The sequence below is a fragment of the Haliotis rufescens genome, unplaced genomic scaffold (genome assembly GCF_023055435.1).
Source record: "Haliotis rufescens isolate VD_foot unplaced genomic scaffold, xgHalRufe1.0.p SCAF_23, whole genome shotgun sequence".
NCBI lineage: Eukaryota > Metazoa > Mollusca > Gastropoda > Lepetellida > Haliotidae > Haliotis > Haliotis rufescens.
In genome coordinates, this window is record NW_025963924.1 from 2677590 (window position 1) to 2821768 (window position 144179).

General features: G+C 40.3%; 3 protein-coding genes and 1 long non-coding RNA gene across 7 annotated transcripts; 3 read left to right on the top strand and 1 right to left on the bottom strand.

The window, feature by feature from the left end:
• Positions 1–14014: 14014 nt before the first annotated feature.
• Positions 14015–117767, bottom strand: LOC124120682. The gene is made up of 4 exons (XR_007222755.1): positions 117689–117767; positions 114423–114476; positions 73505–73547; positions 14015–16206 (listed from the first exon to the last, which is right to left on the bottom strand). It is a non-coding gene; the product is annotated as an uncharacterized LOC124120682 (long non-coding RNA).
• On the top strand, positions 31016–63373 carry LOC124123220 (ankyrin-2-like). Of its 2 annotated transcripts, none has more exons than XM_048401654.1 (5): positions 31016–31069; positions 40086–40263; positions 45955–46035; positions 57503–57556; positions 58549–63373. In XM_048401654.1, exons 2-5 carry the CDS (start codon positions 40149–40151, stop codon positions 62028–62030), a joined length of 3732 nt encoding a protein of 1243 aa, XP_048257611.1. In that variant the 5' UTR covers positions 31016–31069; positions 40086–40148; the 3' UTR covers positions 62031–63373. The 2 variants fall into 2 exon arrangements, with proteins under 2 accessions (XP_048257611.1, XP_048257612.1); XM_048401655.1 differs by having other exon boundaries at positions 58552–63373.
• LOC124120681 lies at positions 81137–99959 on the top strand. Of its 3 annotated transcripts, XM_046483558.2 has the most exons (5): positions 81173–81217; positions 82494–82598; positions 94242–94423; positions 95193–95273; positions 97155–99959. In XM_046483558.2, exons 3-5 carry the CDS (start codon positions 94309–94311, stop codon positions 99851–99853), a joined length of 2895 nt encoding a protein of 964 aa, XP_046339514.1. In that variant the 5' UTR covers positions 81173–81217; positions 82494–82598; positions 94242–94308; the 3' UTR covers positions 99854–99959. The 3 variants fall into 3 exon arrangements, with proteins under 3 accessions (XP_046339515.1, XP_046339514.1, XP_046339517.1); XM_046483559.2 differs by lacking the exon at positions 82494–82598 and having other exon boundaries at positions 81137–81217; XM_046483561.2 differs by lacking the exons at positions 81173–81217; positions 82494–82598 and adding an exon at positions 86101–87409.
• Positions 117768–128966: 11199 nt separating the features above from the next.
• Positions 128967–138159, top strand: LOC124120667 (zinc finger protein 37-like). Its single transcript, XM_046483543.2, has 5 exons — positions 128967–129102; positions 130957–132094; positions 133841–134045; positions 135474–135676; positions 136354–138159. Exons 1-5 carry the CDS (start codon positions 129049–129051, stop codon positions 136884–136886), a joined length of 2133 nt encoding a protein of 710 aa, XP_046339499.2. The 5' UTR covers positions 128967–129048; the 3' UTR covers positions 136887–138159.
• Positions 138160–144179: the final 6020 nt, after the last annotated feature.

A 144179-nucleotide genomic window follows, 5' to 3' on the forward strand; every position in this document is an offset into this window, starting at 1 on the left:
CAAGTGGTTGGTAGAATTATGTCCTCTTTTTGTCCAATTCGGACCTCCATACACAACTTTTCTCTGTACCGCGATACGATGGAGTTCTCTCCCTTGTCAAACAGAGTGCGAGGCCCGGCTTTTACTCGGAGCTACTGATGTAAATAATGAACTTTTATCAGTAAAATATGCATTGTTTCATAACATGAATGATATCTGATACAGAGAACACGAATAAACATAAAGGTTAGTGAGTGCATTTTGTTCCGCTCAGCGTACATGACAAGTACCGCGATACCCCGAGGTTGCAGGCTATATACTTTTTTAGGTACAAAAAGACCTACAAGTATAACCATTTCGTCAAATATGTCGAAATACCAATATCAGTTCAATATGAACCTGCTGTAACCGTATCTCTCCTCTGCTCCCTAAAAAATTTTTGATGTTGCATTGTAGCTGATCCCAATAAATGTTTTTGACATTTCACTTGAGGCTACAAGTCAATATCAAAATCTTTCAGCCTGTAGGAAGCATCAAAGAGACAGGTTACAAGAGCTAGTAAATACGTTCCTATGAATTGTTTTTCACCAATGTGACAGCCTTCATGTGAGACATGAAAGTAGTCTGTCCAAGAACAGTCAAATTATGGAATGACTGGTGACGTTTTCTTGTGAAGTACACTTCTTACCGTCATGAAAATAACTATATTAACTACTCTGTAACAGATCCTTTTCTGTGAAAATAAATATTAATTTCCAACCCAGCATCTCACCCTTATTAATAATCATGTTCAATCAGTGACAGTATTATCTCTACTTCAGTCATTCTTAAGCAGTGTGTGGTGATACACTCATTGTAATCTTTTACACAGTTTTATTTTAATTCAACTAAACTTGTGCTTAGATAACTAATCTTTAGCAGATAATTTTTGTGTGAAAATAAAAATTAATTTCCAACCCAGCATTTGTTCTCTTACTAATAATATCCAGAAGTCCTCATATCCAAGAACAGTCAAATTTTTGAATGAATAGTGATCGTTTCCTGTGAACTACACACATTATCGTCATGAAAATAACTATATTAACTACTTTGTAACAGATAATTTTCTGTAAAAAAATATATTAATTTCCAACCAAGCATTTCACCCTTATTAATAATCATGTTCAATCAGAGACAGTATTATCTCTAGTTCAGTCATTCCTAAGCAGCGTATGGTAATACTCTCCTTGTTATCTTTTACACAGTTTTATTTAAAGTAAAGTAAACTTGTGCTTGTTCAAACTTGTTTTCTCTGGTACTTTAGTCCTGATTTATCTTTCTTGTTTCAGTCACCGGACCAAAGCAGTAACATTGGGCTGTGTGAAAAAATACCTATATCTGGCAGCGTTAGAAACTGACTGTTTAGTCCACTAGTCCTTACAATGATAACATATAGAGAAACCCTTAAAATGGCACATTTCTACTAGTCCTTATGATACCTTAACTATTGGGCAGTCTGGCAAAGACTATAGTTCTAGTGTCAGTTTCTAAGACTGCCTGGTGTCGTTTGTTTACATTTGTTGAAAGTCAGATTTCACCAAACACTAATTACTGTAGTGAAAAGTAGTGAAAGCTTTACAGTTTCTATCAGCGCTAATAACTGTAAAGTTTTGGCCTCTATTGTCTATTGCTAATCACCTATCAGCGCCAATCATCTGTTGGCTTTCCCTTGTTAGTTTCCACCTTTTATTATCCTTTTAATTTTGTTGTCCTTACACGTACATATATATGTTCTCTGCCTCATGGCATTCATTCACCCGATGAAGGAGTATACGCATATTATCCGAAACGATGTGTTCCGCATAAAAAAGAAGTTGACATCGATAAAGTCTCTTCCTAACGTGTATCACATCTAAATGCCTTTCAAAGACCTAAATGGTAATGTGTGTTGGGCTATATAAGGTTTTAATCTTTATTTCTTTGAACATATGTCTTCAGAGACCAAAGGTAAACAGAAGAAAATATCAAATCAAGAATAACAAGGTGCAAAGGAATGATACATGAGTGTGGTTGACAGGGATATTTCTAGGATTTTAAACGTAGTGCCCACAGCGGGCAGATTGGAGGAAGTTACATGAGGGATATCTGGCTTTTCATTCTTTCACCAAGTGACTGACAAAAATGACATTTTCATGAGACAGAATATTATTTCACTTTTGTGAAATATCAACTTTATATTTTCAGATAACCATACTGTAGAAATATCTCATTGCAAAGCTGGAAGTTTAGAAAGATAGGGGAATTTTAGATAGGGAGATTTTCTGTAGACCTGAAAACGCCTAAATAGTAAAGTGTATAATATGCCATGCATAATTGGTCTAACTATAGAGTGAGGGGTACATTAATGGAATTTTTAAAGTTTGCTGCAACTAGGACTGATTAAATACGTATTTTTTGAGGCAAAAATAATCCAATAATCATTTTCTGGCTGAAGACAAATTGCTTAATCTTCGGTAACCTATTCTTTTATAGATCTATTACCAGTTTGTAAGACATTTATAAAATCGGCAGACTAGATTTCTGATTTGAATCTAACTCTAATGCTTTGACAGAACTATATACTGAAATAAAGGAGGTCTTTTTAAAACCTTATTTCAACCCTACACTGCACCTATGTCATGATAGCAAAGTTAGCAACGATGGCAAATATATGAGGAGAGGGGTGGCCTGCTAGACAGTGGAAGTGAGAAAAAACAAACATGTTGACACTATCACACAGAAAGGCGGGGAGAAGAGAATGAACGAAAGAAATGAAAGAAATACCTGAGACAGACGAGAACATAGGGAAAGCAAGAGAAGAGCAGCTTGAAAGAGCTTGAAACAAGAATATTCCAGCAATAGACGAAGAGTTCACAGTAAACAAAGATGGCTGATTGAAATCACCGTTGCTAAGTAATATCACGCGATATCTTGGTTAGATGGAAATTCCGAACGGGAAAACTTTTCCGGCGCTTCCGGTCCATCATATTCTGACCCTAATTCATATTGTTTTGGTGCAGATAACAGTAAAAATGAAATTATCACATTCATCTATCTGTCAATACATGATGGTAGATAGAAGAAAGGCTGAGGTGTATCTACGTTGAATTTAAAGCCCAACCTGACGTAAGCTTACCTCTCGTTGCAAACGGTAGATAATAAGGGCGATGATGAACTCATTGTTTTAACAATTATCCAGAAAGGGTATATATTAAACTTTTGAAACCTCGAACAGTCATTGTGCCGAGTATAAAGGTCAACGAAGGGAGATAACTCATAAACAGTATGAACTATCCAGCAGAGATAATGTTGTTTCTGATTGAACCTTATTATTAATATGAGAGACCGTGAAGATCCGGGGTAGAATAGGTCTTCAGACTCCCATACTTGCCGTATAAAGCGACTATGTTTGTCGTAAGAGGCGACTAACGAGATCGGTGGTCAGGCTTGTCGCACACTGGTGTCAGGACTCAGGGGGCTTTTTGTACATCCATGTCCATACATATTTCGTCTATAAGGTCTTGCGCACCAGCCGGCTTAATTTTATAATCATAACATTGTTAGTTATTGGTACAACAGCGAGCACCCCAACAGTACGAATTTTGAAATTTTGGACCCCTCCCTTCTAAAATGCTTGATCAGCCATTGTTCCCAGCTTCGGCTTTATTTTCACAGCCATGGAAACTAAGATTTTAGTCCTCTAGGGAACTAGCCCTTACAATGATAACTTACACTACAGCAATATCATGCACACATTGAAGGGTTTTCTGCGCGATGTCTCCCATCCCATATATCTTAAATGAAATGTGAACAGCATATAAAATTTACTTACGCAAGTTTTATTTGAACATGAATATATTACCATGGCTGTTACATTGCATGATAATAAATAAATTGCAAAGGGATTTATAATTACAAAAGGTATGTAAAGTTAGTGCTGTCATAATATATGTTAGCATTTTTTTCCAAAGAAGTGTACCATGTGTCAGAAAAATTCATTAACCCTTTAGAACTTTCATTGTTTTGCAATGGTGTATAAATTAGTTTGTCACAAGAAGGCATTTCTCTCTATATATACTTCTCAGATGCAATAAGGTTATAAGTATAACAATTTCGTCAAATATGTCGATATGCCAATATGTACCATTTCAACATGAAGCTACGGTAACCGTATCTCTATGCCGCTCCCTAAAATCAGTTTGAGGTTGCATTGTAGCTGCTCCCATTATATATTTTTGACATTTCACTTGCAGCTTCAATATCAAAATAGTTTAGTCTTTTGGGAGCATCGCAGAGACAGGTTACGGCAACTAATAAATACGTTCTTATGAATTGTTTTTGGCAATGTGACAGCCTTCATCAGAGGCGTGGAAGTTCAAAGAACCATAAGTCCTCCTGCCCAGGAACAGTCAAATTATGTAAAGACAAGTGACACCCTCTTGTGAGCTACACCCTTTGTCATTAGGTAGATAATTAATATATTGCAGATCATTTTTGTGTGAAAATAAAAATTAATTTCTAACCCAGCATTTTTCCTCTGATTAATAATAATGTTCAATCACAGACAGCATTATCTGCTTCTGTCATTTCTAAGCAGTGTACGGTGTTACTCTCCTTGTAATCTTTTACAGTTTGATTTTATTTCAAGTTAATTTGTGTTTGTTCAAACTGGTTTTCTCTCTCTATATATTTCTCAGGTACACAAAGGCTATAAGTATAACACTTTCGTTATATCGATATATCAGTATGAACCATTTCAATATGGAGCTACGGTAACCATATCTCTCTGCTGCTCCCTGAAACAATTTTGATGATGCATTGTAGCAACCCATTAGATAGTTTTTGACATTTAATGCGTCTGCTACAAGTCAATATCAAAATCATTTAGCATTATAGAAAACATCACAGAGACAGGTTACGGCAGCTAATAAATACTTTCCTATGGATTGTTTTTCACCAAAGTAACGTCCTTCATCTGAGGCCTGAATGTCCGACTTTCCAAGAACAGTCAAATTATGGAATGACTAGTGGCCTTTTCTTGTGAACTGCTCCCCAAACCATCATGTAGATAACTAGATAAATTACTCTGTGGCAGATAATTTTTCTGTGAAAATAAAAATTAATTTCTAACCCAGGATTTGAGCCTTACTAATAATCGTGTTCAATCAGAGACAGTATTATCCCTGCTTCAGTCATTCCTAAGCGGTGTGTGGTGATACTCAGATACATAGTTTGATTATAATTCAACAAAAATTGTGTTTGTTAAAACTGGTTTTCTCTCTCGATAATTATATTTCCCTGGTACAATAAGGCTATAACTTCAGTATAAACATTTCGTCAAATATGTCGATATGCTAATATGTAGATCTACCATTTCAATATGAAGCTACGGTAACCGTATCTCTATGCTGCTCCCTAAAATCAGTTTGAGGTTGCAATGTAGCTGCTCCCAATATATATTTTTGACATTTCACTTGCAGCTACAAGTCAATATCAAAATAGTTTAGCCTGTAGGAAGCATCAAAGAGACAGGTTACCGCAGCGAGTAAATACGTTCCTATGAAAATGTTTTTCACCAATGTGACAGCCTTCATCTGAGGCTTTGAACGGAAACTGATATAACCACAAATCCTCCTGCCCCGGAACAGTAAAATTATAGAATGACTAGTGACGCATAACCCTGCTTCAGTCAATCCTAAGCTGTGTATGGCGTTACTCTCCTGGCAATTCTTTAAATAGTTTGATTTCAATTCAACTAGATCTAAACTTTTGTTTGTTCAAACTGGTTAACAGTAGGCTGAGGGAAAACATAAAAACAAGCTGCGATAGACAAACTGAAAACAATAAAAAATAGGCAATAGGTGGTACGAAAAGAAGGAAATACCTGAGACAGGCGAGAACATTGAGAAAGTAAGAGCAGGGCAGCAACAAGGAGCTGGAAATCAAGAAAATCCCCAAACTTTTCAAAGGAAACGAAGTGTGTTATCAGAGGTGTCTGTTCAGATAGAACCAAGATGGTTGATTAAAATCACCGTTGCCTGGTAACCACCCCTGGATCACGCGATACACCTCGGTTGAATGGAAATTCCGAACGGGAAATCTATTCCGAATCCGACGCTTAAGTTTCATCTAACCCTAGCTCGTGAATTATTGTTATTAAAAAATCAGTAAAGAGGAAAATTATAGTTTTTGCTGATCTTTCTCCGAATGATGAAGGCGAGGCCGAGTTTGACTACATCGGGTAGAACATTATGGTATGGATCGTTGCTTACGTTATCGGGATATCAACCACTGTCTTCGTGGCCAGACTCAATTATTTACAGCCTAGATGGAAAGTTTGCAGACTGAGACTCACACACTCAAATGTGGAGATTTTAATTTATTTGCAATGTTGTTGTTTTAAAAATGGGCATGTAACTGACATGGGATTGAGTCCCTTTTCTGCTCGTTTCTCTACTGCCCCTTGTCCCTATATACAGGGTTAGAAATTGGCATTAGTCCTATAGTCGTTGCCAAACTGCCCAATAGTAAAGGTATCCTAAGGACTAGTAGAAGTTTGCCATTGTAAAAGGTTTTGCTATTTGTTATCATTATAAGGACTAGTGGACTGAAACTGTTAGTTTCTACCGCTGATATACCGTTTAGAATAACCACAATCACGTTCCAAAACTATTTACGTGAGATAGTAATATCAATGTACTCACTTGTTCGCTGACGGAATTATCCAGAAAGGGTGAATCATATATATGGTTCAAACATGTCTGACAGTCAAAATGTGCCGAGCCAGAAAATAGGCCAAGGTCAAAGAAGGGAAATAACTCTAAGACGTTCTATATTGCCAACATGGCTTCGTATCTGTCAACATTCATAACTTATGTAATCTACGACATGGGGGGTTGTGTTTGTTTGATGTTTAACGACACACTCAGCAACATTCCAGCTATGTGACGGCGGTTTATAATCGAATCTGGACAAGATGATCCAGGTAATGACCTCATGAGTATTGATCTACGCGATGACATGCGTCAACCAAGTCGGCGAACCTGACCACCCTATCCCGTTAGTCGCCGCATACACAGGACCATGTAACTTATAACAATAACAAACAAACTCGCAGACGTCTACGATTTTTTTAATGTTTTTTGCGAGTTTGTTTATTATTATTTTCAGTTTCATGGTCCTATGCCTCATACGACAAGCATGAGTTGATGATCACCGGATCTTCACGGGTCACATTGGGTTGTGAAAATTGTGAACAAATACGGAGTCACGTGAATATCGAAAGAGTACACTTGAAACTGTACCTTCAGGCTGTAAAGTGAATTTATAAAACGCAAGATGGTTCTTTTATGTGTGCTTCTTTTTTTGGTTAAACAAGTATTTCGGATTTTCCTGGTTAACTATCCGACATATATATTTGTGCAAGGAAAATCACATAGAGTTAGATTAAACTGCAATTTCATTCTTATACAGTGCATAGGGCCCATAGAATGTGTAAGTATTAACAAAACATATAACCAACAACCTGTAGATCATAATAGCGATGGTGTAATAAATGTCAATGTTGTAAAATGGTAAATTCCATGTTGAATTAGGTTTCACAGGTGGTTTCGTTCAAATCCGGAAAATGTTTATTTTGATGTTATCATGGCATGCATCAATTTGTATTTAGTAAGTAGTCAACATCATATTTGTGCCTTATCCTGAAGGAAGAAAAGATGAAAAATTCTGGTCAAACTCTTAAAAAAATATAAAGTATAAGTACATGATATGTTTGCATTATAACATGCATTGGGGCATAAGTTTCGTCAAATAATTTTTAATCAATAAAGTATGGTCTCAATCACAATGTAGGTCATGTCAAAGCGTGAACAAAAAACTTCGATAATATGCGGCAAATAGTTTATATTTATCAGTATGTCTCTTATTATTCCAGTCATACTCACATTTCATTATTTTAGTTATGTTACTCGTTTTATATACTCTCGATATTTCTAACTGGGGCTGGGATGAGTCCAAATTTACTACCCGGGAACCCACACCCCTATTACCCAACCCTACCCGGTTACCCACTGTATGTCTCGAGATAGGTACAAACTGTCCCACTGAGATTTCTACCATAGCCCTGGCCAAACATATATTTTAATACATTTATTAAACAATCTGGTCATGCATACACTGAGTTGACTTGAGTTTTAACTTTATTCAAGCATATGAAAAGTCAGTAATGGGTGCATAGTCAGAAAGAAATAAGTGACTTGTAGTGTAACCATAGAGTTGATAATTTTTGTCATTAAACAATATATCACGTGACTAACCACGGGTCCCGGTAGTCCTGTGGGTACCCGGGTCCTACTCAGTACCCACCAGACCCAGGTACCCGAGTTATCCGTCCCAGTCCTATTCCTAACTATAGTGAACGCCTCAGTGGTCTAGTGGTAGAGCGTCTGCCGAAAGAGCGGAATGTCGGGGGTTTCATTCCCCAGCCGTGTCATACCAAAGGATATTAAACGATGGCACTTATTGTTGCCCTGCCTGGCGCTCGGCATTTAGGGGATAAAACAATGACTGGTCAGCTCAGGATACAGCATCAGTATACTGTGTCTGAGAGGGGTATTCTGGACTAGTACAAGCAGACACACACACATGGTTGGTTCGTTGCTTTCTAGGGCAAAGGTGCACAACTGCAAAAATGTTGGATGCATTTTATGTATCAATCATTAATGGCTTCATAAAGAAAAATACACATTCACACTCAATGTAGCAGGTCAGGGTGGTGTAGACAGGGTATGAAACTCCCAAAAATTTCAGCCAGACCACAGGACTGGCTAGCTCAAATACTTGCCAGCCCTGACCAAAACCTGCCTGTCCACTATAATCATATGTTTCTCAGGTTAATTTAATTAAAACTTTAAATTGAATTCATTGAACGTGAAGTAATGCAAGTAAAGAAATAGCAAACACTTTTTAGGTCAGATTTGTATTTAATATCCTAGAATACATCATGTAAATATCCTTATTCCTAAATAGGGCCTAAATATAAGGTTGTCTTAAAGCTAACAGGGTTTCTTTTTGGTTACATCTTTACATGTGAATTAATGCTTATCATCGGGTAATATTTAGAATATTTTCACATTTGAAATATAACCCGACCGTCGGGCAGGGGAATTTGAAAATCTGGCAGCCCGAGTTGAAATCAACCCGTCTCGAACGGTCGGGCAGGCAGGTATTTCGAACCCTGGTGTAAATCTCACAAGGAAGACCAACGCCTGCTGGGGGTGAGTCGTGACCAAGAAGCCTCAAGTTTATTTTCAGTATCAATATTCACCCTGTAACATAATTGAACAAATAATAAATAGTTATGTAACCGGAGTGGTTTAGGTGAATGAATCACTAAACGCTGGTTGATTTGTTGATGACAGTTGTTTAATACAGTAGCATAAATAACAGAGGCCCTGTGAAAATAAATACACCGAGTCAAAATATGCACAATACCTACACATACAAATAAATCATTACATAACTTATTAACAAATATTAGAATCTTATATATATATATCATATACATTGTTATGATCCATCGTAATTAGTTTTATCTTACTTTACTCTAAATATTACAGGGGATTTATCATATAATAAATTGACAAACATAGCTTATCAATAATGGGAGAATGATGATAAATGCATTAATACATAACACACAATTTCAGTACATATCACCATAAATACATACAAAATATAAATGTCCTCACCAGGTGTATAGCACTGTGCCCTATGATGTCACAACATCAGACATTTGCTTTACCGGGACACACCTGAACATAAATATATATAACATAATTACAGTGTAACATATTACATCAATATGTTTACATCCTTAGGTATATACAATAACCCTAAAATATATATTCTAATCACTCACCTCATCATATAGACATACAGACATACATTCATACATGTGCAGTTAGATGCAGAACTTTTATTTACAGGTAAAGAGCTCAAGTCTATCAATAAATGTACTCATTATGCTTAGTTACACAATAAGTTAAGTAATATCAACATGAAAATGCTAGTTAAGATTATCTATTATAAACATACTTACATACTTAAAGTATTTAAGCAAATTTATCCTAACTACATTTATCCGAATACGATGACTGACATGATATATACTTATCACACCTAACAATATAAGTATTATTAAAAGAAGTTAAGAAACCATACATATGCACTTTAACAAACCCTTCAAAGCACTAAATAAGAACACATAAACATACAATTCAAACAATCTAACCTGTGACAGTTGATTGAATTATTTCAGCGATGAACTGAGAACTTGTCTCCATACATAGTCAAATACAAGTGTAAATTCAAACTGACCAGTCCCATAATGCACCCTGTCACTGAAAGTGAGGGGCTGGGGCTAGACAATAGAGACCAGAGAAACAATAGAGAAGGCAAGCGCAAGGGTGACTGTGCTATTGTATTAGTGAAGCAGGTTAGATAGGAGGGTAGACTAAAACTTAGGTATTAAAATAAGAGGTGACCTTAAAATACACTTGATGATATCTACATAATTACATACTACTACAGTTATACACATTAAAACATTGCACTTATCACCGTTATTGATATAATAATTAAAATGCATTCACCACATTAATCACGTTGTTCTCCATATTACTTAAACTGCATCAATGCACTTTTATATACAAGATGTAAATTATACATACATGAAATATAAACAATAAATGTTTAATATGCCTACCGAGTATCTGGCACTCAGGTGATAGTAGGCAAAATCACTTGTCACTGCAAATCCATATATAAATAACATACACATGTCACTCTAACTTAAATATCATAAAATAATATACATAGTAATCTACTGCCATATTAATTCATTCTAAACCTACTATAAACATAATCTTAAATAGGATATGTCATAGATAAACATACATAAATTAAGATGATATTGATTAATTTATCATGGTGAACAATAGGGCAGACACAGATACTTATATGTCGCCTTTATCATTAAAATATTATAATACATTCACATCATATCAGAAAATCATAAACATGAATGGTGTGCTTATAATCATTACTGTACTTATACTTATACTAATGACATAAAATACATTCATACACTCAAATCACAAAACTATATCCTACACAAGATCTTTAATACTGTGAAAAGCGACGTTTCGGTATAGATATCTATACCGAAATGTTGCTTTTCACAGTATTAAAGAAGGTGTTATCCATAAAATTGTGTCTATCTTGTCATCCGTCAACTTCTTAGTTATGCCTATCAAACAATATATCCTACACTGAAATAATGTTTACTTACTAAAACAAATTTTACATCCTACATAATGTTTATGATTGAGTATTAAAACTAACCTTTAGAGAAAGATGAAGTTGTGAAAATCCTTGTATATCACATGTACAATACGTGTCACAATACATGTCTTATGCAGTGACTGTCCAGTGCAGTTGTATATAGTAGACTGACTTAGTGCTTGTGTTTGTTTTGAAGCTTGTCCTCTAAAAGCAATTTAAACGATTATTCTTGACACTCACAATAAACCAAAAAACTGACCAGTCCAAGTTCAGCTTGGAGCAATCAGGCTAGAAACTGGTACCGGACATAATCCAATAAAATACAACAACTACACTGTCTAAAACCAATACCATATATATACGGTTAAACTATGAAAAATGACACTGCCACATCAACATTTCCCCTACAATCCAGGTGTCATGTTTTAAAGACGGATAACTCCCAATTACTTATCATTTTTGTTTTGTTTGTATCAAGTAAACTAGCAAGGTGAATTCAAATCTGTTTCAAATAAACTTGTGGTTCATTTTTATCCACAGGGCATATAATGTGGGGGGATATAGTTCTTCCGTCCGTAATCATTTCATTTTCGGAGCACAATTTGAAAATCATTCAATATTTTTCAACAAAAACTGCCAGACATATCAAACAGATCCTGACGTGGTGCCTTTTGCATTTTAAGGAATTGGGGCTTTTTTATTTTTCCCGATTTCCAGGAAAACATTTTGTACTTCTTCTCATAAGGGGGTGGATTTCATTTACGTAACACAACTTGAAAACTGGGAAACACTTTTCATCCAAACCTCTTACATGTATTAACCAAGGGCTGAAGTGGTGCCTTCTGCTATTTACAGATTTTTCAAAATTAGATTTTTCCCTGTTTCCATGGAAACAAGTTAGACTTAGCTGAAACCGTATTCCATGGTATTGTTGTGATAGCTTAATAACTACTCTTGTATACAGACAGACGAGACAGAAATTCTCTCATAAAGTTGTACTTAAAGTTGACTTTATCAGTAAGATGATCTGACAACTGCAGCCATTGAGAATGTTCATGGTCATCTCTCTGTAATCAGTTTTGAATATGAATGAGGTAACTTTGATATGATACCATAACCAGTGCTGTAACCAGAGGATCACCCAATACTTTCAGTCCAACATCATCTTTCGGCTGGCTGTGCAACAAAATGGCAACTAAATATCATTGTCACACAATATAATGTGAGTTTTCTTAAACAGCAAAATTTTAAATGTTTCATTGTCAGTTCCAAATGAAATTTCTTGTCATAAATTACTCACCACCATCTGCAAAACTGATAGAAAGATACATGCTTATCTCCTGAATCTCTAATAGAGCCTAGAGAATTCAGATCCAGATTTTTTAATTGTCTTTTCTTACCAATATGAAATTGCAGTATGCATAATGAGATGTGGGGTTGAATATCTCTTTAGCAAGACATTGTTGCCATAAAAGGTGACTATGCTTGTCGTAAGAGGTGACTAACGGGATCGGGTGATCAGACTTGCTGACTTGGTTGATGCATGTCATCGTATCCCAATCCCATGGATCGATGCTCATGATATCGAATATTTACAGACCGCCATCATATAGCTATAATATTGCTGAGTGCAGCATTAAACAACAAACAAACAAATGGCATAATAACATGTATTTTGTAATGTATTGTGACATTTAGCACCTTCAATCTTAAAATGTCATTAACAGTGTTGGATCAGTATTCTTTCTGCAAATACAGCATTGAACTCCTGAAGGCCTAGGAAGCTGAAACAGCTATGTTGTCTCATCTGATTTTTAAAAGGGAAGCCATTTGAGGTGTTTTTATAAATGTCATTTGGGCCCAATATTCAGCAATTTCTGCAAGTATTGTTTTACTTTTTTATGCAGTTGGTATGAGGTATCTTTGTGTGTATTCTGTGTTATAGTAAGTGCCCTGCAACCGATGCTTGTCCTAATCAGGTACTATATAGCCTGGGTGGCTCGGTGACTGATTGTGTGTCCTCGTACCCTGACATCATGGATTGTTGCTCACAGCATTAACCACTGGTTTGTCTGTCTCAGACTTGATATTTGTACAGCCATGATGAAGCTGCATTATGTCACTCATTCTCCCAGGTATGTGGTATGTGAAATTTACTTCATCTGTGGTATCTTATCATCATATCATCTGTGTCACATTGAGAGGTATGGTTGGTTGGTTTGTTGTTTAACGCCGCACTCAGCAATATTCCAGCTATATGACGGCGGTCTGTAAATAATCGAGTCTGGACCAGACAATCCAGTGATTGATATCATGAGCATCAATCCTCGCAATGTGGGATCAATGACATGCATCAACCAAGTCAGCAAGTCTGACCACCCGATCCCGTTAGTCGCCTTTTACAAGCATAGTCGCGTATTACGGCAAGCATGGGTTGCTGAAGATCTACACCAGATCTTCACGGGTCTTGAGAGGTATGAGTGAGATGGGTTTAATGCAGCTTTGGAGGACAGTATTATATGATGTCATTTCAGCTTAATGTGGGAGGAAAGCCTGAAGTGATGCAGGTCCCAGACGTTACCACTTCCGTGAAACCTAGGAGCAAGGGTGTCTAGGTGCTGACAAACCTAGAAACATAATTGGAGCGAACTGGGACTCGAACCCACAATCACACCACAATTCTGGTGTGCCCAATGGACACAACTCTGCACAGCGAAATGTGGCCCCTTAGACAACTGGGCCATCTGTGCCCCCTGAGAGATGTGAAGTAGTGACTAATGTGATTGGGTTGTCAAACTTGCCGACTTGGTTGATGCATGTCATCGTACCCCAATTGCATGGAGTGATGCTCAAAATGTCAATCACTGGATTGTCTGGTCCAGATTTGCTTATTACAGTCTGGCAAAGTTGTCCAAAACTATGAATTTGATATTTTCAGTGAGTCAAGTAAAGGGCTTATATCCTACCTCATCCTCTAATCCTGTTCTTACGTAAGAAATGGCGGGTGAGGGCCAGTAGCAGTGACAAAATGTGTCGAGCGTTTCTTTTAAGTGCAAAGAAAGAAAGAAAAATGTAGGCCCCTAGTGTCTAGTATGTTTGTTTTTGAATGGAAGTATTTCATAAGGCTTGATATATACTCCTTGAAAAAAGTTAAGCACCCCCTGAGATAACGAATTGTATTGTCACCATTAATTTCAACTGTAATGGCAGTGGTGATTATGACAAGAATGGTGTTCCATCAAAAGGATGTGAGTGTTCCTGTTTGATGTTAGAGCTCGCCGTGGCATGCACGTGCAGTATTCTCTACAATGGTGGTGGTTTCTTATTGTCAGAGGGTTGTCCTTACCGATGACATTCATTCATTGCAGCTCATTTTGTCAGAAATTTCAATCAAGCATTTGTTTCATTAGTCACTGAATCATTTCTGGGGGTGCTCAATCTCATTAAAATTAGGTCTGATTTCTTGCAACCACTTTGTTCAGTGGTAGCAAGAACTAAGATATGATTTTAATGTCTTTTGCAACTATATCTATGTCTGTTTACACACTGCGTTTTCTTCACCTTTTGTCAGAGGGAAATATACACGTTACATTCGACAGTCAAACAGACATTACAGGCTATTGACCCATATGTCCCAACAACAAAGCATGTTTGCAGTGCAACCACATAACTATTAACAGTTTTGAGAGGAGTAGGCCACTACCGCTTCCATGTAGGTACGACATGTAGTAAGTTCATCCTCAATAAACTTGCAACCTTTTGTTAGATAATAAGAACAAAACTTTCAGCATCAGGTACATTTTTATGTCTTCAAACCTTAACAGATAACCAGAGACCATATCTCATTATACGGTCTCTGCGCTGGTATAATATTGGCACAGAAAAACAACTTAGCAAAATTAAATAGCTCAATTTAAGGTATGAGAAATGGCCCACATATATTTTTAACTCAATCAGTTTACTTCTACCTCACATTTCAAATGATCGCATGGGCAAGATATCATTTATTAAAATGAACACAGTATTACTTATAGATGTAGGATTAGAGTTATCTCCCCTCAGCAGGTACTTGAATATTATGAGCATCAGGGTTAGTTCAACGCATAATACATATGGTTATTTCACAAGACACAAATGGCTTTCAAACATTGTAATGATTTTTTGATAGGACATTCTTGTATGTTATTACCAAACCTGAAAATATCAGCACTTTATGTTCTAGGAAGTGAACCAATGTTAACACTGCTATAAAGATAAACCTTTTGATTTAAGAGATGCATGGACACAACGTTATCAGATTAAATATGACAAAGTGACTGTCTGTGCTCCATACCTATAGCTGAGCTACAGAGTTATCACTTGTTTTTATCTGAATCAGATAGGTAGCAAACAATGCTTGTAGTTGTATAATGTACACTACAAAGTTGCTGCAATTGTAGTTCATTCTGGGCAGTGTCAGTGATGTCCTTGACAACACCTTTGTAAGAGCTGATTACCATAGTTTGAGGTACGTCTTCCACAACAGGCTTACCTCCCCTGGTGTTTTGGAAGTGACTTTGTCACTCTTCAGTGAGTAACTACAATGAGATTATTCAGTTCCTTCTTCATGAGTATCTTCTCCTCACACTCTACAGCTTCTTGTCACAGGGATGGGGTGTACCCCACACAAACAGTTGACTGTTTGGGTACAGTTTGAATAGAAGTGACATCCTTCACATCTGAGGAGTTGATGGTCTCACCGTCGCAGGGTTGTACGTGATAACTGATGGTAGAGAATTGTACAACAGGCTCGCTTGGTCAATTAATCCTCCAATTAAGGCTCCTCGTCTGTCATCCTATTTCTCTTTGCAGTTGCCTGAACATCTGCAAGTATTCAGAAACATGTCTGTATCAATAACTAGTTTTACCAGGTTGTATATTTTGTAATATGTGGCACATATATGCAACAATGCTACTAAATTTGGACCAATAGTGGTAGACTCCCTAATGACAACATACAGCAGTAGGGTAGCCTAGTGGTTAAAGCGTTCGCTCGTCACTCCGAAGACCTGGGTTCGAATCCCGACATGGGTACAATGTGTGAAGCCCATTTCTGGTGTCCCCCGCCGTGATATTGCTGGAATATTGCAAAAAGCGGCGTAAAACCAAACTCACTCACTCACCACTAATGACAACATACAGCAGTAGGGTGTGATGCTGATGATGTTTATTGTGCATATGTATACTTAGTACATTATCCTGAAACAATGGAATTACAACATAATCAAATAAATAACAGAATCTAATAAAGATGTTTTCTCTTTGCATTTATAAAATGCACCCAGATACATCTATCACTCCTATCAAACAATCACATTTACTTGCCATTACTCTAACATAGTATGTAGTTGATATATATTTAGGTTAGAATATGATACTTAATTGTACAGTTAAAAACTCACTGAACTGTGAGTTCATCTACAGTTAAAAATATATACACAATACACTATGTTTCCAATTTTTTCAAGACGTCCTATTTCTAGTCATTGTTACTAGAAATCATCCATATGGATGTAAAACCCTGTGACCAATACGCTGTTGTTTCGGGCTCTCTTACTGATTCGGGAAGGTTATTATATGTCATGGGCAAGAGTGAGGGCTTTCAGCTGATCAACAACTCAAAGCCGGAATAAGTTATCGATTCTCTCCAGTAAATTATGCTTGTCATAAAAGGCAACTTAATGGGTCAGGTGGTCAGACTTGGTGACTTGGTTCATTGCATGTCATCGTACACCAATTGCCTGGATCACAACATCAATTACTGGAATACAGGCTGTCTTGATATAGATGGAATGTTGCAGAGTATAACAAACAACAAAAAACTTAATATGCTAAGCTCATTGAAATTTGAAGCGCTATCAACTAAAATTATGTCATTACAAGATCAAAGATACCTCACTCATTTTGTGAAGTATAAAACACGATAAATTCTTTAGAATATTCCTGGGACTGAGGTATGTTCTATAATGTATACCAAGTGGGCAATCTCATTAAAATCAGATCTATGTTCTCGCTGCCACTAAACAAAGATCTGAGGACATCCCATTACAGGTCACATCAGAACGACCTTTCATCCGACCAATCAAAGCGTCACTTACCAGATCATGAAAGTGACAGTCAGAATGTATTTTCTAATCAATGCAACCTCGAAATCGTTAATACGGAGTATTCTGAACGACAGTTACGGCCTGTACGACTGATTCCGTCAAAATTATCGTCTATCTCTCGGTTCCGTGGGATAAACATTTTAACGGAGGACGCATTGTACAGTACGTAGGAAGCACTGTCATACACTCTCAACCATATATTAGACATTATGGAATGTTCTATTTCTGTTTTCAAAATATTAATCGAGAACTGTGTCAATATTTTTCAAGCGTAGACAAAAATGGAATTCGCTAGGTTGAAATGAGTGCCGTAAAGCTTGAGAAAGCTTCTGTCTAATTGGCTGATGTTGACTTTGCTGATGTCATTTCAGTCGTCTGTCAAAATTCGCGAAAGGTCGTCATGACCCGTAATGGGATGTCCTCAGATCTTTGTTAGCGGCAGCGAGAACTAAGATCTGATTTTAATGAGATTGACCAAGTGGGCGACAATTCTAAACAATGAACCAAGACTCCCTCCCAAGTCTTCTGAATCGAGTCATCCAACCTCAGTATTTTACATATGCGGCGTTGTTACAAAGTATAACAATCTGCCCAAACTATGGACTTCACACATTGTAGTGGTATAAATATAGGTTACCGATCTACACAAGGACAATATGGAATTTCAATGCTTGAGGCCGGACAGGGCACTAACCTACTTATACCACGTGGGCCCCATTATTGATCTAACATTTATATATAATATGTGAACTTAGTGGCATGGTCCTAATTAATCTTCAAATGACATTTTGAAGGAATCTCGTCCACTCCTCTGGCAGCATGCCCTCCAGTTCAGTCCAGGACATGGTCTATGGTGAAAAGGTCAGGAGTCATGGCTGGCCATTGCATTCTGGTGATGGTTTCCTTCTGGAGGTTGTCAGTTAAAATATGTGTACAGTGGGCACAAGCTTTATTATCTTGAAAGACAAAACGTGGACTAGTATGGTGCACCGACGCCAGTTTAATTTCTCAGTAAAACTGTCCAGTCTATCATAGTGATCCCACTCCATATCATTACAGACCCACCCCCAAATCTGTCATCTTACTTTGATGTTGCATGACATTCGTCAAGACGCCTCCAGACACATCCACCAATATCCAGAAGGACATTACACTAGACCTGTTTCTAAGATCTACCACCATTGGTGTCTGGCTGGAATGTGTTGATTTGTTAACGGTGGTACAACACTTGGTTGCAGAGCATGCAGATTAGCTCCATACAGATGTTTTGTAATTGTCTGTCCAGTAAATTGAACTCCGGTGGCCTGGCACATGTGAACAGTGATACGAGGGGTGTTCATTAAAGATTTCCCCTAAACCACTTAGGGTTATCATATTTGGTTGAAATTTCACATGTGTAATGATACATGCATCTATGGGTTATGTCTGAATTTGCAGCACCGAACTATTAATCTTACCACTTTTACAGGTGTTATGATCGAGTAGGGTGTGACAATGGAGGCAGTAGAATACCGAGCAGTGATTAGGTTTTTATATTTGAAAGGTCGCACACCAAAAGAAACTTTCAATGAAATGAAAGCAACTTATGGGGAAGATGCCCCATCATATGACGTTGTTAAACACTGGCATCGCCAGTTCAAGTGTGGTCGGACATCTGTGGAAACAGCTGCCATTCTTGGTCGCCCCCATTCAGGCATTGATGAGGACACTATCCATCAAGTAGAGCCCGCCATTTTGGCGGGCGGACGTTTAACTGTTCGCCAGTTAGCACAAGATGTCAAGATCAGTGTAGGGTCTGTGGAAAAAATCATCCATGACAATTTGAACATGCATAAGGTGTCTTCACGATGGATTCCCAGGTTGCTCACACCTTTCCAAAAGCAGGAACGAGTCAATTGCTCAAAGGATCTTTTGGACATATGCCAAATAAAACAGGCAAACTTTTTTGACAGAGTTATCACACAGGATGAAACATGGGTCTATCACTATGATCCTGAGACTAAAGTTCAGTCAATGCAATGGAAGCATGTGGAGTCACCCCCCCCCAAAGAAGGCACGTGTCCAACCCTCTGCAGGCAAGGTCATGCTCACGGTGTTTTGGGACCAGCATGGAGTAGTGATGATGGATTTCTTGGCAAAGGGTACCACAATTACAGGAGCTTATTATGCTTCACTGCTGGGGAAATTGCGGGTCGCTATCAAGCTTAAGAGGCGTGGCATGCTGACCAAGGGTGTCCGTTTCCTGCAAGACAATGCTCCAGTACACAACTCTCATGTTGCCCAGACAGAAGCGCAGTCCTGTGGCTATGAAATCCTTCCACATCCTCCTTACTCTCCTGACCTTGCACCATATCTGACTTCCACCTTTTTCAAACCATGAAGTCATTTTTGAAAGGGAAAACGTTTCACAGATGATGAAACACTGATTTCTGAAGTCAAGTCAGGGTTTGAGACGCAAAATGAAGGCTTTTACAAGCGAGATCTCCATAGTTGCATAAAACCATGGGAGAAGTGTGTAACTGTTGGTGGTTCCTATGTGGAGAAAGACTAATACCTATGTCAAGTTTCATTCCACTAGGTCCATTGGAAGTGGGTCAGGGGAAATCTTTAATGAACACCCCTCATATGATTGTCTGTTTGGACTTGATTCTTAAAGCCTGGTATCTGATTAAACGATCCTTGAATTGTTGTGTTGACCTAGGGTGCCCTGTGTGGGGCCGATCATTAACATTTTGTGTCTGCTGAAACCTGGTCCAAAGTCTGCAAACCACAGACTGAGACACATTCAACATATTGCCAAGCTCTCCCTGGGTTCTACCAGTTTGAAGCATGCCAATATCCATTAGTCATTCATCACGTAATAGACGATGCATACCCAATCTGATCTGAAATACTGCATAAAAAACAAGAGTAGAAAGCTTACGTGTTACTATGGATAATGAAAATCAGCAATGCTAATGTCTCAGAGCGACTTGATGACCTTTCACTGACGTGTCAAAATCAAGAAAGGAACCCCCTCCCCACGTACATGGAGTAATCACATGGTCCACAAGCAATGTTTTAGGTGTGTTGGCTGTTAGGTTTTGGTTCCAAAATCGTTCCATCTCTGGCAGGCAATTTTCAAAGCTGATCTTTTTCTGACGATCCTTACATTTATATTTCATGTTCCCCTGCTTTGAATGGAGAGAATAAAATACCAATTAAATCCGTTTTAGATATATACTGAACAGCATTGAAAACGCACCACTATGAAAATGGATGTATTTTTATCCGGGCTTAAGTCATATGAAAATAAACAAGTATTTGTCACAGAGTGACGAAATATCCCCCGCCTGTACACCATAGTACCAAATATGAAGACAATCCAGCGATTAGTTCTTGAGATATTGTGGCAACACCGTTTTCCAACTCCAAAAACAGATTTGCCTGCTGTGACCTTGAAAATGGGGTCAAGGTCACCAAATCTGACAGGTGTATGCGGTGTCTGTATATACACTATAGTTCCAAATATGAAGACAATCCAGCGATTAGTTCTTGAGATATCGCGGCAACACCGTTTTCCAACTCCAAAAGCAGATTTGCCTGCTGTGACCTTGACAATGGGGTCAAGGTCACCAAAACCGACTGGTGTCTGCGGTGTCTGTATATACACCATAGTTCCAAATATGAAGACAATCCAGTATTTAGTTCTTGAGATATCGCGGCAACACCGTTTTCCAACTCCAGAAGCAGATTTGCCTGCTGTGACCTTGAAAATGGGATCAAGGTCACCAAAACCGACTGGTGTCTGCGGAGTCTGTATATACACCATAGTTCCAAATATGAAGACAATCCAGTGTTTAGTTCTTGAGATATCGCGGCAACACCGTTTTCCAACTCTAAAAGCAGATTTGTCTGCTGTGACCTTGAAAATGGGATCAAGGTCACCAAAACCGACTGGTGTCTGCGGAGTCTGTATATACACCATAGTTCCAAATATGAAGACAATCCAGTGTTTAGTTCTTGAGATATCGCGGCAACACCGTTTTCCAACTCTAAAAGCAGATTTGTCTGCTGTGACCTTGAAAATGGGATCAAGGTCACCAAAACCGACTGGTGTCTGCGGAGTCTGTATATACACCATAGTTCCAAATATGAAGACAATCCAGTGTTTAGTTCTTGAGATATCGCGGCAACACCGTTTTCCAACTCCAAATGCAGATATGCCTGCTGTGACCTTGAAAATGGGGTCAAGGTCACCAAAACCGACTGGTGTCTGCGGAGTCTGTATATACACCATAGTTCCAAATATGAAGACAATCCAGTGTTTAGTTCTTGAGATATCGCGGCAACAAACAGGTGGGACGTACGGACGGACGGACGGACGGACGGACGGTCGTGAATACTATATCCCCCGCTTCGCGCTTTCGCGCGGCGGGGGATAATAAGTGAATGAGTAATATACAACGTTCTGGACGAAGCATGAAGAAGAACAGCTCGTCAAAACACATTCCTATTTTTTTTGTGAGCGAAATCGCCAAAACGCAACAAATTGCGTGCACATCATGGAAAACGTGTTTTGTTTCATGGGAAGCACGCAGAATAGGGCTATAAAAGACAGACTTTTAAAAGCCACATCACTTGTTGCTGCAGACGTAAAGGGTACTGACACAAGAAATTCCAAGATTAACAGCAGAGGAACGTGAACGTGCCTTTGGCATGCTTCAAGTTGGTACGTTAAGTAGAGTCGTTGCACAACGGTTTCAATGCCATCATTCAACAGTCCTCAGGCTACTGAGCAGATACCAGCAGACAAGAACCACCAGAGATCGACCACGTCCGGGTCAACGTCATGTAACTACACCATGTCAGGATCGCCATATTGTTCGTCGGCATCTTCGTGATCGTACACTTCCGGCTACCAGGACTGCAGCAACCGTACAAGGCCGACGGAATTGATCAGTGCTGACACCGTATGTCGACGTCTCCGCTCAGCAGGACTACGTGCTCAACGTCCATATGTTGGACCCATACTCACTGATCGACATCCAAAATATCATCTGGGTTGGGCCAAAAGGCATAGTCATTGGAGATTGCGGCAGTGGCATGGTGTGCAGTTCTCTGATGAGTCCCGTTTTCATTTACGGAATGCTGACGCTCGACTGCGGGTGTGGCGTCGACGTGGAGAACGTTACCACAATGACTGCGTTGTACAGACAGATTGATGGGTGGAGGGAGTGTCATGGTGTGGGGCGGCATCAGTCATAACCATCGAACAGAGCTCCATGTTTGTCGTGGAAGAGTTAATGCCCTTTACTATAGGAATAACATATTGGCAAATCACTTCATCCCATTCTTTCATCAGCACCAGGATATGCAGACCTTCCAGCAAGATAATGCAAGAGTGCACACAGCACGTGTTTCAACACAGTACCTAGCGAACAATAATGTGCCTCTGCTTCCATGGCCAGCCCTGTCACCCGATCTATCGCCAATTGAACATCTATGGGATTACCTGGGTCAACGCCTCTCACCTCGTCCGCAAGTACAGAACCTGAGAGAACTTGAAGATACACTACGTCAAGAGTGGAATGCCTCAGAACACTATTCGCCAACTTATTCGATCAATGAGAAGACGTTGCTTGGCCTGTGTTGCTGCCATTGGCGGACACACCAGATATTGACTTTTCATTTTAACCCTATGTGTCTTCCTTACACTGATGATGTAATTGTAATTTCAGTGTGGTATTCCTGTTTCCTTTGTCGTCTTTCTTAATAATCCGTCTATGTCTGTTCTAATCAAAATCGGTCATTGCTCAAGTTGTTTTTGTAATATTTCAAGATTTATTGCTGGTGCGTTTTCAATGCTGTTCAGTATATTTACGTACCACTGTTCTTATCTTGACATGTATAATCCATCAGTATCGGTGTCACAATACTGGTTGTGAAAAAGTGAGCTGTCTCTAGATATCAGTGCTGTTGTGACAGATGGTAGATATTTAATTTGTACCTGACAAAGTCTTGTGAAAAGATTGCCAGTACACAATTCTTGTCAGACAAGCTGGTGGTCATAACCTGACCTTGTTGATTGTTTGTGTCTGTACTTTGATCTTGTGAATCATTGCTCATGCCACTTGCTCTGAGTTGTGCACGACCCAGATCTGATTACCTACAGGCTGTAGTGAGTGTCGCCAATCTTTACATTTGGGTATCTGATATGTTGTCGATGAATAGTCTCTACCCTTAAAAGAATTTAAATAAATAAACAAACTAACAAAAAAATAAACACGATAAATGACTTGTCCCTCAACTCCCATATTGAAATATAAACTGCCAAAAACACAATTTCCTGATATCTGAGACTAAATCTTTCAAAATGTCAAGCTCAAAATGTGACAAATATTCATGAAGAAAAACCTACTTTCCTGAATTTTTAATAACTAGGGATTTTTTTTTGAAGTGATCATAGCAAGGACCACATTGCAAAGTGTTATCTAGAAAGTGGCATGTGACTATGTGTTATCTAGAAAGTGGCATGTGACTGTGTTATCTAGAAAGTGGCATGTGACTGTTATCGAGAAACAGGCATGTGAATGTGTTATCTAGAAAGTGGCATGTCACAGTGATATGTCAATATAAAGTGCAACTGGTCCAGGTGTCAGTTGTTAACCCTCTGAATGCCAGGGGGACATATATATGTCCCTCCTCTTCAACCCTCACTTTGAAGTCGAATATAAGTCAGCATAATCATGCACACAAATACACTTCACTGTTTTGAATTCTATGGGAAATTCCCTTTACCGTGATATCATCCACTGTCCTTTTAGCCAAAGCAAAATTACTGAAAATGACCTCTGTAAATTAGGCACATTGTAAATCTCGCAATTTTTGACACATTACTTTGTTTGTTGTTTAACGCTGCACTCAGCAATATTCCAGCTATATGAAAGCGGTCTGTAAATAATCAAGTCTGACCAGACAATCCAGTGATTGACATCATGAGCATTGATCCACACATTTGATCAACCAAGTCAGTAAGCTTGACCAGCCAATCCCATTAGTCGCCTCTTACGACCAGCATGGTCGCCTTTTACAGTAAGAATGGATTGCTTAAGACATATTCTACCTGGATCTTCATGGGTCGACACATTTCTAAAAATCACCGTTCACAGCATTATTTACAGTATGTTTTGAAATCTAAATTTTGTATATTTACTCAGAGAAATGACTTTTAAAAAAAGCATATCAGTGATCACAGGTTTCTTTCTTTTTATCATATCACCAATGATCATTCCAAAACATTGCCGATAACCCTAGAATCGTTTAGAATGTTTGGGAAAATACGCAAACACGCACGCCTTAGTGAACTTTACACCTTATTGGATAGTGTTTACAAAATCATGTTTCATGTATGCTGGTTTTGAGACGTCTATTACATCACATATTTTTCACACTCTGCTGTGATACATACATCCTAGAATTCCTCATAATTTTAGAATCAAATGACAAATGGTATTTGTAACCTATACAAAGTGTATAGTGTCACTGAAGAGGCAAGATGCGATCAGTGCTCTACTGTGTCTAAGAAGGCCTTCAACAAACTAGCTGAAGCCTTGACTAAAGCTAGAAGAAGAGAAGCTGCTAAGAAGAAAGTGGACGTGATTGCGGCTATTGACTCAGACTTAGCCTCTGACACTGTCACTACACCTCTACCACCTACTCTGGCGAATGAATCTACTTCTGCATTCTCTATGAACATGACAGAACAGCTCTTCAAACAGCAGAAAGAGTCGATGTTTGAGTCCCGCTTCTCAGCTATAACTCAAGACATGGAGATGCTAAAAAAGAAGCAAACAGTATTGGCTAAGAAGAGTCCTTCGGCCAAGAGGCTGCATGGGGGACAACCATCTGTTCAGGTCACAGCCACAGCTGTACGGCCTACCCCAGATGACCATACCGGGTAGAAGCTCCAAGCTTTACCCTCCCATGCGACACGGCCATCAGGGTACCGCAAGGCCATACTCCCCAGCTAGGACACCATACTGTTACTGCAAAGATCTGGATCCGACACCAGCAGCATCAGCACCCTTGATTATCCTGTCTATTTGGTGTAGGATGGATTAGGATCACCTAGAGTATCAAGTGCTTCAAGAACTAGGTGCAGATGATCGGAAGTGAGGTCAGAGTCGGAAGAGATAGAAACCTGAAGTGAGGTCAGAACTGAAAGTGATGTCAGCACTGGAAATAGCAGTACAAGGTCCATCTAATCAGGAAATGACATCTTTTGATAGAAATAGACCATAAGAGATGTCATTATCCAATAAAAGGGAAGTGACAAACCAGAAGTGACGTCACAACCGGAAGTAAGGTCAGACCTGGAAGTGAAGTCAGCACCAGAAATAGAGTCACAAATCCATTTTCAACAAGAAATGACGTCATTTGGTAGAAATAGAATATAACGGTAATTCTAGTGAAAGTATCATGTATTTGACTGATTCTTGATGCATTCTGATGCATTTCCTCAAGAGAAATTTCAGAAGGAAATTATCTGATTAGAATCAGTGATTAAATGGTTCCAAGAAGAGGATTACTGTCAATTACACAGTGAGTTACTAGAGGCAGATCCCACCGGAACCCTCTGGCATATTCTGGCAAAGATGTAATAAAGGTAGAGGATTCACAAGAATTATCAAAAATAGTTATCATTGTTAATAATTCTAAGAATACTACCTCTATTACATCAGAAGTACTCCCACCCACCTCCCCAATTCATTTACAGTACTGTAAGTACTTTACTTAGTGGTTAGATGTTGGAAAGAAGTGAGGTTTCCCGCCATTATGCATGTCATAGCTTGGGTTGCTGTTTGGAACAATCGATCAATCTGATCCTGTCACTGGACAGTGGCACGCCACAAGGCAGCTTTATAAGCCCAACCCTGTCTAACATCATGATCAATGATGTTTTTGATCATGCAACTCTCCTACCCAAACTTCTAAATTCACTGATGACGGAGTAATATTGGTAAAGCATATATCACAAATAAAAAAAACTCGAGTCAGCCCTGGACTGAGTAGATCAATGGTGCAATAAATGGGGTTTTACCCTTTCAAGTGAAAAAACTGTGGAAGTTCTATTCAAACGCAGGGGGAAAGATGCTATGAAACTCTGTGTCTCCATAAAAGGCAAACCAATCAAATTCGACAAATCCACAATATTTCTAGGGGTGATCCTTGATCAAAACCTCACTTGGTGCAAACATAGAATATGTGGAAAACAGATGTCAAAAAGACCTGAACGTATTACAAGCTATTTCAGGCACATCTTGGGGCACATCGAGGGACACTCAGCTGGACTTCTACAAATCACTTATCAGATCAAAAATAAACTATGGTTGTGAGGCCTTTCACTCAGCATCAAATACTGTTTTGAGCCGCCTCAACAGAATACAATACAAAGCCCTAATGCTAACCACAGGTGCAGTAACAGGTACTTCACTTGAAGCACTAAAAGTAGAAACAGGAGAACTTCCATTGAAACTAAGAAGAGAGCAGGCAGTATTATTGTTCTTGGGAAGAACATCAAACCCTTTGGTTTAAAAAGATATGTCAAGACAAAAACACCCGAGATCAAGTCCTAGCTAAAAAAAATCCCTCACTAAAGCCATCTGGGATATTAGTACATAACTCATACGAAGTCACAATTGTGATGACATTCAGCCTCCAGAAAGTCACTACGAAGGGTTACACCCTCCCTGGACTTTAAAAATTCCCAAAGTTGACACTGCTTTAACATCAGAAGTCACTAAAATAGTGACCCTACTACATTCTTCGGGCATATACGGTACCTCTAGTGGTTAGATGTTGGAAAGAAGTGAGGTTTCCCACCATTACGCACGTCATAGTTTGGGTTGCTATAGTGCTATATTGGGAACAACTGATTGTGTGTAATTGGCAGTGAAGAGGAGGTCTGTTGAAAATCTGAAAATTTCGTTAGCATGACTGAAGCCAAAATACAGGATTTATGGCAAAGATGTAATAGAGGTAGTATTCTTAGAATTATTTACAATGATAACTATTGTTCGATGTCCCTGCAACATATTTATTTGTACCATTCTTTGGTGTGTAATAGTCAATATTGTAATTTCATATAAACATGTTAATGAAAAGCTGTTACATTTATATTTAAACTAAAAGTGAATATATTACTTAATAAAATGGACAATATTTTTTGTTAAATATATATACCGTATTCGACGTAATAAGCGCCCACAGAAACATTTGCTAATATATTGGCTAGTGAACAATACCAATTAGCACCCCTTCCGATTGATCAATGTACACAACACTTATTTATTCGCCTATAATACGCACTTGTGTGTTATATGCACCCTTAATTATGGGCAATTAAATTCTGGAAAAATGTATCTCTCGTATATAAACATTTCAGGCTGTCAGCATAGACCATAAAATCTATCTTTCAACTCTGTTTTTTCCACCAAATAATATTCTAAAAAGAGCCCCCTATTTCTAATTTTGAGAGCGCCCTGGGCGCTTATTACGTCAAATACGGTACACATTCTTCGAAGAAATGTCTTGATCTTGGAATGTTTTTTTATGTCTTTTGATAGACAAACGGTGATGTTTAATGATTCGCCAGGTGCGCGATAGTCACAAACGATTTACGAATGTCTTGTTTTGTATTATATAATCAAATGGTTCCCCCTTATAAAAATCTTGTGATCACAGGATATTAAACTGTTTGCTTTATTTCTACAAGAATTGATATAGGTACGAAACAACAACTGTGCCATATATCCTGTTGGACAAACCTTATACGATTATCCTGATAATTCTGTACCAAAGGAGCTTTCATTGCATCTTTTATTGTATGATTCTGAGACAAGATGAAGAGAAATAATCACATGATAATGAACAAATACATGTCACCATGGTCACAATTTGAAAATATTTTTGTTTGTTTTGAAATCTTCTATTTAATATTTGATTACATACAAATGACAGCAAACAGTTGTGCATCTTGTCAAATTAAGATACATGGTAACACTATCTAATTGTTTATCTATTCAAGACATTATTTACATGGTAAAAGCAGTATTTTATCAGGAGAATGTTGCAATCTAAGGACTGATTTAAATGTTAGATAGGGCCATACATTTCACTATTACTTCTTTTTTGATAAGTATGATTTAATCATTTTTTATGTTTTCTTTATACACATGTATACAGTTGTATACAGTTTCAATATCAGTATTTGTTGGAATAGTTTGGTTTCTCGTGAACAAAACATCACGGAAATATATTGTCCGTATCCACATCAAATTCTCACCAAGTTACCCGAGATAAAATGAACTTGTATGGGGGCTAATCCTTCATGAGTCTAAATTGAAGTAATTGCTGAATGTTCTAATATAGGTGATGACAGATTTACTTAAATAAAATAGTTCAAGGCAATCTATAAGACTATGTAGACATGTCTTTTGTCTTATTGAATATTATGTCTGGGAGATGGGATCTAATACCTTAGGCTAGTATTTATCTTAACGCTTTAAATCTATTCTCGTTACCTTAGACTAGCATCTATCTAAAAAGCTATAACTGAAACTACTGATATTTTATATATGCATTTTACCTGATGATATGTATTACTTGCTAAACTATAATTATATGAAATGATGTATTAATATTACACCATGATAACTCATAAATGATACCTGCATCAACAGCATTTATGATTCTCAATTTCGTGATAGCTTTCCTCTTACTGTTGCCTGCCATGATAGCATGTGCAAGTGAACTGACACTTTGACAAAATGTCATGAAAATTATGTTTAATGTTTGTTTTACAGACAAAATTAGTCCTATTACATGTACAGGTAAAATTAACACACGGTAATGCAAGATCAACAAGGTTGAATCGTCACCGCTGCTTGTGTTGATTCACCGCTGATTGTGTACAGCCATTTGTCAGTGACACTTAATAACAAAATTGACACTGAGTGTGATTTCTCAGTTCGCTAGACACATCACTAATTAGTGGTCGATGGGCTTGTCAGGGATCAGATATCAGTTTGCTATGTCCATTAGTTTGCTGTAGCGAGTTTGTTATGTATGTAAATTATATATGATAATATACAGGAGATAAATCCGGGACTTTGTAACAGTGTGTTGTATCAGTTTGTTCGCTGTATCAGTGTTCATTGTGTCTGCGTTCTACTGTACTTCTATCGGTGTACGATAAAAAACGGTGAAATTCGTTGTTTTTTAATGCAGAACAGTGTCTTTTTTTCAAACCGCATTAAAAAATTGCAGTTAAATTTACACCATCAGATAGGAAATTTAATATTCTACATTTCTGTGTCATTTTAAAGCCAGAGGTATTTCCAACACCGTGCAAGCGCTATTCTCTCACAACCTGCACTTTTCAGATCTCATGAAATGTGCATCAGAAACATAACTTGGCATCTGGCGGGTTAAACCCACTGGTGAGAGTAAATCTGATAGTCGTAGAGCTATGAATAGCTTATTAGGCCTACATCTAAATAATATAAACATTACAATTATTTATTAGATTGAATTTACTTTGAACAAATTCAAATTCATATTTTCCGTACTTTCAAACACATTTCGACCATAGAATGTCATAATGTTAATAGACACTTAATGTAGTTGGTAGATAAGGTTGTGGTTACTGGGTACTATGTTGAATAATGCAACGTATCTTTATCATCACCAATCCCGTGTAGTTTGTAATGTTACCTTCTTCGTGAAGTTGAGGAGAGTTGATTGTTTTGCATTTGTTAATAGTTTATTGTTGAAATGGTGCTGCCACAATGTGAACACACAGATTTTAATTTCTCTCCCGAAACTTTAAAACATAATCATACATTGGATCTGTTTCAATCTGATATATCTTACATGCCACGTTGTCTCTCAAAAGAAGGTACTTCAAGTACGGGAGACACGGGTGGCCCAGTTGTCTAAGGCGCCACGATTCGCTGTGCAGAGTTGCGTCCCTTGGGCATGCCAGAAACCTATGATTGTGGGTTCGAATCCTGGTTCGCCCAGATTATGTTTCTAGGTTTGTCAGCACCATACCCGTGCTCGTTGGTTTCACCGAAGTGGTAAACGTCTTAGACCTGCATCACTTCAGGCTTTCCTCCCACATTAAGCTGACACGCCATGATATAACTGGAATACTGTTAAAAGCGGCGTTAAACCCAACTCACTCACTCACTTCAAGTACGCCATGGGAGATAACTCTCTTTCTTAGTTCACAACTTTGGTACCCAGGTACCCCTTTCAACCCTATCTACAGATCACAATTCAGTTTTAACAACTTAACACATTTCAGGGATGAACTTAAGTTTTATCATCTATCAGTAGATCCATCTAGCAATAACAAAACAACCCGATAACATAAAGACAATGTCTCCTCTGTATACGAGGCACTTATCTCGACCTACATTGGAAATAGGCACATGACAGTGACTATCACTGATAATCACACCTGTATAAAACTAGCCTGGCCACAGTCCAATCTTCACATGCTGGGACTGGGCGTAGTTAGCAGCAAATGCACAGTGAGTATATATCTAAATATCAGTTTGGCTGACATATATTAATGAACAAATATCGAACCATAGTTATCATTGTTTATAATTCTAAGAATACTACTTCTATTACATTATTGCCATAAATCCTGTATTTTGACTGAAGTCACACCACACTAAAACTTTCAATTTTTTAACTTATCCTGCATTACTCCGTATTGCATTTACTGCTGTCCTTTGACAGAGAGACAAACTGTGTGAGATCCAGCTGCTGAAGAAAGTTGTCCCAACCAGCTTAGGAGGCAGCGCCCTCTCACAGTCGGCACGTGACCCAGAAGTCATGATGTCACACCAAAACACATAACTGCTGTGTAACCTCCACGGACGGACGTACTTTGTATCCCTTGTGGAAATTAAAGCTTATTGTTTGTTTTTTATATTTTGCGTGTTTCTACATTCATTATATGCTGTTACATTGTTACCTGTTACGGGCCGTGACCTTAGGGTCTTCCCATTCGTAAATTGTAACATTTATCGCTCGTTTGTGGCTCACTTCACAGTATTTTACGGGGGCAATGTTGTTCCCGCCATTTTGTTTTCTTTCCTGCCATTTTGGCCATTCACCACGTGGCCACGTAATTTAGCGTCATTGTTTGATCTCATCAACTTCATTGACATACAAAGTTTTTGAGTCACATTATGCTTCCCGCACTTTGTGGTTTTGCCACATAGTTATGTTTTGCTTAAATTCCAGATTTTCTACCCGCTGCACCTGTTGCCGCGGGAACAAATCTGATCGGAGCCGCCCCTTCTGCCGTGATTGTAAGACGCCCTGTACTTTCACAAGGCAGTGCCGATGTTGCAGCCATTCGTCGCTGTGATCCTTCAGCTCATACGAGTATCCAGGACACACCTCGCTCAACGTGCTCGTCGACCCCCATCTCCGTTGACAGCAGCAGCGCTCAGCCTAGCTTCGCAGTGCTCCCAACACCACCGGCGGCTCAGACGCTCCCAACGTAGAGTCTGCCTCCCATGGCACGACATACAACCGTTCACGGTCTCCTACACCTTCTTCGTTGACAACGCTGATGTCTCCGGCGCTCCCGGGGCCTCTGATGTCTCCGGAGCTCCCGGCGCCTCTGATGTCTCCGGCGCTCCCGGTGCCTCTGATGAGTCCGGCGCCGCTGATGAGTCCAGCACCTCTGATGTCTCCGGCGCTTCTGATGTCTCCGGCGCCTCTGATGAGTCCGGCGCCTCAAGAGCTCTGGCGCCTCAAGATCTTCGTCGCCTCTAATGTCTCTGGCGCCTCAAGAGTTACGGCGCTCCCGGCGCCTCTGATGTTCCGGCGCCTTCAGAGCTCTGGCGCCTATGATGTATCCGGCGCCTCATGACCTCCGGCGCCTCATGACCTCCGGCGCCCAGATCCACAAGCTTTATCAAGCTCAGATCTCTCCCATCGCTCTTCGTGATCGTGACTATCGTTCTACTTCCTGGGTGGAATCTTTTCAACCAATAGACAGTTGGTCTGATTCAACTTGCCCACTGAGACGTTATCCTTTATCCCGTCTTTTAAAACGCTATGGTTCCGGAGAGGGTTTTCCATCGAAACAGAGCGTCTTGTGGACAGCGTCTGCATCAGATTCGACGACGACATCCACTAAAAAAGAGTCTACTTCGTCGACATCGCCGACACCAACGCTATTCTTCCCTGCCCTAGCGCCAGCGTTCCTGAAAGAGACTCTTCCTCGGCGCTCCCCGGGTTTTCCACGACGCCCCCGGGGCTTCCACGTTTTTTCGCAAAACTCGGGTACACCACTTGCTCGTCTCTCACACAGTTCATTGAGGATTGTCTATGTGTGGAGTTTGCACCTCAGTTCCGACTCCAATGCGGCTTTCTCGGCTACTGCGCAGAGTGATTTACATGTCACGTGTCAAGTACTCGGACTGTCAACAACTCCGACCAGAATTAGGTCAACTTACCATGGCAAGGGGTGCCATGTATTTCTACAGATTGGCTTACATGTTTACCTGTACACTTGGTGCATCCACTCAACCAGGCGCCTGGCGCAGTTCATCCATGCACGGATGTTGAAACAATAGACCTCCTCTACCAACACGGCTGTCACGAGAAACCTTGTTTCATCAGCCCCTCGCTATAAGAACGATAGCGCTTATAGGCGTTCAAGGGATGGAAAAGATCGCCTTCCTTCGTCCGGTTTGATCTTTTAGACTACGACACCTTCCTATCTTCCGCCTTGACTACCGGACACAGTGTCGATTTGATACTTCGTCCCTCGGCCGTCCCACTGACCCCTGTTGCATACCTGCCTCGTATCGTGTTGTAGTCCTTCATCGTCACCTCAATATAAGAACAGGAGTGCTTATACGCCCGCTTCGGGGATGGAAAAGATCTCATTACTTCGTGCAATGGACATATTGCCTCGACTTCCTACTACCAGGTTACGTCGATTGTGAAGCTGGTTTACTTCGTCTACATGGGGTTGGTTCGCAGGCGTGCACACCTCTTTCCAAATCGTCCCGACGGTAGGCAATCGCAGACCCCTGTTGCTGGCTTCTCCATTTTGCAGTCTTGTAGACGACCTCATTTACCATGACTTCCCGCTCTTCCACTGCCACCTTGTCAGTGGCTAGTGGCCCACACCAGCCCACAGTGTGACCACCTGTGATCCGGAGATAAACACCATTGGCACAGCAACAGCCTCGAGATAAAGGCTTATCCAGGACGTCACTTGCTGACAGTGCACTCTCGCGTCCACTGACGACGTCACCATAGTGTGGTGTTTGAGGACCCAGAGTACTCGCCCCTCTCCCAGCGCTACCAACTCGACCGGCGCCCCTGAGAATCAACATCTCCGGCGTTCCCGGCGCCTCAAACTCAAACGCTCTCCGGCGCCTCTGGCCAGACTATGTCACAAGGTCGACACCCCAACCCTAGATCTGTTTAACTCATCTCTGAATGTTGCCAGCTGTCGTCTTCCATTCCACCAGTGCCGGATACGGCCGCTGTGGCAGTTGACGCCTTCCGTCGTTCCTGAGAAGGATTACGCTTGTACGCTTTTCCGACTCCAGTTCTCCCTCCCACAGTTCTTCAGAGATCCAGGTCACTCGGCCCCTGATATTGAATTTGGTCTCGCCTTGTTGGCCAGCCAGAAGGTGGTTTATCGACCTCCGAAACATAGCCAGAGACAACCCCTGGAACTTCCGGTGTGGTCCAACCTTCTGCTCCATCCACACGGTCTGTTGCCACACCCTAATACCCCCATGTTATCGTCTGCACGCCTGACACAACTGCAGAAAGCCAAGGGCTATTCGGCTAGAGCGACCTAGGCTATTGCTTCAGCCCACCTTCCATCTACATGGGGACTGTATGCTGATAAATGATGCTCGTTCCAGGCATTTTGTTCAGACAAGCACGAGGATCCGATGACAGCGTCACCGCAGTTCCTGGATCAGTTCCTTCTGTACTTGCGAAGCACCGGTCGGTTGAAGGGCTTTACCACCCCAACATACCTGGTCGCCATCTACTCCGTTCTGGCCATCCCGGACGATCGGAGAAAGACGAAAATTCCCGACCTACAGTCTTGGCTGCGCTCATTCAGTCTTGAAGACCTGAAGGCCAAGTTCAGACCGCCTGCGTTGGATCTGAATGTGGTCTTCACCGCCCTTCGAACCACTCCCCTCATCTTCTTTCTACGACCTAAAGAAGAAGACGGCGTTTCTACTGGTTTTGGCTACTGCCGCTCGAGTCCATGTATAGCACGCCCTCGACGTCTCCCGTGCCCGGTTCGAATGCGATACCCAGGGCGCCGTTCATCATGGACCGTACTGGGACTTCAGCGTAAAGACTCAACTCCCAGGACAGCCTGAGAGATCATTCTTTGTTCCCTCCCCCCTCGTCCATTGTGGGTGCCGAGGATGAGGAAGAGCGTCATTATGCCCAGTAAGGGCACTGAAGGTTGTTCTACGACGATCTAAAAGCCTGCTGCAAGTATAGGAAACACCTTTTTTCTGCCGGTTTCCTCTTCGTCGCAGTCGTTGGTCAGCCGGAATACTTTTCCCTGTGGCTCCGGCGGTCATCCTTAAAGCTTATGAAGCCGCCGGATTGGTCCCTCCCCCCAAAGGCTATCAACCGTCATGAGATTAGGGCTATCGCATTTCCAATGGTTCTTCTCGGTATACTGTTCCATCCAGTCGTTCAGGGAAGCCTGTTCTTGGTGATCGGACACCGCCTTCACCAACCACTACTTCCGTGATGTAGCCTTGAAAGATGTCGCCGGCGTTCACAGTTTTGGTCCCTGGTTGTAGCCCAACAGGTCATCTATCACCGACACCACTGATTCTCCGATACCCTGAGCGGGGCCCGTCGACCTCTCTGGTGTTTATCACCCCAGACAAGACGGCTCTCTTGCGTTCCGCATTCGCTCTTAGGTCAGTTTTAGTTTTGGGTTACCCGGCTCATTCTATTTCTGTCACCTATCCGGGTTTTACTTTTTGCATCAACTCTCGTTTCCTGACGCCAACACCGCTGCTTCTCTGATACCTGAGCGGTGCCCGTCGACCTCACCAGTGTTCCTTGCCTCCAACCTAGAGGGCTCTCCTGTGTTTCGCATTCGCTCTTGGCATTGGTTGTAGATTTTGCTGCCGCCGCCGCCGATTCTTCGATACCCTGAGCGGGGCCCGTCGAACTCTCTGGTGTTTATCACCTCAGATTAGAGGGCTCTACTGCATTTCGTTTTTCGCTCTTCGGTAAGTTCTATATTTTGGCAACACGCCTCATTGTATTTCAGATACCTATTCGGGCGTTTCGTTTTTGCATCGACTCTTGTTTCCTGAAGACAGGAATGGTCGTAGATGTTCCGGTCATCACTTGTTTTTCCATCTTATTACATCTCTCAGGGATTTGAATCAGTTATGTCTAACCATTTCCAGAGAACTTGAAAGTCATGTAATGAAATCATCAGAAAATATTTGATATTTTTTCTAGAACTACCATCATATTGCAGATATTTCTATTATGAGTATCCCTCTATCTGGATATAACTTTGTATAATTCTTTTGTCAGTTTTAAGATCTTATCTACCGATTTCTGCTGTCACATCCGGTCTAAATGACGTCATTCTTTTTTAATGATGTCATCTTGGATCCTGATGATGTCATTAATGATGTCACTTCCTGTATTTATTTCTCCTCCAAATGTGACGTCACTTCCAATCATCGAGTTAACTTAACTGTGATGCCATGGGCACCAGTCAAAATAGTAGAAGGTGTAGGTGAACCTTCTCGCGACCCTTTCTCATCCCACCCCAATCTTTTGGGCGTAGAAGGCAGGACAAACGTTGGTGGTTAATAATAGTCTGCACAGCAAAAAAACAGGCCTAATGAGAAGTTATCCGTAAGACTAGACTGAATGTCATACAAGTAAAAGGAAGTGAAGGTATGTGATTCCCACTGACAGCTCAAAGCTATCTGTTCTAAGGAGACAGAGGTCCATGATGCCAGACTTGAAGCTAAGGCTCTAATTTCAGAGGCCAGAGCATAATCCCAGGAGGGGAGGAGTGTCCGGGGCTTTGATGATACTATGAGGCTATCGTGGTCTTGAGCCAGCCCACTACCATGGCCTTAGTTATATCTTTGACGGAATGTGTCTTGCAAGAGATGAACATTCTTTTCTGACATCTGCAATGGGGATCGGTAGCAGCGAGATAGAATTTGAGAGCTCTCATAGGGCAGAGAAGTTGGTGAGAATGGACAACTGTGGGTCCAAGTGCAGGAATGGTGTAATTAGCTGCCTGGTTCTTTGCTACGAATTCTGGGAGAGAATGTAAGGTGATGGAAGAACAGTTGGAGCATGAGTAAGGCTGGTGTGGTCTAGTGCATGGAGCTACGAAACTCGAGCAACTGTAGCCATGGCCAAGAGGAATGCTGCTTTCGGTGATTTTTGGAGTAATGTAGCAGAGGCGAGAGTCTCGTAAGGTGGTGTGAGGAGGGCTGAGAGAACCAATGAGAGGTTCCATTTCGGGAAGGTACAAGGAATACAGACATCTTCCAGGATAAACAAACCCATAAGCTGATTCAAGATTGGATGGTTGTCTATCGATAAACCGTCATGTTGGAGAATGTAATGAACAGCTGAGCAATATCCCTCGATGGCTCCATGACGAAAATGGATATCCTGACAAAGATGTAGGAGGAAGTCAGCAACCATGGGGACGGTGATGGTGACGTTTTCTAATCCAAATCGTCGTCGCCATTGGATGAATTTAGTCCATCTGTTGTCGTAAAGGAGAGAGAACAACGGCCTCCACGACCTAGCCACCGCTGCAGAGGCAAATAAAGAGAATCCGGAGGCCAGCTTCCAGATATCGGAAGATATGGCAAGGTCTGTTACCTGCCCTGCAGTGACCCTTCACACTTTACAGGGGCAAGTGCTTCAGTTTGATGTACATCTGCCTATGTCCTAAGTTTTCCTTATGCCGTACAGCTGACATTTAGATCCCTGCCTTTGCCATTCTGCCTCACCTCAGCACACATCACAGATGAGGGATGGTAGAGTTTAGCGTCTTCGGGAGTGTCTCCTTAACAGAGTTTGTCACCAACATCACACCTATACAGCGCAGACAGTTAAGGCCATTGCTAAGGTGCTGCAGTACTTCGACCAAGAACTGCAGACTCTTTTAAGCTTCTTCGTAGCTAAGAGGAAAGAAGCTTTCTTCGCATCATGTAGCAGTATAGCATTTGCAAGGGGCTCGAATGGTTCTGTTAGAAGAGCAGAAAGAACCAACAATAATTCCAGTTTAGGAAGATCCTAAGAGTGTGTACATCTTCCAGAAGAAAAGTTTGCAAGAGTCTATTCAGAATGGGGTGTTGCTGATAGATAATCCATCCTGTTGAAGTACTGAGTGAAGGGCAGAGCTATTGCTCTCAATTGTCACATGTCGGAACTTAACTTGTCAGAGATGTAGGAGAAATGCAGCAACCATTATTGGCACGGTAACTTGGGTATCATCTAAACCTAATCGTCTTCCCCACTGGACGAATTTGTCCCATCTATTGTTGTAAATAGGGGAAGATGAAGGTCCCAAAGATCAAGCAACAGCAGAAGAGGCAGATTTTGAGAATCCAGAGGCATGCATCTTCTGCGAGATTTCCATGCAAATAGATGTAGACTGGTGAGATTCTTGTACAGTATGTCCGACCTGGATTGACATAGATCTCTGCGATGTGGTAAAGGTTTGGGATCTTCCATTAGAAGTGATAGTAGCCTAGAAAACCATGGATGCCACGGTCAGATTGGTGCCATCAGAATGATCACGCCATATGATAATTCTATTTACCTTATCATCTTGTCTAGGAGAGCCCAAGGAGGATATGTATAAGCGAAGAGACCGGTCCAGCTCATGGACGGAGTGTCCAGTTGGAGTGCTTATAGATCCTGTACTGGGCTGAGACAAGTAGAAAACGGATGATAGAGACAAGTCGCATTTAAGCCCAGATGTGTAGTGTCCCACATCTATGTGGTTTTCAATCCAACACCCCTTTTTGATCCTTAGGGTAAGCCTGTTTAGAGCAAGGCTTTTACATACATTCTTACCTTTTCAAAGCGTTAATCCTGCTAATCCGAATAATGTGATTTGGCACGGTCAAGGTATGTGGTAAAGCTGACCCTATGGGACAGGTCAAACAGAAGTTGTAAGTATTGGATGAGGGTAATTTAGGTAAACACTATTGAAAGAAATTTTGAATAAAATAGAAGACAAACAGAAGGTCAGATGTGAACACATTTTTATTACCAGATAGTGTAACAACAGGATTAACATGCGTAATTCAATACAGATTTGTTGATATGCTATTTCCTATGACGGACCATGACAGCCTGAAATGATACACTTCTCACACGTAGAAGGAGAAGCAGACAACAACATAGCTCGTAGAGACACAACAAATAACAAACACTAACTAATACTCACGTAATACAAGCCCCAATGAAGTCAAATAAACAACTTGAAGTACCTAATACTGTATTTATTCAAGTATATAATATGCACCCATAATTATGGGCAATTAAATCCTGGAAAAAAATATGTCATGTGTAATAGGCACAGACTTTTCTTTGGTATCATTTCAGGCTGTCATGGTCCGTCATAGGAAATAGCATATCAACAAATCTGTATTGAATTACGCATGTTAATCCTGTTGTTACACTATCTGGTAATAAAAATGTGTTCACATCTGACCTTCTGTTTGTCTTCTATTTTATTCAAAATTTCTTTCAATAGTGTTTACCTAAATTACCCTCATCCAATACTTACAACTTCTGTTTGACCTGTCCCATAGGGTCAGCTTTACCACATACCTTGACCGCGCCAAATCACATTATTCGGATTAGCAGGATTAACGCTTTGAAAAGGTAAGAATGTATGTAAAAGCCTTGCTCTAAACAGGCTTACCCTAAGGATCAAAAAGGGGTGTTGGATTGTAAAGGCGTGTCAGTTTCCCTAAGACCACAAAGGGTGTTGGATCGTAAAGATGTGTCCGTTTCCCTAAGACCAAAAAGGAGTCTTGGATCGTAAAGCGAGAGCCACTGGAGTGTGAGCCATGGTAACTGTATAGCGAGAAAGCGGTCGTACTATAGCGCGGTAATTGAGCGGATACCACACGCGCACCAATGCAGTTTACGGGGCACAGCCCGCTCAACCATCCGCTCACTTATTTGGGCATGCACGTCTAGGGGTTGCTAATTACCCATTAAACAAGCACTGATTACATGTGATTTTTCTCACCTTTGCACAGAAGAGCTAGAAGCTGTTAGTACTTGCTATTATGGAACAACTAATTATGTATAGTTGACAGTGAAAAGGACTTCTGTTGAAAATCTGAAAGTTTAGTTTTAGTGTGAAAGCAGCCAAAATTCAGGATTTATGGCAATGATGTAATAGATGTAGAGGATTGGTAAGAATTATACATCTGGTTTACAAGTGATGCAGTTGCATTTTTATGTTACATGGAAACCTGCTTGTTTGTTCAGATGGACCTGAAAGTGTCAACTTCATCCCTGCATGACATAGTTGTTTGAAGAACTAAAGCAGAGATGGCCAGTTCACGTGATCTCACAAGTGTGTCCTTGATACAGGAGGAGGATGACCTTGAAGAGGAGACGATGGAGCTCATCCCCTCGGAAGGTATTCCGCTGAACGCAGACTCAGGTACGTTTACCATTTCATCTAACAAAGCACAAGTAACCTAGTTTCTTGACCTAGTTCAGTCAATAACTATAAGTTTATAACAGGACCCAAACACCTGAATCCAACAATATAGGGGCAATACTTCTACTTCTTCCCGAGGCAAGAGAGTTAACCCTCTTGGTGCCACGGGACCATATATGGTCCCTCACTTTTCACACCCGCATAGTACCAGGGGACCATATATGGTCCCGGGAAAATGCCCTTTTTAAACTGTGAATTTTGATATTTAACAATGAGTGCGCAAAGTCAAAACTATAACCATCATCACCCCAAACATCTTAGCTTTAACATCGTGTAACTCATACTTTATACAATGCTACGGATTGCGAAATATTGCGAGATTAGTAAAGTGGCTACCGCTCTTCTCGGCCTTTTCCTGCCTTGTTTGAACACCAAGCGAATGACGGCGAATTTTGATTATGCACCCATGTCACATACACGTAAATATTTTCAGACAAAATCCGAGTGGTCAGAAAGGCGTATTTTTCCCAACTGTATACTTATTCACGTAAATACAATTCTGTTCACTCCTTTATGAACAAGTTTATTTACACGTTTTGTATATTTTTTATCGATTATCAGTAATGGCGGAATGGTCGGTACACATGAGAAAACGACAGTGTATATTTCCATTACATTTATGACGTTCATTGAATGAATTTATAACCATCATCACCCTAATCATCTCAACGTTAATATCGTGTAACTCATATTTTATGCAGTGCTACAGATTGTGGTTACCGCTTCTCGATCTTTTTCTGTCATGTTGAACTTGGCAATTTTTTATTATGCACCCATGTCACATACACGTAACTATTATTATATCAGACAGCCAATTTGAAAAAGAAATCTGATCGGACTGGTCAGAAAGATTTACTAGTCCCCACTGTACAGTTATTGGCGTAAGAGTACTAATGTTTAGTCCGCCACGGAAGTTTTTTGTTCAAGCTCTAACTACCCGACTGTGTGAGTGACTTCCTCTAACTGTTTCACATTTTGTCGCAAATGGAGATTTCAAAAGTGTGGCCACGACATCTAACGTGAGTCAACGCCATATTGTAAACAAATTGTGTCAAGGTCGGTTCCACATGTGGTAGCTCGGCCCCCGTTTCTGTCGATGGTAAACGCGATACAAGCATAATGCAATTACTACTGAAAGCTGTGATTGGTTTGCTGAGTCTAATGTACATGGTACATGCTGTGATTGCAGAAGATAATTGATAACCAATTGTGTATGCATATATATCATCAAATACACATTACTAATCTCTTTAGAAAATGGAATATATTATAGCTCGTCTTCAAACATTCTGCCATGGATATTAGATCAAAAATTAATATTTGATTTATAAATTATTTATGTACACTGTACTCTCAAATAACGTATGATGATCTATTGCAAGTCTTCAACTCTTATTTGATATGTCATCTGAAATGTCAGCTATTAGTAAAATTAATCTTATTTCATTACAATCTGCAATTTTATTCAAATAGGCTAAGAGACGGTCGGTGATTTCCCGCCGCTGTGAATTTGTCGTCTGGACAGGTGCGTGTGATTTGACCTCTCGTGTTGTGACGTGGATGACGTCACATGAAACAGCTGATCTAATGTTGTGGTAGTATAATGGATACACGTGGTTTCATTTTCCAAATAACAATATTCTCTTTGACTGAACTAGAAAGCATATCTAGTACATCACAATTGGAAAATGTCTACGGCGACTGACGAGTGAATGAGACCGCTTATCATTTGACTAGCAGTGGTTAGAATATTTGGCGCAGTTTTCTAATTTTGGTATGTTGACATGTGCTTTTCATATCTGTTTGAAGGCTTGATATTCCAAAAAAATCATGTGCATTTAGTTGAGTACAGTGAGAAAGCTGTCAAAATGGATCCAATATCAAACAACCTAGATTTTTAATATTTTAGCTTCATCGATTGGAATCTTGAATGGTTCAATTTATAACATAAACAGTAAAAGTAATTAGATCTACTCACAATATATAGATAATAAATTTCTGAAAGACAAAAAGTTTTCAGTGTAAATGTGATTTCGTATTGATGTTTTATATAGTTATATTTATGTCTTTTTTTCACTCTGCATTATCTAAATTACCAAATACTTCGACCAGTGACATAGTAATATTAGATTCTACTTTGTTTTGTATCCTAAGTATGAAATAGATTTTTTTTTAAATAAATATTTGTCTAAGAACAAAATCAATGCATTCTTGTGGTGTTTATTTCACCATTTTAATTTGTACCGTATTTTCTTGAGTATAGTGCGCACTTTTTTTCGAAAAAACACAGCTGTGTAGAAGGGGGTGCGCATTATACACGAATTATAAGTTTGGATGTTTTTTTCCCCCATGGAAAGACATTACCGTGAGCACGAAACACCGGGAATACCATGTCAACAAATCTGTATTGAAGTACGCAAAATAATTATGTAATTACACTGTCTGGCTATAAAAAGTGTTCTTTCTATATCTGGACTTATGTTTGTAACTTATTTCATTGATTTTATTCAAAATTCCTTATAATATTGTTTTTATTAATTTCGGCGAAATCGTGTGTGAAGCGATCGGAAGATCGCACAACTCACCGTTATTAACAGCAACCACGGTCAGAATACCGCTATTGAAGCCTTGAAACAAACTTTAGTTGACAGAGAATGGATACATATATCATAAATGACATACTTTGACTCGTTAAAAGTCATATTTGTTTTTGTTTGACGATTCTATGTCAACATGAAATTCTCGCGATTACGTGATCACGTGCGCGTGAGCCTTGACGGTGACTGGTGAGACATGTTCCATGTAAAAAATAATACCCGGGAATAGCGATCAGCTGCTTCGCTTAGGGTTATTATTATTATAAATATGTTTAGTAAAGGTTGCATATAATTAAGAAAATAATGGAATATATTATTCCTGATAAATAAAATAGTTTCAGATACAATTGTTGCCGATCCTTGCATTAAAAATCTTATAAAGTTATATCATTGGGTGTGTCTTGACCGAATCACCGGTCGATTCCAAGAAAACGTGTGTACAGCTGATTGCTGTTTCCAGCTTAGTTTACGAGAAAATACGCAAGGTAATCTTAATCCCTAAATATAAAACAATGCCTAGCAGAACAATAAATACTATTTAAACCGTAAATAAACATGTCTGGTGATTTTTTATCTCAAATTTCGAATTTGTACTGACGAAGTTTCTCAGCATCCGTTCGTTTGCCGGACTTCGCTGAAAGGGTACGGTGTAAAAAATTTCTGCGCATAATATTCAAATTTCTTTTTTTTCCAAAATATTGAACCCGCTAGAGGGGGGTGCGCATTATACATGGGTGCGCACTATACTCAAGAAAATACGGTATATCTTCCCTCCAAGCTGTAGTTTAGCTAGGCCAAAATTAAGAAAAAAAGGAAAGACATAATAAACCACTTTTATTAAAGATTTTGCTGGTTAAATTTTCGAAGTTCAATACCAAGAATATATTTTTCCTTTTATGACAGATAATTCCATTACTTTCATTGACCTACGATCATTATCTATTTCAAACTGTTCCTTTAGTAGATGGGATGGAATGGGAAACTAGTGGAAATAAACTATCACGTATGTCCTTAATGTACATGTACATACCTAGCTAGGTGTAAATACACTTCTAAAGTCGTATTTATAAATCAAATGAATAAATGAAAGAAAAAGTGGTATTTCATGGACTGGCCATACAAGTATATTTGAGCAAAGGTCTAAGTTAGGCAGCCAAGTGCGAAATACGAGCACTTGGTCACTGAAACATACATGGACGTAACCGGGATTTCTTCAAGATATCCATTCCAAACTGTGATTCGTTTTGTGACATAATCTTTGAAACAGCCTGCGTATGAATTAATCACGACCATTTCCGTCATTTTTATTTTGACGTCAAAAACATGCACAATTTCATCGGGATTTTATATCGGTAAATGTAACTCATGGAAAATTCTCAGTGATTGGTACGTCAACATAAATATCATATGTCTATCACTGTTAGGACATGTACTTGCCAATGATATGAATTATTGGTCATTTAGATTTCAAACAAGGGCGCTCAGTTGACTTTGCTTGCCATATTCGAGTGCGTCCATATTACGATTAATGTGGAAAAGTAGGAAGCTTATAATACTAGCACTTTTATTGATGGCTGGGCAGTGCATAGATCTTTTGGATTTGGTGACTTTAGATACTTTTGGAAAGACAATCAACTCGAGTTGCATGTTATACAATTTGGTTACACTGTGTGAAGAAATAAAGACGTTGCAACACTTTTGATACAATGTATACGTTTTTGTAACCGCGACGTCAGCACAGTGCAGCACTGAGCGGTTTGCAGGCTGACTGACGTCCAGGCACCATGAGGGTTAACTGACTTTAAAAGTCCAGCTTCCACCCTTGCTGAACTAGGCTGGTATTACTGGGCTCGATCATAGCGCCACCATTGGCTGTTATCAGCTGTGTCCCTTCTGAGCCTCTCCTATTGACCAATCAGATTCCACCTCTCATATCACTTGCGTTTGCTTCACACAAAATGGGGGGGCCCAGTCAAGACGATCTGATCGATAATAAAGATCTATATTGTGATAACGCGGGTCTTACATCGCAAAATGCATCAAATCACACGAACACCCTGATTAAAAACATGAAAAGATTTGGAAAATATCTGCTGACAACGAGTTGGTGGTGCACATGCTTTGCAAATCCTGCAATCGACCGAAATCTGCACGACGGTTTATAAACCGGATTTTGATTTCGGTGCACCATTTTGATTGGACTATGCATATACAATATACTCGTTAGTTCAGCCAAAATGTAACTCCATAATACCAGCCTAGTTTGGCAAGGGTGGAAACTGGACTTTTATAGTCAGTTAACTCCCTTGCCTCAGGAAGATGTACTTCTAAGACAGAATGTCTTGCTCCATTCCATTCATAATCGCTTTATGAATCAAACGACAACCAAAGCCTAGCCACTGTTTGAAAAGTAATCATGTAGTATTTGTATTTATTTGACAGGAGACAACATTTCGTCCATTATTAAATTCAAAATGGACGTCCCTTTGAAAGACTTAAAAATTGGACAATAGATTATCTCAGACTTTATGATGTTGTGTTGAAAGAAATATAAAGCATTCAGTAAAATAATGTTACTACAAGTTTACATCATCATCATAATAGTACTGCTGTGTTTTTAATGTCCATGCTTAACAAGGCTTACAAAGACATAACCACAGGGGCTTACTACCCTTAAATTAGCAGCAACAAGCTATACATCCATAATACATGATTAACAATCCACGTTGTTGAGGTACAATGACAAGCTGTCAGCCAAGTCCCCACTGAGCTTGACCATTTAATCCATTTTGACCAGCATAGGTTGCTGGGACCAATTCTACCCAGTAATCCCCGCTGGGGTAGTGAAGTTGTGATTAGAACACCATACAAAACATGAAAATTGAACACTAGATTTGTTAAGGCAACATTTTCTACACACATAATGTCTCCTCTAGAAGGTGTGCTACACAGGTTATTGCCTTGTTATTATTTCTAGATAATTTGTTAAATATTAATCAGTGTAAAGCTATTGTCATTGAAATCTGGTTTATAGGTGATGCCCCAAGAGCCATCACTGTCATCAAGGCGCAGAACATATACATTGGACCGACTGCTGCAGGAACAGTTGGTGAAGGTAAGGCTAAAAAGAAAATAGTTATGTTTCTCAGGTACTGCTGCATATTCACGAAATCCCCAACACGTTTAGTTTTTATTTCCATTTTAAAAAGGAAAGAAATCCTGAAATATTTCACGTCTCCAACATACAACCCTGGCAGTGAAATGCTACAATTCTTCAAAACAATGCATTCCAATATAACGTGCAGTTACTTCCCTTTACATGCACACTGCTTTAACCTTTAGCCTGCTGAATTATTTTCACACTTCTTACCCCTGCCTGCTGGATTAATTTTAGCATAAGGCGCCCTAAAAAGGGTGGGTGATTTCAAACAGTCGGTGCCTCATTAAACAAGGGCCAATTGAAGAAATATTTTGCACATTTATTCCTGATAGAAAACTACACAATTCTATATAAAAATATCCTGGTGTTTTTAATCATACCAAGGTTAAGACCAAAGCGAACACAAAATTTGTAAATTTTCTTGAACTTACCTGAATTGCGTTATTGAAGGTGGTTTGCATTTCATGCTAGGAACATTTTAATATCGTAACATTTGTGCAAATTGATTTCAATAATCATATCTCCAATATCTTAATTTTAATTGAGTAAAAATTCGGATTTTATAATCGGCATATATCAGCGCGATGGTAAATTATGAACCATTTCAGTGAATTTATTATCTAAACGTTAAACAAAAAAATAACTTAATTTTCGAGGTCATCATGTCGGTTGCAGAAATACGAATGTTCAGGTTAATCTGACGTGTCATGTTATAAAATTTGCAGGAAACAATTAATGACTTATAAATATTCACTAATCCTAATTTCAAGCGTTTTGGTTGAATATTTACGATATACAAAAATAAACAACCCGTGTCGTGATGCTAGCAGACGTCCTAAAATCAAACATGGCGCGCTTCGCCCGACCTCCGCATAACTTATTGCTATTTTAATATCAACAAAGTTTACATTGCCTATATAAATTAACTTGGCGAAAGTTGACGATCTTCTCAATCGAAAAATGTTTTATTCGTCATATTCCAATAAATATGCTGAGAAAAAAATAAAAATAAAGATCATGAATTCTGACAGCACTATTTCAATAAGTGCACATCACTGGATGTGCACTCACAGACAGGGGTAGTCTGCTGATAAGCTTTCGAAACAAAATAATTACAGTAAAGTTTGAAATATTTCGCCTATTACATACAGCAAAAACATAAGTCGATACACAGTATCATTAATCACCACTAACATGAAATAAAAATGTGACTTTGACGATATAATTCGCGTATTAGTTAATCCGTTTGACCTTGCATGCTCCCGTGACCCGGAAACGGTAGACGATAAATCAACATGCCACATGCAAGTTTCTCGGTATCTTTTATTTGAACTTCTGTTGATATTTAAGAATCACCTTTCAATGTTGTGAATATAAATGGGACATGATTCATATTTCTGCGATGTACATGCTGATAAGTTTGACTACAACAAGTGTATCCCACGTAATACGTCTATGGATAGTGTCGATCAGCAAGATCACCCTGAACAACAGGTGCGCGAAAATGGGCTTGACAAAACATGTTTCAAAATAACAACCCTGCGTTGCTGAATATGATAGGGTATATATAAGCAATAAAATGCTACGTACATATTTTCGGTGTTAGTTCCACATTACATTTAGGATAGTTTTCCTTTCGGGAATACATTCATATAGATTCTAGCATGATTTTAGAACAGTTTCACGAAGGATTTCTAAATTTATTCCCAAAATATGAAGACCAACATGATTGCGTATTGATGATAGATTTGTAATTGTTTAATTATTTACAGCTGTTTACAGGTTTTAAAATTTTAAGTTATATTTAATAGTCATTTTTCCCACAATGATGGTGTGTGGGGATAGTAAATATTAGTCTTTTGCATCAGCACTGTAACTGATCAAACTTCAATTGTATTCCATGAATAATGAATAAATCAGATCCTTAACATGTACATACTTAACTCATATGGACATTAATCTTGTGTATTATGTGGTTTGTTTCCAAATAAAACAATTCTGAAATATAATTTAATAGGAATTAATTTAATTTAATTACAGTAACAGTACTTGTAACAGTACATGACCTTTTTGTTTGTTTAATGACAAGAACCATGGTGGCACATGAGCTGGTAAGTTTGCCATAGGTTTCTTAGAAAATGCTATCTCAGTCTTCTGGTTGGAATGAAAAGAAACATGCCTGTGTACATGTTTACCCTTGCCAGATGTATCTTTTCCAGTCAGCCAATCCATTACTTTTGTTCACCTTATGTGGTCTATTTTATACATACAGGTACTGCTTCCAACCTGTTTTTTCTTTGTTTGCAATCACAGTATCACAACTTCCTCACCTGGTGTGTATAAAAGTTCCCCTGTCATCATGAAAAAAGAATTATAAAGGAAAGTCATATTTTCATTCAAAAACATATCTGTCTTTCCTTGAATACTCTTTGTCTAAGTGCCAGAAATGTCAGTGTCATAAAAAAAATAAATAAAAAAAGATTTTCATAAGGACTTTTCTTAGATAGACCTACATCTAAGTCAAACCATGTGACTAGTTAGGTAGAATTATAACCTTATAAGCCCTCATTTCTGAAGTGTCCATATTTTTCACATTTTTAAGACAAAACGTGATCCATGTAGATCTGCCTGTTTTGTTATGTAAAACAAATTCTTGTCTTAAAAAATGAGAAAAGGAATCATTCAGACCAAATTTTTTTATCCCATTGATTCACGAAAATCAGTTGAAATGTGCAGTGGTGACTTTTGTACCCAAAATTTCTAGTAATTTGTTACCCAAATGGGTATGTGATTTTGTAGATCTACCTAGAATTATTTCAAAGATATTTTGTGCCACAAACAACATGAAATGTATTACATTGCAGGAAGTTTTATTACATACAGATATTTACATAAACATTTGGCACAACATGGGGGCTGCCTCGGTTGCCTAAGAGACCCTGGGGTCGAAGTGACCCGGGTTGACACCCTGGGGTCATGGAGACCCGGGTAAGATGACAATGTCCTGGGGTCTTATGGACCCGGACTGTGTAGCTGTCAGAGGGATATGCCGGTCCTGGGGTCCGATGACCCGGACGATCCCTAGAGTTAAGCTAGTACTGGTCGTGCTGACCGGACAGTACCGAAATAGCGTAAGTTCTTTGGGGGCCACAAGCCTTCCATGCTCTGAGTATGGAGTGGCTTATGACACCCAAACGAGGTTAGCAACCGAGAGCCCCCAAAGAATTAAGAATATAGGTAAATAACATGAATATGGTACTTAGTGATGGTGACACATAGCCTTGTGGGCTTGCACTAAGGTGGAATCGGACGTTCTGATATACTTGGCGTAACAGTCCGACGTCCACCTGCCCATAGTCTTAATGAGGTGATCCTCGATGTGAACGGTGGCCGCCATGGTAGCTGCTCCTATCCGGAATGAGTGCTCGGAGTAGTCGGCGGAGTTGTAGCCAGTCAATGTGAGGACCCTATCTAACCATGACAAAAACACAGTCCTGGATATTGGTAGATAGTCCCGATTGACGAACAGCGGATCCTGGTATGCAGCCCTGCACTGCGTTCTAATGGAATACAGTTTGGACAAGGCCGAGTAGGGACATGTCATAGTGTCAGTAGCGAATAAGGCAATGCGAACGCCTAGTCGGAAGGGATCAGTCTTAGACACTTTTAAGGTTATAACACATGTTCTTTTATGATGTACGAAACTAATGTCGCTCATAGTTATGTTCCTACTGGGATCAAAGTTGGCTGAACATGTGAGTTCACCGCATCTCAAGAATCCGAAGAACGCTGTAAGACACATACATTCCATTACCAAATCGTTGAAAGGACCGAACACGCCATCCCTGAGCCGCTTGATGATGTTACGTAGCACATGGTAAGTGATGGGGAGTCTCTTCCTCCGCTCTGGTGTATGGGCCCGTTTGTATCCTCTGAGTAGAGTTTGAATCCGATTTAGGGCACCGGTTGAGACATCGTCAAACAGTGTCCTGATGCCCGCTTGTAGGTACGTAAATCTGATTCCCGCCAGATAAGTCTTCACGGTGTCATGTGAGAGTTTGAGGAAGCCGAAGCAATGTGCAAGAAAGTATTGAAGGTAGGCGTCGTTAACTGGTGGCAGGCCGCTGCTGGCACCCAGTGTGTTGAACAGACTGAACTTAAACATGAACTTTAGGTAGCACTGAAATCCTGTAGAATATGCTGTTCTTGTTTGTCGACTGATCGCAGCTGACCACAGGGTGTCCAGGTGATGGTTCAGGTCCACGTCACTTGTGAGCTGGGTGGGCAAGGCGTTGGATGGAGGTCTGCGTGGGGCGCCAGGGCTCGGAATTTCCTGAACTGCAAACGGGAAAGTGCATCTGCAATGTTATTTTGTATGCCTGGAACATGTTCAGCTAACACAATAAAGTTATTTATAGCTGCTTGCCATGTAAGGGTCCGCATCAGAGCCATAATGTCCATACATTTTGATCTACCCTTTTTGATAATACCCACAGTAGCTATATTGTCACAATGAAACAGTACTCTCTTCCGTGTCCAATGTCGTCCCCAGAGAATGGCCGACACCACAATAGGATAAAGTTCCAACCAAGCAATTGATTGTGCTGAGTCTCGACTGTTTATAACGTCCTGAGGCCACGCCTGGGCGAACCATGCCCCATCGAAATATCCCCCGTGTCCTACACTTCCAGCTGCATCCGTATACAGATTGAGATCCGGAGCTGATGTGATATGGTCGTCATGGAAAAACGAGATGCCATTCCACTGGTTCAGAAATTTTTTCCACATGTGCATCTCTATCCGACATTGCTTAGATAGTCTGATATGGTGGTGCAACTTGACCACAGTGGCCGACAGTCCAATCAGATAAGATAGGAAGGATCTGCCTGGTACTACCACTCGACAAGCATAGTTTAAATGCCCTAACAAAGACAGCAACTCTTTTTTCGTACACTTAGTCCGAGTAGAAAATGATGTTAACATATCTGCTATCCTTTTCAACTTGTTCTCTGGTAATCTCGCCGTCATCGAGACTGAGTCCAAGATGATGCCAAGGTATTCTAAACAAGTTACAGGTCCATCAGTCTTGTGAACAGCGAGTGGAATTTGTAGTTTGTCGAACAAGGTTAAGATGGCATCCATAGTTGTGCTAGCTTCATAACCGGGAGGATCAATAGTCAGGAAATCATCTAACAGATGCAGAATGTTTTTAACGCCGTAGTTGTATTGCAATATCCAGCACACGGCTTGTGATAGGGTATCGAAAATCTTTGGACTAGATCTGCACCCGAACGCCAATCTAGTGTAGAAGTAATACCTATCGTCCCATCGGAAACCGAAGAACGGCCAGTACCTGGGGTGCAGCGGAATCTGTTTGAATGCGTCGGTAATGTCCACCTTACACATTTGTGCACCATGTCCCAGTTGCTTAATAACTGCAATAGCATAGTCTATGGTCACATAAGAGAGTGAAGCAGATTCTTTACTAATGAGATCATTGATACTTGCGGTATGTTCCGAGTTATGTGGGGTTGACAGATCAAGGATTAGCCTCTTCTTGCCCGAGTACTTGCCCGTGGCAACTCCTAAGGGGTTAATTCTGTAGACAGGGTATGGAGCCCGCTGGAAAGGTCCTATAATGTACCCTTTATCGACTTCTGTTTGCACTGCCTTAGTCACTACTATTGGATCCAATGTAGCACTACGATTGTTTTTACATTCCGTTGTGGACTGTGGAACATCCGACATTAAGGGGTCGAAGCCATGTTGCAAGCCGTTGACGAGATATGTAGCAAATGGAGGATGGGGATGAGAGGCGAGTTCTGCCTGTATAGCCTGAACATCGATGGGAGTGAGTTGGACTGTTAAGGTGCCAACGTCCTCTTCTCTGGTTATATCCGGGAAAGTTAGTCAAGCTTGGTTGTCCCGTCTCGATTTGGGGGCCTTGGCGCAAGTTGCCTGTCCGTGGTTTGGGGGATCACAATTGAGACATACATGAAGGTATGCACAGTTCACTCTCACACAGCCCTGGTGATTGAAATTGTTGCAGACCTCCCTTCCGTTTGATCTAACTCTAGGTCGTCCCCTGGTGTCGTTTTTGTCCATCGCCCCCATCCTGTCGGAGCTGGCACTTCGGTCCAAGAACAGGGTAGGCCTAACTGTATCAGTACGTCGCTCAGGACACAAGTCTGTACCATGGGTGATGCTGTGGCAAATCGCACACGATCTGGAACGGCGCCCCGACGAACACAGCCCGTACAGACGTGTGTCCCTCATATCCCAGCGAATGCTGCAACCTTGTTCTGTGTAGGACGCCACTCTGGCAGCGAATAACTTGTGGTAGTCATAGTGCGCAGAGCCCCCATACAACGTAGCCAGTTCGATGACAGTTTGCTCGTGTCCGTCCAATTGTTTCCGTTTGGCGTTATTGTTGTCACAAAGAATGTCCTTGTAAATGCCAAAGGCCTGTATGAATTCTGCTAGTGTTAGAGTGCGATTTAGCCTAGCATCCTCCTTTAAATGATATACATTGCCATCATATTCGGCCATTCTAGCGTCTAGAGTGTCTTGATTAGGTATCAATAGCAAGGCCAGGTTACAGTACTTGCCGTCTTTAATCTTCTTCTTGAGTGCTGGCGCGACTGTGTGGATGTGGGGCAACGAATCCGACGGCACATCATGGCTGAGGTGATCCGGTAGGCTTGTAGCTGCGTACACGGTGGGCACTGCGTTATGGCTGGTCATGTTCGCTACCATGTGTTTTAGCTCTGCAAGTTCGCGTTGTAGGCTGGCAACACTAACAGGTGACACGGAATTGGTACCATCGTCCCCGAAGTCCGATATGACACTGTAGGGTAGCGTGGTCCCACTAACAAGGGCATCTGGGTTCCCTGGATGTGTGCTGGCTTCGACCACCCCCGGAATTGTGGCCGCCGGAGACGAAATGGCACTCGGGTCGGAACTGTCCGATGAGGTCACCATCGCTGCTGCTGGCCGTTGTTGTTGGTTTTCTTGGAACAGCTGCAACAAGCTTTTCCTGGGCCAATTATTTGGAACCCTCACGCCCCGTTCTGCCAGTTGTTTGCGTAGCTGGGCCACGGTCAGATACGGTTGACTGCTGATTCTCCCTGTAGTACGACTGGCACTGGCAGCAGTGGCGCGGGGTTCGAGGCTATCCGGGTTTTCTTCAGGCTGTGCGGAGTCGAGAACATTAACCCGATTGCGCTGACTTCTGGCTCGTCTATGTCTCCTCTCCGCCATTATTAGTCTTGGTTAGCTGAGTATTGCGAAACCCGAGATCGGATGGCTTGACTTGACTCGTGATTTAGCACCGAAGCATATGAGAGTAACGCAGTTGAGTGGCTTGCGACAATGTAGAAAGTAACCTCATGCGGGGCTGCAGGGTTAATAAAGGTAAACACTGTGACGTCATGTCCGTCTTACTGGGCATGCGCAGACTGTTAAGAAGTGCATTGTGGGATGTAATTACTGTAACATGATCCAGACGGCATAAAAAGCACATTCGGGTGACAGAGTTAATAAATCGTGTTGAATATAAACGTAATGAGGTGATTGACCTGTAATTGGTATATTAAATATGAACGCGTAAGTACTGTTGTTCCAATATCCAATTACAATACATTAATTTGGTGTCTTAAACTTAACATAATATCACTTTCCTATCAAAACAATTCATTCTAACTTAGGTTTAACCAACTTAACTGGCCTCTCCTTCAGTGACAAGACGTCAATTTTCTCTCAAAACTAAACAATCAATTTCAAGGATCACAGTCATAATCATATTTGGAACTTGATGAAATATTTTTTTATGTGTTCTGTTAATCTACATGAAAACATAAATATAATTATAGATCTATTGTCTTATTTTCTTAGGTACAAATTCACAAAGTATTTTTGGTACAATTTAATTGTTTTGGGTACAAAATCACTTATATAGGAGCCTAGAATCTATATATATTTACACTACCTCGTTGTGTACCAAAATTTTATCGGTTCAGAGGACGGGAGGTTCTCAGAAAGTTTTCAACAACATCTTTAATATTTAAATTGTTCTTTTTGTAATGTTAGACCAATAACAATATTATGTTATTATTATGGCATATCAATACGTTATATCGCTCTCCGTTGCGTTCGTTTTCAGAAAATATTTTAAAATTAAAATCATCGAGCGTGAAATCCATTACGGTTTCGGATTTAGACATTTGATGGCGACATTCACTAAGAAATATGAAACAAATAGGAGTGAAGACTGCTCTCCAGATCAATAAATAGTAAATAGTTGACGAAAAATAGTAAATTATGTATTTTCTTTTGAATTTGAATCTATTTCGGAATTTCTTTATGATAGCTTACCAACTTTTGCATATTTTGCTTCCATGTGTCACATGCGGTACATGCTTCCGGTTTCAGAAATGATAGCTAAAATTGCAAGTATTTTGATTATTTCTCGTAAACTGCATTACTTTGCATTACTTTGCTATTGATTGGTTTACCTAGAATGTATATCAGTTCAGATTTTGCGTATCATCCAGTATTTGCCATTTTTCGCAGTGTTTGTTGACTTTGTTCAACTCAACAAATCGCGAGTTAGGCCACGCCCAAACGTATCACTGACGTTTGTCGGCTTGTCAACGTGTCAGAAAGTTTATCAAACGAAATCATTTGCAAACTCTTTAAAAATGAAATTCTTTTACAAAGATTTATACATACGTGTCAATAATTCTAGAAAATTAAGTTAGATGTAACAAAATGATTGTAATAGTCTAACGGGATAACTATGCATGTGGAGTTGTTTGTTTACCGCCGTTGCCATGATCGTACAAGTTCCATCCAATCCATGATGTTACGATTCAGATTGTTTCTGTTTACAATTAGTCAGACCAAAAGTTGCTAATTTTTAGAAATAAAGGAACATGAGTGTTTTCCTTTCGTCAGCAAACAAAAAATTATGATCGAATAGGAAAAATGATGAAATTATAAAGAATATATCGGACTGCATGCCGCTCAACGTGAAGTGCCAAAAGTCAACAATGGCCGTTTCTGGTAGTTGTGTGCCGAGAAGTTTGGCCGAAACTTTTTTAACTCGCGATATTTTCTTTTTGAGGTAAATAAATGACTGAACGTTTTGATATTGAGTAAGCTGAGCATTTATGCATGTCATACGTAATTTAAATGTTACGCAAAGCCTTCTAGGTAAATAGATATAGCGAGTTTTATTTTGGGGTGTTGTTATGCTATTCGCCTGTCGAATGGGTTCGACATCAGATGCACGGGGATGGACACCTTTGTCGAATGGGTTCGACGTTAGCGTGCAGAGCTTTAATGCGCATCTTGTGTTATGGCAATGGTGGCCGTATACAAATTTGGTTAATGAAAACATGATATTTATGATAAAACATCGCTGGACGTGATGATTTACAAATTCAATGGTATTTGTGAACTGCAGGCCGGACAATGTTTCATATGCACAGATTAAGAATACATGTGTATTTGTTTTATAAAATAGTGAGTGAGTGAGTATGATTTTATGCATCTTTTGGCATTATTCCAGCAATATCATGGCCGGGGATATCAGAAATAGGCTTCACACATTGTACCCATGTCAGGAATCAAATCCGGTTCTTTGGTGTGACAATCGCACACTTTAACCACTAGGCTTCCCGACCGCCCCTTCTCGTTAAATAAGCTGGAAATAGCAATCAGTTACTATATTTTCAAAAGCCATTGCCTGAGAACCAGTTCTTTTGTTTTGTGACGCCTAAGTAACATAAGCCATGTCAGCACCTCAGCAGGTTTAAAGAAACCACAAGTACTTGCCAATGATATGAATTATTGGTCATTTAGATTTCAAACAAGGGCGCTCAGTTGACTTTGCTTGCCACATTCGAATGCGTCCATATTACGATTAATGTGGAAAAGCAAGAAACTCATAATACTAGCACTTTTATTGATGGCTGGGCAGTGCATAGATCTTTTGGATTTGGTGACTTAAGATACTGTTGGAAAGACAATCAACTCGAGTTGCATGTTATACAATTTGGTTACACTGTGTGAAGAAATAAAGACGTTGCAACACTTTTGATACAATGTATACGTTTTTGTAACCGCGACATCAGCACAGTGCAGCACTGAGCGGTTTGCAGGCTGACTGACGTCCAGGCACCATGAGGGTTAACTGACTTTAAAAGTCCAGCTTCCACCCTTGCTGAACTAGGCTGGTATTACTGGGCTCGATCATAGCGCCACCATTGGCTGTTATCAGCTGTGTCCCTTCTGAGCCTCTCCTATTGACCAATCAGATTCCACCTCTCATATCACTTGCATTTGCTTCACACATAATGGGGGCGCCCAGTCAAGACGATCTGATCGATAATAAAGATCTATATTGTGATAACGCGGGTCTTACATCGCAAAATGCATCAAATCACACGAACACCCTGATTAAAAACATGAAAAGATTTGGAAAATATCTGCTGACAACGAGTTGGTGGTGCACATGCTTTGCAAATCCTGCAATCGACCGAAATCTGCACGACGGTTTTTGATTTCGGTGCACCATTTTGATTGGACTATGCATATACAATATACTCGTTAGTTCAGCCAAAATGTAACTCCATAATACCAGCCTAGTTCGGCAAGGGTGGAAACTGGACTTTTATAGTCAGTTAACTCCCTTGCCTCAGGAAGATGTACTTCTAAGACAGATTGTCTTGCTCCATTCCATTCATAATCGCTTTATGAATCAAACGACAACCAAAGCCTAGCCACTGTTTGAAAAGTAATCATGTAGTATTTGTATTTATTTGACAGGAGACAACATTTCGTCCATTATTAAATTCAAAATGGACGTCCCTTTGAAAGACTTAAAAATTGGACAATAGATTATCTCAGACTTTATGATGTTGTGTTGAAAGAAATATAAAGCATTCAGTAAAATAATGTTACTACAAGTTTACATCATCATCATAATAGTACTGCTGTGTTTTTAATGTCCATGCTTAACAAGGCTTACAAAGACATAACCACAGGGGCTTACTACCCTTAAATTAGCAGCAACAAGCTATACATCCATAATACATGATTAACAATCCACGTTGTTGAGGTACAATGACAAGCTGTCAGCCAAGTCCCCACTGAGCTTGACCATTTAATCCATTTTGACCAGCATAGGTTGCTGGGACCAATTCTAACCAGGAATCCCTGCTGGGGTAGTGAAGTTGTGATTAGAACACCATACAAAACATGAAAATTGAACACTAGATTTGTTAAGGCAACAATATTTACACACATAATGTCTCCTCTAGAAGGTGTGCTACACAGGTTATTGCCTTGTTATTATTTCTAGATAATTTGTTAAATATTAATCAGTGTAATGCTTTTGACATTGAAATGTGCTTTATAGGTGATGCCCCAAGAGCCATCACTGGACCGACTGCTGCAGGAACAGTTGGTGAAGGTAAGGCTCAAAAGAAAATAGTCATGTTTCTCAGGTACTGCTGCATATTCACTGAGTCCCCAACACATTTAGTTTTTATTTCCATTTTAAAAAGGAAAGAAATCCTGAAATATATCACGTCTCCAACATACAACCCTGGCAGTGAAATGCTACAATTCTTCAAAACAATGCATTCCAATATAACGTGCAGTTACTTCCCTTTACATGCGCACTGCTTTACTGCGCATCTTGTGTTATGGCAATGGTGGCCGTTTACAAATTTGGTTAATGAAAACATGATATTTATGATAAAACATCACTGGACATGATGATTTACAAATTCAATGGTATTTGTGAACTGCAGGCCGGACAATGTTTCATATGCACAGATTAAGAATACATGTGTATTTGTCTTATAAAATAGTGAGTGAGTGAGTATGATTTTACGCAGCTGTTAGCATTATTCCAGCAATATCATGGCCGGGGATACCAGAAATAGGCTTCACACATTGTACCCATGTCAGGAATCAAATCCGGTTCTTTGGTGTGACAATCGAACACTTTAACCACTAGGCTTCCCGACCGCCCCTTCTCTTTAAACAAGCTGGAAATAGCAATCAGTTACTATATTTTCAAAAGCCATTGCCTGAGAACCAGTTCTTTTACTTTGATACGCCTAAGTAACCTAAGCCATGTCAGCACCTCAACAGGTTTAAAGAAACGACAAGTGCTGGTCATGCATATGGCCATTTAGCAAAAGTTTCTGTCAGCATTGATATAAAAAACAATCTTCACAGTCAAAATAAATACTGAGGAACGAAAACTGGTTCTAAAGGTCAACAAAATATGATGTAATCATAAGAAGGAACATACAGCTTCCTCAGTGTGGCAATTTCAGAGAAGATTTTTACAGAGCAAATACACTGGAAGTAGGTTTCAAAACACCAGAACATTAGCATCATTAACATCATGTCACAAATAAATCATGTAATGATGACTGTTTTTGTTTGTAGCTACTACCCTTGACCTTCAAATACATGATGCTGAAGAAATCTTTGTTGAAACGGAGAGCTTCAGGACTGTAAAACAAAAACTGAAGGATTTTGGCCATGTCACCATCTGTGGTGCTTCAGGAGAAGGCAAAACTACAGCAGCTCTTGTGCTGGGTTCACAGTATAGACAAAGGGGTTACAAACTCGCATTTGTGGACAGAATCAAAAAGTTTGACTTGGACAGCCTCTTGAGTTCATCACCTAGAGTATTTCTTATCATTGATGATATGTTTGGTACTGTTGGACTATCTACAGTTGTTTCACAGCTAAAAACATTCCTCAATAAGCTTGACAGACACTTAAAACACTGCAAAAGGCTACAAAAACAGCAAGCTAAAAAAGAAGTTGAACATGAAAATAAAACAAGTAGAGGTCCTGACCGACAACAACAGCCCACAAAGGATATTCGTGTTGTCTTCACATCCAAGACATACAACTTCCATGATGGACTTGCTAAGCTGCAGTATGAAGGATTCTCTCTGTTCAAGGGACCAACACTGGTGGATTTAACAACTCAAGAGAGACACAGATATACTCATGCAGAGAAGAAGGCTATATTTGAGCACCACAGGAAAATACATAAAGAATATTCTGATGAAGACTGTGAAGATATACCTGACTTTGAACTGTGGGACATAGATCCAAATATGTTTGGATTTCCTCTCATTTGCAAACTTTGTTTTGAACTTTCATCCTTTCATCAAAATACAAAGGACTTTTTCAAGAGACCACTGTTTTATCTAAGGCTGGAACTCAAAAACATGCTGGAGTCAAACAGTGATCGCTCCGCCATACTGGTTCTGATGCTACTGTGTGATGATAAGTTAAATTTGGCGGAATTGGAAGCAGACGGCAAGGACCAGAAACTGGACAACATGGTCAGAACTGTTTTAAAGTTGATGCCATCAGCATCACGCTTAGGAATGTACAAAGAAGCAAAGTGTCTTAGAGGAACATTTTTTACACGTGGTGATGCTATTGGATTTGCCCATTCTTCCATATATGATGCTTGTGCTTGTTCGTTGTATGACATCAGTCCAACATTTGTGCTGACTCACTGCAGTGACAACTTCATATATGAGCGAGTGCAACCACAACCAGTAGAGGAAACCAAAATCGATGATCATCTCCACCTGATATATGTCTCAGACCAGTATTATGATATCCTGACTACCAGACTTGCAGACTCAATAAAGAATGGGCGGTTTTCAAAATCAGTGACACACCCCATCCTCCGACACGAAAAGGTAGCTCTTCAGTTGCTTGAAAAGCTACAACCTGATGGATCCATGGATGACTGTTGGTTCCACAAGAGAGATGAAGGGACATGCTTTTTATCTTGGGCTGTTTTAGGACACAGTCAAAAGTTTGTCCGAGAAATAGAAAAGAGAACTGGAGGAGAATTTACTCAAACAGAGATCAGTGACGCCATGGAAGATTGTGTGATCAACAACAACCTGACAGTATTGAAGTGGCTTTTATCCAGAAGTAAAAATCCAGACATTGATTTAATGAGCAGATGGCTTTTGCTGGCTGCACCACATGGGAGTTCTGAAACACTTGTTTATCTGATAGAAAATGGTGCTGATGTGTTTACTACTGATGCAGACAAGAGAAACATAATACACTTAGCATGCATGACAGGGCAGAAGAAGACACTAAAGGTGTTGACAGAACACAACATCAAACTCTTTGATCATGAAAAGAAGAAAGTTGTAATCAACTCTTTTAATGGTGAAGAGATGACTCCACTCATGATTGCAGCACTCATAGGATCTCATGAGTGCTATCAGCTATTGCAATCAATGTCTAACAAGAAAACCAAATATAAGAATGAAGATGACTTAATTCACCTGGCCTGTGAGGGTGGTAACAGGGCTATAGTACAACATCTTGTGTCACCTTCTAATATGGATACTAGAGGACGGAATGGATTTACACCAATAATGATAGCAGCTGGCAAAGGACATCAAAGTGTGTTTGAAGTCCTAGTATCAAAGCAAGCTGACCAGACACAAGTAGCCAACAATGGTGATAGTTTACTTCATCTTGCCTGTCAGGGTGGCAACAAGGCTATAGTACAACATCTTGTGTCACCTTCAAATATCAATACTAGAGGACAGTATGAATGTACTCCAGTAATGATAGCAGCTTTCTTTGGACATCAAAGTGTGTTTGAACTCCTAGTATCAAACCAAGCTGACCAGACACCAGTAGCCAACATTGGAGGTAGTTTACTTCATGCTGCCTGTTTGGGTGGCAACAAGGCTATAGTACAACATCTTGTGTCACCTTCAAATATCAATACTAGAGGACAGAATGGATGTACACCAATAATGATGGCAGCTTTAAAAGGACATCAAAGTGTGTTTAACCTCCTGGTATCAAAGCAAGCTGACCTGACACTGGTGGACAACAATGGTGAAAGTTTACTTCATCTTGCCTGTCAGGGTGGTAACAAGGCTATAGCACAACATCTTGCCTCACCTTCTAATATCAATGCTAGAGGGCATAATGGATATACACCAATAATGATAGCAGCTGTCCTTGGACATCAAAGTGTGTTTGACCTCCTAGTATCAAAGCAAGCTGACCTGACACTGGTGAACAACGATGGTGATAGTTTACTTCATGTTGCCTGTCAGGGTGGTAACAAGGCTATAGCACAACATCTTGTGTCACCATCTAATATCAATGCTAGAGGACAGAATGGATATACACCAATAATGATAGCAGCTTTCTTTGGACATCAAAGTGTGTTTGACCTCCTGGTATCAAAGCAAGCTGACCTGACACTGGTGAGCAACTATGGTGATAGTTTACTTCATGTTGCCTGTGAGGGTGGTAACAAGGCTATAGTACAATATCTTGTGTCACCTTCAAATATCAATACTAGAGGACGGAATGGATTTACACCAATAATGATAGCAGCTGTCAAAGGACATCAAAGTGTGTTTGATCTCCTGGTATCAAAGCAAGCTGACCTGACACTGGTGAACAACAATGGTGATAGTTTACTTCATGTTGCCTGTCAGGGTGGTAACAAGGCTATAGCACAACATCTTGTGTCACCTTCTAATATCAATGCTAGAGGACAGAATGGATATACACCCATAATGATAGCAGCTTTGAAAGGACATCAAAGTGTGTTTGACCTCCTAGTATCAAAGCAAGCTGACCTGACACTGGTGAACAACAATGGTGATAGTTTACTTCATGTTGCCTGTCAGGGTGGTAACAAGGCTATAGTACAATATCTTGTGTCACCTACTAATATCGATACTAGAGGACGGAATGGATTTACACCAATAATGATAGCTGCTGTTTCTGGACATCAAAGTGTGTTTGACCTCCTCATATCGAGGAATGCTGACCTGACACACTGGATAGCTGTCATAATAGTTCACTTCATTTTGCCTGACATACGGTCACGACAGCCATAGTTTTATAACTGTGTCACCTGCTAACAGAAACATGATGCACTTGTGCTGGTCAATGGGTATCTACTTCCAGGACGTGCCAGGACGTGTCGCGCCATTGAGAACATAAAAAGTCAAGATGCCGTTGTTGCTGTTGTATTTGTAGCAATCACTGTAAGAAATCTGTGAATGGCCGGAAGATCACTATGCACAGATTTCCTGCAGATATATGACTGAGAAGGGTTTGGATTCAAAGGTGCAAACTTGTCTGTTCCAACTTTAAATATTCAAGAAATGACAGCACCAGATTATGCTCGGAACACTTTGATGGACAGCAGGGACCGAGTAAACTTCATCCTTTGCCAAACAAGACATTCAAACGTTTGGTAAGTTTGGTAGGTAAAAAAAATGTATCTAACTTTAGACCTTGATGTTATTTCGTTTGCTCCAGTCATTTTGGTGCAACCAAAGTGTTATTGTTAAAGCAAGTTATTCCATTAGCATGATTAGGCTGTCCTACAACTTTAGGAGCCAACACCCACATATTGTACATAATTATATCAAGTACTGAGTTTAATGTTTAATATTTCTTATTTTAGTCAGGATACAATAATGTAAATTCCAAATTAGATTTATACATAATTATACACGGTATTGTCTGGAACCACATGCAAGACTGTTTTGGATCACGGTATTGTCTGGAACCACACGCAAGACTGTTTTGGATCACAGTGTTGTCTGGAACGACATGCCAGACAATTTTGGATCACGGTATTGTCTGGAACCACATGCAAGACTGTTTTGGATCACGGTATTGTCTCTTTACTCTTGTTCTTAAATGATATTCATTCACATGAAATGAAGTATGGACAGATTCATGAAACAAATGACTGATGACAGTATGTTTGAAAATGTGCTTTGTTCATATATTGTGCAGTACACCAGTTTGGAAAGCCCACACAAAGGGAGATAATTTACTGAAACTACTTTGTAGTGCCTTGTGGCAAGCTCATGCTCTATGCTTCAAGCTCTATGTATCCATATGTAAGTACCAAATAGTTATTTTTCATATGATTTATATTCATGCTTATAAAACATACTCTGAGCCTAAGTCCTAAATGCTGCAATAAGGACTTGACTTGAATTTGTTACACTGAATGGTCTAGAAAACTCAACAGTCATAACCATGTTGAATATTAAACTGTTATATTAATGTCTCACTAGCTGTTCAACAGCAATCCACATTTAAAGGGGCACTGATCTAACGCAATTCCCCGGACTGGTTGTTGCCTTTGTTATTGTTTTTTCCCCCGTGAGTACCCGGATGATACGCAACGCAACTGAGCGTGACCAGAGACTGGGCTACCGTCTGCAAGGACAGCTAAATAAACTTTGAGGCTGGAGGCAATATTTGTTTTACGCGTTTTTGCATAAACACTGATTGGTTAACTGTGATCTATAAAGATTTCGACAAAGGGCGCATGTTAATTAATTTCTTCAGCCTAAACAAACAGACAAAAAGAACAGCGGAGCTCATCGGATGTCGTCATTTGGAAATACCCCAGATGGTTATAGTTTAATACTAAAGAAAGTATCCATGCAGTGATAGCATTTTCGGATTTCGGCTTGCGTCGATAATACGATTACTACTCTCTTGTTGTCATCCACGTTTTCTCGTATAACCCTACACTTGTGTATTTGTCGTCATTCACTTGATGCTCAGTTAATGAATTTATTACAGGTACAATTAGTGGTAGCACCACTTAGATTACCTGACAAAGGTTCCCATTTGGCATTTATTGTGTCTGGGGTAATTATTCAATCTAAATCCAGGTTTGAAGTGAGGTGAAATGTGTGTTATGTAATATGCACGTGGCAGCCCAGCAAGAGATGAATGATCAGTTGATTTACTTTTTTTTGTAAATCAACGGATCGTTCATAGTCATAAAAGGATTAACAGACAATACGTTGATTGATTAATCACTGTTATCTTGCACAGTGGATATGTCAAGAGTGAGTGTTTACATGTCTAGGTTTACTAAAACAAAGGGAATACACTCATATCATGGCGTGAAGTGCCGATGTAAAAACAACATACTTTGTTCAAAGGGTTAACTGTTAATACGTTGATTGATTGATCATTGTTATCCATCACTCAATGGATTTTTTAGGAACCGTGGACGTTATGAAAATAGTTGTCACGTGGGCTTTCTCGGCAGACCATTGAAACTTGACACCTATGTGAAACACTTGAAAGAATCCAGGTGATCAGTTGAGAAACGAACACGGGTTATAATATCCCGAAACGATATATATCTTTTAAAATATTTGATTGTTACTGAGACACGTGACATCGAATATTTTTTTTGTACAGCTGCAGACGAGTGGGATATTGTTCCTTTGTGTGGATATTCACGGATACATTCCTCGAACAAGGAAGCTGCCTAAAATTTATACACATATATTTGGTAGGTTGTAATTATGATATTTGCATTTTGTTTTCCTTCATTTGAACCGATTCGTTCTTGTTTCTCTACGTCTTGGTTGGGAAATTCTTCAATTAGCGATAGATGTTGTTTTCACAGGTCTATTCCTTTGTAACCGTGTATATATTACCGTCAATTTGTAAAATGTGATTCTCTCAGGCAATTTATAAAATGTGTAAATATTTCAGTCATTTTGACTAAAAAATCTGTCCAGATTGATTAAGACGATCAAAAGGGCCTACAAACATCACAACAGATTATTATGTAGGATTAGAAGCCAAACAACATGGAAATGTACTTTTCAACGTAACATTTTCAGTCTCTTGGTGATGACATTAAACATCAAAATTTTTGGAATTCGTTATCATAATAATACAGATGGAAATGTTTTTCAGTCACTTTGTAAAATAACTGAATATTTAGACGTTTAATAAATTTGTTACACATTTGACACTAAAAAATATACACACTATAAAAAAAGCAATGCTCAGGTGAAATATTCTTTGTGTAGCAAGTCAAAATAGTGTAAACGAAAATCGCAAAATTACCAAGCAAGTGACTTATCAAAACTTCGTTACCATTACTGATGCTACCCACAAAGATACCTACATTTCCTTATTATCTCGAAAACTGTATTTCATTTTGTTGATCAGTGTGACCATACGCCCTTATTACTACCCATTAAAGTGACGTATGCGTTTAGGAATGGCGCAGCAGAGGTCGCGAACTAGTCTAGATTTCTGCTATACATCCGGGTACTCACTGGGAAAAAACAATAACAAAGGCAACAACCAGTCCCGGGGAATTGCGTTAGATCAGTGCCCCTTTAACCCATGTCGTTGACAGGGAGTCAATATTGTTAGGAACATAGTGATCAGTTCCTCAATAAAATATGTTTGGTTTTGACATGTACATGTTTAAAAGCATTGTGTATATTTGAGCTGCAAAGCTGCTATATGCTATCAAAACAGATGGCAAAGTTTTAAAGTAATATAGCATGCCAAGTGTGAGGAAAAACAACGAAAAGGACTCATATGAACTAAATATATATTGTATTGTTTGTTGCATTTGTTTGTTAATATTAAACAAGAGGTGAAGAAATTTCATAACAAAGACGATTCAATAACATTGTACATTTAAGCAGTAACCATCATCACATGTTCCAGTCATGTGAGCTACCAATGTTCAACATTATGTCATCCAGTCATATGGAATGTAAACAGACTGTTCATACAATATATGTGCACATAGTTAAGAACATGGCACACAGATATACATGCATATACTACATATAATACACCTATTTGCATACGTATCGGCTGCAGTCCTTTCTTTTATCAATATCAGGTTTTAGTAACAAAATAATACAGATCAATGCATGATCCATTCAAATATACCAGTCTCATTGCCTGCACAGTGTACAACAAAGCAATAGTATGCACATAGCCATCATTACATAATCCAGTCATATGCACATTAATGTCCAGCAGTAAATCATCTAATCATATCAGATTGTTCATACAGTATACAAGCACACAAGTAAGACTATGGCATATATACATGGATATACTACATTTATGCACCTATTTGCATACATATCAGTCAGTCCTATCTATCACTCCCATCAGGTTGTAGTATCAAGGTCGTACAGTTCAATATGTCATTCATTCAAGTAAACTGATCTCATTGCCCACACTGTGTACATATAAGCAGTAGCCATCATTACATAATCCAGTGAAGTATGACATCAATATGTAGCAGTACATCATCCATTCATATGGACCATAGGCAGAGTATTCATACCGTATATGTGCACACAAGTCAGACAGTGGTGTTTAGATATACATGCATATGCTTCATACATACACCAATTTACATTTAAAATCTTAGTATGTAATTATACAGTGGAATTCCCCTTTAACTCTTCTTGAGTATAATTCTGGTAGGGCATTAGTGAGGTAAAATTTGTTCAATTGAGGCAGCATGTCATTCCAGACTTGTTCATCAAATCAAATTCTGTCAACAGTCCACCCATTCAAAGTCCAAACCATGAAATCACATCACAGTTTTTCAGTAATAGCCATTTGACCCTGAATTTAATAATAATATCTATGAGACCTTTTAAGCCGAACACAGCCTTTTTCATCAAGAAAACAGAAGAATCGAGGATCCTTGGCACACTCCTTGGGCTCCATCCATTTCCAGTCACAACGTGCTGGACACTTTATCTCAAGAACATCACCAGGACATCCATCAACAGTTTGTATCAAACCATCTGGGCTAGCACCTAGGTGAGGATACTTTGGATTAACGATAAGACCACACTGTTCCACACAGACACAGCTCTAGTTTGCTGGTTGATAGACCTTGTGTGCTGGACACTTTATCTCAAGAACATCACCAGGACGTCTATCAACAGTTTGTATCAAACCATCTGGGCTAGCACCTAGGTGAGGATACTTTGGATTAACGATAAGACCACACTGTTCCACACAGACACAGTTCTGGTTTGCTGTTTGATAGACCTTGTGTGCTGGGATACAACCAGAACTGGCATAAACAGTCCACAATTTCTTAAAAAAACAACCCATTTACTGCGGTAAAGCTTTCAGTTCGTTCTTAAATGTATGGCGATGTATATGCGGAAGATGATTTAGTTTGTTATTTTGAGGGACCATACTGAATATGATCTTTTGTATATTTTCATGTTCCGTTCCCAATAAATAACCCACATTAAATTCTTCACCATAAATTGGAAACATATTGAGTGTTTTGTTATTTTGTACTTGTCAAATATTCACAGGCTTCATGTGCAGCAATTCACATTCATGCACAAATGTCACTGTAGATATACAATATTTCTTTTCACAAATTATGTTATAAATAGTTCAATAATTGAAATCAGGGATGTGTTTCTACATCACATTGTGGTCACAATAGCAAATGTAATAGAATCGTCCATATTACAATAGTAAAAGGAGTAACTTGAGAGGTTTCTGAAATATGTCTGATTGTGGCCGTGGAATAAATGAGCCTTGACTAGATATGCAATCCATTTTTAGTTTTAGTTTTGTTTGTAACTGTAAACAATTTTCCGCATTCAGTTCTTCGTGGCCCAATTTAAAATGCGGTCTCCTCCAACCCCACGATGTGAATAGAAATGCAAAAAATTAATTCTCACTAAATTATTTGATATAACTGTGCTGAAGGGAATCCTTGTAATTCACATATGAGTAGATGTGATAAATCCTATTTATATAATTTTTCAAAACAATTATTTCACTTGTCTGTACATTTTGACATGTTCTTTCTACATTTTTAAAATTAGTTGTATTGATTAATTGTAAATGGTATGCCACAAGGTTAGACAAAAATTACATAAGATGAAAGAGTTTTATAATTCTGTTTACAAAGTTAATACCGCTCGCCTGGAGAAAATTAATATCGCTTTATATGATAGGCTGTTCGAAATTAAATTCTGTTCGTGCAAAACGATAGCTATGGATTGTAGACGGTATATACAAGTACCAAATATATCATATACAGCACTTTGACCCCGATCTATGGGGGATGGTGCATATCGAATATGTTATATACAGGGGTCCGGAAAATTTTAATTCCCAATTGGACATTTGCATTTAGGCCACGCCCCCTGCAAATAGCGTATTTTAGTACGACTTTTTACACACACATTACAAGTTGTTACGTTTTCATAATATGATGAATTATGAATTGTTTCAATTTAAATTGTTTAATTCACTGGACAATTAATAACAAATAATATCATTTAAGATATATATGGAAAACATACGTTTGTTTCTGTTATAATAACAATCTGTTAACGTAGTGAACTGTAACATTTGGATCGAGACTATTATCCCATATTTGGTTATCACGTGACCTCACGGGGAAAGGTTTTTTTTAAACTAAAGATTATTTAAAAACCAGACAGATAATATAATCATAAATACTAAAATATCGTTGGGGAGTAGTGCACTTTACCGGGCGCACTTTTTCAGATCCAATTAGCGCTGTGGGGGCTCGAACGTGCTTCGCCGGCTCACCGGCTCTGCTAATTAATGCGTTAATTAGCCGACGCTCTACCACTGGACCACAGGCGCTATAACATGTAATCAGTGCTCGTTTAACAGGTTATTGGAATCCCCTATTGACATGCATGCGTAATTCAGTAAACAATGAATTGCGCATGCCTTGTTGTCACGGCCCGCTCTCCCATTCATCTTTTCTTGAAACCACACTCGCAATTGTTTATGTCAACATGACCGACCAATGGGATTAACTGGATTAATGCTTGAAAAGGTAAGAATTTATGGCTAACCCTTGCCTAAAGCCAGCTAACCCTAATGACCGAAAAGGGGTTTTGGATCGTAAAGACGTGTAAGTTTCCCTAAGACCGAAAACGGGTGTTGGATCGTAAAGATGGGTAAGTTTCCCTAAGACCGAAAAACGGGTGTTGGAACGTAAAGACGTGTAAGTTTCCCTAAGACCTAGAACGGGTGTTTGATCGTAAAGATGTGTAAGTTTCCCTAAGACCGAGAACGGGTGTTTGATTGTGAAGATGTGTAAGTTTCCCTAAGACCGAAAACGGGTGTTGGATCGTGAAGCGAGAGTCACCAGAGCGTGAGGCACGGTAACGGTATAACGAGACAGCGGTGGCACTATAGTGCGGTAATTGAGCAGATGGTAGAGCTCGGGCTGCGCCCGGTAAACTGCATTGTTGCCTATCGTTGATAGCAATAGTTATTTGAATACTTTTTTCATCTGTTCTTAAATATTGACCATAAAAAAAATTGATATCGATCGTCACAGAAAGCAAAATGGCGGTCAATCAAGATTCAATATACGACTAGCTACTGAAAACAATAAAATCTGCAAATCCTCATTGTATGTCAACCAAGTGAAAGTCACGACTTACAAAATGATCAGTCAGACTTTGAGGGTTTGGCAGATCCGCTCGACTGATTTGCATTGGTCGACTGGCTGTCGTCACGCTTTCGCTTCTTGTCTGAGGTTACGTATCGTAGCATTGTGAGGATAATGAGGTAAATCGATGATGCAAGGTATTTACGTACAGTTGTAAACACATTTTACTCAAATTAACAAGATGTTCTCAGTAATTAATCTTCGATTAATCAGTGTCAGTTTATTGCCTATTACAGTGATTGACCGATTGGACTATCATGTTGGTACAATGTATTTACAGCAAGCAAAACAAACAAAGCTTGTCAGTGTAGATAATCTTCATTGTGTTAGAACTGCAGACAGAAACTGCTCAGTCCTAACTGTTGATCACGTCCGGTCAAAATTTAAGAATGTCCGGACAATACTTTTCAAAATGTCCGGACAGAAAAATTTAAATGTCCGGTAAGCAATATTTTAAACCGGACATTTGAGATTCCCAATCGGACATGTCCGGCGCATATGACGGTTTCCGGACCCCTGGTTATATACATATATAATTGAGAAAGAAATATGGGGAAGTGCACACATTCATCAGACATGAAATATACATCCCTCATAATTAAACGTAGGGTGTTTTATATCAGCCATGTTATATATACATCATCAAAACTAATTGTTTGATAGGTACTACTTAGAAGTTGACGGATGACAAAGTAGACACAATTTATGGATAACTTCTTTAATACTGTAAAGGCGACGTTTCCGTATAGACCCTTATGCCGTTGTCAAGTAAGTCTTGTCAAGCAAGTCCTTATGCAGTTGTCAGTCAAGCCTTGCTTGACAACGGTATGAGTATCTATACAGTATTAAAGAAGTTGTGTCTACTTCATCATTTAAAATGAAAGGCGCGGGGGAGTATGCATATCGGATATAAAATATACACCACCCAGAACGATAGATAATGATAGAGGGTTCGTATCGGATGTATTATATTATACATACTTAAGAATGCTGTAGATGCAGACTAATGCAAGCTTTGAAACATTCTAAGAAGTAACATATCCAAGCTGGATGTTGACGATTGTTTCAGAGTTGCAATCTACCCACATATACAAGTAACTGGTAACCTCAAATACCTCCCTAACTTAACCCCAGCGTTCCCGTTTACCGGTAATTACCAGTTTTTTACCGGTAAAATTTGGCTTGGACCGGTAATTCATGAGACTGCCAGTCCCTGTGGCCCGGCAAATAAAGTGCCTTATAAATGTTTGTTGTTCAACAAAACATCGGTGATATTCAAGTCGGCTTGTCTGTTACCATCAGGGGTTCCCCTTGTCTATTTCTAGGTTAAATATCAATTTGTAGTGACTTGTCTCGAAATATATAAAAAAAAGAAGAGAAAATTGTGACTGAAGTTTGTGTGGATGGCGTATAGATCTAACTGAGTTACTTCAGAGATGACATCTTTTCATTGTACATGATGTTGCAAGAATTAAAACAAAATAATTTTCATACGTTTTTTTATTGTTGAAAGTTGGGACTGGCAAAAATTAGGAGGGACTGGTAATTTTTAGAGTTGCCAGCACACAAGGACTGGCAGTTTCAAAAGCCAGCGGGAACACTGAACCCTATCACATATACATGATACGGGTAATACAAGCTCAGCAGTTTGGTGTGCAAATATAAAACAAACAGATAAAAGCGGTAAGAGGGATAGGACTGCTCATACATGCATGCACCAGTAAACCAGAAGTGAGTATAGTTACTTCAGTGTTTTAGGAACCAGACAGCTTCAATGTGAAATTGCAGTTTGTCTTGTTTGGAAGATCTCCAAATGACAGGAACGATATATTGAAGCAAGTCGAAATAACATATTTAGCCTAAAAAAATTAAGATGATCCATGGACAGTGCAGTCTGTATGTCTATGATGGACATGGCTTAAAATATACACACAGCTACGCTTGTTGTGGGAGGCGACAATCGATGGACCGGGTGGTCATGCTTGTATAGTGACTTCGTTGATTGTGTGTCATGTGATCCGATATAAATACATGTAATCGAGACTGGGCCAGACAAACGAGTATGAACAAGGTCCCATGCCGACATGTACGATGTCGCAATCAAGCAAAAAAGGAACCTATCTCCCCAAGTCTCTTTAGTCGCCCCTCATGACACGATTCTAAGCCGGATTCCCCATCCGATCAAGGAAATATTACCTGCATGCTCATCTTTGATGTTACTGGTACTTGCAGCAAAATGTTGGTCCACATAGGCAGGGAGCAAAGTAGTGGTTGATATTATAAGCAAACATCCAGCACGTCGGAGGACGTTGAACTCCTGATCCATGAAGTCACCCAGTAAGACAACTAAGCATGTTTGGCTCGGGGACCACTTCTACACGGAATCAACTGCCTCACTGGCCTATAGTGGATAGACGGCGGCAGAAGGAGTAAGTTTGTTTGTTTGTTGCTTAACGCCACACTCAGCAATATTCAAGCTATATGGCGGCGGTCTGTAAATAATCGAGTCTGGACCAGACAATCCAGTGATTGACATCATGAGCATCGATCCACGCAACTGATGACATGTATCAACCAAGTCAGCGATCCTGACCACCCGATCCCGGTAGTCGCCTTTTACGGGAAGCATGGGTGGGTGAAGATCTATTCTACTCCAGGTCTTCACGGGTCAGAAGGAGTAAGTGGGTGAATATGTATTTACACTGATTTTAGCAGCATTCCAGGAATATCATGGTGCGGAACACCAGAAATAGACTTTACACACTGAACACATGATGGGAATCGAGCCCAGGCCTTCGACGCGACGAGCGAACTCTTTGACCACTACGCTAACCCATCGCACCCCTGAAGGTGGAAGTTAAAATATACGGGAAAAGATAGTACCCATGCTGGGCGATTGGCATGAAGTTGATAAAAGAACTGTACACAGTACATATTCTGTTTTACAAAACTCATGTAAGAATCCATGTATTACCCTCACACCCTCAGTAAATACGAGAATTTCTGAATTCTGACACTCCTTGTGTGACACACAAACTGGTATAAAAATCGCTATAAAAGTACCAATCATGACCTGTCTCAGTATTTGCTAAGTCTGTAGTCCTAATCACTATCAAAAGCTAAAATTAATTATAAATATTCAACAGTTGACAGATTTTCAAGGTGTTATGCCGCTTCTGCACAGTTTGATTACGGTAAGACAAAGGTAAATATATAATCAAAAATTAATAAAAATCAATACCAATCTTGGACTATGACCCCTCAATATGTGCTCATAAGTTGTATTGTCAACAGCTAAAAGAATTCCATTCACTGAACATGTGAAAGGGCTATCCCATTTCTGGTCAAGGGGATGTGGGTGATAATGTAGTAAAAGATCTCTTAAAATTAGTAGTATTGACCAATTGCATTCAGATTCTGCTCACAAGTGCAAAATGTTATTTACTATCATCAGTCAAGAAGAAATCTTAAGGTTCAATTAACTGTAGATTTTATAGGCCTTATCCCATTTCTGGTCAAAGAACATGGGTGATATTAAAGTAAGAAAATCACTTAAAAATTAAAAAGAAATATACTGACCCATAGCATTCAGATTCTGCTCACAGGTTTGAAATGTTATTTACTATCATCAGCCAAAATGAACTCTTAAGATTCCATTAATTGTAGATTTTAAAGGCATTATCCCACTTATGTTCAAGGTGACATGAGTGATAATATAGTAAAAAGTCTCTACGATATATTTTTCATATCACCTTGACCAGAAATGGGATATCACCCATAAAATCTACACCTAATGAATTCTTAAGATCCGTAAAACAGGGGCCGTAACTCTGTCAAAATTAGTCGAAATGAAACAGGACTGCGATATGAGTATCATCAACATGTCGACATCTTGTGTGTAGAGTTTCAGGGATATTCTCTGGAAACTGTAGGAGGAGTTGATTTCACAAGCTTAGTACCCTCTGTGGGAGGGACAGACAGACAGACGGACGGACTGCACCATGACATAATCCCCCTTCGGCCATTCTGGCCTGGCAGGGGATATAAAGTAAAGGTATAATCACTTACCTTGACGATCTCACTTTAAAAGCTTCTGCCGCTTGGCCTTCAACTGCAAGGACAAGACGACCATTTTGATCAAGTTGTGAAGGGAGGATAACTCTTACTGTTGCTTTGTCTTGCAAATTTTAATGTCAATGATGACAGAGCATGAGATAACAAGTTCAATTCTCTATTAGTAATGGGTTTATGAAATATATGTTATTTGTCTTAAGTTGGTAATTTTGAAGCCTTTCTAATTATTTCAATCATATTAAATGATATTATTTAGATTCCATATGTATCAGAGACCATAAAATATTTAATGGTCTCTCCATATATATGAGGACATTTTGCTGGCAAAATGGTTATGAAAGCTGCAATGTATATATATCTATAAGCTACCAGGAATGGTTCAATGAGTTTCACAGTTAACTCTCTCACATTCCGCACCTGCTATCCCTTGAAGCAGTTACATGTAATGGGGCTGGGAAATCCCTTGAATAGTACAAATGTAATTGTACCCCTTTCAACTCTGTTGTGCATCATATTCTCTGTTTGGTGTTTAATGACACACTCAGTAATATTCAAAATAATAGTATAATTATATTACTGTACATACCCTCCTACATATGTAGTGTGAACATCATCACCTATTGTACAGTGTCATGAGTGTATACTCCTAGATATTTTCCTCCTGTGTTTCTGTGTATGAGAAGAATAATAAATAATCTTGGAAAATAACATAACACAAACATCCTAGGAACTTGTATCATTACAATTATATCCCCACCAATAAGTGGCATAACATCTTTAAAATATATAAATCAGAGAATAATTTTATGTTCATTTGGCTTTTGCTATGCCATAGGAAAACACTGTGTTCAGAAGTGGCCAAGATAGCTATTTAACAGAAACTTTACTCTATTATCAAACATGTCACCACCTCACGAAGGTTATGATATGATAGACAATCAAATAATACATTTGTGAGTGATATCATGGTTAGAAATTAAACATGGCAATGGGTAGTAATTACAGATAATAAGCAACACGACCATTTTTAAACGAATTGCATTTTTTCATTAGCGATCTGTAAAAAAAGAAGAAATTGTATTCCGCTTTAGTTCTGCATTTGTTCTGCATTACCACTTTTATGCGCTGCTATATTAAGCTACAAATGACAGATAACGAGTCAGTAGCACTGCCATTGGCGCACTTTGCAGAACAGAGTAAAAATAAAAAACAGTGGTCTGCAACCTGAGCTCTGGTGCTCGCTTATTACAAGGAGAGGGAACGACCGAGAGCTAGGCGAGGGTCCTGGGGCCGCTGCGGCGGCTCGGACAGTGGTCTGCGGACCGGGGCTGCGACCTGAGCTCTGGTGCTTGCTTATTACAAGGAGAGGGAATGACAGAGAGCTAGGTGCTGTCCTGGAGCCGCTATGAGGCTCGGACGGTGGTCTGCGGAGCGGGGCTGCGACCTGAGCTCTGGTGCTTGCTTAGTACAAGGAGAGGGAATGACCGAGAGCTAGGCGAGGGTCCTGGGGCCGCTGCGGCGGCTCGGACGGTGGTCTGCGGACCAGGGATGTGACCTGAGCTCTAGAGAAAAGGACACTCTAGATGAGTGGAAATAGCCCAAAGCAAGTGATTGGAAGTGTACCCCCTTACAAGAGTGAGCGCCCCCAAGTTGTGCTAGGTGTGGTAACGAAGGTGCATTGTGTGCAACAATATAGAGAGGGATCACAAGATACATCAACATCGTACAAAGGAATAGACCAACACAACCAATTCAACGCAGCTGATCAGAGATGTCCTCGTAACTGGGTATTTATGGACAAGTAATTAAAGACAACTGAGCATTCTTAATAACGTCCTCTGCGGTCCGAATATAACGTGTAAAACAGTCTGACTGCCACCTCCCCAGGGTTTTTATGAGGTGATCTTCCATACGAAAAGTTGCAGCGGAGGTCGCTGCCCCTATGCGAAAAGAGTGTCCAGAGTATTTAGCTGCGTCAAGGTGTGCATGTTTCATGGTCATATTGAGCCATTGCAGGAACATGGTATGAGAAATGGCTTTTCCAACACAGTCAACAAACAGAGGATCACTGTCCCTGGCACCATGTGATAGTCTTACTTGTTTTAAGCGGTTCAAATTGGCAAAAGGGCAGATGGGAGAGTGGTTGGCAAACAAGGGACCACGCCCTGTCTAAAAATATCTGTCTTTGAAGCTTTGAGCACGAGAGTACACTTTTCCTGTATTATGGTCTATGGTGACATCAGATAGGCTTAAATTGGTACTAGCATCGAAGTCACAAGAACATGTGAACTCTGCACATCGTAGAAAACCAAAGAAGGCAGTGGTGCACATGACCTCCATTACCAGATCATTGAGAGGTCCGAGCACCCCATTTCGTAATGTACACACAATCTTCTTCAAGACATCGTAGATTATGGGTAAGCATTTAGGCACACCCTGTTGTTGTAGCTTCTTGTATCCATGAAGTAGAGTTCGTAGCTGATATAGACCACCAGTAGACACTGAATCGAACACTGTATGTACACCTGCCTTCAGATAGGTAAACTGAATACCCGTGAGATAGGATTTGACAGTGACATACTGTAGTTTTGCCTCACCGAAACAAAAGGCCACATATTGTTACATAAGTGCAGAATTAACTGGTGGCAGACACGGAGTAGCGAGTGTTGTTGTCCTTGGAGAGGAATGGAGAGACACGGGGCTTATGGGTAAATAGGCTCCCGTGTGCATGCGCAGAGGGGGAATTTGAAACCTTACGAAGGATAGTTGTAGCGTAACGTACACAAGAATAAATTTTATAATACACTGGACATGCATGTAGTAAGTAGAAAACGAAATACGTTGAATTTGCACAAACCTTAATATTAAATTATCATATATAGAAATGTACTTTTCATCGTAACATTTTCAGTCTCTTGGTGATGATATTAAACAGAAAAATGTTTGGAATTCATTGTCATAATTATACAGATGGACATATTTTTCAGTGAATTTGTAAAATAACTGAATATTCCGGTGTTTAATGAATTTCCTAAGTGAAAATTTTGCACATTTTGACTGTAAAAATATAAACACGATAAAATAAGCAATGCCCAGGAGAAACATTTACTGTTTTACTAATTTGTGTTGCAAGTCAAAACAGTGTAAACAAAAATTGCACAATTACCAAGCAAGTGACATATCAAAACTTCGTCACCACTACCGATGCTACCCACAAAGATACCTACATTTCCTTATTATTTCCAAAACTGTATTTCATTTTGTTCATCAATGTGACCATACGCCCTTATACTTTCAATAAAAGTGACAAATGCACGTACGAATTGCGCAGCACAGGTCACGAACTAGTCTACGTTTTTGCTATATCATTCAGGTACTCACAGGAAAAAACAATAACAAAGGCAACAACCAGTCCCAGAGAATTGCTTCAGATCAGTGCCCCTTATAAGATTTTTTATATTCTTAAACAAACAAATAGAAAAAACTAAGCACCATAAATCACAGGTCTCTTAACAGCGTCAGTCATGTTAGCATGTCACACAGGGAAGTGATCTGGGATTTCCTTGGGATAATGGGGGCTGACAAATCGATAACAATGTCAGCTGATAGGGTTGAAAAAGGAAGGAAAAAATACTGGTGTTATCTATTAAGTGCCATGTCACAGTGACATGTCCATGAGTTATCTATTAAGTGCCATGTCACAGTGACATGTCCATGTGAGGTGAACCTGGTCCAGGTGTCAGTAGTGAAACCCACGGGTGAAAGTAAATCTGATAAGAGTTTCAACATCAAACATAAGCATGTATTAGCATTCATTATGTATAGTCGTATGGCTATGAATAGCATATAGGCCAACATCTAAAAAATTATTTATTATATAGAATTTACTTCATACAAATTCAAATTCACATTCCCTATACATGTACTTTCAAACATTTCCGACATAGAACGTCAGTGTATGGTAATATACTTAATGTAGTTGGTATAATAAGGTCGTAACTTACTGCTATTTAGTTGAATAATGAAACATATGTCTTTACTATCACAATTCCTACGTAGTTTGTAATGTGTAACCTTCTTTGTGAAGTTGAAGAGAGTCAGCTGTTTTTTCTTTTGTTGATGGTTTCTTATCGTTGAAATGGTGCTGTATGCCAAAAGTACAGTTCATAATTTGACCCCACAAACTTTATATCATAACCATACGTTGGATTTATTTTGATCTGATATATACTCTTCAAAAAAAGAAACTTGACATAGATGTAAAACCAATCTAAAATAATTACATTAAATGAGAACCAAAAAAGTCAAACAGAAAGATGATGTGTCTATAATTTGCGAAAACACATGCAAAGCACATAAACGTAGCGTTTGGTGATCAATTTTACAGCTTAATCCAAACGCAACCGCCTGTAAAAAACGTGCAGCACAGGATCCTGCATTTAGGCATGCAGGCCCCCCTGTTGAATGGGTATAAATATCCACATCAACGGCTGTTCATACAGTCCTTATAACGGCAGTAGAGGCGGTGACAGAATGCCAAGACTGAATGCAGCTCAACGGAACAATGCCATTCGGAGATTACAAGCTGGAGCAACTCAGCAAGAAGTGGCCAGGCACTTTGGCGTATCCAAACAGACAATCTCCGCACTGTAGACCCGATACAACAACACCAACAGAGTTGACCACAGACCAAGGTTAGGAAGACCAAGGTTGACAACCTAAGCACAAGATCGATACATCCGGCTGTGACACCTCCGATATCGTACTACCACAGCCCCGTCTACAACCACACAGATCCCTGGGGTACGCAGAACATCAGATCAAACGGTACGCAACAGACTGAGGGAGGCAGGACTTTTTGCATGAAGACCTGTTCGACGTCATGTATTGACACCATGTCATCTGGCGGACCGTCTGCTTTGGTGCCAACAGAGGGTTAGATGGGCACGTGCAAGGTGGAGAAATGTACTGTTTACTGACGAGTCCCGTTTCCTACTCACACGTGCTGATGGGCGCTCACGTGTCTACAGACGTCGGGGTGAATGTTACACCCCCAACTGTGTGCAGCAGGTTGTCCCATTTGGCGGCGGGAGTGTCATGGTATGGGCCGGAATTCATCACGGTGGGAGGACGCCTCTCGTGCATGTGGCAGGTGCATTGACAGGTGTGCGTTACAGAGACTTGATCCTACAGCCTTACGTTCTTCCTCACGTCAACGTTCATGGCAGAGAGTTCCAGCAGGACAACACTCGAACGCATATTGCACGTGTTTGTCAGGACTTCTTACAGCACAACAACATCCAGACATTACCTTGGCCAGCCCGGTCACCAGATTTGTCCCCGATTGAGCATCTGTGGGACGAGTTGGATCGACGCGTTTGCAGCAGACCTGTCAACCCTCCCGCATTTTGCGGGAGACTCCCGCAATTTGATGAAATCTCCCAGTCTCCCGCAAGATGGACTATTTCTCCCGCAAAACAGAATTCTTCATTATTTAAAAAATTCGCCTCCATTGTCCCGTGAGTAAAAGCAATGAACGGGAAGTTTGCGTCCCGATCTGTCCGGTAGGCTCCCGGATTAGCGACCCTTATCACAGCCACCCGCAGGGGGACCCAGATGGGCCTTTGTCCAGTAATCAACTGGTAATTAAATTCATATGGTGAACTATTGAACAATGTAAACTGTTAAGAAAACTCGGATAGTCCTAACAGGTGCCTGAAGGGTTGAACTTGAAATGAAAAATCAGCCAAGTATTCATCACTTCATGAAATGAACTGTTGTCTTCATGTTCTTAGCGTGTATATTCTTCCATAATTTAAGAACGAAGATACATATGGCCGGTCCAGTTATACATGACTTTATTGGTTATCAGATTTGTCAGAAACTTTGTTAAAACATCAACATACCTCAAAGTTACGTCATTGAACTCTTGGAAATGAAAACAAAATATGTCCTGCAAGCGCCGTCTTCAGAAACAACACTATGCATGATTGGTTGATTCGGTAGTCGAAATAACAATGAGTTACACGATCAGGCTTCCTCACAGCTAGGATTTCAAAGTCAAAGTTTAAAGTGAAACTTATAAATTTCCTTTTGACTGACATCGTGACTTGTGTGCACAGAAAATATCAAAACAGAACTTTATCAAATTTTGCGAGAATGTATCATGTGATTATTTTACACGATTTGATTGGCTAATAGTTTGCTTGCGTCCCAGATCTGCAATCTAATTTGCATACAACAGTACTAGTCAACCAATGAGATTAATACACGTCAAGGTCAGAAAGGTCAACAACGACAACGAGACTCATTTCATTCATAAATAATAGTACTTCCAAATATGGCATACATTTCTTGGAATGGAATAACGTGAACATTTCTAGGAAATTTAAGAAGCGAAGTAATGGGACTGTCAACAGACTACCGCAGACAGAAAAAAACCAGTATATCTTATTGAAATTAAGGGCGCTGATGTTGCGTCAGGATAAATGCATTTGATATTTCTTTGGCGAATTTTGTAACTAACATCGCGCCAAATACTCAGAAAACCTGCACCGTAACGAAGCCTGACAACTGGTCGGATTGAACACAGACACACACGTCGTCAACTGGTCAAGCTACCGTTTGTGAAATTTCATTTATCTGTTTGCGTTTATCTGAGATGATCTTTGAACGAAAGTTATATGGGTAGATTGTGCTGGGTTTATTTTTGGAGGAGGAAAATGCAAACGGAAATTAAGCAAGCTGTACGTATAAGAAACTTATTGATTATTTATTGTTTCAAAATATTTGGTTTTCTTTGTAACATTATTAAAAATAAAAGTTGGAAATTATCTTATCTTCACTATCTTAAAAATCTCCCCCTTTGGAGGCAAATCTGCCCCATTTTGAAGTCAAATCTCCCACATTGTCATGATGAGGGGTTGACAGGTCTGGTTTGCAGAAGGAATCCACCGCCCCAAACACTTCCGGTGCTTCTTGATGCACCTCAGCATGAATGGCAGCACATCCAACAGCGTGTTATTGACAACTTGATTGCATCTATGGGTCGTCGGTGTCAAGCGGTGATTGATGCACGTGGTGGGCACAACCGATACTGACATTTTCTGTACCCCTGTGACATTAACTGTATCGTGTACGTGTGTCTGTCTAGGTGACACGATTAATATTTTGAACATTGTGTACATTGATCTTCAAACAGTGTTTAAATTATGGTCTCTGTGTCCTATTTTGAAACAATCGTATTATATTACATTTTGAAAGTCAGTGTCAAGTTTCTTCTTTTGAAGAGTATATCTAATGGCACCACATTACCTCTCAAAAGAGAGGTAATTCGCATACACCATGGGAGATAACTCTCCTGAGTATTCAAGTCCTAGTTTACTTCTAGAGTAAACTGGCTCTACCCGAATCTTACTTGAGTACCCGTTTCAACCCAATCTACAGATCACAATTCAATGTTAATAATATTCCGACACATTACAAATACAAACTTATGTTTTATGATCTACCAGTAGATCAATCTAGCAATAACTGAATAATCCAATAACACAGACAATGTCTCATTTTTATTTTAATGTCTTGACCTATTTTGTAAATGGGCACGTTGCTTTGACTACAATCTCTTATCACACCTGAACAAAACTTGCCTGGACACATTCCAATCGTCACAAGCTCGGACAGGGCGTAGTTGGCAGCAAATGCACAGTGAGTATGCAGGTTCTCGCTACATTAGTATGAAATAATAGGTTGTATATTTAAATGTCAGTTTGAGATAATATTAATGAGCAAATGTTCATTTTCTTATATGAATAACATTGGTAGAGTCAATGACTGAAAGATGACATGAGTGTAGGTAATGGGGTATTGAGTGTGTTGAAACTGTTACATTTTCTACATCTGACACAACAAGGGATCTGAGGTTGTTGAAGCTGTTTCTTGAGTGTATGGTCACCAGTATGTTGTTTTAAGAAGTAGCGACTAACATTGGGGTCAGATTTTACGTTGGCTTTTGAGTATGAACACAATGCTTAGAGCGATGAGCTCTCCCAAAAAACATACTTCTGATTTTGTTTGATTTTATCAGATGAGTCATCGCTATTTAGTGCACGTTGGGATTTGAGGAGCTGGTTTTCAATATGGGTTCACTAAGCAAAGCGTCAAGTGGCACATTTAAAGCAATCGGCAGGTTATGGACAATTTTTATTATACCCCTGACCTGAAAGGGCGGGTATACAGTTATACCAAGGAATTCCATGTGTCCTTCCAAGAACATGTTTCTGTGTGACCTGTAACTTGAAAACTACTGCATAGATTCTTTCAAACTTGGTAAACACTTTCTATAACAATAGGAGAGGTGCAGTGCGAAGTTGGATTTCAATATTTGGATTTTCTGAAAAATAGAGCTATTTTTCATTCTTTGACTTACAATTTCTTTAATGAAACATTTGTGCGACCTATATCTGAAAAACTACAGTAGGGATTCTTTTCAAATTTTGGGAACATTTCGATACTAATAGAAGAGGTACAGTGCAAAGTTTGATTTAGCTAAGTGGATTTCCTGAGAAAATAATGGTTTTTTTAATGATTTGAACTTAGAAATATGTTGGAGTCAAAGTCGAAGGGGATTAGTTAGCCATGCTCATTTTGTCTTGTTTTCAATTCATTTTCAGGGTTTAACCTTGACTTAAAAAAGTGGAGGTCCAGGGTACTCTAAATGATCAATTTTAAGGGTTATTGCAGGCAAAATGAGGGTCCTGTAAAGTAATGAAATGGTGTAGTGCACAGTACGTTTGGATAATTACTTTTGAGCCTGAAATGAATTAATGATCATTAGTGGTGATGATTTATGTATGAGATGACAGACACCTATAACTGCTCTTGATGCACTGTAGGTACAATGAATATAATTGTGCGTCCTTCAGAACGCAGAATTTTTTTAACTTATCCTGCATTACTCCTCAATGCATTTACTCTTGACAAGAACAAAGCTGTGTGAAGTCTAGGCTGAAGAAAAAAGTTGTTCCAACCAGTTGTGAAGCTGATCCTCTCAGCTGCCACGTGACCAACTGGATTAATTTTTTGCACGGTAAGGTGGCATTTGTCACTGTAACATTCACATGTTTGTTGTTCCAATCCGCCATTTTGAATTACTAATGTAATTTCTTCAAGGCATATGATTATGTTCCTTTTTGGCGTGGTATTATAATATGTTTAAATACCTTTGAGCCTATGGTTTGCTTTTACAGTTTCATTCATTTAGTGTATTTATAATCCCTTTAATAAGATAAAAATGTGACTTTCTTATCCTTTATAATTCTTGTGAATACCTTACCTCTATTACATCATTGCCATAAATTCCTGTTTAAGCTGAGAACCACACTATAATATTTTTATAAATTTTCAACAGACGTCCTCTGGAACACACTCGTTTGGAGATGACATTACGCTGTGCCCCTGTATCAAGCTTGAACTCTACCTGTTTCTTGTTAATTGTCAGAGTTTCTTTCCAGTCCTCATTTTCACAATCTGACTCCAGCTTCCTATGAATGGTTGGTCAAAATCCTCAATTTCAGACTCTGAATTGTCAGCAACATGTACATGTCTGTTTTTGTTGTCAGGGCGGTCTCGTCTATCTGACATAGGCTGTCTTGCTTTGCACATACTTGCAAAGTGGTGTCTGCCACCGCACAAATTCTTCCTGCAGCTGGACATTTATCCTTCATGTGATTATAGCCACATGCCCTACATCTTGGATACTGTGCATTTCGCCTGTCTTCATGATGTCCTCTTTGCTTTTTGTCCTTCCATGTCTCATGTGTGCCTCCTCGTGCACAGCCTCGTGCATAAATGGCACGAACGTTTTGACTCCCTGTTTGTTCTTCACTCAGAACTTATAATTGTTGTGCACTTGTCTCAGTAGCCCTGCACAGGTCAACTGTACGAGTCAAAGTTAGGTCAGGTTCTCTCAATAAGCGCATCCTCATACTGTCACTTTGTACACCACAGACAATTCTGTCTTTAATTAACCCTTCGGTTAATTCAGCAAACTCACAGTTTTTAAAATCTGTCACATACTGGTCTATAGTTTCCCCGATTTTCTGTGATCTCGTGAAGAATGCATGTCTTTCTATAGTCAAGTTTTTCTTCGGTTGACAATATTGTTGAAACTTCTGTTTAACTGTCAAACTTTTTATCGTCACCTTCATTCGCCCATTCGAACGAATTGAATACCTGCACGGCCGATTCTCCCGCCACGTGTAGCAAGGTCGCACACTTCAGGGCCTCTGACTTCGCAGCGATTCCGCTGGCAGTTAGGTAAAACTCAAACCTTTGAAGCCATCGTTTCCAGTTCTCGGCTAGATTGCCTTCAAAACTCAGTTCATTTGGTGCTCGTAACTGCTCCATTCGGCCCAGTTTTCCGTGTTCACTTCACACCATGTAATATATTGAACAACAAGCATGGCAGGTTCATAGAATAGTTTACTACGTCATTCGATGTGGTACATGCGTGTTACGTCATCAATTACATACATGTGTATGACGTCACAGTTAACCCTTTATCTTACAAAAGGGATGCTAGATACCAGAACCCACCGGTCCCTCTGGTGTATACTGGCAATGACGTAATAGAGATAAGGTATTCACAAGAATTATTAAACAATAGTTATCATTGTGAATAATTCTAAGAATACTACCTCTATTACATCAGGAATTAATCCCTCCCACCTCCCCAAATATCTGCATCTAGTTGATGAGGATAATGGGTTCAAAGAAGTGAGGAGATTCCCGCCTTGCTCATGTGCAGTGGCGCCCCTGGCGAGGGATAGGGTTTCCCTCACAACTATTAGATATGTTGGCAGTGAAGAGGACGTCTGTTGAAAATTTATACAAAATTTATAGTGTGGTTCTCAGCATAAACAGGAATTTATGGCAATGAGGTAATAGAGGTAGTATTCTTAGAATTATTCACAATGATAACTATTGTTTGATAATTGGGTATTCTTGGACATTGCAGTTTCTACTTAATTCTAGATTTATGCTTGCTTGTTTTGTCTGTTGCCATGGTATTTTCTTCTTAGTAGCTGTTTCCACAGTGGCTTGAATGTACACAAATTTGTATGCAAATCTGTACCAGGGGATTGAAGTGTGATCTTTGTTTTCCCTTTTCAAGCTTTAACAGGTACCCCAGCTCAGTTGACAATACTTTTTATTGATGTTTTCAGCGGAGTTTTTTCCCTTCAGGGCGTTTGACGCATCATCAGTGTTAGATTTGTCTCTGGACTCCTCAGCATTGCTTACGCCTCAGCGATGTCGGCGCCTCAGGACTCATCACTGATGTCCGCACCTCTTGCAGCCTTAGCAAATATTTCACCTCCAGACTCCTCAGCATTGCCTTTAAGCGATGTCTGCACCCCAGCGAAGCCAGTGACTTCAACTTCTCAGCGTTTAACTGCAACTCTGAAACCCTTAGCAATATCAGCAACTTAGCAATGTCTGCGACTCTGGACTCATCAGCGATGCCTCCCCCTCCCAACACCTCAGCGATGCTGCCACCTCCATGCTCCTAATGCTGTGTCTCCGGACTCGATATCGGCACCTCAGAGATAGATGCGCCTCTGGGCTCCTCATCGTAACCTGCGCCTCTGAGCTCCTCTGCGTTGCTTATGCCTCTGGGCGTTTCAGCGATGGCTGCGCTTCTGTGATCCTCAGCAATGTTTGCACCCCAGTGAGGCCGGTGCCTTCAGCGCCTCAGTGTTTAGATCAGCCTCCAAATCCCTTAGAGATGTCGGTGACTTCAGGTGCTTCAGCGCCCGGAGAGCGGAAGGTCTGGGGTTCGATCCCTGGCCGCGTCAGACCAAAAGACGTTAAAAGTTGGTACTTGTTGTTACCCTGTCTGGCACTCGGCATTAAGTGGCTAAAACAAGGATTGGTTGGCTCGGAGTCAGTATACTGTGTCTGAGTGGGGTATATTCATGTTAAACTGCGGCATGGTATCTCAGTGGGCTAGCACTATAAATTGGCATCAGTCCGGACTAGTACAAGCAGCCACACACACACGCTATATAAGTGCAATAATCTTGGACGCGACGTTAAACCCAATTTCACCTCACCTCAGGTGCTTCAGCGATACATGCGTCCCCAAGCTACTCAGCGAGGCTTGCGTCTTAGGGCTGCTCAGCCGGGCTATTTGGTAATGTCGAAGACTTGACACCAACTGTAGCAACACCTTTACACTTCTCCAGTGTCAAGTGCTTCAGTTTGATGTACAACCCGCTACTGCTACTAAAGTTTTCCTTGCGCAGTACAGCTGACGTAATGATCCCTGCCTTAGCTCTTCCGCCTCACCTCAGGACACATCTCAGATGAGGGAAGGTAGAGTCGAATGTCTTTGGAGGTGTCTCTTTAACAGAGTTTGTCACCAATGTCACAACTTGACAGTCACCATATCCATCTACAATATCGGTTGGGTGCTTGCTCAAACAGATGACAACACACACTCCTTCCAGGCCAGACAGGTTGGCCCCCACAGAGTGGAATTTCAATCCCAAGGCTTTTCCATCTCACATGTCAGTCTCTATGTCAGTCTAACATTGACCCCATTCCCACTTGCCAGAACTGACAGATCCAGACATATGTCTCCCCGACTCCGGATCCGCAGGCATAGGCGGTTGATGTGTCCAGGATCCCCGGGGAAGAACTCAAAACATATAGCCTTCTGCCACCTGTACTTCTCCCCAGTGAGATGCAGAAGGTCAAGGCAACCATGCACCCCATTTTGTTCTTTAACCGCGCCTTGTTGCCCACAAGAGGGTTGTTTGTAGACCTCAGAAGTCTTGAGGGAAGTGATCCACTAGCTCTACCAGGGTTGCCAAACCTATTCATCCATCTTGACAGCCGGTTGCCACACCCAACGCTACAGGTTTTACCTTCACACCTGGTTCATGTTAAGAGTGTTGGGCACTAAGGTTTATTTGGCGCAGTCAGTTAAGGCCATTGCTACGGTGCTCGTAACTTCGACCAGAAACCTTTACGAGGATAAGTAGCAACCCTACGAAATCCTTTTTGTAAAGGCAGGGATTGGGATCCCACTATAGCATCTCCTCAATTCTTGGCTGAATACCTCCCTTTCTGCATACCATGCTACACCTATGAGACAGCACCATTCCTACATAATTGGTGGTTTTCAACTCGGTGTTGGCAGTTCCAGAAGACCCAGAAGATGACCAAGACCCCAGTACTCCAGGCTCTTTTAAGGTCAGGTTTTGCCCTCCTGCATGGGATCTGATTGTGATACTTGGGTGTTTGCGTGTTCCCCTTGAGCCAGAATTTTCATTACAACTACTGGGACAGCCTGGCCGGTCTGTCACCATCCCACTATTATCATTGTTTGTGTGAGCCGAGGATGACAAGAAATTCTTATTGTGCCCTGAGTTCACACTGTGAGTTTACATCCGTCACTCCAAGACTGTCAGTTGTCTTTAAGACCTCCAAAAAGTAGCTGCAGATCTGTGCAATGTGATGCATTTAACGACTGCCGGGAACTAATGCAGAGTGAGGGCTACATCTGAAGGTTTAATTACCCTCTGCCATACTGTCTGATACAGGTGCATTTAGGAGTAATGCAGGATAATTTAAATTTTTTAGCAAAGTCTAAATATTTTTCCCATTTGTACTCGTATCTTGCATTACTTATAATGTCTAAGGACCCACCCATCGCAGACCTGCCTCCGCACGATATCCTCAGATGAAATTAAGTGTGACAAGCAGTTATATGAAGATTCCATGATGTCATCGTTTCCGGTTGATCACGTGGCAACTGTGAGAGGGTCGGCTTCACAACTGGTTGGAACAACTTTTTCTTCAGCTGGACCTCACACAGCGTCGTTTCTGTCAAAAGTAAGCAGTGAATGCATTAAAGAGTAATGCAGGATAAGTATATAAATGTAAAAAATATTTAGATTTTACTAAGATTCTTTTTCTGCGGCCAATCTCAACATGTGCACAAGGTAAGCATATTTGTGAGTCTCGAAAACCCTGTATTTTGTTTTCGGTTTCAAATTAATTCAAGGTGCTGAAGGATTATGAATAGAACTAAGAACTGTTCAGGAGGTTGTATACCTTTCTTATGCTTTTTAAAGCATGAAAGCTCAAGCTTCAAAGCTTTCAAATATCAAAACAATATTTATCATTGTTGATAATTCTAAGAATACTACCTCTATTACATCATTGCCGTGAATCTTGTATTTTGGCTGCAATCATACTAAAATTAAACTTTCAGATTTTTTTAACAGAAGTCCTCTTCACTGTCAGCCCTTCAAGGTACAAAGGCGAGAAAAACCTCACTTCTTTTTTTCCTGACATCAATCACTAGGGACAGATTATTGGGGAGGTGGGAGGGAGTACTTCTGATGTAAAAGAGGAAGTATTCTTTGAAATATCAACAATGATAGAGACAATAGAGCATGTACACTGAAAGGCAAAAGAAACGTCACTTCTGAAAATACTGATAAAACTTAACAGACACTGGCAGTTACATGTTCTGTGGTCAATAAACTCATTTAACATTCTTCTGCTTCTTTTTGTTGCCTTAAAGTCCATTTAACAATTGAGTTTAAAATGGAGTGCTTTGCCCAAACACAGCCTACAAAAGTGCAATGGGACTTGTCTTGTCAAAAACATGATGTATGGGTATAAAAGACACCCAAAACTGTTAAGCTGACTTTCGTTATTTCGATTCATCAGCCATGCCAAGATTATCAGGAAATGAGAGACATCAAGCGATCGGAAGACTGCAAGCAGGCCAGAGTGCACAGGTCGTTGCAAATGCATTCAATGTCAACATCGCCACAACACCACCAACACCACAGACGACCGACCGCGTAGTGGTCGTCCTAGAGTCACTACTCCCAGACAAGAATAGTTCATCATACGCCAACATCTGCAGAACCGATTCCGAATGTCCACTGAAACAGCTTGGCAAACCACCAGCGTGCCATCAGTGACAGTACAGTCTGACGTCGCCTAACTGCCAACAACATCTCGTGCCACCGTCCTGCTCATGTACCCATCCTGAGAGATCGTCACCGACAGGCCCGACTGCAATGGGCCAGGCAGCATCAAAATTGGCGTCAACAGCAATGGAGAAGAATCATCTTCACTGATGAAAGTTGCTACTGTGTTTCAACGGTGGATGGCCGAGTCAGGGTCTGGCGAAGGAGGGGTGAACGTTATGCTGATGCTTGTGTTATGGAACGAGACCCGCGGGTCGGACCAAGCATCATGGTTTGGGGTGGTATCGGACTGAACCAGAAAGTGGGACCTGTGGTCTTTCAGAATATTGGTCCAGGCAGGGGTAATGGCATCACAGCTCTCCGCTACATTAACCAAGTCCTCAGACCCCATATCGTGCCTTTTTTTGCCTGTCATCAAAACCACACCTTTCAGCAAGACAACTCCCGTCCCCACACTGCCAGAGTCACCAGGGACTTCCTCCAACAGCACAACATACAAATCATGCCTTGGCCTGCCCTCAGTCCCGATTTGAATCCCATTGAACACTTATGGGATGAGATCAAACGCCGACTCAACGACGTACGCCCAAGGCCGACAACTGCAGCAGAACTGCGTGTAGCGTTACTGAGAATATGGGCCCATATCCCAATGGCCTTCATCAACAGGTTAGTCCACTCCATGTACAGGAGATGTGTGGCTGTAGTCAACTCCCGTGGTGTCCACACCAGGTACTGATTTTGAACCCCCCAGATGTGATGTCTTCTGGTGCCTCCCCAAATTCACAATTCGCAAAAACATTCTCCAGACTGTTAATTTCATGTGGGTCAAACACTGCCTTTCTCCGATGTCTTTACTTACATATATAAGCATTTGAAAATAAAGATATTTATATGATACATCCACATGACGTTTCTTTTGCCTTTCAGTGTAGTTCAGAAACTCTGGCTGAAGTCGACATAGCTAAGAGGAAATCAGCTTTCTTCGCCTCGTGTAGCAGTGTAGTGTTTGCAAGGGACTAGAATGGTTCTGTTAGAAGAGCAGAAAGAACCAACAATAAAGAAAAGACTGGATGAGTCTATTCAAAATGGGGTGGTTGCTGAAAGAATATCTGTCCTGTTGAAGTACTGAGTGAAGGGCAAATCTATAGCCCTCAATTGTCACATGGCGGAACTTATCTTGTCGCAGATGTAGGAGAAAATCAGCAACCATTGGCATCATAACTTGGGTATCATCTAATTCTAATTGTCTTCCCCACTGGACGAATTTGTCCCATCTGTTGTCAAAAATACGGGAAGATGAAGGTCTCCAAGATCAAGCAACAGTGTAAGAGGCAGATTTAGAGAATCCAGAGGCTTGCATATTCTGCGAGATAATTTCCAGGCAGTTAGATGTAGAATGGTGAGATTGTTGTACAGTATGTCCGACCTGGATTGACATAGATCTCTGTGATGTGGTAAAGGTAGGGGATTTTCCATTAGAAGTGATAGTAGCCTAGGAAACCATGGACGCCCCGGTCAGATTGGTGCCATCAGAATGATCACGCCATGTGATAGTTCTATTTTCTATATCATCTTGTCCAGGAGAGCCCAAGGAGGGAATGTGTAAGTGAAGAGACCGGTCAAGCTCATGGACGGAGTGGCCAGTTGAGTGCAAATGGATCCTGTACTGGGCTGACATAAGTGGAAAGCGGATGATTGAGACAAGTTGCAAATAAGTCCAGGGCCCACTTGTACAAAGCGATCTTAGCGGTAAGATGATCGTAACTCCCATACTTTAACATAGACTTACAATAAATAGTCTTAGCGCTAAGATCGCTTAGTGCAAGTGGGCCCTGATGTGTAGTGTCCCACATCTATATGATTTGAACACATTTGGATAAATAGCCTGTTGTTTTTCTTCGATCCTGGTGTGGAAACATCCCAGAACAAAGTCTCCAGTTTCAAAAGCACAACTCACCCCAACACATCACTCAGTCATGCACCACTGCGATCTGATTACCTGACACATCCAGCACCCACATTCTCAATTCTATCGCATTGTGTCATAGAGGTATACCTTAACAGAGAATATGTTTTCATGTTATGGAGATGTCACGCCCCTTCTGCACAGATTGCAATCGCCTCTTTTCTACCCTTCACCCGCATCCTATTTGTTGTGATTGTGGTGGAGTGTGTGATATTGATACACGATGTCAGCAGTGTTACCCTGTAAGAATCGGCTTTCAAAACTTACCTTTGCAAGTGTTCAAAAAGGGCGGCTGATTGTCAGTTCAAGGCGTTGTGTAAAGATTACGAGCATGGTCCTTGCTCCGCAAAGAAACCCAAACGAATTGTGTTATCCCATGTTACTGTGCCTTCATTTTCTTGCAAAAAGAAAGAAGAAAAGTCTACTTCGGTGACGGTTACATTGCTTTCCATTGCTCTCTCACTTGTTTTTGACTGTCGACTTTCCAGCCTCTGTACGGACTACACACCTTGCAGCTCAATGAAACCTACAGCTGTCTCGTTTTCAACTGACCACCGGACTGTAATGTCGTCTGCCGCTTCACTAGATCGCCCTACTTAACCATTATCGACAAGTTGCCAGTCTTTGATGGACTACCATGTCTATCAGATCAGACCACTGAGGATCGGCAGATCGCCACTTCAACAGATCGATAACTGAGGATTCATCAACATATTGATACCTCAACAGATCAACACATCGATATATCAATACATTGTCAGATCAAGAACTTGTCCGCTCATGCGACTTTGCATGCTCAACACACAGATTGTCACTAGATTGTCATTCTTCCTCGGATCAATGCTTCTCTCAGGATCAACAGACCTCACATCGTGCTTTGGATTGTAAAAGCTCTCAACGTCTGAGAGATGATGTGCAACGTAGCTCCCAGACTTGTTCACCATCTTTTGACTGCAGGGATTCAACTGACCACCATAACCAAAGGGATGATATAGAGCTCGTTACAGCCAAGGTTCAGTGGATAGACAGGACACTCTCGGCCATCCACGTTCTTCCTCTTCTAAATATGAATGTCAGGACAATAGAGCGGTAAGCCGTCATGACACCTCGGGTCGTCATTCTTCTCGGGTCGTCATTCTTCCTGGATGATATAGAGCTCGTTACAGCCAAGGTTCAGTGGATAGACAGGACACTCTCGGCCATCCACGTTCTTCCTCTTCTAAATATGAATGTCAGGACAATAGAGCGGTAAGCCGTCATGACACCTCGGGTCGTCATTCTTCTCCGGTTCGTCCTCGCTCTCCTAGGGAACGCCGTCGTCAAGGATCTAGAATCCATTCTACCTGAAGGACTGTCCATTCACCTGTTCCACCTCGACGACCTCAGCGCTCTCCAACTAATGATCACATGGATTCTCCCTGTGTCTTTGAATCATCGCACAGACACTTCCTCTTTACCTGACTCAACTTTCAGGCGCATGTCTTGGTTGCTGGATCAGCCAGGACTCCTACACTACCTACTTCCTCACCGACTAGCGCTCCTTTTGGTCTGGATTCTGTCTCAAATCCACTGCACTCAGGGATCCACCGTCATCAGTCTCCTCTCCCTGAGATTATGATACCGCCGATCTGTCGGACATGTTTTCCTGGATTGCGGATCAACTGGGCCTCTCCCGTAGCTTCTTTAAGGACAGGCTCTCTGAGTTTGTGGTCTCCGGTCCCACTTCGAACTTTCTTACCCTGCCACCTAAGAAGGCCTTTACGGATAAGGGCATGAATCTGGATCTGGCTTTTGCTTCCTTCCAAAGCCATTGGCAACATCCACCTTTACCGAACCCCAGACCTTGACCTATTCACAATCCACTTCAAGAACCAGTTGCTTAAATTCATATCCCCCATACCAGATTAGCTAGAGTTGGAGCAGCTGCAACGGAGATGTTTACTCTAAGCATACACAGGAAAGAAGCGAGGTTTTTCCCACCTTTGCCCATAGAAGAGTTAGTCCAAAGTGCTATTACAGGTTCAACTAGTTCTGCATACTTGACAGTGAAGAGGAATTCTGTTGAAAATCTGAAAGTTTAGTTTAAGTTTGATTGCAGCTAAAATACAGGATTTATGGCGATGATGTGCCTCCTAAGGATGCTCCCCAAGGTGGAGTAGGCAAAGCCCAATTGGTCCAGTGTCATAAAAGTGGTGTATCTGCAGAGAGACCCATGTATGACTTTTGGGGGTTATGCATTGGTGTAGGACATGATAGACCCCGCTTCAGCCAAGTAGTATAAGGTGAATGACTGATTCCAAGTCCTTGAACTTTGTCATAGGAACACTCATCCTAGTCGAAGTTGATCTGATGAGATTGTAAAAGTCTTTGTTGATGGATGGTAGTTGAGAAAACAGAAATCTGTGTGTCATATTGGTGACCGCTCAATGGACAGTAACCGCAACTTATCATCCATTTTGGCACGGAGAAGATTGTCATTTGCATGACAGATGACTTTGGTTGTGCAAGATGGCCAGGCCACAACAAAGTATTGAAGATAGGTACTGTTGAGGGGGTGTCGACAAATCCTGTCTGTTCATGTCTGAGTGGAGGTGACTCCATCGGCTCATGAGGGGACCAAAGACTGGGGAGGTGGTAAAGTTCTTCTTAGAGAAGGAAGTGCAAAGTTCGCAACATTTCTCCTCTGTGCAGTTAACATCTTTGCACTTCCAACAAGAAGCACGAGGGTCCAGAGACATCCATCTTCACGGGGCAAGAGAGTTAACTGACTTTAAAAGTCCAGTTTCCACCCTTGCCGAAGTAGGCTGGAATTACTTGGCATGATCGTAGCGCCACCAGTGGCTATTACCAGTTATGTCCCTTCTAAGCCTCTCCTATGGACCAATCAGATTCCACCTCTCGTATCACTTGCGTTTGCTTCACAAAAAATGGTGGCGCCCAGTCAGGACGATCTGACCGATAATCAAGATCAAAATCACCTTGATTAAAAATATAAAAAGATTTGGAAAATATCTGCTGACAACTAGTTGTCAGTGCACATGCTTTGCAAATCCTGCAATCGATTGAAATCTGCCCGACAGTTTACGAACAGGATTTCGATTTCGGTGCGCGATTTTGATTGGACTATGCATAGACTTGTTAGTCCAGCCAAAATGTAACTCCATAATACCAGCCTAGTTCGGCAAGGGTGGAAACTGGACTTTTATAGCCAGTTAACTCTCTTGCCTCGGGAAGATGATAGACACCATGAAGCGCCACACTTATCACACTTAGACGGAGAAGAAGACAACACCATAGAGACTCACAACAAACACCAAACACCAACGTAATACTTACATAATACAAGCCCCAATAAACAGCCAAATAAATAATTTCTAGTTGTAGTAAATAGTAATAATAAACTACTTAAATAGAATTAGTGTGACTACATAACCATGTGCTAGAGCAGCTAAATGGTAGATGTTGATTCCAGCACACACAGGAAAGAAGTGAGGATTTTTCTGCCTTTGCTCACGGAAAAGCTGTAATCTGTTAGTGCTATTATGGAACAACTAATTATGTATAGTTGGCAGTGAAGAGGACTTTTGTTGAAAATCTGAAATTTTAGTTTTAGTGTCAAAGCAACCAAAATACAGGATTTATGGCAATGATGTAATAGATGTAGAGGATTCGTAAGAAATACATATCTTCTTTTAATACAAGTGATGCTGTTGCATTTTTATGTTACATGGAAACCTGCTTGTTTGTTCAGATGGACCGGAAAGTGACAACTTCATCCCTGCATGACATAGTTGTGTAAAGCACAAACTAAAGCTGAGATGGCCAGTTCACGTGATCTCACAAGTGTGTCCTTGATACAGGAGGAGGATGACCTTGAAGAGGAGACGATGGAGCTCATCACCTCAGAAGGTATTCCGCTGAACGCAGACTCAGGTACGTTTACCGTTTCATCTGACAAAGTACAAGTAACCTAGTTTCTTGACCTAGTTCAGTCAAGAACCTGAATCCAACAATATAGGGGCAATACTTCTAAGACAGACTGTCTTGCTCTGTTCCATTCATAACTGATTTATGAATCAAACTACAACCAAAGCCTAGCCACTGTTTGAAAAGTAATCATGCAGTGTTTGTATTTATTTGACAGGAGACAACATTTCATCCATTTTATTCCAAAATACAGGCCACTATGAAGGACTTTAACATTGGACAATAGATTATCTCATTCAGAATAATAATATTACTACAAGATTACATCATCATCATCATAATCTTAGTACTGCTGTGTTTTTAATGTCCATGCTTAACAAGGCTTACAAAGACATAACCACAGGGGTTTACTACCCATAAATTAGCAGCAACAAGCTATACATCCATAATACATGATTAACAATCCACGTTGTTGAGGTACAATGACAAGCTGTCAACCAAGTCCCCAGCTTGACCATTTAATCCATTTTGACCAGCATATAGGTTGCTGGGACCAATTCTAACCAGGAATCCCCGCTAGGGTAGGGTAGTTGTGATTTGAACACCATACAAAACATGAAAATTGAACACTTGGTATGTTAAGGCAACATCTTTTACACACATAATGTCTCCTGTAGAAGGTGTGCTACACAGGTTATTGCCTTGTTATTATTTGTAGATAATTTGTTAAATATTAATCAGTGTAAAGCTACTGTCATTGAAATGTGGTTGACAGGTGATGTCCCAAGAGCCGTCACTCTCGTCAAGACGCAGAACATATTCACTGGACCGACTGCTGCAGGAACAGTTGGTGAAGGTAAGTTTTAAAAAAAAAGGTACCCGGTATTGGTTCTCAGGCATTGCTGCATCATCAGAAAGTCCCCAGCAAATTTAGTTTTTATTTCCATTTTAAAAAGGAAAGAAATCCTAAAATATTCCTTTACCGTATTTTCTTGAGTATAGTGCGCACCCATGTATAATGCGCACCCCCCTCTAGCGGGTTCAATATTTTGGAGAAAAAAAAAATTTGAATATTATGCGCAGAAAGAATTTACACTGTTCCCTTTCAGCGAAGTCCGCCAAACGAACGGGTGATGAGAAACTTGTCAGTACAAATTCGAAATTTGAGATAAAAAAATCACCAGACATGTTTATTTACCATTTAAATAGTATTTATTGTTCTGCTAGGCATTGTTTTATATCTAGGGATTAAGATTACCTTGTGTATTTTCTCGTAAACTAAGCCGGAAACAGCAATCAGCTGTACACACGTTTTCTTGGAATCGACCGGTGATTCGGTCAAGACACACCCAATGATATAACTTTATAGGATTTTTAATGCAAGGATCGGCAACAATTGTATCTGAAACTATTTTTTTTATCAGGAATATTATATTCCATTATTTTCTTAATTATATGTAGCCTTTACTAAACATATTTAAAATAATAATAACCCTAAGCGAAGCAGCTGATCGCTATTCCCCGGGTATTATTTTTTACATGGAACCAGTCTGACCAGTCACCGTCAAGGCTCACGCGCGTGATCGCGAGAATTTCATGTTGTCATAGAATCGTCAAACAAAAACAAATATGACTTTTAACGAGTCAAAGTATGGCATTTATGATATATGTATCCATTCTCTGTCAACTAAAGTTTGTTTCAAGGCGTCAATAGCGGTATTCTGACCGTGGTTGCTGTTAATAACGGTGAGTTGTGCGATCTTCCAATCGCTTCACACACGATTTCGCCGAAATTAATAAAAACAATATTAAAAGGAATTTTGAATAAAATTAATGAAATAAGTTACAAACATAAGTCCAGATATACAAAGAACACTTTTTATAGCCAGACAGTGTAATTACATGAATATTTTGCGTACTTCAGTATGGATTTGTTGATATGGTATTTCCGGTGTTTCATGCTCACGGTAATGTCTTTCCACGGGGGAAAAAAACATCCAAACTCATAATTCGTGTATAATGCGCACCCCCTTCTACACAGCTGTGTTTTTTGGAAAAAAAAGTGCGCACTATACTCAAGAAAATACGGTACATGCGCACTGCTTTAGAGCGTATCTCATGTCATAGCCATAGTGGCAATAGGAGTTGCGTGCTTGTTTTGCCGTTTGCAAATTTGGTCAATGAAAACCTTGAAATTTACAATAAAATATCACAAGACATGATTTACAAATTCAATGGTATTTGTGATCTGCATGCCGGACAATGTTTCATATGCACAGATTAAGATTAAAAGTGTATTTTTCTCGTAAAATAAGCTGGAAATAGCAATCAATAACTATATTTTCCAAAACCATTGCCTGAAATCCAGTTCTTTTATTTTGTTACGCCTAAGTAACATAAGCCATGTCAATGCCTCAACAGGTTTAAAGAAAGCACAAGTGCTGGTCATGCATATGGCCATTTAGCAAACATTTCTGTCAGCATTGATATAAACAAAACTCTTCACAGTCAAAATAAATACTGAGGAACGAAAACTTGTTCAAAAGTCAACAAAATATGATGCCATCATAAGAAAGAACATACATGTCACGTTCAGCTTCGATCCTCAGTGTGGCAATTTCAGAGAAGACATTTACAGAGCAAATACACTGGAAATAGGTTTCAAAACACCAGAGCTTTAGCATTGTAACATCATGTCACAAATAAATCTTGTAATGATGACTGTTTTTGTTTGCAGCTACCCTTGACCTTCAAATAGATAATGCTGAAGAAATCTTTGTTGAAACGGAGAGCTTCAGGACTGTAAAACAAAAATTAAAGGATCTTGGCCATGTCACCATCTGTGGTGCTTCAGGAGAAGGCAAAACTACAACAGCTCTTGTGCTGGGTTCACAGTATAGACAAAGGGGTTACAAGCTTGCATTTGTGGACAGAATTGAAAAGTTGGACTTGGACAGCCTCTTGAGTTCATCACCTAGAGTATTTCTTATCATTGATGATATGTTTGGTACTGTTGGACTATCTACAGATGTTTCACAGCTGAAAACATTCCTCAATAAGCTTGATCAACACTTAAAACACTGCAAAAGGCTACAAAAACAGCAAGCTAAAAAAGGAGTTGAACACGAAATTGAAACAAGTAGAGGTCCTGTCCGAAAACAACAGCCAACAAAGGATATTCGTGTTGTCTTCACATCCAAGACATACAACTTCCATGATGGACTTGCTAAGCTGCAGTATGAAGGATTCTCCCTGTTCAAGGGACCAACACTGGTGGATTTAACAACTCAAGAGAAACACAGATATACTCATGCAGAGAAGAAGGCTATATTTGAGCACCACAGGAAAATACATAAAGAATATTCTGATGAAGAGTGTGAAGATATTCCTGACTTTGAACTGTGGGATACAGATTCAAATATGTTTGGATTTCCTCTCATTTGTAAACTTTATTTTGAATTTTCAATCTTTCACCATAATAAAATGGACTTTTTCAAGAAACCACTCTCTTATCTCAGGCTGGAACTCAAAAACATGCTTGAGACAAATAGTGATCGCTCCGCCATTCTGGTTCTGATGCTACTGTGTGATGGCAAGTTAAATTTGGCCAAATTGGAAGCAGACGGCAAGGACCAGAAACTGGACAACATGGTCAGAACTGTTTTAAAGTTGATGCCATCAGCATCACGTTTAGGAATGTACAAAGAAGCAAAGTGTCTTAGAGGAACATATTTTACACGTGGTGATGCTATTGGATTTGCCCATTCTTCCATATATGATGCTTTTGCTTGTTCGTTGTATGACATCAGTCCAACATTTGTGCTGACTCACTGCAGTGACAACTTCATATATGAGCGAGTCCAACCACAACAAGTAGAGGAAACCAAAATCGATGATCATCTCCACCTGATATATGTCTCAGAACAGTATTATGATATCCTGACTACCAGACTTGCAGAATCAATAAGGCATGGGCGGTTTTCAAAATCAGTGACACACCCCATCCTCCAACACGAAAAGGTATCTCTTCAGTTGCTTGAAAAGCTACAACCTGATGGATCCATGGATGACTGTTGGTTCCACAAGGAGGATAAGGGGAAATGCTTTTTGTCTTGGGCTGTTCTGGGACACAGTCCAAGGTTTGTCCAAGAAATAGAATACAGAACTGGAGGAGAATTTACTCAAACAGAGATCAGTGACTCCATGGAATATTGTGTCATCAACAACAACCTGACAGTTTTGAAGTGGCTTTTAAACAGAAGTGAAAATCCAGACATTGATGTAATGAACAGATGGCTTTTGCTGGCTGCACGACATAGGAGTTCTGAAACACTTGTTTATCTAATAGAAAATGGTGCTGATGTGTTTACTACTGATGCAGACAAGAGAAACATCATACACTTAGCATGCATGACAGAGCAGGAGAAAACACTGAAGGTATTGAAAGAACACAGCATCAAACTCTTTGATGATGAAAAGAAGAAAGTTGTAATCAACTCTATTGATGGTGAAGGGAGGACTCCACTCATGATTGCAGCAATCAGGGGATCTCATGAGTGCTATCAGCTATTGCAATCAATATCTGACAAGAAAACCAAAGACAAGAATGAAGATGACATAATTCACATGGCCTGTTATGGTGGTAACAAGGCTATAGTAAAACACCTTCTGTCACCTTCAAATATCAATACTAGAGATCAGGAAGGATGGACTCCAATAATGATAGCAGCTCACTGTGGGCATCAAAATGTGTTTGACCTCCTGGTCTCAGAGGAAGCTAACCTGAAAGTGCATGACACTAATGGTGATAGTTTACTTCATCTTGCCTGTCAGGGTGGTAACAAGGCTATAGTACAACATCTTGTGTCACCTTCTAATATCGACACTAGAGGACAGAATAGATGTACACCAGTTATGGCAGCAGCTATTTGTGGACACCAAAGTGTGTTTGACCTCCTAGTAACTAAGGATGCTAACCTTACACTGGTGGACAAATTTGGCCATACTTTAGTTCATCTTGCCTGTCGGGGTGGTAACATGGCTATAGTAAAACATCTTGTGTCACCTTCTAATATCAATACTAGAGGACAGAATGGATGTACTCCGGTAATGATAGCAGCTGCTTTTGGACAACAAAGTGTGTTTGACTTCTTAGTTGCAAACCATGCTGATCTGAAAGTGACTGACAATAGAGGTGATACTTTACTTCATGCTGCCTGTCAGGGTGGCAACAAGACTATAGTACAACATCTTGTGTCACCTTCTAATATCAATACTAGGGGACAGAATGAATATACACCAATAATGATAGCAGCTGTCTTTGGACATCAAAATGTGTTTGACTTTCTCATATCGAGGAATGCAGACCTGACACACTGGATAGCCATCATAATAGTTCACTTCATTTTGCCTGACATTCCGTCAAGACAGCAATAGTACAATAACTGTGTCACCTGCTAACACTGGTCAGCCGTCATAATAGTCAAACAAAACAAAATATTTTGCAGTCAAACAAATAAAAACATACTGCAATCAAACAAAACCGCTGTTGCTACTCCTTCTCACAGCGACACCATATCACACCTCAGGCCGTCGATTACGGTATCCTGTAGTGCAACCAACTCTAAAGCACAGCATTTCATGGCTTGCAGTTGTTGTTAAAGACAGTAATAGTACAGTAACTGTGTCACCTGCTAACACTGGATAGCCATCATAATAGTTCACAACACTTTGTACATACTCCATTAACAACGTCAACATCCTTAGATCTACAAACTATATTTTGTTATACAAGTTAAGTATATGTAGCAGAATGTAAAATAGTATGTAGTTTAACTTACATATTTTAAACTTAGGTAAATAATTGAGTTAAGTATGGTAATAGGTCCTTAAACTAACCTGAACACTCTCTACTAATCCTTAGGTAAAGTACAGGGTATAGTTATGTAAGGTCTTTAGTGATCTGGTCCAGCCACAGCTTGGCCAGTGATTGCCTTTTCTGTTGTTTCTGTAGCATGTGACCAGGTTTTTAGCTTTAAACATGTTAAACACTTCAATATTTCTCTTCTCTGGTTACTGCTGCATTACAACTCTGCATGACTCACAGCACTGCACTGATTGGGGTAAGTTAATTTAGACTTCTTTAGTATTTATATTCATCATAAGGAGGTTAGGATCTGATATTTTAGTCTTGTTGAGTACACTTTTATCATTTTAATTGCATATTTCTTATATTGTAGAATTTGCAGTATGATCCACATGACACGCAATGTTGTAAATATATTACTTATTCTTACTAAGCTATAAATGTAATAATATATTGTACAGTATTTTAGTACACTAAGTCTTGTATGAGTTAGTTGATGATTATGTACATAGTTCTATGAAAGTATTAGTAGATATGTACTGATGTAGTGCATATAAATATTAGGTTTATATTACTGTGTGTGTGTGTGTATGTGTGAGAGAGAGACAGCATGTCTGTGTGCATATTATATACATTTTACTTAATTGTGTCATTTCATTATTAGGCATAGAGGCGCATATAAAGCCATACTGTTGGCACTGATGTGATGAGCCTGCGTCCCTGAGACGAGGTTGGTATTTATGTGCTAATATTTGTATGTATATATTGTTATATTTTCATGTGTATTGTATCATATAAATGGGATTTGTAGCTGTAATGTATATATACGGCTGATGGTTTTTCTGATAATAAATGCTAAAATTCATGCTCATGGTATCAAGTAAATGTAGTATGTTTGTTTAATTACACATGTTATAGATTCTTGTAATTGTATATTACTAATCCAACCTTATTAAATTATGTTTTAGGGAATTATCATCCATAGCCATATTGTGGTGGGATCTCCATATCCCTGATATGAACAGACCGAATAAATCCCATGAACCCTCAAACAAGTATTCGTCATCATTACCTAGACAAAAAAATACTGCTGTAACAATTGCATCCCTGGTGGGATATAACAGTCTGTCTGAAGGAGAAGCCCAGGATGAACCCCAACAGTGACAGAGCGTTCAAGAATGTCCCATGTTCATGACTAAAACGTATCTGAGGTAGATTGTGACTCCCATTGACTTTATGTGTGATATGTGTCCCGTGGGATATGACTCTGTGATTGACTTGGCATGTACTCAAAGTGATATTTGAGCATACATTTCATCTTCGACTTTTTTTATAAACTGAGAAAAGTGCACTTAGTAACCTTCATTCTATAAACATGTAATCATCAGCTGAGATTGTTTCGGAAGAATTCACATTGGTGATTTATATAAGTCCATGTTAGTATACAACTATGTATGTGATGTTCACATCTAGTAGTTGTGCGGAATACATGTTTGTTCTGTGATTGACCAGTCTGCGACTGGGTTTAGTATTTACAGCACTTTGTATTGCCTGCTGTCTTCATACTTTGCTAGCATATACTATTACCTGTCATGTTAGACTAGTTAGTTTAGATTAATTAGTTTACATGTTAGTTAGTCTTGATTAGTTCCTCATTGTCTTAACTGGTATGTATTAACATGTAAAGTTATTCTTGTTTAGTTTAGTTTAGTTTAAGCCAGTTCAATTGTTGAATTTGATCAAAAGTTGTAATCTGGCATACTCCTTAAAAGCGTTTATTGCCCAGTTAGTTCCAATAATAATTTCTGTTCAGCTATAAATGTAATAATATATTGTACAGTTTTTTAGTACACTAAGTCTTGTATGAGTTAGTTGATGATTATGTACATAGTTCTATGAAAGTATTAGTAGATATGTACTGATGTAGTGCATATAAATATTAGGTTTATATTACTGTGTGTGTGTGTGTGTATGTGTGAGAGAGAGACAGCATGTCTGTGTGCGTATTATATACATTTTACTTAATTGTGTCATTTCATTATTAGGCATAGAGGCACATATAAAGCCATACTGTTGGCACTGATGTGATGAGCCTGCGTCCCTGAGACGAGGTTGGTATTTATGTGCTAATATTTGTATGTATATATTGTTATATTTTCATGTGGATTGTATCATATAAATGGGATTTGTAGCTGTAATATATATATACGGCTGATGGTTGTTCTGATAATAAATGCTTAAATTCATGCTCATGGTAACAAGTAAATGTAGTATGTTTGTTTAATTACACATGTTATAGATTCTTGTAATTGTATATTACTAATCCAACCTTATTAAATTATGTTTTAGGGAATTATCATCCATAGCCTTATTGTGGTGGGATGTCCATATCCCTGATATGAACAGACCGAATAAATCCCATGAACCCTCAAACAAGTATTCGTCATCATTACCTAGATTAAATACCGCTGTAACATATATAACCACTACAACACTTTGTACATACTCGATTAACGTCATCATCCTTAGACCAACAAACTATATTGTTATACAAGTTCAGTATATAACCACTACAACACTTTGTACATACTCCATTAACAACGTCAATATCCTTAGACCTACAAACTATATTGTTATACAAGTTCAGTATATAACCACTACAACACTTTGTACATACTCCATTAACATCATCATCCTTAGACCTACAAACTATATTGTTATACAAGTTCAGTATAAACCACTACAACACTTTGTACATACTCCATTAACATCATCATCCTTAGACCTACAAACTATATTGTTCTACAAGTTCAGTATAAACCACTACAACACTTTGTACATACTCCATTAACATCATCATCCTTAGACCTACAAACTATATTGTTCTACAAGTTCAGTATATAACCACTACAACACTTTGTATATACTCCATTAACATCATCATCCTTAGACCAACAAACTATATTGTTCTACAAGTTCAGTATAAACCACTACAACACTTTGTACATACTCCATTAACATCATCATCCTTAGACCAACAAACTATATTGTTCTACAAGTTCAGTATATAACCACTACAACACTTTGTACATACTCCATTAACATCATCATCCTTAGACCAACAAACTATATTGTTATACAAGTTCAGTATATAACCACTACAACACTTTGTATATACTCCATTAACAACGTCAATATCCTTAGACCTACAAACTATATTGTTCTACAAGTTCAGTATATAACCACTACAACACTTTGTACATACTCCATTAACATCATCATCCTTAGACCAACAAACTATATTGTTATACAAGTTCAGTATATAACCACTACAACACTTTGTATATACTCCATTAACAACGTCAATATCCTTAGAACTACAAATCTGGAGTATCATTACGCTGTCGTAAGCCGTTTAGTTGATAACCATGCTCAGACCAGTGATGTACAGGACAGTCCCACATCTGGAAGACCTCCTGTGACGACACATGGCAAAGCCAGGGACCTTCTTCGACTCATACGCCGAGAACCCTTTTGAACAAGTACTCAGCTGAAACAGCTGTGGTTGCCCAATCGTCGTTTCAGCACCAGAACCGTCAGGAAGCGGCTGAAAGCAGGAGGACTGAGGGCTAGACGAGTCATAAGGCGTCCCTTGTTGAGAGATCACCACAAAGCTACTCATTTAGCATGGTGTATTGCGCGAAAGAACTGGATTCTGAGAACTTGGAGACGGATCCACTGGTCAGACGAAAGTCGCTTTCTGCTCCATGTCACTGATGGAAGATCAAGTTTGGAGTCACCGGAACACGGACTACACCCCCGGGAACACTAAGCCGACTATTGCATACAGCGATGCTCAGTAATGGTTTTGGGGTGTATCTCTCATGATTGCAGGTTGGATTTGGTCACCATAAGGGGCAGCTTAACAGGTGCTCAGTACATCCAGGATGTCGATGATAGCATGTATAACATAAAATATTCACATAGAAAAAAATCACACCCCTCTATATACGTAGAAACAAGGAGTGACACCTGCCATCTTGGTTCTTGTTCAAGATTTCACACTCGGTTCGAATCACAGCTCGATATCGCATGAAATATGAAGGTAGGGATAATCTGCTTCAAAATGTTTAACTATGCTGTAGATTTCCTTGTCAATCCCAACATTTTGCAAGCAGGCCTACCATTGACGGTTTTGAATTTCCCTCCTTTCACTGTGTGCTAATATTTCGATCCTTTATTTTTTTTTTTAGCCAATCAGAAACATTTGGCAAGTTCAAGCCCATGTAGTGCCGTTATTTCCGGCCACCTTTTTCTTGTTTACCTCGGCGGTGAAGCTTAGGGTTGAGATTTAATGGTTATTTTAAAATAAAAACGAGGTATCTTGGTCTCATGGAATGGACCAACCATCGCACAAAGTCCTGTGGGATATTTGTCCATATCTGCTGGAGCATGTTCGAAGGTCCTGGAGTGACTGTGGAACACGTGGTTGATGTCAAAGGCGCGGATCCATCTCATCCCAAATGTGCTCGATTGGTGAGAGATCAGGGGAGTGAGCCGGCCAGGGGATGACATTCACGTTGTTTTGTTGAAGAGAATCCTGAACAAGTCGAACAATATGAGGCCAGGTGTTGTCATGTTGAAAGGTAAATGCCTGGGCCATGACGATGCAAAAAACAGTAGAACAACAGGGCCGATGATCTCGTCGCGGTAGCGCTGTCCATTGAGATTTCCCTCTACCACTATCAAACGGGTCCTCTGTCTTGCTGTAATCAAACCCCATACCATAACACTGCCGCCCCCCCAACTGATCTTCTTCCGTGACACAATGATTGACGTAACGTTCACCTTGACGTCGGTACACTCTAATCCGTCCATCCCTGTGGCTGAGGTGAAAACGAGACTCATCAGTGAATAGAACTTGTCCCCACTGAATGGCCGTCCAGCGTAGACGCAGTCTGCACCACGTGCTTGACGGTGGTTTCCTGTCAAAATGGGACGTCTGGCGGGTCTTCTGGTGACAATCCCTGCACATCTGAGGTGATGATGTACGGTTTGTGAAGATATTCGTTGAAGGCCAGGGATGCTTTTTGCGGTCATTGTTGCTGGCTGGAATCGATTTCGTAGGTGTGTTGTTCCAATCCAGTTGTCTTGTCAATTATTGGTTACGCGTGACCTGCCACTCCGAGGATGGTCTCTGACTGCATTTGTCTGTTGCCAACGTTGCCATAAACACCAAATGGTGTTTCTGTGGACGTTAAATTGTCTTGCAATATCACGTTGACTCGATCCTGCTTCAAGCATACCAATGGCTCGCAGACGCTCATTTTCGGAGAGGCGTAGCATTTCGTAATGTTGAATAATTGCGTAATTTTGTTGTTTTTCTGAGTGGTTGTTGTCAGCACAATGCTAATCAATGCATATGGAATCCTGTTAACACACGTTTTTATACCAATTCTTGGGTATAGTGAAATGCATGGGGTTTGCATAAAAGTCAACTTTTGCATGGAATGCATGCTTTTCTGTAGCAGTTGCGTTTTTGTGACTTGATTCCATACAAGTACTACAATATTGAAAACCAAACTTTACTTGTTCGAAAAATACACTAAAATATTGGTGTCACAGGAACTTTTGTTATTGAGTATATTTCATGTGATAATGAGCTATGATTCGGACAGAGTGCGAAATCTTGAATAACAACGGAGAAGGCGGGTGTCACTCCTTGTCTCTATGTATATGGAGGGGTGTGATTTTTTTTTTTATATACAAATATATTATGTTATACACGCTATCATCAAGTTCCTGTGCCTCTTGCTACTTGACCTCTGTATATGGATGACAATGCCAGGCCTCATCGTTCTCATGCAGTCTAGGATTACATGAGAGCCAATGCAATAACAACTCTACTCTGGCCAGCAATGAGCCCAGATTTGAACCCCCTTGAAAATGTTTGGGGTATTCTGGGGCGGTCCATACAGGTACGAGATCCTCCTGTACAAGATTTACGCCAGTGTGTGGAAGCAGCATTGCATCAGGAGTGGTTGTTGTTGACCCATCAATAGATCCAACGTCTGGCTGGAGGCATGAGATGTAGGGTGGAATGCGTCATCTGGGCACATGGCTGATTTAATACACTCCTGATCTGTTTCACGTGTCATGTCAAGTGGAGACTTTATGGAACATTTTCACATGAAACATCAAGCGTAACTCGTTTACTTGCTCCTGCAGCTCAATACTTTTTTTTAGGTATTGTCCAAGGTCAAAAACAGTACCTGAGTTACCATGATGTTTATGTCAGTAAACTTCAATCGCAACTCACCAATATCTTCTGTATTTGTTGTCAAATGTTTGTTCTATCTGATGACATGCTATCACATGCCATGATTTTTGCCATTTGTCATGGTTCAGAAATAGAGGTGTGCTTTTTTCTTTGTGTATATATTGTTATAGAATTTCTGTATAGAACCACCTTTCATTTTTGTGGAAGCTTCGTTGGAACCCCAGATAAGACTCTACCCAAAAAGGTACTAGGAGTTTTACTTTACTAAGAAAGTGTTATCCCAAATATAACATTTGTGTTAGGTGTTTGCTTTTCATAACAAAGTCATAGATTTACGACCAAGTATTTTTCTGTAGTCTTCACGAGAAATGCATTATTTAGACACACAGAGGACAATGTATACATTCACTCCCTTTGTTTCTGCACTATGACAATCGTTCTATGTTTTCAAATTTGTTGCCAACAATTCTGTCCATTAGGAGATAAACGTGCTGTGTTTGAAAATTAGATTTATGTTAGACCGAATTGATACCAAACGGATGGCTTTTTTATGTTGTAAATAAGTAACTGCTTGGTCATATGAACCCTCCAAACATGACAGAAACCTGCTTACTGTTTGGTGTAGTACTGTACCCTCTTCCAACACTACATTGGATGGCCTGACCTACTTATTATCCCCCGCCACGAAGTTGGTTGGTTGGTTGGTTGGTTGGTTGGTTGGTTGTTTAACGCCGCACTCAGCAATATTCCAGCAATATGACGGCGGTCTGTAATTAATCGAGTCTGGACCAGACAATCCAGTGATTTATATCATGAGCATCGATCCACGCAATTGGGATCGATGACATGTATCAACCAAATCAGCAAGCCTGACCACCCGATCCCGTTTGAAGCATAGTCGCCGTTTATGGCAAGCATGGGTTCCGCCACCAAGTGGAAGGGGGATATAGGAATGGGTGCCGTTCGTCACATTTCCTTTCCGGAGCAGATCTTGTAAGCCGTACCATATTTCTTCACCAAACTTGGCACATAGATAGGGCTAGTGGTGAACTGGTGCCTTTTGATAGTTTGGGATTTATTAAAAAAAATATATAAAAATTTCAAGTTTCCATAGCAACGACTTTGGCTTAGACTGAAAATAGCGGTAGTCCTCGTTTCCAGAGCAGATCTTAAAAATCCATTTTTAGAGTTTCCATGGCAACTACTTGGATTTAGACTAAAAATGGTGGTAGTCCTCGTTTCCGGAGCAGATCTTAAAAACCGTACCATATTTCTTCACCAAACTTGGTACATTGATAGGTCTAGTGGTGAACTGGTGCCTTTTGATAGTTTGTTTTTTTTAATGAAATTATTATCGAAAAATGGACTGGAGCAAACCATCTGACTTGTGATTTTGAGAGAGCTACATCATCCCCAGGACCAAAGAGCGTTTAACTTGAGAAAGTGACCAAAGGTAGAAGGGTACAGTACCCGACACCTAAGGTTACATTAGGCCATTTACAAAAAGGCCCAGTGAACATAGTTCACAGGAGCTAATGCATTGCACACAAACGGACATGTCATATTGGCGGGGGATATGAGTATTTCATGCTTATTTTCTTGGAAGTAGTTGTTGACAGTTACGCACCAATTTGAAATATTGAAAGCGGGAGACGTGCCAGTTTTTACATTTTGTGCAAGATTGAAATCTAAAGTGACAGTGGTGAATACTTGACTGACTGGAAAATCTTAACCCTGCAGAATTGATGAATTATCCCTTTTTTTTTATTGGCTGACAAGTCTGTGAAGCAATATGTCGGTGTTGTAAGTGAAGTGTGCAGTGAAGCGGTCATAAAATCAGACACATTTTCAATCCAAATAGATTATGTCTAATTTTATTGTCCATTCAAATTCTAGTATTTCACATAGTCATGGTAGATCTCTGTGAAGATATTTGCCAAGTCCTGTCGTAAATCTTGTTACTGTCTCAATTATTAACATGTAGGATAACATGAGAACATGGATTCAGGGTAATTTTGCCACAATATTTGTAAGTGATTTAGTGTATGCTTGACAGCTGTCAACTGCCCTCACAGTCTCCAAGTCTTAACCTATGTTTGTTCTCAATAGTACCATGTCAGATATTAGCACAAATTTAGTTTCTTCATCATGTTCGATCTGTTCGTACACTTTGTACACCATAAGGACAATACCAAATGATAAAATAGAAACTGACTGTTTTGTAAATTTCACTTGTAATGGAGTTGACAATAAGTTGAAGTAACTAAATGATATTACTTCTTTGGAGACCGAGCCCTCTAAATAAATCTATATAATAATATTTGATCAAAACTGGGTTTTTTTATTGGCATTTTATCATCACTTTAATAAGTTACATATTTATTGTTGGCATTAAAACATTATATATTGTTATCTTCTTATATAAATGCTATGTCTAAGTCATTGGCTTTGTCATTATGTTGTTATCCTTGTACATTCATCCCACCTGTTTTTGTGTCAACATTTTGATATATATATATAGTACTCTATGCACTTAGTAAGTATTCACCTGATAAAGGAGCAAGAAGTAGCTCTGAAACATCATACAAAGAATAAAAGAAGTTGCTATCCATAATAAGTGTGATGTATTCATGTTCTCCCAATCAATCATGCCTATCAAAGAATTTAATTAATGTGGATTATTTCTTATCCTGACACAACACATTGCAATGCTTATCCCACAGAAGCAACAGGGTCTGCAACTTGCAGTATTGACAGATTATGTCTGGATTAGGCAAGGTGCAACAGAAGTGCTCTCGACACTAATCCTGTATCACCTGTCACATCCTACCCTAACATGTAGGACTACGCTCCATGTCCGACTACCTGTGTAACTCTCGATACGTGATGTCCGGAGGATCGGAACTAAAGGATGTAGCGTTTAACAACCCAAGCCCAACAATCCCTCAGAATATTTATTGAATCACATGACACAAAGTAAATATCTGGCAATGCACTGAGTACAGTGATGATTTGTCTACGATGCACAGCAGGATCTGACATTGTTCATGAGGTGAACAGAAATCTAAATAAGGCACTACCAAAAGCAGATGGATCTGCCTCGTTTCCCTCAACTTCTGCAGAACTCTGGGTAGTACTGCCGTTAGTGGGAACATGTATGCATGAAGGTGTTCCCAGGAGATGGCGAGAGTGTCATGATCCCAAGCCAGTGGATCTGGAAGTGGGGACACGAAGACTGGCAACTGATGGTAGCGAAAAGATTGATGTTTGGCATGGTCAGTTGTTAACACACCCTCTGAAACAGATCGGGATGCAATTGCCATTCCGTCGGTGTGGACTGAAGGCAAGACAGGGCGTCCACGACTATGTTTGTGACTTCTGGAATGTGACAAGCCCTGACTTCCATCGACACGATGTCTATCAGCTGGTAAAACTGAAAAGTTTGGTCTAACAAATAGCTGAAATGTGTGGGCCCCATCTTCTTGACGTAATGAGCCACCGTGGCATTGTCGGTGGAGATTAGCACATGGGAGCCCTTGAAGTGTTGTCTCTACTGCTTCACAGAAAGAATCACAGCCAAAACCTTGAGGCTGTTGATATGCATGCCTGCCTGCTCTTCTGTCAACACCACTGAAGTGTTAGGTGATCCATATGCGCGCCCCATACCCTCAGTGATGCATCCAAGAAGAGATGGTGTTTTGGCCCGAAATTTCACAGAGATTTCACCAGCATGGTAGCAGCACAATCAGCTCTGGGTCATTCAGACGGAACCATGGCTGGGGATAACATTGCTTAGGTCTCAGTTGAAGAAAACCCCTATGTGTTGCGTCTTGGGTCGACGTCAGTAGACCCTGTAGACTCTGCCAATCACGGACTGTCATGTCCTGGGTTACAGCCTGTCGAATTGACGATTGTATCTTCTGCCGCCTGTCCATTGGCACCATTAGTAAACTCCTGATCTATTGCCGTGCAACAGGGCTACCACTGGATTCATGAAAATAACCACGGGGCTGAGAAAATTCCAAATGGCAGGACTTGCCATTTGAAGTGCCTCCCCAGGAACAGGAATCTGAGTAAAGGTTGGTGCCTGGAGATCCAAAGATGCCATGAAGTCCCCCGGACATATGGTTAACCTCAAGTCTTTGAGGGATAACATCTGAAAATACGTCCTAGACTCCAGACACAACTGGCGGAAAGTTTTCAGGTTGTGGATCATGCACATCCTGTTGGGTCTTTCTTGGGGACCAGGAATATCCTGGAACAAGAAAACAGTGTTATCACTATCCCCAGCCATGGGAGACATTAGAACTTTGTTTGTTCATACCGTAGTGAATATAAACTTTAAAATAGAATCCTATAAAGCCTTTAGAAGAGAAACGTACTTGGGTCGCTTTATGTCATCAGTAGAAATGATTGAATGTAAAATTAATACACACAAAAACCCCGTCTCTGGAAAAAATAACTCAGTCTTGATAAGTATCTAAGATCTTAGATTAGCTAACTTCAGCAGTTTCATAGAAAACTTCTCCACAACGCAGACACTATGCACTAAGTAAACTAAGATGGATTCAAGAAACGTCAGTAGTTTCTGTGAAAACTTGTCCCCATTGCACAAAGTATGCACTGAGTTGAAAAGCATAGAGCAAGGGCTATAACTCTGTAAAAAATGAATTTACGACACCAGTTTTTTAATTCATTTGAGATCATGACCAGGAAAAGCAGTGTGTAAAAAATTTCATTTCTCTGATTTAAATATTTTGGGGGAAGCGGACGGACGAAAGACGAATGGATAGACGAATGAACTCCGTTCCTATATCCGCCACGAAGTGAGGCAGGGGATGATAACCTGGTTTTACCACCGCTCTTTTCCTTAAAAGAATGTTGATATTGTCGGCCGGCAGGATGGCACGATCCCTGGTGAAATGGCAGGTATCTGGCGCTATGGTTAATGGCGGCTGCCCTCTCAGGTTGATGCGATAGCCATGTTTTAATGTAGAGATTACCCAAGGGTTGTGTATTATTTGCTGCCATTTTTCCCAGTAAACCGCCAGTCTGCCGCCTGCTGGGGGAGTCTACCACTGGAGTTACTTGTGGCCTCTGGTACCAAAACAAAAGTTCCCTGAGATGTCTGCGCTGGGGTTGGAAGGTTTATTTCAACCTCCGCCACGTCCTCGGACACAAAAAACGAATCAGTGCCCGACTCTTTGTCTGGTACTGACCATAAGCTCCAAAATTTTGTAAAACCTTTGGGGCGATCAGTGAGTGTTGAACTTTCAGCCTGTGTCTTTGCTGTATTGTCCACCTTGCCGTTGAATAAGGTGAGGCCAGACTAAGCTTGTTGCAACAACACGTCGTGCACATGTTGATGTCCCAAGACAATTCTTACAAAATAGCCTGTCTCCTAAAGAGAGTCATCGATCCACACGCATGTAACAAAATGTTTGCCATGCTCTCTACATAAGAGGCAATTTAAAAAGCCGCTGACAACAAGGAAATAGCACAAGGTTAAACAGAGTCTCCTGGATTATCTTAATCATGGCCTCCAAAATGGACACTGCCAGTGAGAGTGGCATCAGTGAGTGGCATAAGTCACTGTCAATTGCCGCAATCCACCTCTAAATCCAAACTTCTGCGTATCTTTATCCATGGAAGGCAACACAACGGGGAATAGTAAACCATGCAGCTTAAACTTTGACGTACCAAATCCATGTTTGCACGACGATCCTTTCCAGTCAATCACCTCAAAGGCCTCATTCAATAAGTCTGGGAAGTTGAGAATCATGTGGACTGGTGGCAGTGTGAGAGTCCGAGTTGATTCTCTCTCTGCAATCTGGAAAGACAACACCTTAGGTTTCTTGGGGTTGCTCGGTTTCAAACCGAACGCGTCTGCCACCTAGGATCTGTTTAATCAAGGAGTTCCATTGTGTTGATACCCTCTGCATCAAGAGTCTTCCTCGGGAGATAGAACATGTAGGGGAGCTGGGTAATCTCTCGAGGACAGGTAGAGGAGGCGCTACCAGCATAAAAGACATCCTTGGTGAAGGTGCCATGATAGGCAACAGAGCAGCTTGCACAGTCATAGGTGGCGTCCAATCAAAGCGTTGTGGACCCAAAGGTGCAATCACCTCGTCCTCCTCCGGACGCTCACCTCATAATCAACGCCAATTGGGGAGGTGGCGCTCAAGTTTGAGCCAGCTCCTCTGCCAGCTCTAGTGGTTGATGCTGGAGCACTCGTCCTAGAGCGTAGGGATGTCTGGACCAGACAGGTAATAGTAGCTATCAAAGCCAAAGTGGTTAGAGTTGTTGCTGTTCCAGGGACAACAGTCACTGCGGCAGGCATGGTGACCAGTGCAGAAGTCATGGTCAAACGTTTTGGGTTCTGTGTTATAGGATCAAAGTCCAGAAGGGAATTTGGAAGGTGTTGTGTTTAAGAAATCAGTGAATTGTTTGTATTCTGGTGGGTTTTTTTGCAACTTAAAAAGTTACAGTGAATACAATTTTCAATACTTGAACATGCATTTCCTGCATTTGCAACACAATACAGTGTTAATATGTTGGTTCTGCCTTTGCACAAGTCAGCTAATTCACACACCTCAGAGCGCAACACTCAATCATATTATCAATCAATCAATAACACTCAGTCATATTGAGTCATCTGTGGGATGACACAACATCCTGCTACAACAACAAAACATTTCAGGTATGAACGTATTATGTCGGTAGATCAACCCAGCAACAGGCAGACTAAGTCATCAATTTCCCTGACCATCTAAATATAGTCATGAAATCACAATATATCTATATTTCTCATATTATCTGATTACACAAATCAAAACTATGGTCAGCTTGTGAGAACAAGTGACATTATTTTCCTTTGTCTTACTACAAAGGTTGGTTTCAAGGTACATGTACCAATATCAGTAATCTGACCATTGGTGCTGTAAACAATAGTGAGTTGGTGCGATTTACAGACACACGATTAAAATACCACCTTGTAATTAAAAGAGAAACAGAAACTTCCAATAAATGACTTCCAACAATCTAAGTTACCATGCTTACAAACGAAACCGGCAGGCCCGAATGCTTAGCAATCGGTTTGAAGCATAGCTGTTAAAATAAGAATAGGTTTAAACAAATAACATATAAGAAGTACTGTTCTCAGTAATCTTTTACTGGACGTAAAATATTTTTACTGTCAACACATAAATGTAAGTGTTCTGAAGCCTGCATGCAACAGGCACATGGGTGGGTAACTTTGACACTGACAGTTGTAGATGAGGCTACCCCATTGCACTGAGTGACTCTTGAGTTCTCTTCGCAACAGGCTGTTCATCAAATTCTGCTCTGTTGAATCCTATTGTATTTGATGAATTACAGTTGTTGACATTGACATTGGAAAGTAGTTCTGGCAAAGAGTTATCGTCAACGCTGTGAAAATATCACTTTTCTAAACTTTAGAAATTACAGTCTTTCACACTCTCTCTTATATAATAAATGAACTTTCCTCCCACATCTCACATGTTCACTTGTAAAATAAAACAAATTTCTAAAGACATTAATATCTGGTTTAATATTCAGATGTCACAACTTAAAGTAGTTCTGCAAGTGATAGTAACCTGTTTAAAATTGACTCAGAATGTGTAACCTTGTTGAAAATTTACATACCTAGTAGTTTTTCCCATACTCTGCTACCAGATTTCACCCTTGTATTTGGTAATGTAAACACAACTGGTTATTATTAAAAGATTATCTAGCTAGTGCGGCGAAACATTATTTCACACACTGTCTCTAATGTCAATAACATTTCATGATTCCTCCTGTCTTCCTCTCTATTAAGCAAGAGCCACGTCTATACTCACATTGGTATCTGGTTCTGCCTGCTCATCACGGCTGATACTCCCCCTTCTGATTCTCTGAAACCAGAAAACATCTTAAATATATAACTGCAGCAGTCTGTGACTGAAGTCTAGTAAAATTAGGTTAGGTCTAGTAATCTCAGAAAGATTAGTCCAAATGATAACGCTATTAAAATGATGCTGAGAGCCAAATTCTGGCTGGCAGCCTCAACTCAGCAATGTTCCAGCTTTTTGAAGCCAAGATCGAGTAAAATTAGGTTAGGTCTAGTCATCTCAGAAAGATTAGTCCAAATGATAACGCTATTAAAATTGTGCTGAGAGCCAAATTCTGGCTGGCAGACTCAACAGAGCAATGTTCCAGCTTTATGATGGTGGCATGTAAATAATCTAGACCAGATAATACAGTAATTGATATTATGAGTAATGATCCAAGCCATTATGATACAATGTAACACAGTTAACCAATTTAAGTCACCGATCCTGACCACCCGATCTATCAAGTCCCCTCATGACCAGCATGAGAATACCCACAGGGTGGGATGAAAATATCAACGCATGTCGGTCTGACGTTGATTAATGAACAATTTGCATACTCGTATATGCAAGAGGCCGACGTATGGTTCTCAGTAGGAAGTGACAAGTCGGAGACAATGGCTTGCGGTATATACAGTTTTACTTTATACATGTTGATATATACATACAAAAGACACAATGTGCCAGGTCAGCACATGGTGGTAGTGGTTGGTGTCTAGGTGCCCCGGAGCACCCAGCCTAACCCAAGCTAGGCTAAGGGTAAGACTTTTCTTTTCTCCTTCCTACTCTCCTCTCTGGACCAAGGCTTATATAGCCAAGGTCACCTGACATTTAGTAAGTAATAAATATAAATGTAAACAGTAAATCATCAGTGACATACTTGCACATCCTGTTCAGTATGGCAGACGGTCGATGTACACAAAAATGGGGATTAACAATTAGGATTAGTATCTTATAAATAACAGCAATTAAATGTTTCAAGGCATATAGATGTCATGGCTCCAGGGTAATGAGCCTTTGCAATTAAATGTTCTTCAGACAATGGGTGTCGTAAATCAGTCACCATGACAAATAGAAGGCTTGAAACTTTGCACTATTCCATCCTAGATTATCAAGTGTGTCAAACATGTATCTCTATCCCATACATGTTTAAAAACAATAATAATTTTTTTAGTGTGCCCACGGACTTATAGGTCTGTGGTGTGCCTAAGTTTTTCATAAAATAAACATAAGATTACACTTAGATTATAGTTTGTGGTGTTACGTATAGGTTAGAATGCTCCTCAAGGGCAATATGGACCACTTCCGACCCTGGTTAATACAAATTCCATGTTTGGACTCACGTTTTTCAAGTTATGCTCCGGAAAAGAAATACACACGGATGGACAGACAGACAGATAGACGAAGACTATATCCCCCTGCAGTATATGATATGTGCCATAAAAAGTGCCGAAATTTGCTGGGCTTTTAGGAATAAGAAAATATCAGACAACACTTTGTACTATCTGTTTTTCAAACCAGCTTTATGGCCTATTTGCAGTTAATTTTACACCATCATATAGGAAATCTAATATTCTACATCTCTGCATAATTTTATAGCTGCAGATAGTCCCAGTGCCGTACAAGCTCAATTGTCGCATAACCTTAACTTTTTCAGATGTTCCGAAAATCTGAATTCGTTTTGCCACCAGCTCCCATGAACGGTTTAGCAATATGAACGGTTTCAGTTAGTAATAACTCTCAAATAGAAGTAGGGGACCATGAAGTATAAATGTTATACCCAGTTTCAGAATAAAGATAAGTGTTGATAACAAACATCCTATGCAAGAATGTTAACTTCAGTAAAACTTAACACCAAAACACATTCAATAGTTTGCATGTGTGATTTTGACAAATTCTTGGAAAGTTGATTAATCTCTGTGGGCCAGTATCTCTGTCAGTCTTATTTATTTTGCACATCATATAGATGTGATTTACTTGATTTCATTCATTGTTTATGTATAAACTAGCAATTTATTGCATTTGGAACACTGCTAGCAATGCAGCATCTGCACCACCCAGAGCCTGTATGGGTTACTGGCATGCTGGAAACTGGCAGAAGTTAGTATGCAGCGGTCAATACATTTAATGTTTCACAGTCTGTGAAGCAGACCATGGAACAGATACCCCAAATGTTAACTGACCCTGTTCCACGCGTCCCAGGTCAATGACAAGAATACAAGATTGATTGCTTGGAAACCTGGATCTACGAAATCTAGCTCAACAATTTGCAACCATAGTCTTTGGTCTAAATGCAGCTAATCTCCATGGTCGACAGCCTCTTGTTGTACCGCCACTTACAAATCATAACAGTGCCAACAGACGTCAATTACACATCGTCAAAACTGGAGTTATCGTTGCTGGTCCTGTTTCATGTTTTTAGATGAGTTCCGAATCACTGTCAATCCAATGTCAACCCTTGAAAACCTCATGAGCGTTGGCTGGGAACGTGGGGTGGCCTCACTATGACAGATAGAAACTAGCAGGTCCACTTGTCATATAATGATAACATGTAACAAAACCCTTAAATATGCAATGCACATGTCCAGCAGCACAACACCCATAGAATGCCATGGCCAGCAATGAGCTCAGACCTTCCCCTTGATAGGGAGACGTATGCGTCAACTTCACAAGCTGCCAACCACGTTGGAGTGGAGTGGGACCGGCTCCCTCAAAACTCCATTTGGAGATTCATTCTTATCATCACTCTTCCAGTGAATAAATGTTTAACAAATCTGGGAGGTCTTTGATTTATTCCATTTTAGCCCTATCGTCTTTCGCCTTCAAGAACGTGGCGGTCATAACATCGATTCTACTTCACTACCGGATGCAATGTGTTCCCAATGTCGTTCATTAAACTTCAGATATTATCATGAAACTATTAGGCTAACTATACTAGAAACCAGGCCTAATACGTATATTTGTCCATTTTCCTGCCAAAAAATCTTACCACAGTGTCCACTGAGTGCTTTTTATTGAAAGGGGAAAGTTCCACAGCATTTTCGTTCTGTCTCTAAAAAGAAGGTAGTCCGTACCCTTTAGCCCTGGTTTTTGTACGATAACGATATGACGACAGCGTTGCAAAAGGGCGCACCTAAAATCCCCTCGTATCGACTCCACTCCGAGTCCGTCGCAATGATGACATGCATTTCCCTGTATCTTCGTATAGTCTATAACAAGAGAGAGGAAGAATTCACCTTTTTCCGAATTAATGACGATGAAACCGGATGGAAATGATGCTTCTTGCAGGAATTTTGTCCGTACGTACCGGAACTTGGCGGAGTATACATTCGGAACGTCTCTGTTTTACATCCTATTTCGTCGAATATTACGATGCCGATTTATTCTGATTGACATGTCGTGACTAGCACGGAAGGGCGTTGACATACTGACATATCGTATCTAGTACTTTCATCAAAAGTAGACAACTTTCATGGATAAAAATCAATAGTTTGTAAATGGAATATACTCTGATTTCACACATCATGTCAGTTTACAATGTGTCAATTAGAAGTATGGTGCAAGGCGAAATATTTCAAAATTGACAATTCTATAAATTATGACATTATCACTGTGGTTTTGGTCGTTTACAGAATAAATTACTTATTTTTCTTACCAGATGTTAATATATCTTCATGGAATAGTGTGAAGGGGTAAATTCCACAAATATTTTGCTGCCATTGTAAAACAAGTTAATACCCACCATACCCACCATATTCACCAAGGTACGCGGAACTGGGTGCCGTTGTACAAGGCGATCTTAGTGCTACGGCTATTGTAAGACAATGTTGAAGTATGTGAGTTACGATCATCTTAGCGCTAAGATCGTTTTGTGCAAGTGGGCCCTTAGCTCTAAGGTGGTCGTAACTCCTGTACCTAATATAGACTTACGACAGCCGACCCGTGTAGATCCGGGTTTGAATAGGTCTTCAGCAACCCATGCTTGCCGCAAAAATCAACTATGCTTGTCGTAAGAGGCGCCTAACGGGATCGGATGGTCAGGCTCGCTGACTTGGTTGATGCATGTCATCGATCCCAATTGCGTTGATCGATGCTTATGATGTCAATCAATGGATTGTCTTGTCCAGACTCGATTATTTACAGACCGCCGTCATATAGCTGGAATATTGCTTAGCGCGGTGTTAAACAACAAACAAACAAACAAAACGATCTTAGCCCTAAGGTGATCGAAACTCTCATACCTTAATACAGATTTACGACAGTTGTAGCGCTTAGGTTGTTTTGTACAACGGCAGCCTGATCTAAAAGAAAGACCCGCTTATAAAAATCTCATATCGACATAAAGTGTTTGAAGTCATAAGAAATAAATTATATGAGAGAGAGACAGAAGCGAGAAATGTCAGTTGCAGCTCTTTTTTTCAGGAAATAACGTGTAAACTTTGTATTTGTATTAAACCTTTTATTTAGTTTTATACATTTGGGTATCATTGAGTATTCGATGTCCGGAAATGAAACCATTTTTGAACCAATGTTTATAACCTCCGTCTAACACCATCTTGCAACTAAAATCACCTGTCGGCGAATACTCAAGAACAGAGAATCGACATTGAACATACAAAAGTGAAACAATATTATGTTCGTAGCTCTCTTTTTTCATGCAGTTGTGAAACAGACATCAGAGATGATGTCATTTACTAATGGGGGCGGTCGGGTAGCCTAGAGGTTAAAGCGTTCGCTCGTCACGCCGAAGACCCGGGTTCGATTCCCGACATGGGTACAATGTGTGAAACCCATTTCTTGTGTCCCCTGTCGTGATATTGCTGGAATAATGCTAAAAGCGGCGTAAAACCATACTCACTCACTCATATATACTCAACAACAAAAGTTCCCGTGACACCAATATTTTAGTGCATTTTTCAAACAAGTAAAGTTTGGTTTTCAATATTGTAGTACATGTGCATGTATGGAATCAAGTCACAAAAACGCAACTGCTTCAGAAAAGCATGCATTCCATGCAAAAGTTGACTTTTATGCACGCCCCATGCATTTCACTACCCAAGAATGGGTATAAAACATGTGTGTTAACGGGATTCCATAATGCATTGTTTAGCATCGTGCTGACAACAACCACTCAGAAAAACAACAACAACATTACGAAATGCCACGCATGTCCGAAATTGAGCGTCTGCGAGCCATTGGTATGCTTGAAGCAGGATCGAGTCAACGTGATGTTACAAGACAATTTAACGTCAACAGAAACACCATTTGGTGATTATGGCAACGTTGGCAACAGACGAATGCAGTAAGAGACCATCTTCGGAATGGAAGGCCACGCTTAACCAACAATCGACAAGACAACTGGAGTCGAACAACACACCTACGAAATCGATTCCAGCCACCAACAGTGACTGCAAGAAGCATCCCTGGCCTTCGACGAATATCTTCACAAACCGTACTTCGCCGCCTCAGATGTGCAGGGATTGTCGCCAGAAGACCCACCAGACGTCCTATTTTGACAGGAAACCACCGTCAAGCACGCCTACAGTGGTGCAGACAGCGTCTACGCTGGACGGCCATGCAGTGGGGATAAGTTCTATTCACTGACGAGTCTCGTTTTCACCTCAGCCACAGCGATGGACGGATTCGAGTGTACCGACGTCGAGGTGAACGTTACGTCAATCATTGTGTCATGGATCGGTTCGAGGGCGGCGGCGTTATGGTATGGGGTGGGATTACAGCAAGATGTCTCAATGGACAGCGCTACCGCGACGAGATCATCGGCCCTGTTGTTCTACCGTTTTTGCGTCGTCATGGCCCAGGCATTACCTTTCAACATGACAACGCCCAGCCTCATATTGCTCGACTGGTTCAGGATCCTCTTCCACAATATGTGAATGTCATCCCCAGGCCAGCTCGCTCCCCTGATCTCTCACCAATCGAACACATGTGGGATGAGATGGATCCGCGCCTTCGACGTCAACCACGTGTTCCACAGACACTCCAGGAACTTCGAAACATGCTCCAGCAGATATGGACAGATATCCCACAGGACTTTGTGCGACGCCTGGTCAATTCCATGAGACGAAGATGTGTTGCTTGCATCGCTACCAAAGGTGGATACACCCTATTGATTTGTAATTTGACATTTTGGCATGTTCATGTTGTTGTTTTTATGAAATCACGCATTTTCTGAAGTCAGTATGGCAAATTAATCCATTTGAACACTTACAGGAGTCTTTTATCTGTTGCAAACCGAAATTGTTTCGGATTTGGTAAAAAACATAACTTTGCATTAAATCTTATTCAATGTCACAGGAACATTAGGAACTTCAGTGTACTAATACCTGTTTACCAAACAATCCAGCGTCTGATATAACGAACAATCAATGTTGTAGGATACCAAGTCTAACCACGCGACCCATTGATCAGGCATATGTTGCTTGGGGACGGATCCTATGACGTGGGATGTCCGCTGGATTTTTCCTTCTTTCCTTCAGAGCAGGCACACCTGATATGTAGAGTTAGAACATGGACACAAGCTGTCATTGCAGTCAAATCATGTTCATCTGCAGTTACCGTAGCTGGCAAGATCCACTGAATGTCAGTTCAAACACCACCTGACCGCCTCCATGGTCAAGTGCATGGTAGAGCGTCCGCTCGAAAAGCGGAGAGGTCCGGGGTTCGATACCCGGCAGCGTCATACCGAAAGTAATATAACCGAGTCTTTTAAAACAGTGGTTGATCTTATGAGCACTCAATACACAATCAACTCTTGTATATGGCAACTCAATTCTTATACTCTACCGTTATGGTCTGTCTGTGTTGGTGTATCATCACCCGAACCATGGCCTGGCTACCCTTGTGTTGCATCATACCCGAACCATGGCCGAGGAGCCCTGGTGTGTACTAATACCCGAATCATGACCTGGCTGTCCTTGTGTAGCATCATACTCGGACCGTGGAACAGCTAACATGGTGTGTAATAATACCCGAACCATGGCCTGGCTGCCATATCGTCACTGATTTAAATAGCTATTGACGTATGCATCCTTGAAAACAGCGTGTCATGAAACTGTTAAATCTTTTCGTTTTGAATATGCTTGTCAATAGTGATTAAGTATGGTTTTACGCCGTTTTTCGCAATATTCCAGAAATGTCATGGCAGGGGACACCAGAAATGGGCTTCACACATTGTACCAATGTCGGGAATCGAACCCGGGTCTTCGGTGTGACGAGCGAACGCTTTTTAACCACAAGGCCACCCGGCCGCCCCCAACACTTCCAATAAAACCAAGTCCTCAACAGGCAGATTAAAACAACAACAACAAGAAGACCCACATTGTAGTGCAATTTACCACTTCATCTTACCATCTTCATCTCAAACTTTAACTTGGAGACGTCACTTCCTGAACGAAGCTGTGGTGAGAACCGGCTCATTACAGAGTGGACAGTGTCATATACCGTAATACACTGCATAATCAAGGGTGAAGCCATAAACCAATCTAAAAACTGCTCCTATAAACAAACATATATCCTAAACAGAAATTGTGCTGCGAATTATATTTATTTAAAGAGAAATGAATTATTTTGCTTCACGCCAACAAAATCTATGTACAAGTATGTGTTTCTTGTCAACACTTGTACAGATTTTCTAATAAATTTACATGATTATCAATCAGATCGCTGCTGCTAAACAAAGATCTGAGGACATCCCATTACGGGTCACGTTAGAACGACCTTTCGTGAACTTTGACCGACCACTGAAATGACTAAAAAGAAGTCGACATCAGCCAGCTAGAAAGTAGCTTTCTCGAGCTTTATGGCACTCGTTTCAACCTGTCGACTGCCATTTCAGACTACCCTTGAATAAGATTTTGTCACATTTCTCAATTAAAATTTTGAAAACTGAACAAACGAAGATTCCGGAATGTCTAATATATGGTTGAGATTGTATGGCAGTTGCTTTCCACGTACTGTGCAACGCCTCCTCCGTTCAAATGTATATCCCACGGAAGCGAGAGATAGACGATAATTTTGACGGAATCATTCGTAGCTGTCGTTCGGAATACCCCGTGTTAATGTTTTCGAGGTTGCATGATTAGACAACACATTCCGACCGTCACTTTCGTGATCTGGTAAGCGACGCTTTGATTGGTCGGGTGAAAGGTCGTCCAAACGTGACCCGTAATGGGATGTTCTCAGGTCTTTGTTGAGCGATAGCGAGAACTAAGATCTGATTTTAATGAGATTGACATGATTATGCAATGTAGGTGTACAAACATGTGGAGAAACATTCAGCTTGTCCATGTTCAAATAAAGAACACATCTAAACCGCGAGAACTAACGTAAATTATGTTTTTAATGAGATAAAAAAGGGGACATCTTGAAAAGAAACCTACAATGTACATTTGTTGATAAAACCAAAACAAACCAGCTATAGTTCTCACGCGTATGCATTTCTGAAGCCCTTCAAACGGTTCTGCATCTCTATCCCCTTACCATAAATGTGTTTAAAACATTGCTTCTATAATCAATTTTAATTCGTACGCGCAGCATTATATTAAATGTGTGTTACCTCCAACACCTAAACGGCGGTCGGGTAGCCTAGTGGTTAAAGTGTTCACTCGTCACGCCGAAGACCCGGGTTCGATTCCCGACATGTGTGAAGCCCATGCATTTCTGGTGTCCCCCGCCGTGATATTAACAATTATGTTACATGTGTTAAATATTGGCTGCATCTTCAGATAATGTCCAGTAATAGATGTCCATATCAATGCTATCAGATGTTGATCATGAAATTTTGTGTAGAAGTGAGCCAAATTGGGCGAGTCAAGTTTGAAATTTATTGTTTCCTGTTGGCTTTGTTTTCATTCTGAGTCAGTGTGGAGCGTTACATACATCATCAAACCACTTATTTGGCGCAATATTCCAAGTTTGTACAGTTGATGCGGTCCTTCTTAGTCATTCTTAGCCGATATGGATCTTAATCATCCCCAAATATTGCAAGTTTGTAAAGGTGATTCGGTCACTGTCGGTATGGAGCGTTTATTATTGTCCTTCTTTCAGGTCTGAGTTTAAATAATACTCAAAACAAGAGTGGTAAGCGCCCTTCATATCAGTATTTCAGCCGGCACCGAGTTTGTTCCTCTGAAACTGGCCGCGCGCCCGCCCGCCCCGTGCCCGCGTAAAAAAATCGCAACAGTGCTATTTCAATGAACTGCCCATGCTCACGCGGCGCGCCAGCGGCGCGCGGGCGTCGTGATTTTCGAATCGCTTGAAAAGCGATTGTTAACGCTTGACGCCCCGACGCATGGGGGGATCCCCTAGTTGTGATGATTTTTTAGATATAGATGGTCCAATATATCTCAATATTTCGTCAAACTTTGTCTTCGGCATTCTGAAATACTCAGAAATCATATTATCATCAAGTTCTAGTTCTTTCACCAATGTGTTGTATTCTCCCGTTTCTTTTCTTTTTTCTTGTAGTTTATGTATCCACTTGGATCTGTTTGATTTTGTTTGTCTTCTCCTCATGAGATGTAACAGGATTGCTGTACGTTTTCGTTGTTTCTGTCGGATTCTAGTCATGGTTAATGATCTGGGGCAAATAAAAGACTGTTCAATAAATTTGGATCTGTGATATATTGATCCTTCACGAATGGTCAAAGGCATAAAACCATGGTTTTCCTTTAACGCGCTGCTTCAGTATGGGCGGTAAAGCAGCGCGTTAATGTGGAGAAAAAACGCGTTGTCGCGCTAGGCCGCTCGCGCGCTGCGTCAGTGTGGGGGAGCCTTAACCCTCTGGATGCCGAGTTTTGTTTCTGACGCACATTTTCCTAAGATCGGAAAAGTGAAGATTGTGCGAGAATTGCGCTCGCTCGGCACTGGATCTACCTCTGGCTATAAAATTACGCAGAGGTGGGGAATATTAAATTTCCTATTTGATGGTGTAAAGTTAACTGCAAATATTGAACCGGTTTTAAGAAAATACACTTCTAAATGTTGCCCTAGAATTTTTTCTGCCTTGAAAAACAGAACAGGGAATTTCCCACCTTATTCAAAACTGTGAAGTGTATTTGTGTTGGTGATGTATTTTGAATTTTATTCGACTTCAAAGTGAGGGTTGTAGAGGAAGGACATATATGTTCCTCTGGCATGCAGGGGGTTAAGGCGCCGCGATTCGCTGTGCAGAGTTGCGTCCTTTGGGTACGCCATGCAGAAACCTATGGTTGGTTCCAATCCCGATTCGCCCCGGTTATGTTTCTAGGTTTGTCAGCACCATACCCGTGCTCGTGGGTTTCACCAAAGTGGTAAACGTCTGAGGCCTGCATCACTGCGGGCTTTCCTCCAACATTAAGCTGACACGCCGTGATATAACTGGAATACTGTTAAAAGCGGCGTTAAACACAACTCACACTCTTCGGTGACGGTAAATATCATTTATTTAAAGCATGGTGTTTGACTCTCCTCAGTGCCTTCCTCAGAGGATGAACCTCTCGGTCCTCCACAAAGCTGTCGTCGTCGTCGTGCTCCTAGACCCAGTAGTCACTGTCTTCGTCACTATGCAATAGTATCATATGTGTAAGGGACATGGGCACATGGACGAAAGAAGCAAGCTATATATCTCATATCCATAAACTTCATCTATTATGATTTATCAACATGTCCGTCATCTTACTAAACAGACAGCTATCATTTCAGCTTCAGAAAAGATATTTAAAAGATGCATATGATTGCAAATGGCGGCCATATAATCACCACCGACACTGCTGGTGAACAACGGCCAATTTCAGTGCTGATTTTCATACACTTTAAAATACAATAACTGTCTTCTTAAATACGTTGAATATACAGCCTAGTAAACATTTTAGAAGACCTTAAAACGATAATATTATTGTAATCGACGAAATGTAGAGCGATGGTGAGCAAGAGCGATAGTGAATCTGGTGAAAACAGAGGGGACGTTGGCAACGACAACGGTAACTACGTAGAACATGTCAAAACGAGGCGTCATCGTCCATTTCCGGCAACGTCAAACAGCCAGGTGTAGCTGCATGCCATGGGGCAAAACACTTGGCGACTTTCAGGTTTCAAACCGTTGCCTATATATTTAGACGTCGGATATAAGGTAGTTCAACACAAAGTAGTGCCTGGAAGTTGTCATTCTCTAAAGCTGTGATAATATTAGCGCCAAGAAGTAAAATAAAGGATTCATTTTCAGTCAGAAAGGTATCAATCTTCAATTTACTCCATCTTCTCTAACAGTAAATACTATCTATTTCAACATGGTATTTGACATAAGGGGGCGGTGAGGTGGCTTGGTGGTGAAAGCATTGGTTGAGATGCGAAGACCAAAGTTCCATTTCCTGAATACGCGTCAGTCCACGTGTGAAGCCCATGGGTTTTGTCCCCCGCCGCGATATGGTCGGACCACTGCTAGACGTGGCACAGAAACAAACTCACTTACCCAAGTTTTGACTTTTAGTCATGGACATCTATGTGAATTGGGACATTGCGATTTTCGTCTCTGAACATTCAAATGAAACTAGGCATGACCATATTAGCAGTCCATGTAGGTTTGGTTTAAGTTTCTCAAACATCTCTTTTTTATGGCTTGCTCAAACTGCATTGGTTGGTTGGTTGGTTGTTTGACGTCCCACTCAGCAATATCCCAGCTATATGACGGTGGTCTGTAAATAAATCTAGACCAGACAATCCAGTGGTTTATATCATGAGCGTCGATCTACGCAATTGGTATCGTTGGCATGCATCAACCAAGTCAGCAAGCCTGACCACCCGATCCCGTTAGTCGTCTCTTACGACAAGCTTTGTCGCTTTGTACGGCAAGCATGGGTTGCTGAAGACCTATTCTACCCCGGATCTTCACGGGTCAGTATATATTAGCGAGGGATTTCCTGCAGCTACCGGCAACCTTAAACGTATATCACATTGCTGAAGACCTATTCTACCCCGGATCTTCACGGGTCAAACTGCATTATCCATGGACGGACGTCTTTGGTATATCCCGCTAAGAAAAGAACTCGGCATCCAGAGGGTTAATGAGTACTCTAAGTGCCCCAGTATCATATACAGTATATACAAGGCACTAATTACTACGTCTATATGAGCACCAAACGAGGAGCACAACCCCACTTTAAGTGTTCGAATATTTATCTAATGACTCGGCGATATGAAAACAGCCACAAGCAGCGAAAGGAGATTACTCTCGATCCTTCACGTGTTTGTAGCTTATAGTGAAAAAGTGATAGTAATATATCCAGCGTTGCGACACCAGCTTCGTAGCTATGTTTCCACAAATGTAAAGATTTCAGGTTTCCATCGCGGATACAGCTTAGAAACTCTGGGACAGCAAATCAGAAGGATGAGGCAAACCTCCCCCTGAATATCTCCATTTGATAATGAGCTTACGCTGTGTTACAACGTCACCTGGTTGACATTAGATCCCAGGGCCCCGTTCCACAAAGCGATCTTAGTGCTACGATAGTAGTAAGTCAGTGTTAAAGAATGGGAGTTACGACCGACTTAGAGCTAAGATCACTTTGTGGAACGGGGCCCAGGCTTGTCGTAAGAGGCGACTAACCCTATCGGGTGGTCAGGCTCGCTTACTGGGTTGATGCATGCCATCCCCATTGTATCCCTTTTGCGTGGATCGATGCTCATGATATCTATCATTGGATTGTGTAGTCCAGACTCGATTATGTACAGGCCGCAGTCATATAGCTGGGATATTGCTCAGTGCGGCGTTAAACAACAAACACACAATAAAAAACAAACAAACGTTATTAGATCCAAGGAGGAAAGGAAAACAAACCCCTGCGTGTACCAGTCATCATTATTTATTTATATCAAGACACAGAATGGCGTGTGCCTGAAGAAATTATTTTTCTAAATCGGGGCCCAAAGTAAAGAGCACCTGCTATGAAGAGAAAGAATATAAGAAATGTCCTCTAAAGGGTATGTACGAGGGGTGTCCCATAAGTTTCCGGCCTCCATAAGTAATTTGCGATTTATATAAAAACTGTTGTACTGATTTTTCAACATAATCTCCCTTGACCTCAATGCAATTGTTCCACCGTTTCTCCAGCATATTCAACCCGTCAGAAAACCACTGTTTGTCACGTGACCCTAAACACTCCTCTACAGCAGTGATGACCTCCTCATTTGTCCCAAATCTTCGGCCCCTGAGTACAGCTTTGAGTTGAGGGAAGAGGAAGAAGTCAGAGAGGGCCAGATCTGGAGAATAGGCTGGGTGAGGCAGGATTTTGAAGCCACATTCATGTGCAGCGCTCACTGACACTTGGGCGGTGTGAACTGGTGCGTTGTCCTGGAGGAGCCAGACACCTCGGCTTAGTTTACCTCTGCGCTTTGCTTTGATTTCATTACGCAATCTGCGCAATTCATCTGCACGATGCACCGTTAATGGTGGAACCCTTCTGTAGATAATCTATCATGATTACGCCCGTGGAGTCCCAGAAAACGGAGGCCATGACCTTGCCACTGGACGATGTGCTTTTGAACTTTTTGGGTGTTGGTGACGTCACATGCTTCCATTGCATGCTCTGACTTTTTGTCTCTGGGTCAAATGATGAACCCAGGTTTCATCCCGAGTTACAATATGAGCCATGAAAGCACGTGGATCTCTCCGAAAATCTTCCAGAAGCTGTTGACTAATCATGACCCTCTGACGTTTTAGTTCTTCAGTCAACATTCTGGACACCCAACGGGCAGACACCTTGATCATGTGTAAATGTTCATGGATTATTCGTTCCACTGATGTTTTACCCATGTCATGTGCAGTAGCTAACTGTCTAACAGTTACTCGTCTGTCCTGCATTAGTGTAGAACAAGAACAGCTGCAACTTCATCTTGGGTAGTCACTTCACAAGGGCGAACAGACCGTGGTCCGTCTTCAGTGCTGCGTCTGCCCCTTGTAAATTCAGCACACCACTGTTTGACCGTACTATACGAAGGAGCATTGTCACCTAATGTTTGTACCATGTCATCATGAATTTGCTTTGGCGTTAACATTTTTAAATGTAGATACTTAATAACGACTCTAGATTCGGTCTTCTCCATTTTTTCCAAATGTGAGGGGGTCATGCTGTTTGATAGCAATTTATAGGAACTTGTAGCACGTGAGATTCATGTTTTGCATGTCATCCACGTGCAGAGATACTGTTCTAGCAACAGGTGCAGTTTGGTTGAGTTTGGGCTATCCGTTTATGTTGAGGCCGGAAACTTATGGGACACCCCTCGTAAATTATTTTTGACTGGATTGAAAGAGTGTGTCCAAACATAAAGCCGAAAGGATGCAGCCCAAAAGACCAAAATGGTTTATTAGACGGAAACCAAACCATAGATGCACAAGAATATTTTGTCGGTTGCTTCTTTACAGAGGAGACCATTATATGGTCTCTGTTTACAGTTCGTTTGAAATGTCTATTTTTATTAGCGGTATGCACTAATGGCACAGAGGAGAGTTGTAGCCCCTGTGGGAGTAAATATGGCCGAATGTTGACAAGTTTCAAAATATGGATTTCTAATAAGCGTATAGCGTACAGTGGATGACAAAGTTATGGGTCCAGACGCCGATCAAGCGAATATTTTGTTGCTGACATTTAAAACAAAGGTAAGCACAAAGACACTCTCTGAGAACTGGAGACTTGGCGGATAGTATGATTGACAAAACGGCCGACAAAACTCATCAACTAACCTTGTATGTTACTACCGATACATGTAGCCTTTCGCCTAGTGGTATCAATTAGACCGATCTCATTTTTTGTAGAATGTGAAGCAGAATTTTATAAGGCATTGCCAACATCCAAGGGCGATTATCGGATTTTCCTTATTTCTATTGACACTTCTTTATCCAGCTGTCTTGAGAACACTGAACAGGTCTACATGTCATCCTATATTCCTGGTTCATCAGATCGTTAAACCACATATGATCTTATAGATCTACTACCTTAATCGAACAATGCTTTTTATGTAGATGTCTTGTTTTGCAAATGACATTTTATACAGTTTATTTATAGCATTTTTCAGCAATTGCCTTGAGCATCATGCCATGTTGAGTGTAATATTTTATCAGTGATATGGGTTTTTGGACGCTTAAAAACATTCATAGTTCTCTCACTAATCACAAGAACAACTGTAAAACATTTCATTCCCTTATAAAAGACAACTTTATTTAAAAAACAAGCCAACATCTGGGTATTTACAATGTCTTTGTGACGCCACACTCCTGGTTATAGGGCGAATAATCACGATAAACATGGCTGTCCAAAAACGTATGATGTCTGAAAACCTATGATCCAATGATAATTATTGTTGATTATAGCCAAGACTAGTTGATTTAATTGGCCAACACTTGACCATGCATGTTCACTGGCATGGGAGCTATGACAAATAATAACGATAATTAGTGCTTTTTGTCAAGTGATCAGCATCCGATTTGTTACCTTTATGTGTCTACGCAGTAGCATTTTCTCAGTTAAACTAGAAACTTGATAATAGGGATGGGTATTGGATGTTTAAAGTGTATCACAATGTCTTACAATGCACAAGGCCGTATTGCGATGAATATCACAATATATTCCACAATTCAAAGTTTTGAATTCAGAAGCAGTTTGAAACATCAACGCAGGAACCGAAGTTCCTAGATGGTGTAAGACAAATGGTTGGAACAGCATAATGTTTACTCATTCAATACATCATGATACATACGCAAGGATGCACACTCCGGTACAGTAATGACTTGGTGTTACAACACTGCAACACAAGAACTCAATTTTGAAATTACGGAAATGTTTTGAAGGCACATGTATTGGGCAAGTGTATAACATTAAAAACATGATAAAAATTGCTTTTTGAATTCACACAATATACCAAGCATTAAAACAAGACATTGTGATGTATCAGGGAAAGAGTAAACCTCAATATACCAATATACCTGTAAAACCATGCACCCTTACTTTCCTCAAATTAAATTGGATTAATTCTTTATAAACATGATAAAAGATAGCTGACCCATAATTTATTTCACAACTAACCCTAACTTGGCTAAGTATTGTCAAGAGGTGTTTGATTGTCCAGTAGTGCACAAACCTAAGGATTGTGAAGGATTGTTTGATCGTAAAGGGGTACCTAGCCTTAATGATCGTAAAGGGGTGCTTGATCAGAAAGGGGATCCAATAGAGTTTGGGGTAACCTACTCAACAAACCCTAAGGATTGAAGAGGCATGCGAAATCGGCGAAGCAAGAGCTACAGCTGGCATTGTGAGCCTAATTGAGCGCTATATATAAGCATTATTGCCAAAATAAATCAACATGATCAAGCATGTCAAAACCCACAATGGTAGGATGAATAATAATTATTTGATTGCAAAATGGAAATTAACATAATCATGATGATCTACCAACCTAATCTTTTAAAACCTTTTTCATCTTTTGTCAAAAGATATTTTTCATCTCATCCCTACAGATTGAAGAAGCAGTTAGCCTCGTGAATCAGATGCCAGAAAACATGAGACAAGATGTCTGGCAGTTCTGGCAGAAGGTGTCCACAGCTATCAAAGCGGCAACCATTGGAATCAAGAAACGGAAACCTGTTCCAGGTGGAAAGGATCTGGCACCGCGACCAAGGAAAAGTAGTAAGACGAAGATGAAAGAAATTGCTGCATTAGCAGACAAAAGTGATGAAGAAGTTGTGGAGGAGTTTGTGTTGGACTCCCAAGCCATCACAAACACAACACTGACTTCTGATCTGCCCACAGAACATGCTTACAGTCATGACACATTTGCACAAGATCTGAAGCTGTTGTACAATTCTGTGTATTCTGCCGAGACCTCTGACGCTGTGGCAGCCATGATAGCAATCAATGACCCTAGTTCTGTTAGTAATGTTGAAGGCAACAGAGTCCCAGAAAACCATCCAGGTTTGGAGGGTAGGACAGATATACAATCTCAAGAACCTGGGTCCATTAATATTGTTGTGCAAGATTTTGTTGATGATCAGGTAATCACTTCATTAGTGACAATAGATAATCCCAACACACCCCTCAAAAAACCGCCTCCGAAACCTAGTCCTAAAAAGAAACCTGCTAAAAAGACTGGTGTAAAAAGAAAACCTAAAAAGAAGAAACTGAAGGAGGATAGTTTAGAAATCTCAGAACAGACTGTCTCCGAAGCGACTGATCCAGAAAAGACAAGTCCAAAGAAGACTCCGAGGAAAAAGAAAGTAACAAAAAAGAAATCAGAACCTACTTCTGAAGATGCTATATCCAAATTACTAGCTGAAAACATGGAGCTACCCGAAACTGAAAATGTTGGTGCTCAACCAGAAGCAGAAGGTGTCAGTCCCGAGGTTGGGGAAACTCCACTTGCAGAGAACAAATCGGCTAACAAAAAGTCAGAGAAAAGGCCAAGGCGATCTAGTCGACCGCCCAAACCTAAAAAGCTCCCAAAAGACCAACAGGAGATTGATGGGGCTCTTGAAGGGGAGGGGGACGGGGAGGGGCGGAAGCGCCGTGTGTACAAACCAGGGGAGCCTAAACCTGATCTGGGTCCAGTCAACTGTAAGGTGTGTGGGGTGCAGCTCGCCTATCTGTCCTCCCTAGCAGGTGAGTGCATTGTTCAGTTTCATTTTAAGTTTACAATAAATGAAATATTCGATTTTCATCCAATTCACAAAATGTGAGGCAGGAGGTATTTCGTTTTATTATAATGAAAGTTACAGTTTTTTAAGTGAATGCTCAAGGCATCTGTGTACATTAAACATGATAAATGTTGAGGATGTGATTCATCTGAAACATCAAGGTTTGGTGGGACTATGTATCAGTATCAGTACATTGGGTACTGGTATATCATCGAGTCAGGAAAGAACACACTGCAGTTTTCTTCGTCCATAGGCTTGATAGGTACTCTTGAGGACAACTGAAGGAGGTAAGGCAGGATGTTTTGGGTAATGAGGCACAGGATGAAGATTTAGACATTTGTAATGACCTAAAGTATTGTTTTTATCCAATCAACTTCACTACGTAAATTTGAACAGATCAAATGGTGTAACCCATTTAAAACAAATGTATTTCTAAGATTTGGCAGATATATCAAACAGATCCTGAAGTGGTACCTTTTGTGATTTGCTGATTTGTTGCATCTTTATTTTTCTTGATTTCCATGGAAACAATTTCGACTGTCATTTCTGGAGCAGAACTAAAGAAACTATTAAACAGTTTTCATCCAAACTCGGTACATGTTATACAAATGTATTAATAATCAAGGGCTGAAGTGGTGCCTTTTGCTATTTTGGAATTTTAACAAAATTAAAAATGTTCATGTTTCATTGGCAACAAGTTTGACTTGGACAGTGTTTATCAATGTTTATCATTGTTTATAGTGGTGTGTTTGTCCGGACAAAATCTCTAAACATGCTAAAACAAATGGTATTCTTTCATGACACTTTGCACAAGCAAAGACCAGGTTGTCAATTTGTGCCTTTTGCTACTTAGGGATTTTTAGAATTTATATTTTTACCGCTTCCATGGCAACAAGTTTGACCTAGACTCTGTTCACAGTTATGTGTTTGTCCGGACCATATCTGTAAAACTAATAGGTACTCTTTCTTGAAAGTGTGCACACACAAAGACCAGGTTGTCATCTGGTGCCTTATGCTATTTTGGGATTTTTTAAAATTTATATTTTTTTCTGTTTCCATGGCAACAAGTTTGATTTTGACTCTGTTGATAGTGGTGTGTACCTGACATAGAAATACATAGTTTTGAATCCGAATTCCATGGTATTGTTCTCATCAAGTTGGACTTAAAGTAACAGTCAGATGACTGTTCTTTTGAATTTGTTGGGGCCTGGGGAGGTTTGTCATCTTCTGATGAAGCTTGTTCATTGCAGCAGAGGATGTGTGATGTGTGATGCCTGTAAATAAAGATGTGTAAAGAACTACAGGTATCAAGGGTGGATCCAGCATTTTTTTAAAGGGAGGGGTTCAGAATATCAAACTCCTCTCTCAGTCCACTTTACTGCCTACATCATACTACATTTGGTTTAAAAAGGGAGGGAGAGGAGGGTGTGTGTTCTGGACCCCCTGGACCATGTGGACCCCCTTCTTGATCCACCTAGGAGTATGCAAGTTAAAAGAGATACATTCATGGGTAATTATTCAGAGTGGTGTTATCATGGTTATATGACAGAGTTTTACAATGTCTCATGGGTATTTGTACATGTTGTAGGCAATCGGCTCAAGATTATTTTGGTAATCAGTGGTAATTGTGATTTATTTTGCGTATCTTACGCAAATACGCAGCTTACCTGGAGCTCTTATTATTGTACCATGCTATTTATTTTCTCTCCAGCTCACATGCGGAAGCATACAGGTGATCGACCATTTAGCTGTGGTGTCTGCAACAAGCCATTCACCACCAAGGCGAACATGTTGCGACATGAGAAGACCCATTCCGGTGAGAAGCCATTCGAGTGTGAGGAGTGCCACAAGTGTTTCACTGAGAAGAAGACCCTCAAGGTTCACATGAGGAGTCACACCGGGGAGAGGCCCTTCAAGTGAGTGGACAGCAGGCTGACTTCGGTTTATCATGAAATCGCCTTTCATGTCTATGGTGGTCACTCCAACCTAAACGTTCATTTGTTCTATCATGTCATTGCTATAGACTGACCCCTCAAGAGGTAACCCTTTTTTTTGTTTCAGAATTATGGGTGTTATTCAGTATTTGATTAATGCCTGGAGACCCGTGAAGATCCGGGGTAGAATAGGTCTACAGCAACCCATGCTTACCGTAAAAGGCGACTATGCTTGTCGTAAGAGGTGACTAACGGGATCTGGTGGTCAGGCTCGCTGACTTGGTTGATGCATGTCATCGTATCCCAATTGCGTGGATCGATGCTCATGATGTCAATCACTGGATTGTCTGGTCCACACTCGATTAATTACAGACCGCCGTCGTATGGCTGGAATATTTCTGAGTGAGGCATTAAACAACAAACCAACAATCAAACAAATGATGCCAGGAAATTTGTTTGGAACCAAGTTCAACCAACAGCGTTAGTTGGAGGTTTAAGATTTTACAATTTTCAATAACCCCTGTAAATCTGAAAACACAATGTTTTTGGATATTGTAAAACACCAAAGTTGTCCATAATTGTCTGTAGCACTCTGTCTATGTGAACGCTCAGTGAGCCTCCCAGTTGTAACACAGACATGGTGTAAGACAGACATCATGTGAGACCCAAGCTGATGTCACCCTGGGATGGTGTGATGTGATGATACAATGGATGAAGTCCTATACTTCTGTGGGGGGCACAGGTGGCCCAGTCGTCTAAAGCGCCGCGATTCGCTGTGCAGAGTTGCGTCCCTTGGGCACGCCAGAAACCTATGATTGTGGGTTCAAATCCCAGTTCGCCCCAGTTATGTTTCTAGGTTTGTTAGCACCATACCCGTGCTCGTTGGTTTCACCAAAGTGGTAAACGTCAGAGACCTGCATCACTTCGGGCTTTCCTCCCACATTAAGCTGACATGCCTTGCTATAACTAGAATACTGTTAAAAGCGGCGTTAAACCCAACTCACTCACTCACTATCCTTCTGTGACAACCGAACCTGCCAGGTTATCAGAATGTGGAGAAAACAACTTGAAGTTTTAGGGGATAAGTTGATTTAAAAATTACTTTGTCACTGTTGAGGAAACAGTAAATTCTTGTTAAGCAGACTATATTTGATGTCCAGTTTGATTACCAAATTCAACATTTTCAGGATAATAACAATATTCCAATGACATTAGCATGATAAGGGATGACGAAGATGGGGATGAGGCTGCCTGTCTCTGTTACTTGTCTCTTGATTGAGATTCAGTTATTATAATGATTTACAGACACTCATAAAAAAGTTTGAATATTGCTTGTTGTTGCATAATACAAACACAAAATCTTTATTCTAGTTTGGGGGCTATTGTTTATATATTTGCTTGTGTTACCAGATGCCCTGAGTGTAGCATGGCGTTCACGCAGAGCGGCACCCTGAAGACTCACATGCACCGCCACAGCGGCCACAAGGGCAACCTCTGTGACTTGTGCGGTCGGGCGTTCCGCCAGAAATCTCAGCTCAGGATTCATCTGAGAAGACACTTTAACCTCAAGTCCTATCAGTGTGACAAGTGTGAACAGACGTTCTATTGTAAAGGTAATCCCCCTGAAGGGACATCCAGTGAGGGGAGGAGGATGGTGATGATCATCAATATTGATCCGTACTTTTGGTTTCTAACAGTAGCATTACCATATTCACCGTATTAAGTGCCTCTTGACTAACTTCTAGATCAGTCTGTAAGTAATATTTATTAAGAATTCTTAACTTACAGTTTATGGTTGTAATAAACAACCACCTTTGTCAATTTTCTAACCACATGGTGCGCTTATTATGGCAAATATGGTAGGTTGAAAAAACATCCGATCCTGAAGAAATGACTTTCAGAAATTGGTGAAAGAGATTTCCTTTTAACATGTTTAAGCATTTTGGGGTATGAGAAAAATCTGCAAGTCAAAGTTACTGTGATCATGTTCTTATTTATCATACTGTGACTATTAGAAGCACACAACTCGGATATCCTCAAATACTATACCCATGAGCTTCAGGTGAAGTCTTGCTGAAAGTGAGCTGGAGACAACAAACACAGTCAAAATGTCAATGTAACTGTACATTTTCATATGAAAGGTTACTTGACCTCATTAGGTCCCATCTACAGAGTTACATACTTAAAAAAAAATAAATTAAATGGCTAAAACATGATGAACAAATCATTAAAACAAATAATTTTGAGGTTCTGAGTGCATATTCAACTCTCTCCACTTGCTGTGTTGCAGGTGACCTGACCCGGCATGAGCTGCGTCACACGGGAGAGCGGCCGTTCGCATGTGCACAGTGCCCTAAAACATTCACTCGCCTTCAGTACCTCAAGGAGCACGAGAACCAGCACAACGGCGTGACCCCTTACAGCTGCGACATCTGCTCCATCAAGTTCTCCGACCACTCCTCCTACTACAGACACTTGCAGAAACACAAGAAAACCACGACAGACGCCTCCACCGAGGACCAGGTGCACCTAGTGGTGGACAGTGAAGCCATAGAGAGCGAGACTGTGGACAGCGTGCCTGCCTTGCTGGTGACGGCCGACCACATCCAGCACTTGTTTGGAGTCAACAGCTCCGGCCAGGGCGAGGTGTACCGTATTGCCTTGGTAGATCAGACGATGGACGAGGAGCACCAGGTTCAGGATCCTGGGCAGGCGGATTTCTCCGCCATCAACCTCCTGGCCAATGCTACGACACAACTGTCAATGACACAGGATGCAGACTCAGAGTTGAAGCAGATATCTCTTCCCCAGTTGTTGAACTGATGGTATAAGGTTTAGGCTGTTCACATCACCATTACTTCACAGGCTTGAGTGCACTATGTTTCTCTGTTACCCATAAGGCTGCAGGTTGTAAAGTTTCCTGGGCACATTTTGCTACAAAGTGAGGAGGGGAGTGGGACTTTATCTTTTTTTTCTCATTGAAGACAAAAGTTATGGGAGAGAAACACTTCTTTTTTTTCCAACATATTAACAATAAACAACTGGGCACACATCGTGTTGTCAGGTGGAATCTTGCAATACATCGATACATCAGTGAATTGTGAGGCTTCTGTGTTGTGTATGTCACTTATTTTATGGACAAATCAAGCCACAGCCTGCGTCCAGTGAAAAGGGTGGCAGTGAGTGATTTGATCTCGCCAGTGGACATATCAATTGAACACAAAGTTGACAAAAAATTGACATTTTGGTAAAGACCCTTATACAGATGTCAAGCAAAGACAACACTTTGCTTGACAATGGTGTAAGGATCTATACCAAAACAGTCGCCTTCACACTAAATAAAGAAGTTATCCATATATTGTGTCTACTTTGTCATCAATCAACTCTCGTTGCTATATGGCTGAAACAATGCTGATGCAACGTTAAAAATTTTAACTCACAGGACAACTCAAACTGACATTAAGAATCTGAAAAGAAAGATATCTCTTAAAGTATTAGAACCAGAGGGGAATATAACCTTCCTTCTGGTAGCATTGGCAGTGGAAGAATTTTTAGAGTTTGTGCATTTAGAGCTGATTTGACTTCTGTTGTACACAGCTTTCTTTAATTAACTGATTAACAATAGACCCACACCTCCTCTACTCCACATAGCCTTCCAATGATGGGTGATGAAGAAGGGTAGTGTATGCAAGCCTGTGACGTATCAATGATCAGCTGTTTTTTACCCCAGATGTTTGAACTGATGGTCAAGGTTTTTAAACTGTTCATGCCATCAAGGTTTTATAGTCAAACGCCCTTAGATAAGTTGAGAGCTGAATATGTTCCTGCGACCTTATCTTTGTCACAGGAACCATTTAGTTTGAAGATCCTGTGGTAACCTGGTTGACTGTGTCATTGCTTTGATTGTTGCTCATGCAATCAGCCACTGGTTTTCCTGGCCTTGACTTACCTGCTGCCTGTAATAGCTGGAATGTCATGTCTGCATCATAAAACAATATTCACTCAATCACCCTTAAACCAGGGGCACGCCAGAAACCTATGATTGTGGGTTCGAATCCGATTTGCCCCGATTATGTTTCTAGGTTTGTCAGCACCATACCCGTGCTCGTGGGTTTCACCCAAGTGGTAAATGTCTAAGACCTGCATCACTTCGGGCTTTCCTCCCACATAAACATGATAAAGCTGACACGCCTTGATATAACTGGAATACTGTTAAAAGTGGCGTTAAACCCAACTCACTCACTAGAACGAGGATTGGGTGTTCACAATGTGTTCCCTTGTTTATCCTCATCTCACCTGACGGTGTTGCTCATTGCTGTTGCTTTCACCCTCAGGATTGCCTTGTGAGAATTAATTAGTTACAGGCCATCGTCATCACAGTCTTGTCTTTTCCAGCTTGAACAGTGCTGACTGGTGTGAAACAATATTCACTCACTCACTCTGCTATTACGGTGGAGCACCTTTGTAGGTTTACCGTTGTTTGTTAATTGAAAATCTGGGCCTGACATTTCCTTTACATTTATTAGAAGAGCACCAGATAATTTATTTAACAATTGAGTATTTACCTTGTCTTCTCACATTTAGAATATATCGATATTTTCTTTCTTTTCTTTGGGTCATCAGTACAATTTGACTTCCAGTCCAATCCATTGGGTATTTTTTAACCAAAGAGTAGAAAACAATTCTGCTTAAAATTTTGTTTCAGCTGTCTAGAAAACAGCATATACTGTAAATCTGGAAAGTTTTGTGTGCTGGAAAGTTCTGCGAAAACTGTAAGTGACAACACACGCGTGATTGTTTCATGACACAGTTATGTTTGCAAACCAACAACAAACAAATAGTGTAAGGACAAAAATGTAATGTATATTTCTTTTATTCATTTCCACATTGCCAATCAGCTAGTACATGATTAAATGAATAACCCTCACATCCTGTTCCTTAACTATTAAATGTTAAGCCTAATCAAGACAGTTCACTTTATACCTGCTGCATCTCATCAAGCTGCCTACATGACACTGAGTAGTCCCGACATATGCCAGACTTATTACATTACTGCTAGATAAACACGCTACTCCAAACTTCCTTGTCAACTACAACCACACATGTGTGAAATCTTATAATATCTAGTTATTGGAGGAAGTGAATTCCAAACTTTATGCAGCACTTAGAAATGTCTTTAATTTGAAACTCCACAATTCCCATATGGCATATATCATAGTCATCTGGTTCAACTCTGACCTGGTAACACATAGCTTCAATGTCTGCCATCACAGCTCTTGGCGAAATCTCAGGAGCACTCCCAGTAAGGTATTGGTTAGATCCAGCCCCTGTTGAAAGTGGTCATTTGGAGACTTTCCTCTAAGGCTTGCTGCACAGTCAAATGCAACTTTCATCTTCCCTGGCTTTTGTGGATGATCATGGATACTTTTCTTCCAGACACAACAAAGGGCTTTGACTTGTAAGGAATCTTTGAATTTAAGATGCTGGTGTCTTTGACTAGAACAGGCTCACCAACTTTCAGATCACTTGGTTTGACATAGTTCTTGCTATCTGCATACTCACGCATTTTGTTCTTCATCTGTTCATCTCGAACCCTCATTTCTCTCATCTGCAGGTCTCAGGTAACAATGTCTTGACGATACGATTGAACATCACCTTTCCTGGTGCGAGGCCTGTGGATGTGTGAGGGGTAGCTCAATAAGCTAGAAGAAACTTGTACATTTCTTGTTTCCAGTTTAGGTTTTGTGCAAAGGCGCGTTTGATGGTTTTCTTGATTGTTCTCATGAAACTTTGTGTTTCAGCATTTGCACGAGGCCACATGGGGGTGATTTTTCTGTGTTTGAATCCTTTCTCCTCTCCTTTGCAAACTCGTAACTGGAGAAGGGCAGTCCATTGTCTGTCTTCAAGACTTTGGGGATGCCGTATTCAGAGAACACTCGCTCGAATTGAGGTACATGTATGACACTTCTCGCTGATATTGATGTCAGAATTTCAACTACAACAAACCTTGAATACCCATCTGTTATGACAAGGATGTAGTCACCTGTTGGTATCTGTCCAAAGACTGCGCTTAACTCTGACCATGGATGTTCTGGTAACGGTGACACTTGTAGTGGTTCACGTGGTGTTGTCAGTGTTGCAATCTGGCACAAGAAACATCTGTTCACAGTGTGTTCAACTGCTGATCACATGCCGTAGAACCATATTAGCACCATATAGCACTTATGTGAAGAAACAATAATCAGTATCTAAAACAGATAAACATTCATGATGTCTGTTATCATAGTATTATTGAATCTTCTCAATTACTATAAGAATGCATTACTAAGAAAACAGTATTCTTAACAGAAATGTATTTTAACTCGTAATGCTTTCTCACTTAACACTTCAGTATTAATACAAATTATTCAAATTCAAACAAAATAACATCAACCAAGTATCAATATCATATAACATTGATTCAAGAAATAAGCTAACATTGTAATCTGTCTGCAAAATTGAGTATAACTCTTTAAGAATATAAATTCTCCTATCACTTTAAATGCAAATACAGTCTTAAAGCTTATCCAACTGTGATGTTCTGAGGATGACAGACTTGGGAATTGATTCTACGGCTTTACTGAATACCCTGTACTTGTGTACATGCCGCCATGCGGTGCCTATTTCCCAAGATGCCTTGCGGCAAGGGAGCTGTTATAGAGTTCCTGCTAGGGAGCATTAATTTACAAAGCTTGCACACAGATGGTACGACTACATTACACAATGGTACACTACTCCCCCTTAAAAAGTGAGCAATTAGAAATACTTATCATGCTTTATCGCAAAACTTTAATGTCCAGATGACTAGAGTCACTTCAAATTGCACCATACTGCTTGGCAATAGTCACGACTTAAATTAAGCCAATTAAATGAAGTTCATGAAACATGTGAACTGGTAATTTAACACTGAACTTGAAAATATCATAGAATTGAACTGTCAACTTTTTGGCACTGTGGAATGTCCATTAGGTGGACACAAAGAAATGTCTATAGATCAAGTCTGTTAGGAGCTTTGGATACTCTCGTTGATCTTCGGAGCTGTGGTTCCCGTAGTTGTGAAGTTTCCGGGGCACTCTGTTATTCTGTGTTCTCATCGGGCGTGATGTTGATTGATGGCGAAGGATCTTTCGCGACTGAGAGGTCATCTGGTGTTTCAGGTACAACCATGTCATGTGTGGTTTGACAAGGTTTCAGGTGATCCAGGTGACGGCGAACGGTACATCTGTCTGGAAGTTGTATGCTGCACTGAGAGCTTGACTGATTCACTATTTTGCCTGGAATCCAACGATCACCTCTGCCAAAGTTAGCAATATACGCATTATTGCCAACAGCAAATGACTTGGCTCGAGTATGCGAATCATGGTGATCCTTCTGTTTCACTTGCTCTTTGAGAACTTTCTTTGATTCGTCTGGATGCAGGAGGTCGAGATGTGTTCTCAACTTTCTACCCATCAGGAGCTCTGCGGGTGATTTCCTGGTGGTGGAGTGTGGCATCACTCTGTATCTGAACAGGCAATGAGCCACTTTAGATTCAATGGTTTTCCCTACGTTCTTCTTCATGCTTTCTTTGAAGGTTTGGACGGAGGGTTCAGCAAGTCCAGTTGAACCAGGGTGGTAAGGTGGAGTAAGTACATGTTCAACTCCATCGGTTGTTAGGAAGTGCTTGAACTCATGACTTGTAAAAGAACTTCCATTGTCGGAGACAACTGTCACTGGTAAACCATGTGTGGAAAAGGTCTTCTCTAGCTTTTCTACAGCAAATGAAAAGAATAAATATCCTGAATATAAAGCATATTGGAATATTGATTGTATTGTATAGACATTGATGTAATATGGGAACAATTTGAAGATATTAATAAAAACTTGTGGTAATTATATGATAACATTGCACGTAAATGTTTGACACAACATGTTTAATACTGAACTATATTGCATATTTGGCACATACATCATCCGTTGCACAGAAGTGTTTACCATGAACATGATATTACCCTTGTAGTGACATTAGTATTGAACAATATTGCATGGTTTGCACTTACTTGTTGAAGCAAGAACAGGTCGTACTTTTAAGAAGAGTTGGTAACATATCCTACTAAAAGCAAAAGTAAATAATAGAAAACATCCTTCCAGGTTGGGTAGAGGTGGGGGAGGGAAAGTGCACGAGTTCTGACAGAGAGACAATGGCTACTATTTACTTTGCATGTGCTGACAACTCTGACATGCTGGAAAAATTATTAAAACAATAATATTATTTGCTACGCAATATGTCATCGGTTATTTTCTTTAAAGCATACCCAAGACATATATTACAAATGAATCATTATCTTAGAAAATTCCATAGTATCTGTGGTAAGAATACCTACGACTGCCATGCTTGACCTCCTGTCACTCGGCCGTATACCATACCGATGCTTTCATAAACACTCTTAATTCTCCTGAATTAAGAATAAGGTTAAATGAAACTGTTTCTCTTGTATTGCAACTTTTGAATCAATTCCCTGAGGTTCATTGGATGCTCTAATTCTCTTAGATACTCTATATCTGTCATGGTATTTGCGCAGCTGGTCAGGAATATGGAAAAGCTGTTCACTGCTTCTGTGTCAGGTGTGCTTATTTCAAGGCTTTGGCCATGTAAACTGTTGCAAGCTTGTATTTGTTCCAAATTTCTTATCTAACAGTGATCTGGCTTGTTAATTCCATTTTCAGGCTCCATGTGAATACAACTTCTGGTCAGGAATATGGAAAAGCTGTTCAGTACTTCTCTGTCCTCTGACTTAATAGCTGGCCATGTCAATGCTTTATCCATGTAAACTGTTGCAAGCTTGTATTTGTTCCCAAATTTCTTATCCAGCAGTGACCTAGCTTGTTCATAGCCACTTTCAGGATTCATGAAAATACAACTTCTTACTAAGTCATTCGGTTCACCGTTGGTGTACTGATCCAAGTAATAGAGCCTATCCTTGGGATTGATGGTTTTGTCTTCTATACCATGCTCGGATGCTCCTATGAAAGACTTACACTGTAGGGGGTCGCCACTGAACACAGGTATCTTCCTAGTGGGTAGTGTGGCCAGCTTCTGCAGGTTTGTATTCTGACTTGGAGTGAATCCTTCAGCTTGTGGCTTCAGCTCTTTATTTCGTGTCTTTGCTAGCTTGAAGGACCTTTGAAAATGTTCTGTTGTTTTTTTTAGAACTGTAAAAGCATACCCAAGACATATATTAAAGATGAATCATTATCTTAGAAAATTCCATGTATCTGTGGTAAGAATACCTATGACTGCCATGCTTGACCTCCTGTCACTCGGCCGTATACCATACCGTTGCTTTCATAAACACTCTTAATTCTCCTGAATTAAGAATAAGGTTAAATGAAACTGTTTCTCTTGTATTGCAACTTTTGAATCAATTCCCTGAGGTTCATTGGATGCTCTAATTCTCTTAGATACTCTATATCTGTCATGGTATTTGCGCAGCTGGTCAGGAATATGGAAAAGCTGTTCAATGCTTCTGTGTCAGGTGTGCTTATTTCAAGGCTTTGGCCATGTAAACTGTTGCAAGCTTGTATTTGTTCCAAATTTCTTATCCAACAGTGACCTGGCTTGTTAATTCCATTTTTAGGCTCCATGTGAATACAACTCCTGGTCAGGAATATGGAAAAGCTGTTCAGTACTTCTCTGTCCTCTGACTTAATAGCTGGCCATGTCAATGCTTTATCCATGTAAACTGTTGCAAGCTTGTATTTGTTCCCAAATTTCTTATCCAGCAGTGACCTGGCTTGTTCATAGCCACTTTCAGGATTCATGAAAATACAACTTCTTATTAAGTCATTCACCGTTGGTTTACTGATCCAAGTAATAGAGCCTATCCTTGGGATTGATGGTTTTGTCTTCTATACCATGCTCGGATGCTCCTATGAAAGACTTACACTGTAGGGGGTCGCCACTGTACACAGGTATCTTCCTAGTGGGTAGTGTGGCCAGCTTCTGCAGGTTTGGATTCTGACTTGGAGTGAATTCTTCAGCTTGTGGCTTCAACTCTTTATTTCGTGTCTTTGCTAGCTTGAAGGACCTTTGAGAAT

What these genes read in the sequence shown, in the direction of transcription:
- LOC124123220 (XM_048401654.1), top strand. Translation starts at nt 40,149, where the DNA reads ATGGCCAGTTCACGTGATCTCACAAGTGTGTCCTTGATACAGGAGGAG. An exon ending in TCCGCTGAACGCAGACTCAG is followed by an intron (nt 40,264 to 45,954) that starts GTACGTTTACCA and finishes TCTGGTTTATAG; the next exon opens with GTGATGCCCCAAGAGCCATC. An exon ending in TGCAGGAACAGTTGGTGAAG is followed by an intron (nt 57,557 to 58,548) that starts GTAAGGCTCAAA and finishes TTTTGTTTGTAG; the next exon opens with CTACTACCCTTGACCTTCAA.
- LOC124120681 (XM_046483559.2), top strand. Translation starts at nt 94,309, where the DNA reads ATGGCCAGTTCACGTGATCTCACAAGTGTGTCCTTGATACAGGAGGAG. An exon ending in TCCGCTGAACGCAGACTCAG is followed by an intron (nt 94,424 to 95,192) that starts GTACGTTTACCG and finishes TGTGGTTGACAG; the next exon opens with GTGATGTCCCAAGAGCCGTC. An exon ending in TGCAGGAACAGTTGGTGAAG is followed by an intron (nt 95,274 to 97,154) that starts GTAAGTTTTAAA and finishes TTTTGTTTGCAG; the next exon opens with CTACCCTTGACCTTCAAATA.
- LOC124120667 (XM_046483543.2), top strand. Translation starts at nt 129,049, where the DNA reads ATGGGTCCAGACGCCGATCAAGCGAATATTTTGTTGCTGACATTTAAA. An exon ending in ACCGGGGAGAGGCCCTTCAA is followed by an intron (nt 134,046 to 135,473) that starts GTGAGTGGACAG and finishes TTGTGTTACCAG; the next exon opens with ATGCCCTGAGTGTAGCATGG. An exon ending in ACAGACGTTCTATTGTAAAG is followed by an intron (nt 135,677 to 136,353) that starts GTAATCCCCCTG and finishes GCTGTGTTGCAG; the next exon opens with GTGACCTGACCCGGCATGAG.